The sequence below is a fragment of the Lepidochelys kempii genome, chromosome 5 (genome assembly GCF_965140285.1).
Source record: "Lepidochelys kempii isolate rLepKem1 chromosome 5, rLepKem1.hap1, whole genome shotgun sequence".
NCBI classification, from domain to species: domain Eukaryota; kingdom Metazoa; phylum Chordata; order Testudines; family Cheloniidae; genus Lepidochelys; species Lepidochelys kempii.
This window is the reverse complement of record NC_136384.1, coordinates 1599693-1713930: the sequence shown is the minus strand read 5'-3', so window position 1 is coordinate 1713930 and position 114238 is coordinate 1599693. Positions and strand designations below refer to the sequence as shown.

General features: G+C 57.5%; 2 protein-coding genes across 4 annotated transcripts; one reads left to right on the top strand and one right to left on the bottom strand.

Annotated features, from left to right (window-relative positions):
• Positions 1 to 12843: 12843 nt before the first annotated feature.
• On the top strand, positions 12844 to 95478 carry RUSC2 (RUN and SH3 domain containing 2). Of its 3 annotated transcripts, none has more exons than XM_073343289.2 (12): positions 12844 to 13168; positions 53847 to 55893; positions 75064 to 75837; positions 76240 to 76440; positions 77725 to 77877; positions 78243 to 78319; positions 87314 to 87488; positions 88888 to 88993; positions 89647 to 89693; positions 91077 to 92013; positions 92396 to 92569; positions 93899 to 95478. In XM_073343289.2, exons 2-12 carry the CDS (start codon positions 53952 to 53954, stop codon positions 94077 to 94079), a joined length of 4767 nt encoding a protein of 1588 aa, XP_073199390.1. In that variant the 5' UTR covers positions 12844 to 13168; positions 53847 to 53951; the 3' UTR covers positions 94080 to 95478. The 3 variants fall into 3 exon arrangements, with proteins under 3 accessions (XP_073199390.1, XP_073199389.1, XP_073199391.1); XM_073343288.2 differs by lacking the exon at positions 12844 to 13168 and adding an exon at positions 22081 to 22218; XM_073343290.2 differs by lacking the exons at positions 12844 to 13168; positions 76240 to 76440 and adding an exon at positions 22082 to 22218.
• Positions 95479 to 95852: 374 nt separating this feature from the next.
• Positions 95853 to 102864, bottom strand: CIMIP2B (ciliary microtubule inner protein 2B). The gene is made up of 6 exons (XM_073343292.2): positions 102740 to 102864; positions 100987 to 101213; positions 99623 to 99777; positions 97640 to 97766; positions 96997 to 97197; positions 95853 to 96018 (listed from the first exon to the last, which is right to left on the bottom strand). Exons 1-6 carry the CDS (start codon positions 102805 to 102807, stop codon positions 95930 to 95932), a joined length of 867 nt encoding a protein of 288 aa, XP_073199393.1. The 5' UTR covers positions 102808 to 102864; the 3' UTR covers positions 95853 to 95929.
• Positions 102865 to 114238: the final 11374 nt, after the last annotated feature.

Here is a 114238-nt window from a genome sequence, read left to right as displayed (position 1 = left end):
CAAATCCCTTCTGGGTGGAGTTGCCCACATGCAAGCCCTAAGCACTGGCTGAGCTTGACGTAACGGAGGAGGAGGTGAGAAGTGATGTCCAGGGAATGAGGAGTGGTAAGGCAGCGGGACCTGAAGTGAAGGCGGACATGCTGAAAGTCTTGGGTGAGAGAGGTGTAAAATAGCTGAGCAGAGTGGCTACAACTGTGTGGTGAGACAAGAACTCCTGACGTCTGGTGTAGTCTTTCCTGGTCCCAACACACAAGAAGGGGAGCCTCCATGAATGTGGAAACTGCCAGGGATAAAGCTATTGGTGCATGGGATTAAGATACTGGAACACATCTGGGATGCTAGGATTGGGAGGCAGAACACCACTTTGAACACGAACAGTTCAGGTTCAGGAAAGGACGAAGAACAGCATATGCCAGTTTTGTAGTTCGGCAAGGGATAGAGAAGCACCTACAGCACCGGCAGAATAGGTTCTGGGCTTTCGCAGACCTAGAAAAGGAGACCGCTAAAGTGGACAGAAGATGCTGAGGAAATATGGAGTGTCTCAGGATCCAATAACTGATGAATGGCCTGTATAAAGCCCAATGTTTTGGAATGACAAGGCCCTTTCAAGTGGAAGTTGGACACACCGGGGTCAGCCTTCAATCCACTGCTGTTTATCATATCAATGGGCTATGTCAGCAGGAAGAGCCCCATTGGGAAAGGTAAGAAGCTGCTGTATGCAGATGACAAGCAATAAGGGCATCCTCAAAAGAACTAGAGGAAATAGCGGTATGAGCAGCTAAGCTGGCGTGGAGCAAATGAGCGTGATTAAGACGGGGCCTATGGGTCCAGTAGATGTGCCACAGGGCAATTGGCCTTATTGGTTAATGGAGTGAGACTAAACCATCCTAACCAGTTCAGGTACCTTGGTGGCTAGGCTACGGAGACAGCAAGCTTTACCCCGAGATGCAGTCCAGGCTGGGGAGTGGTGGAGGAGTGTGGAATAACATCTCATGGGTTGTGTATGACAAGCGTATGCCAATGACACTACGCCCAACTGAATAGAACCGTGGTTTTCAACCTGTGCTCCGCAGACTCCTGGGGGCCTCCAGACTATGTCTAAGGGGCCCATGAAAGGTTGTTATTACCATACAACAGGGGGTTTCAACCTGTGGTCCTGGGGTCCACAGACTGTCCAAGATTTCCAAAGGGGTCCGTACCTCCATTTGAAATGTTTTAGGGGCCCACAAATGAAAAAAGCTTGAAAACCCTGGTATAAGACAATGGTGTGCCCTGGTGTGTTATATGGTGCAGAAGCAGGTTCAGTGCCTACAGGTGTTTGAGATGCGGTGTCTTTGTGTCATAAGAGGAGTTACACAGAGACAAAAGATCTGAAGTGAAAGCATTCAAACCAAGTCAAAGTCCGTGATGTGGCCAACAAAATCCAGGAAGCATGACTTTGCTTGTTCACACCTATGCATAGGAGGAATGAAGGGGACCTGGTGAAGACAGCGTGGCAGGAGGGTGTAGTAGGAAAGAGACCCGAAAGGAAAGCTGAGGAAGCAATGGACGGATTGCGTCAAAGAAGAAGAAAAGTGGGGGGACCTTAGTGCCTCCTCAGACAGGTGAAGATGGCGGATGTTGACCTTGAAAGACCCAAAGGCCTTTGTCTGCAGCCATATTAGGAGAGCAGCAGCCATTAGCTGAGAAGCAAGAAGTCACATCCTCACATTCCACCTACATTATATTAAAACAATGTAATATCTGGCTGTTACGATGACTGTCCTGTCCTAATGGCACCCACCATCACCAGATAAAGAAACAGATCTTCAGATAGTTAAAGAAAACTTAGTTTGATAGCATCTGTCTGGCAGGAAATCACTTATCAACAGTTGTGGTTGTGAACTCTTCATTTCTTTATTGTTTTATCTTTATGGTCCACACTTCTCTATTGTTTATCTGTATGGTCTCTGCCTGGTTCTTTGATTGTTTCTGTCTGTTATAATAATTAGTTTTGCTAGATGTAAATCAATTAAGATGGTGGGGTAGGATTGGTTAGAGAATTTTGTTCCACTACGTTAGGATTGGTTAGTAAAATTTTAGTATGATGATTGGTTAAGGTCTAGCTAAACAGAACTCAAGTTTCACTATATAAACTGGGGTCCAAAAGGAAGTTCTTGGAAACCAACTACAGGACACAGCCCCAAAGATCAGAGCTGCCAGAACTCAACACCCTGCCAATGACACTGGGCAGAAACTGGAATCCCCCAGATGACTTGATCCTGACTGGCCAGCAGGAAAAGTTCATCTGCCTTTTTGAGAGTGGGGAGCATTGTATATTTAGCATGTGCATTCTGCTTTGGTGATTGTTAATAAATCCAGGTTAAGTAGGATATTACTGTGTAAGGCTCTTTCACTGGTAAAAGACCCTGGAAACCCACAAAAGATTAAGCCCTGAGTCCACAGGGAATGGATGTTTGCTCAGAGGAGTAGAGCCTGGAGCCCATGGAAGGGTAAAGTTAGGTGCCTTTCGCCTGGAGCCCTAGGAACTGGGAAAGGATGGGGGTGCCTAAATCAAAAGGGTTACGCCTTGAGCCTTAGGAACTAGGTAGAGGTGGGTGCCCTAGAGTGTGCAAGCGACAGAGAATTTTGAGCGGGTAACAATCTGATGACCCTGTGATGGATATGGCAATTGCCTGCCTATCTTTGGAAGATCTTATTGAATGAAGTTTTAAGTGTTTGTATTATTGTGGGCCAGGATTGCCTGTGTCCTCTCTGGGGGGAAGTGTGATGTGAGCCTGGGAATTCAAAGGACTCTGTTGAAAAGGTGCCAGACAAGAAGAGCTTTGAGACACTAAGTGTGAAGTGATTTCCCTGGGAATCCCAAGGGAGAAGTTGGGGATCAAAAGGGTGTGAGCTGTATGAGGGAACAGGCTGATCTTCCCACTCTGGGCTCTGGTTCTGAATCTGAAGACCATCATTAACTTGTAATCATGGGGAAACCCAGGGGTGGGTTTTCAAGGAGCCCGAGGCTGGAGTTGGGATGACCTCTGGCTAGCTTTCTAGTATGCGGGTAGGTTCTTTTATTCTTTGTCATATGTGTTCCCTGTGGTGCTTTCACTTTCAGAATAAATGTGCTTGCTTAGAAAGAGCGGTGTGGTGACCTGTGAGTGCAGGCCATTATCACAGTGTAGGCAGGGAGCGGTGCAGCCTTTAAACCCTGCTCAGGAGGCAGAGAGACATGGAGGAGGTGAGAAGAGGGTATGAAAAAGAGGGTGACAGCTGAGAAGCTGGGAGCCTAGAGTGGGTGCCCTTGGTGGACCACGAGGACAGAACACAGGGGCAATTGCCCTGATAGATCTGGCCCCAGTTGATGGGATATGGGGGGAAAGAATAATAATTTTAGACACTTGGACTTGAAAATATTCTCGTAAATCTCTCCTAGTTCATCCACTTCACAGATACCAGGAGGTCAGACCCTCTCCTGGTGTCATTTCATTGTGTGGGTTTACGTCTTGTGGGCACAGACAGGAATCGCTGTTCCAGCCAGCGCTGGGGGTAACTCTCTGAGTTCTGCAGCAGCACCTGTGCTGGCTGTCCTCTTCTCTGCGTACAGGAGATCCTGGCAGGCAGGTTTGTTCTCCATCTCCGTGGCTTGGCTCTCTCATATGCTGGAGCACTGAGAGGAGAGGAAAATGATCAGGAACAGTCAGCATGGATTCACCAAGGGCAGGTCATGCCTGACGAATCTAATTGCCTTCTATGACGAGATCATTGGCTCTATGGATGAGGGGAAAGCAGTGGACGTGTTGTTCCTTGACTTTAGCAAAGCTTTTGACACGGTCTCCCACAGTATTCTTGCCAGCAAGTTAAAGAAGTATGGGCTGGATGAATGGACTATAAGGTGGATAGAAAGTTGGCTAGATTGTCGGGCTCAACGGGTAGTGATCAATGGCTCCATGTCTAGTTGGCAGTCGGTATCAAGTGGAGTGCCCCAAGGGTCGGTCCTGGGGCCGGTTTTGTTCAATATCTTCATAAATGATCTGGAGGATGGTGTGGATTGCACCCTCAGCAAGTTTGCAGATGACACTAAACTGGGAGGAGTGGTAGATACGCTGGAGGGGAGGGATAGGATACAGAGGGACCTAGACAAATTGGAGGTTTGGGCCAAAAGAAATCTGATGAGGTTCAATAAGGATAAGTGCAGGGTCCTGCACTTAGGATGGAAGAATCCCATGCACCGCTACAGACTAGGGACCGAATGGCTCGGCAGCAGTTCTGCAGAAAAGGACCTAGGGGTTACAGTGGACGAGAAGCTGGATATGAATCAGCAGTGTGCCCTTGTTGCCAAGAAGGCCAATGGCATTTTGGGATGTATAGGTAGGGGCATTGCCAGCAGATCGAGGGACGTGATCGTCCCCCTCTATTCGACATTGGTGAGGCCTCATCTGGAGTCCTGTGTTCAGTTTTGGGCCCCACACTACAAGAAGGATGTGGAAAAATTGGACAGAGTCCAGCAGAGGGCAACAAAAATTATTAGGGGACTGGGACACTGGAATGCATTACCTGGGGAGGTGGTGGAATCTCCTTCCTTAGATATTTTTAAGGTCAGGCTTGACAAAGCCCTGGCTGGGATGATTTAGTTGGGGATTGGTCCTGCTTTGAGCAGGGGGTTGGACTAGATGACCTCCTGAGTTCCCTTCCAACCCTGAGATTCTATGATTCTATGATTCTGGCACTGTAGTCTCTGCAGGCTGCATGGCCCATGTTAAGGATGAGGATAGCTGCTCCTTTGGAAGTGAGAGAAGTACATCCTTCAGGCTGCTAGCAAACAGCCTCTGAGGGTTGGTGACTTGTGGGCCTCTGGAAGAAGTTCTGTGGGCTCATAGCTTCCTGCAGCTCCACCCAGGATTAGCTCATCTGGAGCTGGCTGGGACATTTGAAGCACCAACTCTTGTACGTTTGCCAGCAGAACTCATGGGAGGTCCCACTATAAACTTGGCTTGGACGAGGGTTTCCTGCCTGTACCGTCCCCCTCCCTGAAGCGTGCAGCGAGGCTGGATTCCAAACTGGCTTCACTTTGTGCAGCCTGCTTCCCGCTGAACACCCACTTCTTAAGTGTGGGCAGCTGTTTGAGCCTGAGGCTCCGCTCTGATTCCCAGCCCAGTGACGTCTGGCCTGGTGTAGTCATGAGTATGAGTGTGCGTGTTGCTTCTCTTCCCCTTCCCCCCCCACCCCGACTCTGGCACACATGGCCTGCCTGGGGATTCGCTCATGATAGCCGCTTCCTTGAAACCCAGAGAATCTTCCCCCCATTCCCATTTCCTCTGCTCTGCTCCCCTCACCTGGATGGAGTTATCCGGGGCTCTCCAGGCCTGTATTGGGGAGTCACAGCTGAGAATTCGAGGGCATTGCTCCCGCTCCTGAGCCGTGCCCTGCAGCGTGAGCTGCGGTGAAGCACGGCTCGGGGCTGTTCTGCATCCTTATCCCCACTGCTGCTCCTGGTGACCTGCTGGTGCTTGTTCCTGCACAGATGGCTGGGGCCGTTCTCCTGTGCCAGGCTCCGGCTCCCAGTGCCACCGGCTCCCAGCCTGCGTACTGACTGTGGCTCACTGTGGTTTCTGCGGAGGGGAGGGTGAATGTGGCCTCTTGTGCGGTGCCCATGGGGAGCTCCCATCCCGCGCGTGGGGACTGTCGTTCTCCCAACAGCTGGCTCCCTGGTGATCTCTTCAGCCTCTGCCCGTGTCGCCCAGGTCCCCCAGAGGCAGAGAGCCCGCTCAGGGGGCGCAAGCCGCCTGCCCTCCTGCTCTGCTGTGAATCTAATCCAGGTGCCCATGTAGGGCCAGCCCTGCAGTGTGCGCATGTGAACGAGATCCAAGGGCTGCTCCCTACCACGGCTCCTAGCCCGGGGCAATGGCGGGTGGGGGGCACCATGCCCAGCGAGGCAAAAATACAAGTTCACCCAGGGCGCCATTTTCCCTAAGGTCAACCCTGATCACCCCCTTTCTGTCCTGGCAACGTCCTGTGGTGATGATTGGCAGGCGTGCCTGGCATTGGGGCGCTGGGGGGGATCAGTCCCTGCTGCCTGTGGTCCGAGTGAGCTCTGCACGCCGGCTGAGCCTTGGAGGGGAAGGCCGTAGGCAGCGGGAGGGTCAGTGCACCTTGGTCCGGTGGCAGTGAAAGGACCCCACTGTACTGGCCGTTTTGTGTCCAGTAACTCCGAGGACGGCCTGTCCCACCCCTGTGCGAGCCCCAGCTCCGAGCTGGGACGTCCTGAGCCACCCTGAACAAATGACTGACCCCAGTTGTTCGTGCTGCTTCGCCCTGGCCCCCTGGGTCTCTTGCATTGGGCAGTCACGTGCTGTCCTGCTCGGACTGCAGAGAGCCATCTCCTGGGGCTGGTGGGGGGCATTGCCTGAAGAACTAGGGCAGTTTATGCCTCCGTTTGGCCAGGAGGGCGGGGAACGAAGATACAGTCCAGTCCAGGCAGCCCCGTGGGGGAGAGCGGCGGATAGCAGCGTGCAGGGCTCCAGACAGAGCCGCTGTCCGGCCCGGGACAGCAGAGCGAGCCAGGCTGCCCTGTGCCCAGACTTCCCCTGCGGAGTCTCGGCTCTTCTGAGGAAGGGAGCGGCTGTGCACGCCCTTCCCTGTCGCTGCTGTTGCGCCAGGCTGGCCAGGGGCCGGTGGTGGGAATGCAGGAGCAGAACTTCCTGCCTGAAGGGGAGCCAGGGAAATCTGTTTCCCTTTGAGAGAAAGGGGGTGATGGCAGGGGGCACCGGGGAGCCTGAGACGTGGACACCAGTGCAGACGGGGCACTCCCAACCCAGCTCCCGCGGTGGGCCGCTGAGCCTGCCCTGTGCTCCGGTGCCTGGAGCGGGTCCTCTGAGGCCACTTGCACATCTCAGTCGGTCCCAGGTATTGACAGGCACTTCTGTGCCCCCGAATGGATGCTTTAACCCAGGCGATGCACGTTAGGGTCTGTAGAAGTAATGGGACACGGTCACTGCACCATAACCCTTTGACCCTCTGCTTCAGCTCCCCTCCGCCCAGGGTGTGAGCATCCCTTCCTGCAAGCTACAGCTTTGGCTCTTCCTGGCTGGCCTGCTGCCTCTCAGGCGGCCCTGGCTCTGCCTGACTCCTGCCCCAAATCTGCCTGCTTGTCTGGCTCCTCCTCCACTAACCAGTCAGCCCTGGTAGCTGCAGCTCCTGTTCCTGCGTGCTCAGTTCTCGTTCCATTTCTGCTGCCTGCCCGGCTACCTTCCCCCTCCAGGAACCAAGCTTCCTGCTTCTGCTTAGCTCTCTCCCCACTCCTGGGCGTTTAAAATAAAAATTAAGAGATGTGAGGGCTCACGTTGGTGTTCATTAAAGCCCTGAGTCACCAGCAAGTCAGCACCGTGGGATCGCGGCTGTCAGCGGGTGGGATTGTCATGCTCACCACGGCCAGCTCACTTTGCAGATCAGCAGCCAGCGCTCAGTCCACGTGCCGTGTCTGGGTGACACCCCAAAGCCTCGTTATGGAGGATGCACACCCTGAATTGGAATGCCGGGAGGCAGCAGTGGGGCACGGGTGACCTGGCTTGCTCTTGGCCCTTGAGAGGGGCACCTCCTGGCCCAGGGTCACGTCCTTGAGCTCGCACCCAAAGTCTCACTTGATTAGCCAACCTGGGCCCGTTTGCAGAAGGAAGAGGCCAGCGCAGACGGAGCAGACAGAACTAGCTGGCCATGCCGGACGCGGCCCAGGGTCTCCGAGTTTCCCAGCCTGGTGAAATCATCCCAGCAGAGCTGACTGTCTTGTTCTGCTACTTGGCTCCATCCCTTAGTGGCTGCTGGCTTATGCTGACAAAGCAGGGCTCAGACCTGTTCACTAAGGTAACTGGACGTTCTTGTTATCCACCCAGAGCAGTGCCCCATCTACCGTCGATGCCTTTGTACCCCTTTCTCCACTCTGAACTGACTAGGCTTGAGCTGCTCAGTCAGCCTGCCCAGGGCTGGCTGCTGCGGGCCCCGCCTGCTCTTTGAGGAACAGCAGCTCGAGCCCTTGTGACTCACTGGGGGCTGTTCCCCGGGAAAGCTGCAAACATGGCATCTGGCGGGGGACGGCTGCAGCAAGAGGAGCCTGTTTCTCACAGGGTTTGGCTCTGCCCTTCCTCGCGCAGCGGGGCAGATGGGGAACAGCTGGCAGGGAGGGGAGCGGGGAGATTAATCCGCAACGGGAGCTCTTGGCTGAGGTGAGCCCCAAAGTTGGGGGAAAAGAAAAGGAGGACTTGTGGCCCCTTAGAGACTAACCAATTTATTTGAGCATAAGCTTTCGTGGGCTACAGCTCACTTCATCGGATGTATATCGTGGAAACTGCAGCAGACTTTATATATACAGAGAATATGAAACAATACCTCCTCCCACCCCACTCTCCTGCTGGTAATAGCTTATCTAAAGTGATCATCAGGTGGGCCATTTCCAGCACAAAGTTGGGGGAGTTCATGTGAACTCTGATCCCAACCAAAATTTTGCCGTAGGCTCCTGTCTCTGTAACGGGCCGAAGCAGAATCCAGACGCCCCCGAGCGCTGTGACTCGAGTCTCTCATCTGGCCAGAAACCGACTTTAACGCCCCTGTGGTGTTGCCGAGTGCCCCATCCCCCATCCTCTGGAAGCTTCATGCTCTTTATAAACAGGGCCAGTGTTTGCTCTGTGCTGGAGCCTGATGGCCCTTTGGAGCACGCTCTGCTGTGCTGCTAAATCCGGCCGGCTGCCGGGCACGCCTCGGCTGGGAGAACGTGAGCTCCCTGGTGGTGCTATTCCCGGTGACCCAGCCTGCTCCGGCGTGGGGTGAAGTCATTCCTGCCGCTGTGTCGTGCATTGCTGACATTCCGGCCCTGCGTGGTCCTGTCTTACCGAACGCCGCAGCCCTGCCAGCATGTGCCCTGGAGGGAGCTGCTTCGGGAGCCGGGGAGCTGTGGGAAATGCTGTCTTCACCAACAGCACAGCTGCAGTGACAGAGCCCGGGTGAGCACTTCCCCGGTGCGGTAGACCGCAAGGCGGGCTCTGGGCAGGGAGTGAGGGTATTCATGGATAATCTGCTTCTGGGATACTCATCACTCGGTACAAGGTGCACAGATATTAACCGTTAATGCATTTACCCTCGTGCCCCCGGGAGGTAGGTCAGGGTCATTATCCCCATTTCACATGGGAAAACTGAGGCATGGACCAGTCGGGACTTGCCTAGGCTCACACAGGCACCTGGCAGAGCTCGCAATGGAAACTAACCTGAAAAGATTCAGAGTGTACCCGTCCTTCCCCGTAATGGGCAAGTACAACCTGTGGACGATGCACCCCAGCTTGTGGCTCGGATGGAGATGGAGCACTGCATGCATCCTTAATGAGGGCAGTTCCAGGCCATGCTGATGCCATGGGCCACCCCAGCGAAACCTGGGAGCAGATGGTGCTGCGGTGACGTTAGTGGGGGAAGGGTTTTGGGGAGGCATTTTAGGGGCACAGGGGCAGGGAGAGAAGCAGGCAGAGCTTAGGGCACGACCCAGGGAGCGGGACATGGGCTGAGATGGAGGTACGGGCAGAGCGGTGTCACCATTGTGTTCCCAAGCCGTCCGGGGGAGCGCTCTGCCCCGGACGGTCAGTGTGCTGTAGCCTGGGGTGAGGAGCCTTGGCAGGGGGTGCTTTGCACCTGGTCGGTGCAGGCTATGCCTCACCCTGGGCTGGGATCACCTGTGCTGGGTCAGCTTGAACCCAGACAAAGAGCCCTGGTTTGGTGTGAGAACGGCGATGTTAGCAGTGTTCGGGCTGGTGCTGTGTGCTCCGCTGCTGGGGCGCCTGGCTCCAGCCCACTTGTGAAAGTCCGTCCGTTCCCTGTCACGTTGTATTATGGGCTGTAACACTCGGGGGGGGGGGGGTCCTGCGGGTTCTTGTGCACTCCAGCGTCTGTGAGAAGGGCTCGAGGGGAAGGGAGGCAGTGTGGCCTAGTGGCTAGAGCTCTGGACGGGGATTCAGGAGACCTGGGGTCTGTTCCCAGCTCTGCCACTGGCCTGCTGGGGGACCTTGCAAGTCACTTCCCCGCTGTGTGTCTCAGTGTCCCCACCTGCTTTAATGGCACTGCCCTGCTTTGCAAAGCGCTTGGAGCTCTCTGGATGAAGAGCACTGTATAAGAAGTTAGCTGTTATTAGCTGCCGTTATGGACCCTGCACAGCACTGGTTGCATCTGAGTCATCTCCATTGCAGCCGCAGGCCTGAGTGGGAACTGAGCAGGGGCCCCTCCCTACGCCAGGCTTCTAGCCTTGCTTGAACTCGGTTTCTGCTAGAGACGGGCATGACTCCGGAGCCAAATGCCCGAAGAGGAGGCTGGAGCCTGGGCTGTTTTGAGACCACGTTTAAAGCCCTTGGTTTCTGCCTGCATGGCTGGTCGCTCCTGTCTGAGCCCAGCGTAGCTGGGACTGTACACGTAACCCCGATGCAGAGGCAGGCTCAGCATGGTCTCGCTCAGCTGTGCCGGGACCTGTCGGCGTTGAATAGCTTCACACGAAGAGGAGCCTGCCTGGACTCTCCCATGTGCAGGGCTGAGCTTTATGTACGTGCACAGAACCCGTTCACCACTGCTGGGGTGCTGGCAGCGGGCTGCCCTGGCAGAGTGGGGCGGCAGGCCTGGCCCTGGATTCAGCCCCATCTCAGCGGGAAGCTTTCCGCTTTTGCCACGCGGATACTGCTGCAAAAGGAACGGACTGTCCCAGCCAAGGGGGGGCTGGAGGAGCGCCGCTGGCTTCCCTTGCTCAGGGACTGGCAGCCTAGGGAGGTGGCCCTGGCGTAGGGAGCCCCCCTGTTGCTCTGATAGCTGCGTCCCTCCCAGGGGGCCAGGAGGGCGGCGTTGGGCTCCTCAGCCAGAGCACCTCGGTGGGGTCGCAAAAGGGGGAAAGTGGGAACGTGGAGGAGTCCTTCCTCAGCTGCCCCGGCCCCCCAGAACGAGCCGGTGGAGCTAACGGTTGTCCCTCCCACCAGCTCAACCCAGGAACTTGGGGACTTAGGCCAGGGCCAGACTGGCACTTTGCTGGGGACTGGAGGGGAGCGTTTAATGGGAGATGCAGCCTGCGAAGACTACAAGCCCCAGCATGCTGTGCGGCAGGGCTGCTCTCACTGAGAAGGAATGACAGGTTGCAGAGTAGCAGCCGTGTGAGTCTGTATCCGCAAAAAGAACAGGAGGACTTGTCGCACCTTAGAGACTAACCCATTTATTTCAGCATGAGCTTTCGTGAGCTACAGCTCACTTCATCGGATGCATATCGTGGAAACTGCAGCAGACTTTATATACACAGAGACCATGAAACAATACCTCCTCCCACCCCACTGTCCTGCTGGTAATAGCTTATCTAAAGTGATCATCAGGTGGGCCATTTCCAGCACAAATCCAGGTTTTCTCACCCTCCACCCCCCCACACAAATTCACTCTCCTGCTGGTGATAGCCCATCCAAAGTGACAACTCTCTACACAATGTGCATGATAATCAAGGTGGGCCATTTCCTGCACAAATCCAGGTTCTCTCACCCCCCTCCCAAAAACCACAAACACAAACTCACTATCCTCACGAAAGCTCATGCTCAAATACATTGGTTAGTCTCTAAGGTGCCACAAGTACTCCTTTTCTTTTTGAGAAGGAATGTTGCATGCTGGGCCCTGTAGTCTCCCTGGGCATCCCTACGTCCCTGTCATCAGCAGGGTCGCTGGCCCTCGTTCTGGGTGCCTCCGTATAACAGCAGCCCCCAGCATGGGCCCTTTGGCAGCGCAGGAGTCCTGCCCTGGCCCCACACTGGGTCCCCGGGGAACTGGCTGCTCCTGGGCACCCCCGAACAGCACGAGGCCGGCGTGATTCGCAGCCCCTCTCTCTTGTTCGAAGGTTTTGCAGGGCAAGTCCTCCCGCCTGGGCCCCAAAGCTGGCTGCACTGGGGATGCCTCGGGCGTGAGGCTGGTCCCTGCTGATTGCTGCCCAGCGTGAGCCCCCTGGGCATTCCGGAGACTTCGTTTTGACCTGCTAAAAGTGAAATTGAAAACCCAACCTCTCCAAACCCCTGTCCCCGGGCTGCACCCCCAGGGCGGCACCGTCGTGTCTTCCTTCGTCAGTCGCTTGCCTGGGGTAAATTCAGCCAGGGTCAGATGTGTGGGTGGTGCTGAGATCTGAGTGGGCTCAGACATGCAGCAGGCCAGGCCAGCCGGTGGAGTGAACTGGACGGATGGGAGCTGCGGCGCTGCAGGCGGCCTGGGGGATTCGGTGCCCGTGACTGTGAAGCCCTGTGCTCAGGAAGAGGGAACAGGCAGCAGGCCAGCGGGCAGAAAGGGAGCTGAGCAGCCTCGCCCATTGCGTTCAAGTGAGGGGCTGTTTGGTCTCCCAGGTCAGACTGTTTGGTGCAGCTCCGCTTCGGGCATGATGTGGATTGGGCCAGGCAGGCTGGGGGGGCGGGTGTCTAACTTGATCTTCAGTGGGTCCCATCGGGAGAGTTCTGTGAGTCTCTGAGTTATTTAATATTCCCCAGTTGCTGAGGATGGGGGCGTAGAAGAACTGGGAGAGGCGGTATCCAGGGGCCTCTCTCCCTTCCTAGGTGGTAATGGGAGGCCAGTCACTGTACCCCATGGGGTCTCCTCCCCCGATATCTGGGGAGTGGCGCGCTTGTTTGCAGTCAGCCAGCTTCATGCTCTGTGCTCTGGAAATGGCTCTCTGTAACCGGAGCTGCATTTCTGCCATGCCCTTTGAGAGGGCCTCTGGATGTACGCTGGGCTTTTCATTAGCAGGCTGGGCCTGGCTTTGCCAGCCAGCAGCCCGCGTCTCCCCGGCTCGCAGGCTCTGTGAGAACACATGCGCTTTGCAGTGCACGGCCAGCAGTAGGACGGGGAGAGGGGAGCCGGGCTAAGCCCAGATCCCTGCCTGAGAAGTGCCCTGTCACGCCGCTTGCTCTCCAGCAGCTGCTGGCAGCCTCTTCCTGACACCCGATTACAGCACAGAGCCAGCTGATCACTGAGCCGATGCTGGGACAAGCTGGTTTTCCTTTGGATTATCACTGGCCCTGCATCGTGTATTCTCCAGCCACTCTAATGCGCCAGGCATTGTGAGAATCTAATCGCTTACGCGCTGGGCACCCAGCTGCAGCGAGCCGTGACCAGGGCCTGGGAAGCCGGTACAGGGACTGCACCCAGCCAGGTAGGAGCCGCAGCCGTCTGTTTGCACTGCTCGAGGTCTGAGTATTGGCACCGTAGCCCCCGTCTCCCCACCCAGGGAGTGACAGGAGGCTTGTGTACGTGTTCTATACAGCACTGTGTACGTATTCCTACCAGGACGGGGTGTGCTATGGGAGGATCGTACGTGTCTGCGTTGCAATGGGGCACAGAGCTTTCCTCTCGCGTTCCCCGGCCCAGGTCTGTAGGGATCCAGCGTCGGTCTCGTTTCCTATTATTGCGCAGTGCCCCGAGTTGTCGATGTCGGCGCATCTCCCGGTGGGTGGCGGGGATGTCCTCCTCGCAGCCCTCCCCAGCCGCAGCACTAACTGTCCGATTGAGCAGCGTGGGCGAGAATGGGATCTGGCCCATTTCAGGGGGGGAGAGGGTGGTTTTATGGAGAAGTTACAGGGCTGGGTTCTGTAATCACTGAAACTGACCCTAGAGAAATGACTCAAAACCCTACCGAATGGGACTGGGGCCGATCTCCGGTTAGCAGGGGATTTGAAAGGTTCCCATTTTCCTAGCTCCTCTAGGCCGTTCCCATCAGGGATCTTCTGAGGTGGCTGCTGGTCCTGGATAGGGGCTCTAGGGCTGGCAGGCTGGCATCTTCCCCCACAGCTCAAGGCATGTTTTAAACACAACAGTGTTCACACAACGAGCATTCGTATTTAGCAACCCGCCCCCCAGCTCCAGTCATGCTGATGGCACAGTAAACAGGGGGGTGTAAAGTGAGGGGCCCGCTCCCCTGCGGATGGGTCATGCTTGCCTGCCTTCCCACCACCACACCCACTCAGGCTGCTCTTGTGCTGGTGGCCATCCTGCCCCCAGCCGCCAGGCACCTCTGCCGGGCTCCCCGCTCTAGATGGCGGGCCAAGGAGACTGAGGCTGCTGCAGGGTGGGGCTCGTTTGGAGGGCCAGCTCCAAACACCAAACCATTGTGCAGTGGCTGCTCAATCCCCCCCACCCCCCAGCGTTGGGAGAAGGGTCTCTGGCCCCCCAGCACCCCCCTCTCTGTGGGCAGAAGCTGTATAAATAGTGCCCGCAGGATACTATTTCGGCTCTAGCCCTTCCCAGGATGCCTCCCAAGAGTTATGTGAACAAGTGTTAAAAATAACACCCCAAGCCCTGTCTGAATGCTGGAGTTGCTTCAGACTGAGCAGAACCGGGCGACTGTTCCATAGACAGCAGACCTGGTCCCTGGGCATGGGGGACCAGGCAGGACCCCACGGGCTTTTCTGCTCTGACTGCTCAATCTCCCCAAGGGGGCTATCGATGGCATCGGCTCGCCAGGCCCACCACTGGCCCGTGGGACTGGGAGCATTTGCCAAAAAGCAAAGGACCTCGCCCAGAACAAGCTGGGTTTTATTTCCGAGCTCTGACGTGAGAGACAGGAGTTTCTAGGAAGGATCAGACCCGGGCTCCACCCAGCACTGTCCTGCCTCTACAGTGCAGCACCCGATGCTTCCGAGGAGGGTGCAAGAACCCTGCAGCAGTGGACTTGAGAGAATCTGTCCCCCACGTTAGGTCTCCCCTGATCCCAAATAGTTAGAGACAGGTTTAGACCCTGAAGTATGAGGATTAATGTCCCTACCACGATTCTTTCTTTGCAGTAGCTTGATAGCTCTGGATATTCTTGCTAGCCATAGACAGACAGTCCTGAGAGCAAAGGGTTAACGCTGGGTCAGGGTCCCTCACTCTGGCTGACTTTTCCCTGCTGTGGTGCAGGGGCTCCTGGGCTCAAGGGGAGCATTGCATGCTGGGAGGCGTAGTCTCTGCTGGCCGCACTTCCCTAATTCTCCGGCGCGAGTGAGGCCCGGCCTGCTTGTCAGCACAGACAGGACAGAGTTTGGGCACCTGTGTTTGCACGTGACTCTGCAGCGAGAGGCGGGTCAGCACTTCCGTTGTGACCCCCCAGACAACAGCCGTTCATACCCGGTGCAGCTTGTGTGTGGGGCATTCCTGGGGTCCGGGGGCGGCTGGGGTCCGGGGGCGGCTTTGCTGCAGAGGGGGTCAGGCCTGGCTGCGGTCTCGGAACACGGCAGATTCAGAAAGACGCTTGTTATTGGACGTCGCTATGAAATGGAAGCAGGGCTAGAAATTGCTCTAAAAGCCTCTGGACTCACTGGTGCCATGTCCCCATGTGTGCCGCAGGGGCACCGACTGACACACGCCCCAGGGAGCTGCAGTCCTAAAGGCATCAATGTTTATAACCCTAAACATCCCTCAGCCAGGGCCAAATGAAATATCCTGGCAAAGAGTTCTGCCCAGCCTTGTTCTGAGATAGAGCAACAGACCCACGCATGTGTCTGGCTCCCCCTCCCATCCTTAGTCACCCTGCTTGGCCCTCCCTCGCCCTCAGTCCCCCCTGTTGTGCATTTGGTTGGCGTCCTGCTTTCCTGGCACTGTGATTAAAGATCCCAGGGCAGGTTTTGCCCGAGTTGGAGTGTGAACCCCAATGTCTTGGACATATTCCAACATGGGCAATTCCATACATTTCCTCTGCGGTTTCAGCTGGCCACAGCAGTCACTTCCTGGCCTGAACTGAGCGGCCTTGTTGCTGTGCGTTGTGACACATCTGCAGTGCTCCACCCTAAAGGTGGCTGCACTTTAGGTTGGGTTTGGGATTTCTGTTCCTTACGTGTCCCTCACCTGCTTCTCCAGCTGGCTGTGAAGCTTCGCTAAGGTCTGAAAAGTAACTGAGATGAAAGTCCATCATGGAAATGTAAAATACCTTCGTGTCTGATTCTGCTGGGGAGTGGCTGGGAGGCAGGATAACCTGTCCCAGCCTTTAAGCCCTGCATCTGCTGGCCTAGCTGCTGCTGACCTCCAGCACAGGGTCTCTCCGTCCCTCAGAAGGGCTCTCCTTTCTCTGCCATTCTCAGCACTGGGCATCACGTAAGGCAATGTTCTCGCTCTGCCAGGAACACTGTCACTGTCAGCAGACACGAGCCTGTGGACCCTGGGAATCTCTCTGCTGGGAGGTCCCCTGAAAGGGAGGTGGTGTGGTGTAGTTAAAGCTAGAGGAGCTCTATTAGGCTCCTGTTTACTTCAGACCATTTCTCTAGTTTGTCCAGAGCATTTTGAATTTTAATCCTATCCTCCAAAGCATTTACAACCCCTCCCAGCTTGGTGTCGTCCGCAAACTTTATAAGTGTACTCTCTAAGCCATTATCTAAATCATTGCTGAAGATATTGAACAGAACCAGACCCAGAACTGATCCCTGCGGGACCCCACTCGATAAGCCCTTCCAGCATGACTGTGAACCACTGGTAACTACTCTCTGGGAACGGTTTTCCAACCAGTTCTGCAACCACCTTATAGTAGCTCCACCTAGGTTGCATTTCCCTAGTTTGTTTATGAGAAGGTCCTGCGAGACAGTATCAAAAGCCTTACTCAAGTCCGGATATACCACGTCTACCGCTTCCCCACATCCACAAGGCTTGTTACCCTGTCAAAGAAAGCTCTCAGGTTGGTTTGACACGATTTGTTCTTGACAAATCCATGCTGACTTATCACCTTATTATCTTCTAGGTGTTTGCAAATTGATTGCTTAATTATTTGCTCCATTATCTTTCCAGGTACTGAAGTTAAGCTGCCTGGTCTGTAATTCCTCGGTTTGTCCTTATTTCCCTTTTTATAGATGGGCACTAGATTTGCCCTTTTCCAGTCCTCTGGAATCTCTCCCGTCTTCCATGACTTGTCGAAGATTTTAATTGCCAATGGCTCAGATATCCCCTCAGTCAGCTCCTTCAGTATTCTAGGATGCATTTCCTCAGGTCCTGGTAACTTGAAGACATCTCAGTTGCCTATGTAACTTTTAACGTGTTCTTTCCCTGTTTTAGCCTCTGATGCTACCTCATTATCACTGGCATTCGCTGTTAGATGTCCAACCGCTACTAACCTTTGTGGTGAAAACTGAAACAAAAAAGTCATTTAGCATGTCTGCCATTTCCACATTTTCCGTTATTGTTTCTTCCCCCCCTCCCCCTGCTTCCCTGTCCTTGGGCTTCCTCATTCTTCTAATGTATTTGTAGAATGTTTTCTTGTCTCTAGCTAGTTTAATCTCATTTTGTGCTGTGGCCTCTCGAATTTTGTCCCTGCGTACTTGTGCTATTTGTTTATATTCATCCTTTGTGATTTGGCCTAGTTTCCACTGGACTAGGACCCTCCTAACCTTCACCACCGTGGTTTTCAAGACCATCTCATGATGTTTTGGGGGGCCTGACTCCTGGGTTTGGAGTTCCTGGGATTGTGCTGACACCGAATTGCCACTCCGTAGCGGAAGCACGGCCTCCTGGAGCTAGGTGTCACCATGGGAAGCCTGGTAAACTCTGGGCAGATCACGTTACTGCATGTGTGTGAGTGACCTGCACTTTGCCTGGCCCCTCTGCAGCTGTGCCCGTGGATGGGAACTGCCGAGTGCCTGGCTGGGAGACGGCCCAGGAAATCCCAGCAGCATCGCTCATTCCCTCGCCAAGTTTCTCAAGGTTTTGCAGGTTGGCGACTCCTTATCTGAAGAGACACATTTTTGCTCCCCCTCAAACTTCTTATGAAAGTCAGAGTAAAACGGGACCAGTCCTAGCACGGCTAAGCCTGGCTGGTTAGTTGTGTGTGCACAGCGGGAGGTAGCAAAGAACATCTGACCTTGAGGGGCCCGGGGGTGGAGGGAACAAGACTTTCTGTGCTTTAGACTGGAATCGAATGTTCAGTGCCTGCAACCCACCGGCTGAGAAATGGGGCTGGTTGCTGTAGTGCACCTCTCAGGCAACCCCTGATGGGCAGACTAGCCTGGGGGGCGGCTGGACACTGACGTGTCCTGGGGGGGTTCCTGTTTCTGCCATGGGCAGCTGCAGGATGACTGAGAAGGCAGTGATCTGCTCTGGAGTCTGTGTACAAATGTTCCTTCCATAGTCTGGGGCCAGTCACTCAGCTCTCCTTCTCCACAAAGGGGGGCCGTGGTGGGTCAACTCCAGTGGCCTCTGGTCACGTGTCCTCCCTGCTGATTCATCCAAAGCCGGCTGGCAGATTTGTGTATTAGAATAGATGCACAGAGTCATGGGTTCCAGAGCCAGAAGGGACCATTGTGATCATCTGGTCCGACCTCTGGCATAGCACAGGCCAGAGACCTGCCCTGAAATAATCCCTAGAGCCGATCTGTTAGAAACACAGCCAATCCTGATTTCAAAGTTGTCAGATCTGGAGAATCCACCACGTCCCTTGGTAAACTGTTCCAATGGTTAATTATGCCCACTGCTAAAAATTTACACCTCATTTTCAGTCTGAATTTGTCTAGCTTCAATGTCCAACCATTGAATCGTGTTTAGACCTTTTGCTGCTAGATTGCACAGCCCAGTATTAAATATTTTGTTTCCCATATAGGTAGATTGTGATCAAGTCTCCCTGTAACCTTCTGTCACGGAGTCCCTGAGCGATGCTCTGGAACTGCTCCCCATGAAGCCAGTCAGTAAAACAGAGGTTGATTAGACGACCGGAACATGGTCTAACACAGAGCTTGCAGGTGCAGAGAACAGGACCCCTCAGCTGGGTCCATTCTGGGGGCCAGTGAGCCAGACAACCACGTCTGCACTTCACTCCATGTCCCAGCCAGCCCCAAACTGAAACTCCCTCCAGCCCCTCCTCCTCTGGGCTTTGTCCCTTTCCTGGGCCAGGAGGTCACCTGATTCCTTTGTTCTCCAACCCTTTAGCTCTCACCTTGCAGGGAGGAAGGGCCAGGCCATCAGTAGCCAGGAAACAGGGTGTCGGCCATTCTCTGTGTCCAGACCCCTGCACACACCTGCCCCCTAGGGCTCTGCAGTGATCATACACCCTTACCCCACCACCTAGATACTTAAGAACTGCCTAGGGGAAACTGAGGCACCCCCACACTATTCAGAGGAGCCATTAAGAACAGTCCCACTTTATCACACCTTCTCTTTGGTGAGGTAAATAGATTGAGCTCTTCGAGGCCATCACTGTGAGGCAGGTTTTCCCATCCTTTAACCATTCTCATGGGTCTTCTCTGACCCCCTCCGATTTATCAACATCCTCCTTGGATTGTGGGTGCCGGAACTGGACCCAGGATTCCAGCAGGGGCCGCACCAGTGCCAGGCACAGAGGGAAAATCACCTCCCTGCTCATTCGCAAAATCAGCCTTTTTGGCCACAGCGTCACACTGGGCGCATGCGTTCAGCTGATTTTCCACCACGCACCCCCCCTCTTTTTCAGAGTCCCTGCTTCCCAGGATAGAGCCCCCCTCCTGTAAGAATGGCCTACGCTCTTTGTTCCTAGATACATACATTTAGCCGTATTAAAATACATGCTGTTTGCTTGCACCCAGTTTACCCCGCGATCCAGATCGCTCTGTCTCGGTGACCTGTCCTCTTCATTATTTCCCACTCCTGCAATTTTTGTGTCATCTGCAAACATTATCAGTCATGACTAAGGCTACAATTTTGTCATGGAGGTCACAGAAGTCATGGAATCCGTGCCTTCCAGAGACCTCCGTGACGTCAGCCCAAGGCGGCTGGGAGCTGCAGGTTCCCCCCACTGCCTGCGGTGCCCGGGAACTGCAGGGCACCCCCGCCGCCCGTGCTCTGGTTCAGGCGGATGGTGCCGTTGGATGAGCAGGATCTTCACTGCTGTGGTAGCAAGTCCTTTTTCTCAGCTGTTTCTCTGAACCCTCGTTGCCATCAGAAGGGAGTGGCCCTCTAGGCAGACTGTACCTATGGCCAGTCAATCCCAGCCCCCTGCGGGGCCGAGCCTGGTCAGGCCAGGCTGGATGGGATCCTGGCCGGGTTAGGTTAGTTCATCAGGTCAATGCGGTGTCGTGTCCCCCCCATGAGGAGCGTAGCTGTCAGTTACAGCCCTCTGGGGACCAGTCGGGGCCAGGCTGGGTGGGATCCTGGCCAGGTTAGGTTAGTTTATCAGCTTGGCTTGGCGTGGCGTCCCCCACGTGGGGCTGCAGTTCCTGATAGGGAGCTGGTTAATGTCAGTGTCTGTGGGCAGGGACAGCGGCTTGCCCTCTGGTACCTCGTAGCGTCAGGGCTGGCAGGGCTCCCAGGAGAGCAGGGAGGGCAGTAGAATATTTTCCATTCTGCTCCTCGCTGCGGGAACGAGTCTCCGGGGTAACGCCTTGCTTTGCTACAGAGGAGATCCTGCTGTCCCGGCCGAACGGTCCTCAGCACGTCCACCCAAGTCTGCCTTAATCACTGCGGACAGCACAACGGGGCGGGCCGGGGGGTGGTCTAATGGGAAGGGGTAGCTGAGACTCTGTTAATAGTCTCGCTTACTGCCGCTCGGGGGAACAGAGCCCTCCAGGGCGAGCTCTCTGCTCCCCTCAAGGGCCAGGCGCGGAGAGGCCCTGTCACTGCTCTGCTAGCAGGGACACTCGCTACGGGGCTGGGCACCAGGCGGGAGAGCTCCGACCCCACGGCGGCCTCGGAGTGACGTGCGACTCTCAGCGCAGGAGGAGGCTGGGCCCTGCTCCCGGAATGGGTGCTGCCTGAGTGGCCGTCTCCTGACGCCATGCACCTCATACGGGAGAGGCCCCCCAGCTCCGGGCCTTTGGAAATCATCTCCCTGACCCTGCCCTGCTAGGAAAGCAGCTGGGGGGGGCCATGGGCCCACTGCAGTGGTTCTAGCTGGGAGCCGTGCCCAGGCCCTGCCGCGCAGTGTTAAGTGCCGAGCCGTGCAGTGTCTCCGTGAGGTCTCGTCACCGCCTCCGTGAAGCGCTGCTGGGCTGGGGTCCAGCCCAGACTCCTCGGCCTTGCCAGCACAGAGCGTTTTCTTAAACGGGCCTGGTGCAGCTCAGCTGGTGCCCGGGGAGTGGGGACGTGAGTGCGGACTGGCCTCTGAGCCGGGCACGCCGAGCCGCTGGCACTGCCAGGGCTGGCTGCTCTAGGCTACGGCCCCCGGGGAGCTGCCAGTGCTATCAGCTTTGCCCACCACCTCCAGGGTCCCCCTGAAACTGCCCCTGAGCAGCCTCCGGCTGCGCTTTGGGCCTTCTCATGGGGGCCAGCTGCACCGGGCGTCTCCCCAGGAGGGGAGTCCCCCTGGAGGGGTGGGGGAGGACTCAGCTAATACAGCGGCGGGCGCTAGAAATCCCTCGGGAGAGCCACTCGCCCCGCAGGGCACGGGCCCCCCTCGGCAGCTTGCCAGGAGCCACCCCGTGCTGCCAGGGAGGCGGCCTGTCCTAGCGCGTGGATGGAGAGGAAACCTCGCAGGGGCTCCCTGGGCCACGCGTTTCTGGTGGCGAGGGGGTGGCCTGGGCGGCACCGCCGCACTGACGGGCTTTGGCTGGGCCTCGAGGCAGCGGAGGATCCCCCCGCTTTAGATAGCTGCCCACTCAGCGGTGGTTTAAGATTCGCGGCGTCTCTGAGCCTGAACCCTCGGCCGGGTGATGCCTGCACTGGCCCATGCCCGGCTGCTGCTGCTCTCCACCCCCGAGGTGGCTGCATTTCCAGGGCGCTGTTTGGGTGGTGCCTGCGGAGAACCACAAATCTTTCCTTCCCGCTTCCTCTGTCCCGCACCGTGGGCCGGCCCGCGCCTTCCCTGCAGGGGCTGCGGCTGCCCAAGGGCCGCTCTGCGGGCAGGCGGCGATTCCCGCCCCCCCCCCCCCGGCTCTTGCCAAGAGGAGAGAGCAGGAGGGGTGAGGCCGAGCCGCAGCATCCCTCACTGCAGAGGCTTCAGCTGGGTGTGGGAGGCTGCAGGGGACCCCGAGCTGCTCCCCCCCGATGTCCCAGGGCTGACCAGAACCGGTCCTCCATCCACCCCCCCGCCGGGGCCGGGGCCGGGGGCCGGGGGCCGGGCGGGGCGGCGGGCAGTGGGCAGACCCGGCCCTGCGCGCCGCCCCGCGTCACAGCCGCCGCCGCCGGCAGCCTGGAGCTGGGATTGCGCAGACCCTCCGCAGCGCAGTGCCCGGGATGCGGCGGCGTCTCCCGCAGGAGCGCGGAGCGGGGCGAGCCCGGAGCCGGCGGGCGCCTGGCCCCGCAGCTGCCCGCGGGGGCGGAGGGACGCGGCGGCGCCTCGGGAAGGTGAGCGAGGGCGATGCCGGGGGCCGCTTCTCTTGCTCGCAGATGGTTTTTAGGTCGGACATTTTCCTGCCGAGCCGTGGCTTTTGCCAGCTCCGCGCCGGGGGCCGGGTGCGGGGCCGGGCTGTCGTGTCTGGACGCCCCGGCGGGCTGTCGTGTCCGGACGCCCCGGCGGGCTGTCGTGTCTGGACGCCCCAGCGGGCCAGTCCCGGCCCCGGCCTGGGCGCAGGACCCGGCTCCCCTTTGTCTGCCGTGGCAGCCCAGCCCGGGCTGGTTGCGGTGCTGAGCGCGGCCGTGCCCGGGCTGGGGATGCTGCGGCCGCCCGAGACAAAGGACCCAGGCTGGGGAGGGAGGGAGGGAGGCGGCCGGCCGGCCTGGGCTCGCTTTGCAGGCTGGTGCCTGGCTGGCCCACAAGCCCGGAGCGTGGAGCACGGCGGGCAGGCGCAAGCCCTGCTCCCGGCCGGAGGCATACACCGGCTCTGCGGGCTGGGACCCTGCGCGCTGCCCGGGGGGTGCCCGTCAGGAGCTGCGCTCTCCTCGGCGCTGGGAGAGGGGCCGTCCCTGCACCGGTTTCCTCTTCGGGGTGGGCCGGGCCCCGTGACTGCAGCTGAGCTGCGAGCAGGTGTCGCGCCCAGCCCCCGTCTCCCTGCAGCCGCTGCAGCCAGCCAGGCGCCCCCCGGGGAGACGGGTGCTCCAGACACGAGGGCGGCTCCCCTAACGCGGGTGTGGTAAAAGGGGACGGACCGGGTGGAGGGAGGTCGAGATCTCAGGTCAGCCAGAAGAGCAGGGGGTGAGGCGGTGCTGAAGGGTGTGAAAGGGAGGAGGAGGTAACTGTAGGGGGTGCAGTGGCGGGGGCTCCCGTGGAGTGAATCATAGAATCATAGAATCATAGAATATCAGGGTTGGAAGGGACCCCAGAAGGTCATCTAGTCCAACCCCCTGCTCAAAGCAGGACCAATTCCCAGTTAAATCATCCCAGCCAGGGCTTTGTCAAGCCTGACCTTAAAAACCTCTAAGGAAGGAGATTCTACCACCTCCCTAGGGAACCCATTCCAGTGTTTCACCACCCTCTTAGTGAAAAAGTTTTTCCTAATATCCAATCTAAACCTCCCCCACTGCAACTTGAGACCATTACTCCTCGTTCTGTCATCTGCTACCATTGAGAACAGTCTAGAGCCATCCTCTTTGGAACCCCCTTTCAGGTAGTTGAAAGCAGCTATCAAATCCCCCCTCATTCTTCTCTTCTGCAGGCTAAACAATCCCAGCTCCCTCAGCCTCTCCTCATAACTCATGTGTTCCAGTCCCCTAATCATTTTTGACAGGTTTCAGAGGAACAGCCGTGTTAGTCTGTATTCGCAAAAAGAAAAGGAGTACTTGTGGCACCTTAGAGACTAACCAATTTATTTGAGCATGAGCTTTCGTGAGCTACAGCTCACTTCATCAGATGTTTACCGTGGAAACTGCAGCAGACTTTATATACACACAGAAATCATGAAACAATACCTCCTCCCACCCCACTGTCCTGCTGGTAATAGCTTATCTAAAGTGATCAACAGGTGGGCCATTTCCAGCACAAATCCAGGTTTTCTCACCCTCCACCCCCCCACACAAATTCACTCTCCTGCTGGTGCTAGCCCATCCAAAGTGACAACTCTTTACATAATCAAGTCGGGCTATTTCCTGCATAGATCAAGGTTTTCTCACATTTTTGTTGCCCTTCGCTGGACTCTCTCCAATTTATCCACATCCTTCTTGAAGTGTGGGGCCCAAAACTGGACACAGTACTCCAGATGAGGCCTCACCAATGTCGAATAGAGGGGAACGATCACGTCCCTCGATCTGCTCGCTATGCCCCTACTTATACATCCCAAAATGCCATTGGCCTTCTTGGCAACAAGGGCACACTGCTGACTCATATCCAGCTTCTCGTCCACTGTCACCCCTAGGTCCTTTTCCGCAGAACTGCTGCCTAGCCATTCGGTCCCTAGTCTGTAGCTGTGCATTGGGTTCTTCCGTCCTAAGTGCAGGACCCTGCACTTATCCTTATTGAACCTCATCAGATTTCTTTTGGCCCAATCCTCCAATTTGTCTAGGTCTTTCTGTATCCTATCCCTCCCCTCCAGCGTATCTACCACTCCTCCCAGTTTAGTATCATCCGCAAATTTGCCGAGAGTGCAATCCACACCATCCTCCAGATCATTTATGAAGATATTGAACAAAACTGGCCCCAGGACCGACCCTTGGGGCACTCCACTTGATACCGGCTGCCAACTAGACATGGAGCCATTGATCACTACCCGTTGAGCCCGACAATCTAGCCAGCTTTCTACCCACCTTGTAGTGCATTCATCCAGCCCATACTTCCTTAACTTGCTGACAAGAATACTGTGGGAGACAGTGTCAAAAGCTTTGCTAAAGTCAAGAAACAATACATCCACTGCTTTCCCTTCATCCACAGAACCAGTAATCTCATCATAAAAGGCGATTAGATTAGTCAGGCATGACCTTCCCTTGGTGAATCCATGCTGGCTGTTCCTGATCACTTTCCTCTCATGCAAGTGCTTCAGGATTGATTCTTTGAGGACCTGCTCCATGATTTTTCCAGGGACTGAGGTGAGGCTGACTGGCCTGTAGTTCCCAGGATCCTCCTTCTTCCCTTTTTTAAAGATTGGCACTACATTAGCCTTTTTCCAGTCACCCGGGACTTCCCCCGTTCGCCACGAGTTTTCAAAGATAATGGCCAGTGGCTCTGCAATCACAGCCGCCAATTCCTTCAGCACTCTCGGATGCAGGGCATCCAGCCCCATGGACTTGTGCACGTCCAGCTTTTCTAAATAGTCCCTAACCACCTCTATCTCCACAGAGGGCTGGCCATCTCTTCCCCATTTTGTGATGCCCAGCGCAGCAGTCTGGGAGCTGACCTTGTTAGTGAAAACACAGGCAAAAAAAGCATTGAGCACATTAGCTTTTTCCACATCCACATTCAGTGCTGTGTCTATGCGGGGTGCAGTGGCGGGGGTGCCAGTGGAGTGCTGTGTCTATGGGGGGGTGCAGTGGCGGGGGCTCCAGTGGAGTGCTGTGTCTATGGGGGGGTGCAGTGGCGGGGGCTCCTGTGGAGTGCTGTGTCTGTAGGGGGTGCAGTGGCGGGGGCGCCAGTGGAGTGCTGTGTCTATGCGGGGTGCAGTGGCGGGGGCTCCAGTGGAGTGCTGTGTCTGTAGGGGGGTGCAGTGGCGGGGGCGCCCGTGGAGTGCTGTGTCTATGGGGGGGTGCAGTGGCGGGGGCTCCAGTGGAGTGCTGTGTCTATGCGGGGTGCAGTGGCGGGGGCTCCAGTGGAGTGCTGTGTCTATGCGGGGTGCAGTGGCGGGGGCGCCCGTGGAGTGCTGTGTCTGTAGGGGGTGCAGTGGCGGGGGCTCCAGTGGAGTGCTGTGTCTATGCGGGGTGCAGTGGCGGGGGCTCCAGTGGAGTGCTGTGTCTGTAGGGGGTGCAGTGGCGGGGGCTCCCGTGGAGTGCTGTGTCTATGCGGGGTGCAGTGGCGGGGGCTCCAGTGGAGTGCTGTGTCTGTAGGGGGTGCAGTGGCGGGGGCTCCAGTGGAGTGCTGTGTCTGTAGGGGGTGCAGTGGCGGGGGCTCCTGTGGAGTGCTGTGTCTGTAGGGGGTGCAGTGGCGGGGGCTCCTGTGGAGTGCTGTGTCTGTAGGGGGTGCAGTGGCGGGGGCTCCTGTGGAGTGCTGTGTCTGTAGGGGGTGCAGTGGCGGGGGCTCCTGTGGAGTGCTGTGTCTGTAGGGGGTGCAGTGGCGGGGGCTCCTGTGGAGTGCTGTGTCTATGCGGGGTGCAGTGGCGGGGGCTCCAGTGGAGTGCTGTGACTATGCGGGGTGCAGTGGCGGGGGCTCCAGTGGAGTGCTGTGTCTGTAGGGGGTGCAGTGGCGGGGGCTCCTGTGGAGTGCTGTGTCTGTAGGGGGTGCAGTGGCGGGGGCTCCTGTGGAGTGCTGTGTCTATGCGGGGTGCAGTGGCGGGGGCTCCAGTGGAGTGCTGTGTCTATGCGGGGTGCAGTGGCGGGGGCTCCAGTGGAGTGCTGTGTCTGTAGGGGGTGCAGTGGCGGGGGCTCCCGTGGAGTGCTGTGTCTGTAGGGGGTGCAGTGGCGGGGGCTCCAGTGGAGTGCTGTGTCTGTAGGGGGTGCAGTGGCGGGGGCGCCAGTGGAGTGCTGTGTCTATGCGGGGTGCAGTGGCGGGGGCTCCAGTGGAGTGCTGTGTCTATGCGGGGTGCAGTGGCGGGGGCTCCAGTGGAGTGCTGTGTCTGTAGGGGGTGCAGTGGCGGGGGCTCCAGTGGAGTGCTGTGTCTATGGGGGGGGTGCAGTGGCGGGGGCTCCAGTGGAGTGCTGTGTCTGTAGGGGGTGCAGTGGCGGGGGCTCCAGTGGAGTGCTGTGTCTATGCGGGGTGCAGTGGCGGGGGCTCCAGTGGAGTGCTGTGTCTATGCGGGGTGCAGTGGCGGGGGCTCCCGTGGAGTGCTGTGTCTATGCGGGGTGCAGTGGCGGGGGCTCCCGTGGAGTGCTGTGTCTGTAGGGGGTGCAGTGGCGGGGGCTCCAGTGGAGTGCTGTGTCTATGCGGGGTGCAGTGGCGGGGGCTCCTGTGGAGTGCTGTGTCTGTAGGGGGTGCAGTGGCGGGGGCGCCAGTGGAGTGCTGTGTCTGTAGGGGGTGCAGTGGCGGGGGCTCCAGTGGAGTGCTGTGTCTGTAGGGGGTGCAGTGGCGGGGGCTCCAGTGGAGTGCTGTGTCTATGCGGGGTGCAGTGGCGGGGGCTCCAGTGGAGTGCTGTGTCTATGCGGGGTGCAGTGGCGGGGGCTCCCGTGGAGTGCTGTGTCTGTAGGGGGTGCAGTGGCGGGGGCTCCAGTGGAGTGCTGTGTCTGTAGGGGGTGCAGTGGCGGGGGCTCCAGTGGAGTGCTGTGTCTGTAGGGGGTGCAGTGGCGGGGGCTCCAGTGGAGTGCTGTGTCTATGCGGGGTGCAGTGGCGGGGGCTCCAGTGGAGTGCTGTGTCTATGGGGGGGTGCAGTGGCGGGGGCGCCAGTGGAGTGCTGTGTCTATGCGGGGTGCAGTGGCGGGGGCTCCCGTGGAGTGCTGTGTCTGTAGGGGGTGCAGTGGCGGGGGCTCCAGTGGAGTGCTGTGTCTGTAGGGGGTGCAGTGGCGGGGGCTCCTGTGGAGTGCTGTGTCTATGCGGGGTGCAGTGGCGGGGGCGCCAGTGGAGTGCTGTGTCTATGCGGGGTGCAGTGGCGGGGGCGCCAGTGGAGTGCTGTGTCTATGCGGGGTGCAGTGGCGGGGGCTCCTGTGGAGTGCTGTGTCTGTAGGGGGGTGCAGTGGCGGGGGCTCCTGTGGAGTGCTGTGTCTATGCAGGGTGCAGTGGCGGGGGCTCCAGTGGAGTGCTGTGTCTGTAGGGGGTGCAGTGGCGGGGGCTCCAGTGGAGTGCTGTGTCTGTAGGGGGGGCAGTGGCGGGGGCTCCAGTGGAGTGCTGTGTCTATGGGGGGGTGCAGTGGCGGGGGCTCCTGTGGAGTGCTGTGTCTGTAGGGGGTGCAGTGGCGGGGGCTCCAGTGGAGTGCTGTGTCTGTAGGGGGGGCAGTGGCGGGGGCTCCAGTGGAGTGCTGTGTCTATGGGGGGGTGCAGTGGCGGGGGCTCCTGTGGAGTGCTGTGTCTGTAGGGGGTGCAGTGGCGGGGGCTCCAGTGGAGTGCTGTGTCTGTAGGGGGGGCAGTGGCGGGGGCTCCAGTGGAGTGCTGTGTCTATGGGGGGGTGCAGTGGCGGGGGCTCCTGTGGAGTGCTGTGTCTGTAGGGGGTGCAGTGGCGGGGGCTCCAGTGGAGTGCTGTGTCTGTAGGGGGGGCAGTTGCATGAGGTTATAGGGGATGCGCAAGTCAGTAGCTTTTCGCCCCTCGACACCAGGTATGAGATGTGCTAAAGTACAGGTGACCTGAGTTGAGCAGCTGTACCACACTCACAAAGCCACTCCCCAGTTAGCCAGCTCGGCTGAGCTCTAGGGCAGCTCATTTCAGGGATCGCCAAAGGGTGGTTTAGATACAACACCATGAGATCTGCAGGCTTGGAAGGGCAGGGATGGGGCAGGCTCAGTTTGTCAGTGCTGTGGAGGAGCTGAGAGTGCAAACAGCAGCAGAAGGGGCTGCAGGTCAGGAGTGAGGTGCCTTCCAAGTTGCATGTCGGGCTCAGGCCTGGAAGAGTAGGGGGGCTGCTGTGTCAGAGTGGAGGCTTGAGGAGCAGTGGCGGAGGTGGGGAGGTGGAGGGAATTCAGGACTGGAAGAGCGGGGAAATTTAAATATTAAATCCTTAGCGTGACTCCCTCCAGCTTGTCTCATTGTGTTCATCAAGTGTGTCAGGACTCTCCCTAGCGGGAACACGGTTTGGTTGAGGCTGGAATTGTCCTCAGCACAACCTTTTGTGCAGCAGTTTTCTGGAAGGACCATTTTATTTCTGCAGGTCCTTGGTCGGTCTGTCTTTCTGTCTCTCGACCCATGTGGTCCTGTCTTTTAAACCTGGGAAGCAAGACAAAGCCAGAGCATCTGTTCAGGACAGCAGAGGGGAAGAACAGGGATTCATACAAAAGTATGTGGGAGAGAATTAGTTCTCACCAAAGCTTTAGGCCCATAAATTAAAATGGCATCAGGGCATTTAACCTCCTGGACTGCAAACATCCTCCCATCGCAAACCTGAACCCCATGCCAGGAACTCAAAACTCTGTGTGTCCCCCATCCTCTTTCGCGATCCTGAGGGACCCTGCTGCGAGATATGCACCTGCAGGAGGGAGCTAGGGAGAACATGCAGTAGGGCACATGCATCTGCCTGTGTCTGCATCAAGGAGCCAGAGGAGAAAACGGGCAGCAGGACACACAGCAGCTGTGTCTGCCTTGAGGAGATGGCATACCTACTTCAGGGCACCGCCACGTCTCAGGAAGCGGGGGACAATTTGCATCAGGTGTATGCGATTCGCTGCACGAGGAGACTGAGGCAGATCCTGCAGCGGTCACAGCCCTGGGGAGAGCTTGCGCCCTGACACGCAGGCTGGCTGGGCTTTGTTCTTGTTGCTTGGACTGCACTAGTTGTTAAGCACTGAAAGCACCAAGACACAGTCCCTGCCTGAGATGCCTGAAGTCTAAAGGAGAGGCAGGATCAGGTGGGCGCTGGAGAGACTTTAGGAATCATTAGCTTTAAATAAATCCTGCAAATACCGCATAGGCCCTGGTGTAGGATACACAGTTCCTGCTGCACAGCCTCGTTAGTGCCTTGAGATAGGACGTTAGAGAGAGTGGGGCACGGGTCTCTGGCAGGTTTAAACTGGCGTCCATGGTGGAGTCTCTGTCACTTGAAGTCTGTAAATCATTGTTTGAGGATGTCAGTAACTCAGCCAGAGGTTTGGGGTCTGTTACTGGAGGGGGTGGGCGAGGTTCTGTGGCCTGCGATATGCAGGAGGTCACACTAGGGGATCATGATGGTCCCTTCTGGCCTTTGAGGCTGCGCAGCAGGGTCTCTGGGCGAGGCCTGTCAGTGATTGCATGACAGGAGATGCAGATGCCCAGGAGAACATGTCTGCCTGTGCTGGTATTACAGCCCTTCACGTGTGATCTCACGGGTACTTCGGTGGCCAGGTCCCTGCCCCATGGCTTTTACAATCTCGCTTAGAGCCAGGTTCAACAGAAAAGACCGTGTCTGGGTGGGGATAGGGACAGGCGCAGGATGGGGGGTAGAAAGCCAACAGTAACCAGTGGGAGGGGGATGTTGCTTCTTGGGAGAATTCAGCTTTTCTGCCGAGTAGGTGATCAGCTTGGAACGGGGCAGCGCTGGCTGCTGGGTTAGGGCTAAAGCCAGAATTTCATTCTGGGGTTTTTCTTTAACCCTCATCCCAGCTTCTCCCAAGAGAGTCCGGCCGCCCCGACTCTTTCCTTGCTGCCCCTTAGCCCAGGCTGGAGCGCTGGGAAAAGTCAGACAAGAAGTGTTCAGATTGTCGTGGGGGGGCTCTTCTCCCCAGCCCCCACTTCGCATGCACTCCGCTTTCTAGAGAGCAAATGTTAAGCCACCTTTCCAAGGGCTGCTGGGGTCTGTGCATTCCAACTAAAATAAACCCTTTAGAACACAAAAACGGGTTTAATCAGTTCCCACAAAAGGCAAATTCTAGGCAGCTAAGAGGCCAAAAATGAGAGGGAGAGTGGGGGTAGCTGTGCTTGCCAAACATACCCCAGGGCAAATCTGTGTAGCAGGGGGGTGTCTGGCTCCTCCCTCTGGAACTGCGGCTGTCACAGGGCTGGGGTGGTGGCTTTGTCCCCTCCTGTTCTCCCAGCTAACCTCCCCGCTCGTCTGGCTTTGGATGGTGCTAATGCAGTCTTTGCTCTACACACAGCTTGCAAAATGATGGGTTGGGCTGGAGCCTCTAGCCTGACCCCCACACCTCCCAGTATGGCCAGCCCCAGGCATCCAAAACATCATGACTCAGGCCCCAGAAAACCATGAAACGTTACAAGATAAGGATTGGGCCTTTTTCATTTGCCTCGTGGCTTCTGCGTCTTTAAGGGACACTCGGCTCATGTTTTCAAGCTTTTCACCACAAGAAGGAGGGTAGAAACTTTTGTTATTGGAAGCCAAGCTTCCTACATACTCACATGACTCCAGGAGCTGGGGATTTCAGAAAAACACCCAAATTGGTGAGAACTGGTAACTAACCGCTCTCTGGCCTCCCAGAGCCATGCCTTCCCCACAGGGCCAGCCTTCCTCTGGAGCAAGGGTGTAATGACATACATTAAGTATCAGTGTGCAGATTGCTTTGCACAGCAGAGCCCGAGACCCTGCCCCAAAGAGCTCACCTTTCTTAGAGCCAGAGCAATGGGAGCAGACGCCAGGCCAGGGTGGGAACCTCTGGGAGGACAGGGATGATTGGGATGGACAGTGACTGCAAACCAATTGTAGTCAATTGTAACGTTCAGCCAGATAGTGACTAGCTGGGAATGGAGCTTGGCCAGAGCTACCTAGTGGATAGAACAGTAACTGATGCAGGCAGCCAATTCCTGAGGCAGGTGGGGACAGGCCACACGTGGTGTAAATAAATTAACAATAAACTGTAAATCTCTCTCTCTCCCCATATATATATATATATAGGGAGAGACATTTACGGTTTACAGCTCTGTGTATTACTCATCTTAGTCCATAAGCCCCTGGGTGGTGGTTGTGTCTGGACAGTGCCCAGGGGCCACCGATCCTGACTCTGGCTCTGAACGCTCCTGTACTACAGAGGCCCGAAGAAAAGCTCTAAGTCAGGGCCAAAGCTTGTCTCTTTCACAGCGGCTCTTGGTCCAGCACCAGATAGGACCTGGCCCAGCACGTGTCCTGTACTGCAGAGCCCATTAGAACTGAAGTGGGTGATGCGTAGGTGACTTACACCCACTTGGGAGCTGGGCCTGACCCTCCCAACCATGCCCAGAGCCACATGCCTGAGTTAACCCTGCTCCTTGGTCCCTGCTGTTGGCATGCAGTGAAATGCCTGCACTGCGGCTGGAGCATCCCCTTCTGCCCTGCTCCAGCGCAGGAAGTTATCGGGGCTCCCTGGGCGACTGCTGCTGCAGTGGTGTGCCTGGGGGCTGGCGTTACAGGGCACTCGGGCAGAGGGGAGCAACTGGAGGTTCCTGCTTACAAGAGAGACCTTAGGTCATAGGTGTTAGAGACAGAAAAGATCACAGGGGCCAGCCACAGGGGCCTGACAAGCCCACAGGCCCCATAGAATATGTCCTGGGCTTGATTTCTGATGTTGGACTTGGTGTCAGCTATGCGTTAGACTAGAATAGGTGCTACGTAAGTCCCAGCCTGCACCCTGGAGGCCCTGCACGCGGTTAGAGTGCTCTGACGCTGGACTCTGAGATCGCCCCCCGCCCCCTTTACTCGCGTGCGGGGGGGCCTACACTGCGCACACAGCTCCTGTTTGCTCTCCTGCACAGCGGTGCCGGGTGACGCTGTTTGGGTGGAGATTCCAGCCACCCTGCAATGGCTGAATCAATGAGCAGGTACGGTCTGGTTGGAATGCTGTGACCCTCGGTACTGGCGAATGTCGAACCCATTCACACCCTAGCCACTCCTCTCCCCTGGCTTGTGCTCCTCTCCAGGCCCAGCGACCCCTGCTGTCTGCTCAGTCGGCGCGTGTGGCTCAGCTGGGTGCTCTCTCTTTTCTAGAGCCACATCAAACTCTGTCGTCAAATGGCATCGGCTGCAATCGCTTCTGACCTAAACCCGTTCGGTGGCCAGTCCTTTCTCAGCTCTGCTCAGCCTGCCTTGGTCCAGAAGTGACTGCCCTTTTCCTAGTCTTGGCCTATCTCACCTGCCTAGTCCTGTCTGAATTGTACTAGGGCTGTCAAGTGATTAAAAAATTTAATTGTGACTAATCGCACGATTAATCGGGCTGTTAATGTGTGGTTTTTGGAGGGGGGTGAGAGAACCTGGATTTGTGCAGGAAATGGCCCACCTTGATTATCATACACATTGTGAAGAGAGTGGTCACTTTGGATGGGCTATTACCAGCAGGAGAGTGAGGTTGTTTGTGGGGGGGGGCGGAGGGTGAGAAAACCTGGATTTGTGCTGGAAATGGCCCAACTTGATGATCACTTTAGATAAGCTATTACCAGCAGGAGAGTGAGTTTGTGTGTGTATGGGGATGGGGGGGGTGAGAAAACCTGGATTTATGCAGGAAATGGCCCACCTTGATTATCATGCACATTGTAGGGAGAGTGGTCACTTTGGATAAGCTATTACCAGCAGGAGAGTGAGTTTGTGTGTGGGGGGGGGGGGGCGGAGGGTGAGAGAGCCTGGATTTGTGCTGGAAATGGCCCAACTTGATGATCACTTTAGATAAGCTATTACCAGCAGGAGAGTGAGTTTGTGTGTGTATGGGGATGGGGGGGGTGAGAAAACCTGGATTTGTGCTGGAAATGGCCCACCTTGATTATCATGCACATTGTAGGGAGAGTGGTCACTTTGGATAAGCTATTACCAGCAGGAGAGTGAGTTTGTGTGTGTGGGGGGGGGGGCGGAGGGTGAGAAAACCTGGATTTGTGCTGGAAATGGCCCAACTTGATGATCACTTTAGATAAGCTATTACCAGCAGGAGAGTGGGGTGGGAGGAGGTATTGTTTCATGGTCTCTGTGTGTATATAATGTCTTCTGCAGTTTCCATGGTATGCATCCGATGAAGTGAGCTGTAGCTCACGAAAGCTGATGCTCAAATAAATTGGTTAGTCTCTAAGGTGCCACAAGTCCTCCTTTACTTTTTACGAATACAGACTAACACGGCTGTTACTCTGAAACCTGTAAACAATAAGAGAATACCATTTATTTAAATGTGTTGGATGTTCTCTACATTTTCAAATATATTGATTTCAATTACAACACAGATTACAAAGTGTACAGTCCTTACTTTATAGTTATTTTTGAATACAAGTATTTACACTGTAAAACACCTAAAGAAATAGTAAATTTCAATTCACATTGTACAAGTACTGCAGTGCAATCTCTTTGTCATGAAAGTTGAACTTACAAATGTAGAATTATGTACAAAAACCCCCTGCCTTCAAAAACAAAGCAATGCAAAATTTTAGAGCCTGCAAATCCATTCAGTCCTACTTCTTGTTCCACCAATTGCTCAGACAAATAAGTTTGCTTACATTCGCAGGAGATAATGCTGCCCACGTCTTGTTTACAACGTCACCTGAAAGCGAGAACAGGCGTTCTCATGGCACTGTTGTAGCTGGCATTGCAAGATATTTACATGCCAGATGCGCTAAAGATTCATATGTCCCTTCATGCTTTAACCACCCTTCCAGAGGATGTGTCCATGTTGATAACGATCCAAAGCAGTGCGGACTGACACGTTCATTTTCATCATCTGAGTCAGATGCCACCAGCAGAAGGTTGATTTTCTTTTTTGGTGGTTCAGGTTCTGTAGTTTCTGCATCAGAGTGTTGCTCTTTTAAGACTTCTGAAAGCATGCTCCACACCTCGTCCCTCTCAGATTTTGGAAGGCACTTCAGATTCTTAAACCTTGGGTCGAGTGCTGTAGCTGTCTTTAGAAATCTCACATCTGTACCATCTTTGCGTTTTGTCAAGTCTGCAGTGAAAGTGTTCTTAAAATGAACAACATGTGCTGGGTCACCATCCCAGACTGCTACAACATGAATTATGTGGCAGAATGCAAATAAAACAGAGCAGGGAACATACAATTCTCCCGCAAGGAAGTCAGTCACAAATTTAATTAATGCATTATTTTTTTAACGAGCGTCATCAGCAGGGAAGCATGTCCTCTTGAACGGTGGCCGAAGCATGAAGGGCATACGAATGTTTAGCAGATCTGGCACGTAAATACCTTGCAATGCTGGCTACAAAAGTGCCATGCAAACACCTGTTCTCACTTTCAGGTGACATTGTAAACAAGAAGAGGGCAGCATTATCTCTTGCAAATGTAAACAAACTTGTTTGTCTGAGCGATTGGCTGAACAAGAAGTAGGACTAAGTGGACTTGCAGGTTCTAAAGTTTTACATTGTTTTGGTTTTGAGTGCAGTTATGTAACAAAGAAAAAATACATTTGTAAGTTGCACATTCACAACTAAGAGATTGCCCTACAGTACTTGTATGAGATGAATTGAAGAATACTATTTCTTTGTTTATCATTTTTACAGTGCAAATATTTGTCATCAAAAATAATATACACTTTGATTTCAGTTACAACACAGAATACAATATATATAAAAATGTAGAAAAACATCCAAAATGTGTAATAAAGTTCAGTTGGTATTCTGTTGTTTAACAGTGTGATTAAAACGGCGATTCATCATGATTCATTTTTTTTAATTAATCACGTGAGTTAACTGTGATTAATCGACAGCCCTAAATTGTACCCAAGGAAACATCGGTGTGGCCTGCTGCCTGGACCCTGTGGGCAAAGAACGTGGCCTCAGATTCTCAACCCTTGTCTCTGGGGTGGAGTCACAGCCCTGGAGATGGAAAAGCCTTACTGAGTTACAGTAGTTAATTCTGGCCTCCACAGGGCCCAGGGCAGGGTTCTTCTCCCCAGGATGTTTGCCAGGTTTGGACTAGTCCGTTTTAGTGACACAAGTGGAGGAGCATCCACCTCTTCCCGTGGCAGTATTGTTCTGCTTGGCCTCTGCTCTGCCATCGCCAGCTTGCAATTCTCATGCATGTTGAAACGAACGTGCTCCTGGGACCATCTCCCTGACCTCTGTGGGGTTACTTGCCTGAGTAAGTGCTGCTCAGCAGGGGTAAAGCTTTATGTGGCTCTTTGTCTCTTCAGCAAAACGTTTCCTCTCACTCTGTTCAGTGCCTTCTTAGCCAAGACATCACTGAGCTTTGTCTGCTGCCGGGCACGGAGCTAGAAGGTTTGGAACATACTGCACATGTGCCAGATCTTCCGCTGTTTGAGAATTTTCAATGACCGCTGAGTGTCGACCTCTTCCCTTTCCAGCTGTCTCCTTGGTTTCACAGCCTTCCATTTTCCTTTCATAAGACACTTGCTAATTATAATTTATTTCTTCAGCACCCACAAGGGGCTTGCTGCTTATCACCCTGACCCAAATCATCTCCCTAGTGTCTTGTGCTTTTCCTGACGGTCCAGATGTCCTGCAGCCACCTGTCACACGTCATTATATGTTCGTTGGGGAATTCAAAGACCACTGTGCTGTGATTGTGTGGATACTCAGTGTAGGCATGTGCCATCTCGGTGGTTAGCTTATACTAGTAATTATTGATCTCTTTGGGTTTCTGTTCAATACCCATAATGGTGGTGTCTGCCTGTCTTATAAAGGTCCTAAAGTGAACTCAAAAATATCTTACTGTCTGTTCAGTATTTTTATGCCGTCAAATGATGATGTCCTGTCATATGATAACACTTTCCATTCCATTGGTATCTCTGGAGGATGTTAAACAGCAGCTACTAAAGTTAATCAGCCGGTCCAAATAACTTGCATCCAAGAGTTTTAAAAGAGCTGACGGAGGAACTCACTGGACCATTAATGTTGATTTTCATTATGTCTTGGAACACTGGGGAAGATCCAGAAGACTGGAAGAAAGCTAATATTATGTCAGTATTTTAAAAAGGGAAATGGGATATTTAGGTAATTATAGGACGGCTTGACTGACATCAATCCCTCATAAGATAAGGGAGTGGCTGATATGGGACTTGATGGATAAAGAATTAAAGGAGGGTACTATAATTAATACCAATCAACATGGGTTTATAGAACATAGATCCTGTCAAACAAACTTGATATCTTTTTTGGATGAGATTACAAGTTTAGTTGATAAAGATGATAATACTGATGTAAGATACTTAGACTTCTGTAAAGGTCTTTGACTGGGTATTGCAGGGCATTTTGATTAAAAACCTAGAACAATACAAAATTAACATGGCACACATTAATTGGATGAAAAACTGACTAAATGTTAGGTCTCAAAATGTAACTGTAAATGGGGAATCATCACTGAGTGGTTGTAAAAAGAAAAGGAGTACTTGTGGCACCTTAGAGACTAACAGATTTATTTGAGCATTTGTTGTGGTTGTGTTTTTTGTAGGGGTCCTGCAAGAATCAGTTCTTGGCCCTAAACTAACATTTTTATGAATGTCCTGGAAGAAAACATAAAATTGTCACTGATAAAGTTTGCAGATGACACAGAAATTGGGGGAGTGGGAAATAACAAAGAGGACAGGTCTCTAATACAGAGCAAGATGGATCATTTGGTAAACTGGGTGCAGGCAAACAATATGCATTCTAATATGGCTAAATGTGAATATATACATATAGGAACTAAGACTGTAGGACATATTTATCGGCTGGGGGACTCTATTCTGGGAAGCAGTGACTCTGAAAAAGATGTGGGGGTTTTGGTGAATAACCAGCTGAACATGAGCTCCCAGTGCAACACGGTGTGATCCTGGGATGCATAAACAAGGGAATCTTGAGTAGCAGTAGGGAGGTAATTTTACCTCTGTATGTGGTGTCACGGAGTCCCTGGGCAATGCTCTGGAACTGCTCCCCATGAAGCCAGGCAGGACTCTGGGGCAGTCGCCTTTCTGTGAGCAGCCTGTCTGCAGGACACAAAGCTCACACAGCTTCCACCTTCCTGGGTCTGACCTTGGAGCATTCAGCATCCTCTGCCCCTCCGTGCGCTTCCCACAGCGAGTCCACTCAGGCGGGGTCCTGGGGAAGCCAGAGGGTCCTGCCCCCCAACTCCGCAGTCAGACGGGACTCTCAGCCAGCCAGTAAAACAGAGGTTTATTAAACGACAGGAACAGGGTCTAAAACAGAGCTTGCAGGTGCAGAGAACGGGACCCCTCAGCTGGGTCCATTTTGGGGGCAGTGAGCCAGACAACCCCGTCTGCCCTTCACTCCATGTCCCAGCCAGCCCCAAACTGAAACTCCCTCCAGCCCCTCCTCCTCTGGGCTTTGTTCCTTTCCCGGGCCAGGAGGTCACCCGATTCCTTTGTTCTCCAACCCTTTAGCTCTCACCTTGCAGGGGGGAAGGGCCAAGGCCATCAGTTGCCAGGAAACAGGGTGTTGGCCATTCTCTGTGTCCAGACTCCTGCACACACCTGCCCTCTTGGGCTCTGCAAGGATCATACACCCTTACCCCACCCCCTAGATACTTAAGAACTGCCTAGGGGAAACTGAGGCACCCCCACACTATTCAGAGGAAACATTAAGAACAGTCCCACTTCGTCACATGTGGCACTGGAATCCTGCTGGAATCCTGTGTCCAATTCAAGGAGAGTGTTGATAAATCGCAGAGGGTTCAGAGAAGAGCCATGAGAACGATTAAACAGTTGGAAATCCTGCCTTGTAGTGATAGATTGAGCTTCATGAGTCTGTTATCTTAACAAGGAGAAGGTTAAGGGGTGACTTGATCACAATCTGAAAGAGCCTACATGGGGAACAAATATTTAATACTGGGCTCTTCATTCTAGCAGAAGAAAGTTGAACACGATCCCAGTGGCTGGAAGTTGAAGTAAGACACACTCAAACTGGAGATAAGATGTACATTGTTAACAGTGAGGGTCATTAACCACTGGAACAATTTACCCAGGGTCGTGGTAGATTCTCTATCGCTGGCAATGTTTAAATCAAGACTGGCTGTTTCTAAAAGCTCTGCTCCAGGAGTTATTTTGGGAAGTTCTCTGGCCTGTGCTATGCAGAAGCTCGGACCTGATGATCACTGTGGTCCCTTTTGGCCTTGGGATCTATTAAAAAATCCAGTATGAATTGCTTTTAAAGGGCTATGCGCTTCCTCCATTTCTCAGGCTTCTCTTCTGTGGACCCAGGCCCTCTGCAGCAACCTGGGAGCTCAATGCCTCCTGGGTTACACGTTTTAAATCACCAGCACTCGTTCTCTTGGCCCACTGATTGGTGTGCGAGAGCTAACAGCCGGCACTGCACAGGTCCCTGCGAGGAGCAGTGCTGTTTAATACATTTATTAATGACCTGGAAAAGGGAGGGGACAGATGACACAGTTATTTTGGGCAGTGAGAACGTCAGAGGGATCTACCCAAGCTAAGTGTGGGCAACGTGACGGCAGAAGAAATTCAAAGCAGCACATTTCGGGGTTCTAAATTAAGTGTATCAATTTGTAGACAGCACAATGGAGGCCTGGTTCAATGCGCAGCTGCAGTCAGAAAAGCAAACCAGATGTTAGGCTGCATAAGGCCTGGGATGGAGGATAATATTGAAACTCTTCCAATGCCATTATGGTAATCAAAGCACTCTCCTGGGTTCTGTGTGCAGGACTGGTCACCCCTCAGTGCACATCGTAGGAAGGGAATTGTGGAATTAGAGGAAGGTCAGACATGAGTGGTAGATACGCTGGAGGGGAGGGATAGGATACAGAAGGACCTAGACAAATTGGAGGATTGGGCCAAAAGAAATCTGATGAGGTTCAACAAGGATAAGTGCAGAGTCCTGCACTTAGGACGGAAGAACCCAATGCACAGCTACAGACTAGGGACCGAATGGCTAGGCAGCAGTTCTGCGGAAAAGGACCTAGGGGTGACAGTGGACGAGAAGCTGGATATGAGTCAGCAGTGTGCCCTTGTTGCCAAGAAGGCCAATGGCATTTTGGGATGTATAAGTAGGGGCATAGCGAGCAGATCGAGGGACGTGATCGTTCCCCTCTATTCGACATTGGTGAGGCCTCATCTGGAGTACTGTGTCCAGTTTTGGGCCCCACACTTCAAGAAGGATGTGGATAAATTGGAGAGAGTCCAGCGAAGGGCAACAAAAATGATTAGGGGACTGGAACGCATGAGTTATGAGGAGAGGCTGAGGGAGCTGGGATTGTTTAGCCTGCAGAAGAGAAGAATGAGGGGGGATTTGATAGCTGCTTTCAACTACCTGAAAAGGGGGTTCCAAAGAGGATGGCTCTAGACTGTTCTCAGTGGTAGCAGATGACAGAACGAGGAGTAATGGTCTCAAGTTGCAGTGGGGGAGGTTTAGATTGGATGTTAGGAAAAACTTTTTCACTAAGAGGGTGGTGAAACACTGGAATGCTTTACCTAGGGAGGTGGTAGAATCTCCTTCCTTAGAGGTTTTTAAGGTCAGGCTTGACAAAGCCCTGGCTGGGATGATTTAACTGGGAATTGGTCCTGCTTCGAGCAGGGGGTTGGACTAGATGACCTTCTGGGGTCCCTTCCAACCCTGATATTCTATGATTCTATGAGCTATGAGAGTGATCAGGTGCCTGGGGAAAACTCTCGTCGGAAGAAAGATGAAAAGATTGTTTACTTTAGATCAGAGACAAGAGGACGTGAGACAAATGTACCATGTATAGACTTGGCTATAGAAAGGAGATCTCATAACATAAGAACAAGGGGACATTCAATTAAATTAAAGGTGGCAAATTTAGAAGTGCTGAAATACTGTTTTACACGTTGTGTATTTAATGTGTGGAACTCACTGCCACAGGATGTCAGTGTGGCCAAGAATGTAGCAAGATTCAAAGGAGGATTTGACATTTGTGTGGATAACAAGAGCTGTTAGTGCTTGTAGAAGGATTCTAAAACCTCCTGCCTCCAGGTTTACGCCAAGCTCCATCTGCTAGGGGCTCAGAGGCACCCTCAGGGGTCACATTATCCCATCCCTGTCTTCATGAAGGACAGGTCCATCAATAGCTATTAGCCACCTGGCAGTTCCTATGCAGCAGCTTCAGGGAGTCAGGAGCTCATAGCACGGAGGCCCTTTCCATAGGCTGGGCTGGGAGCCTGGGTATGGACCATGCTTCCTCCCAAGAGTCCGTAGAAAGATTAAAACTGGAGCTGGCGTGATTCTCATCTGCTCGGTGTGACCTCAGGGCCTTGGTGCTCTAACCTACTCAGATCGTCCTCCTGATTCCCACGCTGCTCACCTTCAGGGCCTAGCCTTCCTCCCCAACCAGAGAAGCCTTCCTGAGCGGCAGCCCCTGGTTGGTGTGGGGTTGGCAGACTGAGTAATCAGGACTCCACTAGCCAGTAGACATCCAGTCGCTCCGAGCCATAGTTGGGTGTGAGGAGCCATCTTCTGCGATGTGTCCGAACGGAAACAGCTCAGCCAGAGCCCTTCTGTCAGAGAGTTCCCTCACACGGGGCGGGATTTTGGCCTATCAGCGAGCTCTGTCTTGGGAAGAATTTCTGCTCTCGGGGCAATCAGAGGGAAAGCAGGTGGGTTTGTTAGTGAGGGCCTGTCCCCGTAGCAAGCAGTTTCTGAAGGCTCTAGCTGTCCTTGTATTTGGGCTGTGATGCATTCTAATGTTATTATGGATATCATTGATGCAGCCTGCAGTTCGGGTCACATCCCCCTCTTGCCCCCCCGAAAGGGGAGAGCAGCATTCAAGGGGGATCAGAGACTGGCAGTGGGAGAGATCAAGGGCCTGGAAGAACTCGGTTAAGAGGAGAGATTGATGAGATTGGAGGAGAGGAACCAGAGCACCAGGGTTATGTGCTCCCTGTCCTGTAACACCAGAACAAAGGGACAATCAGTGACATTAACAAGTGACACAGTCAAAACTCATAAAAGGAAATATCTTCACACAATGTGTGATTAACCAGTGGAACTCACTGCCACAATATGATGTTGAGGCCAAAAAGCTGGCAAGAATCAACACGGGATTGGGCATTATATGGACAACAACACTAGCCAGTTATAATAGTTAATGCTCACAAATTTTAGAAGAGATCTAAACTATCTGCTTCAAGGCTTAAGGCAATTTCTAACGCCTGGGGTTAAAAGGAGGCTCCAGTGGGGGGCAGATTATCCCCCATCTGCCTACTGGGAGGAGTCTTGTACCGTCCCACAAAGCACATGGCCCTGGCCATGCTGGGTACAGAACAGTGGACTAGCTGGACCATGGTTCTGATCCAATCTGGCAGGTCTTGCGCCTGAAACCAAAGTTTTGCCCTGTGGTTGCTCCATGGAGGCTAACTGTGTCCTGCTCCTTCCCCCACTTCTGAGCCAATGGCAACTATCGCCCTAGATTTCCTGTCTTTTAAAACGGCTTTGCTCAGGGAAGGTTTAGAGACAGTGTCCATCTCCTGGAAAGAACCGCGAGGCTAAAGCCATTCTCAGCCCGTCCTGGACTTCCTTCCCATGGCGGAGCTTCCTGTTACATCAGTCCAGAAATCGCCCTGTGCGGCCCTTGCCTTCTCGGGCGTGCGCCCAGCAGGGGGCCTGGCCCCCCGCCAAGTGCTCAGAGGACAGCGAACCCCTCCATCCAGACTGCATACCAGTGGCCTGAAAAGAAGTGTCCAGGCCTCATCACAGCCAGGGGAGCAAATCTCCAGCAGCCATCACAGGCCAGAGCCAGCTCCGGGATCGAGAACGAAAGGGCGTCGGCAGAAGAATTGTGTCAGGCCCCTGTATTGCCTGTACAGCGGTTGACGCAGAGGCAGTCGTCGGTGGCCGTTGTTGGGCGCTCCTGCTTTCTACGGGCCTTTCCTTCCCTAGCTGGGGGTCTCCTGGGCATGGGCACAGATGGCTGAAGGGTTTGCTGCAGAGGCCTGCTGTGTAGATACAGAAAGTCTCTCCCCGGTATGCAGCTGGCTACGGGCCCCCCTGGAGGCTGCCTGCCCTTCAAATGGTGAACGTGTTTTGCAGCTTTGGCAGGAATCCTGTGGATGTGGCTGCTGTTGGAAAGGCCTGTTAGTGAGGCAATTTAAAGGGGAACATCTCATGAAGAGAGCTGGCTGCTGGGATGTTTTCCATCGGGGCTGGGGCTCTGGGCTCTCGCTCTGGTTGTGTTCAGTAAGCTTCATGCAGAATTGCATCATCCAGAACAAAGAAAACTCAGCAGACTCGCACTTAATGGCTCCCTGGCCGAGCTGCCGCTGTGCATTGCTCCTGCCAGCTCTTCTCTCTCCACCCAGGGGGGCGCAGCCACCTCGCCCCAGCAGCAAACAGCCAGGCAGGCACAGCATTAGGGCTGAAAATTACCGCCCTGGCATGAAAAGATCAATCTGGCCTTACTGTAGGCATCGATCCCAGTGCCCCAGCCACGTTCCAGCCTGGGCAATCCACTGGGGTGGGGTGGAAGTGGGAGGGTATTTCTCCTGTTTGAAGGCCTTCAGCCTCTCTAAAGTCCTTCTCTGTTCTCAGATGGGTACAATATTTATCTTTGCTTCCTGTCCTGAGCATGCAGAGAGTTGCTTTGTGCTGTCAAGCGGCTGCTGTCTCCCACCCCAGATGCAGCTGTCTTTCAGTGGGTGATTCCTGTGGGCGTGTAGCTTGCAAAGGGCTGTGGGGTGAATGATACCAGAGGAATATTTGAATGACGATTGAACACTCCTCTTCTCAGGGTTCCTGATCCAGCTGGCTGCCTTGGCCCCTGGCACTACATCCTAGAGGAAGGCTGCAGCCAGGAAGAGATGCTGGGAGCACGCTGCCTTTGGCCCTCTCAAGGTTTAGCTTGACCCTCCTTCCCAGCTTTGTCACCAGTTCGTGGGTATCAAGGCGATAGGAGTCCAAGCGATACCTGAGACTGAGCCCTCTGTTCCCTTCCGCAGGTGACCCCGCTCTGTGTCTTCCCCTCGGCCTGGCTGGGGTCGGGGTGGGGACCAGGGCAGGTGGCCTGAAACGTAACTGGGAAGACTGAGCTGGTGGGGGAAGAAACGGGAGGGTGTCGCAGGGCTGATTCCTGATCCCAGAGCTGAGGGGTTTGCCCACGCTTTGTCTAAGGCTTGCAGCGTTGGGGTGCGGGGACCCTCGCTGCTCCTGGAGTCTGGGCAGCATCACTGGCCTTTTCCATCCATGTAAGACCCCTGGGCTCTCCCCACAACCACCCCCAGCTGGCCCCTGGGGGCTTCACCCTGCGAAGAGCATGGGGCGGGGGCTATGCTGCAGCCAGTGAGTCGGCTTTTGGAGGGTGTTCTTGTGATTTTCTAGGCGCCCAAAAGTTACGTGCTGTGACACTCAGCGTTGCAATGCCTACGTCCCCTCATGGATCCCACCCTTTGTGTCCCCGGCCCAGGTCCTCAAAGCTATGTAGGGTCCTAACAACCCTTGATTTCACTGCATGCTCGGCGCCTCCATGCCTTTGGGGCGCCAGCTCCCATCCATAACACAGGGATGACAGCCCTGCCCTGCCCTGCCACATGGGGCTGTGGGAGGAGAAATACACTAGAGCGTGGGAGGCATTCAGATGCCGTGGTGATCAGTACCAAGGAGTGTCAGAGCAACCAGGCAAGGTCCCGGACGACTGGAAAAAGGCTAATGTAGTGCCCATCTTTTAAAAAAAGGAAGAAGAAGGAGCCGGGGAACTACAGGCCAGTCAGCCTCACCTCAGTCCCTGGAAAAATCATGGAGCAGGTCCTCAAGGAATCAGTTCTGAAGCACTTAGAGGAGAGGAAAGTGATCAGGAACAGTCAGCATGGATTCAGCAAGGGCAAGTCATGCCTGACTAATCTAATCGCCTTCTATGACGAGATAACTGGCTCTGTGGATGAAGGGAAAGCAGTGGACGTGTTGTTCCTTGACTTTAGCAAAGCTTTTGACACGGTCTCCCACAGAGAGCCAGCAAGTTGAAGAAGTATGGGCTGGATGAATGGACTATAAGGTGGATAGAAAGCTGGCTAGATCGTCGGGCTCAATGGATAGTGATCAATGGCTCCATGTCTAGTTGGCATCCGGTGTCAAGTGGAGTGCCCCAAGGGTCAGTCCTGGGGACAGTTTTGTTCAATATCTTCATAAATGATCTGGAGGATGGTGTGGATTGCACCCTCAGCAAGTTTGCAGATGACACTAAACTGGGAGGAGAGGTAGATACCCTGGAGGGTAGGGATAAGATACAGAGGGACCTAGGCAAATTGGAGGATTGGGCCAAAAGAAATCTGATGAGGTTCAACAAGGACAAGTGCAGAGTCCTGCACTTAGGACGGAAGAATCCCATGCACCGCTACAGACTAGGGACCGAATGGCTAGACAGCAGTTCTGCAGAAAAGGACCTAGGGGTTACAGTGGACGAGAAGCTGGATATGAGTCAACAGTGTGTCCTTGTTGCCAAGAAGGCTGTATTTTGAGCTGTATAAATAGGAGCATTGCCAGCAGATCGAGGGAGGTGATCATTCCCCTCTATTTGGCATTGGTGAGGCCTCATCTGCAGTACTGTGTCCAGTTTTGGGCCCCACACGACAAGAAGGATGTGGAAAAATTGGAAAGAGTCCAGCGGAGGGCAACAAAAATGATTAGGGGACTGGAGCACATGACTTATGAGGAGAGGCTGAGGGAGCTGGGATTGTTTAGTCTGCAGAAGAGAAGAGTGAGGGGGGATTTGATAGCTGCTTTCAACTACCTGAAAGGGGGTTCCAAAGAGGATGGATCTAGACTATTCTCAGTGGTAGCTGATGACAGAACAAGGAGCAATGGTCTCAAGTTGCAGTGGGGGAGGTCTAGGTTGGATATTAGGAAAAACTTTTTCACTAGGAGGGTGGTGAAGCACTAGGGAGGTGGTGGAATCTCCTTCCTTAGAGGTTTTTAAGGTCAGGCTTGACAAAGCCCTGGCTGGGATGATTTAGTTGGGGATTGGTCCTGCTTCGAGCAGGGGGTTGGACTAGATGACCTCCTGAGGTCCCTTCCAACCCTGATATTCTATGATTCTATGAACCAGCTCCTGGATTGAAAGGTCCATGAGAAACCCTCAGTTCTGGAATTCACTCCTCAACGCCTGCTGGTCTCAGGGCCCAGGAGAGAGCCCCTCGCCTGGCTCAGGCTTTGGCCTGGGTCCGTTGGGGCAGTCATGGGGAAGTCCTCACAAGGAAAGCGGGCTCAAGCTGGCCTGCCGATACTCGCTGGCTGAGTACATTTGCTGAGCCATGGCTGCAGCTGTACAATCCGAGGCAGAGCTCACACACTCAGCAGGGTCAAGGCTGGTAGGTGCTGGGAACTCCAGGTGTTCCAGAAGTGCTGTGGACGAGATACTGGCAACACGCTTCCCTCCGAGTCAGTGCGCAGTGTGGCGTTGGGGCGGTGGCCTGATGGAGGTGGCAGCTTTCTGCTGAGGTCTTGCCCATTTTGAGGATTTTCAAGCTCCCCTGGCAGAGGCGTGCATCTGGGTATAAACTCTGCTGAGCACTGGCATTTGCAGGTTGGATCCTTCAGGGCTTCCTCCCTTAACCAGTTCGTTAGTGTGATTGTGTGTCATCAGACAGCTGGATCCAGGGTTCCGGGAGGGTCTGGGAGCGCTCTGAGCTCCTGCGGAAATGTAGCCTTGCCCGCTGGGCTATGTGTGTATTGGTGACAGAAAGTGGGGCTCGGTGCTCGCCTCCGATGTCAGCCGTCAGTTCAGTGAGGCATTAGCCATTAGACAGCCAGTCTCATTCCCCTCCGTGCGGGTTTGCAGAAGCTTTGGGAGCGTGTCTGGGGGGCAGGATGGGCTGGCGGAGGGTAGGAGGAGTGGATTCTATTTCAGGGGGCTGCAGGTGGCTGCCCCTCAGCTTGTGCCCTGTCCTCTGCCTTTGTGGTGGGGAGGGGCATGGACCAGCCCGGGGGGGGGCGGGGTGCAGGCTAGTGCTTTTGAGGTGGGGAGGGGCATGGGCCAGCGCTCAGGGAGGTGGGGGGAAGGGCATGGACCAGTCCTTGGACCAGCCTGCTGGGTGCCAGGCAGCCCTCTGCTATTGAAGCCCAGGGGGCAGGCCCTCAGAACATCCACAGGGCCATGTGGAAGGTTACGTGGCTCTTTGCCCGGTCTCTGTTGCCTGAGTGGCAGGACAGGTGGCCACTGAGGGGCGCTGGGGAGGGTTCTGGCAGGCAGATGCCCAGGGAACAGGTTCTGGCCCCTCCACAGTGCCAGACGGGGCTCTTCCCACCTGGATTAAAGCGGTTCATTCCTCTGCTGGCACCCATGGGAGGGGTTTGCTGTGTGCGGGGTGGCAGAGCAGCCGGGAGCTGCCACGTGCCTGAGGCATGGGCAAGGGGAGCCCTGGCACCAGTCGCCCTGCCAGAGCAGTGCATACACAGCTAGTAATGTGGCCTCCTGCAGCCCAGCTTCATCACCCCTTAGCTTGCCGCATAGGAACGCTCAATAATGGGAGCTGCGTGTTCCCGGCAGTGTCCCCTTGTGACGAAGTGGGACTGTTCTTAATGTTTCCTCTGAATAGTGTGGGGGGTGCCTCAGTTTCCCCTAGGCAGTTCTTAAGTATCTAGGTGGTGGGGTAAGGGTGTATGATCCTTGCAGAGCCCTAGTTTTTGCAGGGGTCTGGACACAGAATGGCCAACACCCTGTTTCCTGGCAACTGATGGCCTGGGCCCTTCCTCCCTGCAAGGTGAGAGCTAAAGGGTTGGAGAACAAAGGAATCAGGTGACCTCCTGGCCCGGGAAAGGAACAAAGCCCAGAGGAGGAGGGGCTGGAGAGAGTTTCAGTTTGGGGCTGGTTGGGACATGGAGTGAAGGGCAGATGTGGTTGTCTGGCTCCTTGCCCCCCAAAATGGACCCAGCTGAGGGGTCCTGTTCTCTGCACCTACAAGCTCTGTGTTAGACCATGTTCCTGTCGTTTAATAAACCTCTGTTTTACTGGCTGGCTGAGAGTCACGCCTGACTGCGGAGTTGGGAGGCAGGACCCTCTGGCTGCCCCAGGACCCCGCCTGAGCGGACTCGCTGTGGGAAGGGCACGGAGGGGCAGAGGAGGCTGAATGCTCCAAGGTCAGACCCAGGAAGGTGGAAGCTGTGTGAGCTGTGTGTCCTGAAGACAGGCTGCTCACAGAGAGGTGACTTCCCCCGAGTCCTGCCTGGCTTCATGGGGAGCAGTTCCAGAGCATCGCCCAGGGACTCCGTGACACCCCTGAACTCAGCGGGGGAGGAAAGGGGAGTTTGACTCATGCCGATAAAACGAACCATTGACTCAGTGAAAAGTGTCCGTGTCCGTCGGGGTGGCGTGAGGCCTTCTCCACTCGGTTCCCAAGAACTCAGCTTCACTCCGAAGGCGTCACTGAGCTTCCTTCACTGGCATGCAAGGGAACCAAACTTGGGTTGAGCTGGGTACAGGGAACAGTGCCCATCCACTGAACAGACTCCGGAGTTCGCGCTCGTACAGTGAACGACGCTGCTGGTTAAAGCGCATCACGGCCTGTGTGTGTCTGATTCGTTGACTTGGTTTTGTCCCTGTCTGGCTCAGGAGCGGTTCTCGTGCTGCAGTAAATACGAAGCCGCCGCGGCAAGCGATCACACGTGGCTTACTGCCCACTCTGTTTTGCCAGCTCCAGCTTGGGCATATGGACAAGATTCCTGCAAGTTCCAGCTTGGCTCATTGTTTCCTGGCCTGGCTCCGAGTGGCCATACAGGGCGATGCCTGCCTGGGTAGCTATATTTCCCTCCTCCCCACGGGGCCAGCGGCCCTTCCAAACACACAGCCCACCACAATCAGTGGCCATGTTTCTCGCCAGCTGCAGGAGAGTGAGGGGGAGCGCCCTGCGCGGGGACAGGGCTGGATGGCACAGCGCTGAGTGGCTGGGGACATCCTCGCGTGGGGAGGGGAATGCTGCAGGGCTGGCGACGCTGCTGGCTGACTGCCACGCCAGCTGCGCCACTGCGGGCTGGGCAGGGGCACGCAGGCGCTCCTGCATGTCTCTGGGGAAGCTGGCGGGTTGGCTTCCGGCAGGAGCTGTCCAGGCCTGCGGGTGACTCGCTGGCAGATCCCTGCGCTGGCAGGAGGGACTCAGCGGAGGGCAGCTGCCCCCAGGAGCCCCTCGGTTCCAGTTCTGGGCGGGTCAGTGAACCCGAATCACAAGGGAGCCATTGCTGACACTTGGGACCAGGGCAGAGTCATGTGCTGCAGGGAGACGCTGGGAGATGGCTGCAAGTAGTCTGTCTCCGTGTTTCTCTGGCAGACGTGCAAACTGCACCCTCGCACAACAGGAGCCGTGCAAAGGAGAAGCCCAGGCAGCTCTGCCAGGTTTTCTGGCAACGTCCTACTGGGGCTGGGAGCATCTTCAGAGCAACCTCTTCAAAGGAGGCTATGGGGACGCTTGGCGCCAAGAGGCCGTGGGGGTGCCCTGGTCATGGTCCCTGTTCCCAGACTGACATGGTCACTGCTGCGGTGACACCTGCCATGTGCTGGGCCCTGGGGGGTGGGGGGTGGAGAGAGGGGGGTTCTGCCTTACAGTGAAAGACAAAGCAGGGGAAGGGAAAGGAGAAGGTGACAGCACACGAATGGGGTGATCCTGTGACGGGGTGTATCAACCCCGCACTGGGCAAATGGGGGGGGTGGAAGGCTCGACTTGCCAAGCCCCCAGGACCAAGCCCAGGGGTGGGTGGCTCAGGGCTTGGGGGGTCCAGAGGAGTTGTGGAGGGGGATTCAGTATAAAGCATCTCCTGACAAATGGTCTTAAATGGAATTCCTTCTGCTGGGCATCCCAGAAGAAATAGAGCTGAAGGAGGGATTGAAACGGGCCGAGGCGGCCTTGAGGACCAGCCGAGCGATAGGGACCTGCCTGAAGGGAGACAGAGACTCACCAGGATGGGTTGGAGGGGGCAGGGGCACAAGATAAGGAATGGGTCCGAAAGGACGGGCAGAGCTACAGGACTCAGTAGGCCAGGAGGAGACAGTTACGTTTGATGCCCAGGTAAAGGGGAGCCAGTGGGTGATATGCTCAGTCTGTGAGCCAGGGAATCGGTGCAGTGGGGGGATGTGCTTGGTCTGTGAGCCAGAGCATAGGCACCGACTTCCCCTCTGCCCAGTGGGTGCTCAATGCCCCCCACCCCTGCACCGCCCTCACCTTGCTCCCATTGCACCCCTTCCCCCAAGTCCCCGCCCCTGCCCTGCCTTTCTCCACCTCCTCTCCTGAGCGCCCGCATCCTCCCCCTCCCTCAGTCCTAAGCACCGCCAAACAGCTGTTAGGCGGCGGGAGGAGGGACAGGGACCTGGCACGCTGTGGGGGGAGAAGGAGGCGAGGGGGGGAGCTTGGCTGCTGGTGGGTGCAGCGCACCCACTAATTTTTCCCCATGGGTGCTCCAACCCCGGAGCACCCACAGAGTCTGCGCCTATGAGCCACAGGATCGTTGTTGTGACTGCAATGGCGGGATATGCTCAGTCTGTGAGCTGGGGGCTCATTGCAGTGGGGGAATGTACTTGGGGGGTCATTGCAGTGATTGCTCAGGGGATTGGTGCAGTGGGGGGATGGGCTCAATCTGTGAGCCGGGGACTCATAGCAGTGACTATAGTGGGGGGATGTGCTTGGTGTGTGAGCCGGGGGAGCATTGCAGTGGGGGTGGGGGTGTCCCGGGCGATGCTCTGGAACTGCTCCCTACGAAGCGAGCCAGGACTCTGGGGGAGCCTCCTCTCTGGGAGCAGCCTGTCTGCAGGACACACAGCTCACCCGGCTTCCCCCTTCCTGGGTCTGACCTTGGAGCATTCAGCCTCCTCTGCCCCTCCGTGCGCTTCCCACAGTGAGTCCGCCCAGGCGGGGTCCTGGGGAAGCCAGAGGGTCCTGCCCCCCAACTCCGCAGTCAGACGGGACTCTCAGCCAGCCAGTAAAACAGAAGGTTTATTAGTCGACAGGAACACAGCGTAGGGCAGAATTTGTTAGCACAGAAATCAGTGACTTTCAGCCAAGTCCATCTTGGGGAGTCCTGGGCCAGGCGGCCTGGACTCCCCCTCTTCCAATCCCCCAAGCAGACTGCCAGCTTCCAGCGACCCAACCTCAGACACCCCTGTTGCTTCCCCTCCTGGTCCTTGTCTCGCTTCCTGGGCAAAGAGTCACCCGGTCATCACCTGGTTGCATCCCCCTCCTGGATCTCAGGTTATGAAGGGCACCGGTCATAGCCTACATGCAGGCAACTGGAACAGCCTCACGTGCCCCAGAAGTCTCAGCCAAAGTCTCACACCCCTATTCCCACCACTGAGGTATTGGTGCAGCACACAGGGAAACTGAGGCACACATTATTAATGCAAAACAATAAAACTCACATAGGCTCAACAGTAAGACTCACATACAACATAACCAGGGAAAATCCCCGCTTTGTCACAGTGTGCTCAGTCTGTGAGTCAGAGGATTGTTGCAGTGACTGCAATGGGGGGATCGTTGCAGTGGGTAAAGTGGGTGGGCGATGTGCTCAGTCTGTGAGCCGGGGGGGCATTGCAGTGACTAGTGGGGGGATGTGCTCAGTCTGTGAGCTGGGGGAGCATTGCAGTGACTGCAGTGGGGGGATGTGCTCAGTCTGTGAGCTGGGGGAGCATTGCAGTGACTGCAGTGGGGGGATGTGCTCAGTCTGTGAGCCGGGGGGGCATTGCAGTGACTGCAGTGGGGGATGCGCTCAGTCTGTGAGCTGGGGGAGCATTGCAGTGACTGCAGTGGGGCGATGCGCTCAGTCTGTGAGCTAGGGGGGCATTGCAGTGACTGCAGTGGGGGGATGTGCTCAGTCTGTGAGCCGGGGGGGCATTGCAGTGACTGCAGTGGGGGGATGTGCTCAGTCTGTGAGCCGGGGGGGCATTGCAGTGACTAGTGGGGGGATGTGCTCAGTCTGTGAGCTGGGGGAGCATTGCAGTGACTGCAGTGGGGGGATGTGCTCAGTCTGTGAGCTGGGGGGGCATTGCAGTGACTGCAGTGGGGGGATGTGCTCAGTCTGTGAGCTGGGGGGGCATTGCAGTGACTAGTGGGGGGATGTGCTCAGTCTGTGAGCGGGGGGGGCATTGCAGTGACTGCAGTGGGGGGATGTGCTCAGTCTGTGAGCTGGGGGAGCATTGCAGTGCCTGCAGTGGGGGATGTGCTCAGTCTGTGAGCCGGGGGAGCATTGCAGTGACTGCAGTGGGGGATGTGCTCAGTCTGTGAGCCGGGGGGGCATTGCAGTGACTGCAGTGGGGGATGTGCTCAGTCTGTGAGCCGGGGGAGCATTGCAGTGACTGCAGTGGGGGATGCGCTCAGTCTGTGAGCTGGGGGAGCATTGCAGTGACTGCAGTGGGGGGATGTGCTCAGTCTGTGAGCTGGGGGAGCATTGCAGTGACTGCAGTGGGAGGATGTGCTCAGTCTGTGAGCTGGGGGAGCATTGCAGTGACTGCAGTGGGGGATGCGCTCAGTCTGTGAGCTGGGGGAGCATTGCAGTGACTGCAATGGGGGGATGTGCTCAGTCTGTGCGCTGGGGGGCATTGCAGTGACTGCAGTGGGGGGATGTGCTCAGTCTGTGCGCTGGGGGGGCATTGCAGTGACTGCAGTGGGGGATGCGCTCAGTCTGTGCGCTGGGGGGGCATTGCAGTGACTGCAATGGGGGGATGTGCTCAGTCAGTGAGCCGGGGGGGCATTGCAGTGCCTGCAGTGGGGGATGCGCTCAGTCTGTGCGCTGGGGGGGCATTGCAGTGACTGCAGTGGGGGATGCGCTCAGTCTGTGCGCTGGGGGAGCATTGCAGTGACTGCAGTGGGGGGATGTGCTCAGTCTGTGCGCTGGGGGGGCATTGCAGTGCCTGCAGTGGGGGATGCGCTCAGTCTGTGAGCCGGGGGGGCATTGCAGTGACTGCAGTGGGGGGATGTGCTCAGTCTGTGAGCCGGGGGGGCATTGCAGTGCCTGCAGTGGGGGATGTGCTCAGTCTGTGAGCCAGGGGAGCATTGCAGTGCCTGCAGTGGGGGGATGTGCTCAGTCTGTGAGCTGGGGGGGCATTGCAGTGACTGCAGTGGGGGGATGTGCTCAGTCTGTGAGCCGGGGGGGCATTGCAGTGACTGCAGTGGGGGGATGTGCTCAGTCTGTGAGCCGGGGGAGCATTGCAGTGGGGGTTGTGGGTGTCAGAGAGGCCAGAGGTGAGAGGAGGTTAGTAACAAAGGAATTGCCAGACTGGATCAACCCCGGGGTCCGTCTAGGCCAGTCTCCTGTCTGTGATGGTGGCCAGTGGCGGATGCCTCAGAGGAAGGTGCAGAAACCCTGCAATAGCAGATGTGAAAAAATCTGCCCCCACTTCATTAGGTCTGATCCTGGTTGTGAATGGAGGGCGGTTTAGGCCTGGAAGGGGAGGGTTTAATAACCCTGCCAGAATGTTTGTCATCATTTACTGCTGTAGCGCCAGATATCCTTGCTGTCCCCGTAAACCTCCAGTCCCTTCACAAGCTTGCTGCGCTCTTGGCCGCAGTAGCACACAGGGTAATCATGTGTTATGTGAGACAGGAAGGACAGAAGAACCCATCTCCCTTCTGTGACCACTTATTAGATTACAGATGGGGTTTGCATGTGCTCCCTTACCTGACCCTTCTCTACTGTAGCAATCCCCAGGCTTTCAGTCTTGCTCCAGAGGGGAGTTTTGCTGGGCCCTGGGTCTCCTCTCCCCCCCTGCACCCTGCTGTCCTACGTACCCTTTCTGAGGCTGCAGTGAGCCAGGGGAGGAGAAGCTGGGCAGTTGGGAGCCCGAGGGAGGCATAGATACTGCAGTGGCTGCTCGGCATGTGGGGGTGGCAGGATGGAGAAGCCAGTGTGCCCACCATGGGGTCCCGGCGAGGGGCAGGCTGCCTGCTGGGTGGTGGGTGGAACGGCAGCGCTAATGGGACATGCAGAGACATGATCGAAATCCGGGAGTTTGGGCTGCTGATGTGCAGAAAACGGAGGGTAAATTACCTGAGTGTAAGGTGCTGGCTTCGCCCTGTAAAGCCCTCAGCTGTGGGACTGGCTCAGGGTACACGGGCTGAGACCTCCCCCTCTGCATGCCACGCTGCCCCAGCTGCACTCCCTGATGGGGCCTGAGCTGGAGGCCCCCGGGTCCGTGAGGAGCCCTCGGCTGTTGAGCTCTGCCCAGCACCAGAGCTGGAATTGGCTGGGATCAGGGCTTGCTTCCTTTCACCCGAGCTTTGGGCGGGGGGAGGAGAGGTCTTGTTCTGAGGGCCGCCTGGCCGGCCGTCTGCCTGCTCCACGTGGAGGCCTGGCAGCTTTGTCAGGGTTGGGGTGACGTCCCCGGAGCTGAGAGGCAGGGGGAGGGGCTCCTAGAAAGGCAAGTAAATGGAGAATTGCATTGTGGGACGGGCACGCTCGGAATTGAAGATGGGCAGCCTCACGGGACCGCATGGGCTGTGTTTGGCCCAAGGGCTGCACGGTACCTGGGCCACGTGTGCATCGGGAGGGGGCAGCTACCAGCACGGATAGCTAACCGATTGCTCCTGACCCCCTCTGTATTCTGCCTCCCTTCAGGTCTCTGACTCCTCTCCTGCGATGTGTTCTCCCAGCCCTGCCCGCAGCCCACCAACCTTCCATATAGCGCCAGCCTGGCTGAGTTCCTGAAGAGCACTCTCAAGAATGGATAGTCCACCCAAGCTGGCAGGAGAAACACTGATTGTCCATCACATTCCCCTGGTTCATTGCCAGGTCCCCGACCGACAGTGCTGCAGTGGAAGCAAGAGGACCAATCCCTTCTGCCAGCCAGACCTGGGCATCACGCGGACCGCCTCTCTGCCGGAGCGGGACCTCTTGCAGGCAGACTCCCTGGTGTACAGCAGCTTGCTGCAGGCCTCAGACACACCGGCAGAGGCTGCAGAAGACAACGAGAGCAAAGCGCGAGACTCGGTCATCCCCGGCATCACGACACGGCACAATCCCTTCCTCCTGGGCGACAGTGAGGGGCATGGTCTCCTCAGCGACAGCACGGGCCAGAAGTCCTTCCGCCTGCACAGCTCCATGGTGGCCGGCAAGCCGGCCTTCCAGCTGCATGAGCTGCCGCCCTTCCACCTCCATGACGCCGGCCACGTGGTGAAGTCCTGGAGCACGGCCAGCAGGTCCGGCGTGGTGGACGGGCAAGAGGACAAACACACAAGCGCCGATGTCCAGAAGAGGAACAACGTTGGCTACTGCCTGCTGGCCTCGGAGCGCATGGAGCTGGACGAATGCAGCTGCCAGCGCGGGAGCTTCTCCTTCGAGGGCAGCGACCAGGACTGGAACAATGGCTCTGACGAGTCAGGGAGGAACCCGGCCGCCCCGCACAGCCGGACCTGCAGCTGTTCCAGCACGGAGCTGCTGCCCTGCCGGTGCTACAGCACGTCCAGCCAGTCTGAGACCGGGGACCAGCAGATGGGGCACGTCAGCGACTCTTCTTGCAACAGCTCGGACGGGGTTCTGGTGAACTTCAGTGCCCTCTACAACAAAATGAACGGCCATTCTCGCTCCAACTTGAACTCCGCCAACTTGTCCTGTGACTCTTCCCTCTGCAGCCACTCGGACACTGGAGCCTTTTACCTGGATCTGCATTCGTCACCCACGGAATCCAAGATGTCTTGTGAATCACACAACCCGGAGAGCTCGGGAAAAGTGTGTGGGTGCCACTACCAGTCTTCGCCCGTCTTAGATGCCAACTGCAACTCCTACCACCTGCACTGCGAGCCGTGCACTTCGGAGAGCTCAGACCTCACAGCTTGCTTCCAGAGCCAAGCCCGGCTCGTGGTGGCCACCCAGAACTACTATAAACTAGTCACATGTGACTTGTCTTCCCAGTCGTCACCTAGCCCTGCGGGCTCTTCCATAACCAGTTGCTCTGAAGATCACACCAAAGGGAGTCCTGTCCAGCCCTCAGAGTACTACTTGTTTAGAAGGCCTGATGCTAAGCCGGAGGAGAGCGATGAGGAATGCTTCGTGGCGGAGACCAAGGGCAAAGCTGTGAAAAACATGATTGAGGGGCAAGTGTATGTCAACATATCCCCGCCTAACCTAAACGCTGGCCGGCCACGCTCCAGGAGCTATGATCGGAACCTGGACCGGAGCCCCACGAGCAGGCTGGGCTCCCTGGAGCGCATGATGAGTTGTCCGGTCAAGCTGAGCGAGAGCCCAGCCCTAGCGATCCAGAGCTTGCCCCCGAAGCGGGTGACTTCCTTTGCCGAGCTGGCGAAAGGCAGGAAAAAGAACGGCTCCTCCCCACCGCTCAGAACCAGCGGTGACTCTTCCTTGGAGTTCTCGCCCATCCCCGAGTTCCAGCGGGACTGCCCAGGGCTTCTCGAGGACAGAGCTCGACGCTGCCAGAGTCTCCCGCCCATGCCCTTTGGTCATTGCCTGAACCGGAGCTGCGAGGGCTCCCGTGTGGAGCACAGACTCGGGGACGGCCCGAGGGCGTGTTCCAGCAAAGACTCAGGCGCCAACGGGCCTGAGGCAGCCGAGCAGGCCTCTCTCTCTCTGCTGATGGAGGCTGGTGCCAGTTTCTCAGGCAGCCCTGCCAGTGGGCATGGACAACGCGATGTTAGAGCCAGAGCGGATGGTAAGGAACCAAATATGAGCTTAAAATAGACCAGCAAATGCCCCCCTTTGGCCCCAGAGGGACCAGCAGAGAGAGGCTCTGTGGGGAGGGGTGATTTAGGGCTGTGCCATCGTTCGAATCCAGGGAGGAAAAGAGCTCCTGTGTGAGGACATGTAACGCCCCCACCCCCAGGCCAGAGCAGGCTCCTTGCCTGCCAGGTATTTCTGGCCCTTGCTGGGTCTTGTTTCAAACCTCCCGTGTGATGGGATTTGCGCAGCCTGCCATGGTGCTTGCAGACTGACATTAACGTCTCGTGTTGCCCAGGGGTTGGTTTGCCCCCTGTCCCTCTGATGGGTGCCCTCATCACGCCATTGGCTTAATCCCAAGAGGGTCCCAGGACCTTCTGCTCCCCAAATTGTCAGCTCTGTGCAGGCCAGAGCCTTGGTTACCAAGAACAATTCAGTGGCTTAGCCGTTCGCCTCCGGAGCCCCACATTCAAGTCCTACCCAATCGCAGTGAGAAGGGGTGCGGCGGTCACACTACAAAACCATCTCCCTGCGTGGCATGACTGGCAGCATCTCCTCTGGAGGCATCCCAGTGTGGGCATTGGCCTGAGGCGCTCGCACCGTCCTGCCTGGCTCCTGCCACTACGGCCCCCTTTTCATAAGCTTCAATTCGCTGTGATAGAGAGAGGGAGGGTTGAGTGAGCAAACCCCAGCCCCAGTGTTTCGACAGTAAATAGCTCGTGGGGCAGCAGGGAAGCGAGGGTACGGCCTGAGCCTTTAATGCCTGTTAACTTCCCCTTTGCATTGGCATCGCTTGCCAGCCTGCGTGGTGGCTGCTGTGAGCTTGGGCCAGCACGAGAAGGATCAACCGGGCATTGGCTAGAGGGGCCTGATGGGTCTCGCCCACCTCTAAGTTCTACGGCTTGTGGTGTGTGCCCCTCCGAAGTCCAGCTCTGTTCCCCAGGCCCCCGTCTGTGCCCACTCCCCTCCGGCTGCTCTGGCACTGGGATCCCTGGCACTTTATGGTGTAGACAGGGGGCTTGTCTGTGGTTGGGGCAATGTGGCCCTGGCTATGGCCCATTGTGTAAAATCCATCAGCTGTTGCATTTGTACAAAGTTCCTGTCACAGGTTAGTCAGGTAACTGCTCGTTTACCCTGCAGGTAGGTGCACTGTTACATACGGGCACCTTTGAAAACCAGGCTGTCTGGAACGGAGCGCTACCAATGCGGCCCTGTGGGGCAATGGGACCCCCGGGACGGCCGGGAGCAGGGTTCTGGGGGCACACACTCACAGCCCATTGGCCTGGGTACAGGGATCGCTGCCCGGCCCTGCGCTCCAGTCACAGCGTAGATCACGTCCGGGTGTGGGTCCGGCGTGGGTACGGGGATCGCCGCCCGGCCCTGCGCGCCAGTCACAGCGTAGATCACGTCCGGGTGTGGGCCCGGCCTGGGTACAGGGATCGCCGCCCAGCCCTGCGCGCCAGTCACAGCGTAGATCACGGCCGGGTGTGCGCCCGGCCTGGGTACGGGGATTGCCGCCCGGCCTGGCGCTCCAGTCACAGCGTAGATCACGTCCGGGTGTGGGCCCGGCCTGGGTACGGGGATCGCCGCCCGGCCTGGCGCTCCAGTCACAGCGTAGATCACGGCCGGGTGTGGGCCCGGCCTGGGTACGGGGATTGCCGCCCGGCCCGGCGCTCCAGTCACAGCGTAGATCACGGCCGGGTGTGGGCCCGGCCTGGGTACGGGAATCGCCGCCCGGCCTGGCGCTCCAGTCACAGCGTAGATCACGGCCGGGTGTGGGCCCGGCCTGGGTACGGGGATCGCCGCCTGGCCTGGCGCGCCAGTCACCGTGTAGATCACGTCCGGGTGTGGGCCCGGCCTGGGTACGGGGATCGCCGCCTGGCCTGGCGCGCCAGTCACCGTGTAGATCACGTCCGGGTGTGGGCCCAGCCTGGGTACGGGGATCGCCGCCCGGCCTGGCGCTCCAGTCACAGCGTAGATCACGTCCGGGTGTGGGCCCGGCCTGGTTACGGCGATCGCCGCCCGGCCCGGCACGCCAGTCACAACGTAGATCACGGCTGGGTGTGGGCCCGGCCTGGGTACGGGGATCGCTGCCCGGCCCGGCGCGCCAGTCACAGCGTAGATCACGGCCGGGTGTGGGCCCGGCCTGGGTACGGGGATCACCGCCCGGCCTGGCGCTCCAGTCACAGCGTAGATCACGGCCGGGTGTGGGCCCGGCCTGGGTACGGGGATCGCTGCCCAGCCTGGCGTTCCAGTCACAGCGTAGATCACGTCCGGGTGTGGGCCCGGCCTGGGTACGGGGATCGCCGCCCGGCCTGGCACTCCAGTCACAGCGTAGATCACGGCCGGGTGTGGGCCCGGCCTGGGTACGGCGATCGCCGCCCAGCCCGGCGCGCCAGTCACAACGTAGATCACGTATAGGCACGTACCCAACCGATGCCTCCGAGAGCTACCGCCCAGCTCCGTGCGCTGGAGGTTCCTTGCAGGACCTTTCCAGCTCCCCCTTTTCCCCATGGTTCCCCGCTGACCGCTGCTGCTCTGTGTATGGGCCCCCATGAGAGGGTGGCCCCATGGCCCCCGTAACAGCTGAGGCTAGTGCTGGCAGGGTCGGCCCTGTGGCTCGCCGCCCCGTGTTCCAGCGACAGAGTCCTGCCGTCAGTACCTGCGCCCAGCTCTGAGAGAGGAGCAAATCTGCCCTCCTCCAACGGCTTCAAGGAGGTCGGGGGGGCTCACCCAAGGCTGGGCTCACCAACTGCCTGGCTTCCATCTGAGCCCTCTGCCCTGCAGGGAAACCCAGCTCCTGGGATGGCTCCTGGCCAGTTTGCAGGGGGGTGGGGGGTGCAGGAGCCAGCCCCTGGGTGTATGGGGCTCCGGCAGCCGCTTGCTGGGCAGTGCTGAGGATGATCTGCCCGCAGGCAGTGGTGCTGCCGGAGGGTCCCCAGAAGGAGATGGAGGGTGGGGGAACCTGGGGCATGAGATCCCGCTCGCTAGTGTGCGGTGCCGAGCGTCACGCCCGTGACCCACGCTCTGACTCGGGCCTTAGTCCATGGCGCTAGCTGCCTGCTCGGGCAGCCCGTCGCTCTGCATTGGAACTGGCCTGGGGAGGCAGAGGAGAGGGCTCTGTGGGACACAACCAGCCCCCCAGCAGGGCCCCCAGCCCAACCTCATTGGCATTTGGGGCTGGTGGAAGGAGGGTGGATAATACCAAATGTGCCAGCCCCTCTCCGTTCCTACCCCGAGCCCTTCCAGTGCAGCCTGACCAGCTCGGAGCTCAAGCCCCCTGGGCCGAAGTCTCCTTGGCTGGCAAGAGCCTCGTCTGGCTGGAGCCAGGAACAGCAGTGAGCCGGACAGGGCACGGTGTGCCCACAGCCAGCCTTCGCCCAGCCCCTGGCAGGGGAGCTAAGGGATCCCAGCCAGGTCAGCGACACAGGAGACTTGTTTGTGAGCGGGAAGGCGCACTGCCCCTTCAGAAGGAATATGTTGTCCCAGCACCCGCAGGGGGGTCTCATTACATGAGCCCTGCGATCTGCACCGCTGCTCGGCAAAGCCAGCCGGGGCTGGCCGGCAGGGACAGGGCAGCCGTGGACGGGGAGCGGTGGGCGTGAGCAGCAGTGGCCGAACCCCAGGTTAGCGGTCAGGAGTAAGTGCGGGCAATGGTGCAAGCTGCCAGTTGGGCTGGAGCACGGCCGTGGCTGGGGCTCTCTGGAGCTCAGCTTGAGGTTGGTCCGGATCGGCACTGGGCCAGGCATGCTACGCCTGCTGGAAGGGCTGGAGTCGCTGAGCCAGGGGGCGGCTCCTTACCCCGTCCGGAAGGAGGGAGGCGGCTCTGTTGCATGTGGGTTGAGCCATCCAGGGCTGCCCAGCCTGGGGAGGAGGCTGGCGCTGAACTGCTGGGTGGTGTGTGAATGAAGCCAGGCCCCTGGACAGGCTGGGTTTGGAGTTTCCCCAGGGCGTGGTTGTCGCATAGCGCAGATTGGACACGGCACCTGCACACCCCACGGCTCGGGGATTGGGGTGGGGCTAATGCTGCGGGGGGAGCAGGTGGGGGCCCCTGGGAGCCACAGGAGTTCATTATTAAAATGGCTGGCTGTGCGTAATGAGCCGTGGCTCCACCTCGCACGGCGTAGTGGGGTCAGAGCAGAGGGAGTTCGGCAGAGCCCCGTTGGGCCCGGGAGGACGCACACTCGGGGACGGGGCCCTGCACCACTGCAGCCTGTGGCCGAGCTGGGGAGGGCTGACAAGCTGATGTGGGTTTCCTGCAGAACTCAGTGTTAGGGAACCGAGGCTCGCTGAGCGCTGCCCCAGGGTGCTGAGCCGGCTGGGGACCTGCGGCACGCATCCTGTTGAGCATGTACGTAAAGTCGAGTTTACATCAAGTACATAAAAGTTTACAAGGAGGAGGGAGAAAAATTGTTCTCCTTAACTTCTGAGGCTAGGTCAAGAAGCAATGGGCCTAAATTGCAGCCAGGGCGGTTTAGGTTGGACATCAGGAAAAGCTTCCTAACTGTCAGGGTGGTTGAGCCCTGGAAGAAATTGCCCAGGGAGGTGGTGGAATCGCCGTCACTGGAGATGTTTAAGAGCAGGTTGGACAAACGCCTGTCAGGGATGGGCTGGATCAGTGATCCCCAGCCAGTCGATAGCAATTGACTGGTCGATCCTGGGGACTCTCCCGGTCGATCGCCATTTCCAGTGGTGCAGCGGGGCTGCCGCTAAGACAGGCTCCCTGCCTGCCCCGGTCTCAGACCGCTCCTGGAAGCGGCCAGCATGGCCCCACGGGGGCGGTGGGGTGGGCGCAGGGGTCTCGGCGCGCTGCTCCTGCCTACAGGCAGCACCCCTGCAGCTCTCATTGGCCGGGAACGGGGAACTGTGGCCAATGGGCGCTGCGGAGGGTGGTGCCGCAGAGAGGGGTAGCACGCGGAGCCACGTGCCCCTCCGCCCAGGGGCGCATTGGCCACTTCCGGGAGCAGCGTGGGGCACGGGTAGGCAGGGAGCCGGCCTCAGCCCCACTGCGTCACCGAGCGGGAGCCGCCTGAGATAAGTGCCGACAGCGGGATGCCACACCCCAGCCCTGAGCCCCCTCCCAGAGCCTGCACCCCCTTCTGCACCCCAACACCCTGCCTGAGCCCCCTCCTGCACCCATCTCCCTCCCAGAGCTTGCACCTGCACCCCTGCCCCAAGCTCAGCCCGGAGCCCCCTCCCACACTGCAAACCCCTCGGCCCCAGGCCAGAGCACGCAAACCCCTCGGCCCCAGGCCAGAGCACACATCTCCTCCCGAACCCCAACCCCCTGCCCCAGCCCAGTGAAAGTGAGTTAGGGGGTGGGGGCTTGGAGAAGGGGCGGGGTAGATCCTGGGTTGCCCTTGTGACGATGTGACTCAGCAGGGAGGGGGGAGTGTTGACCTGGGAATGTGCCCTGGGGATGGGAGACCTGAGAGCCTGTCACCTGAGCCAGGAGGGGGAGGGGGAGGTGACACCTCTGCCCAGGAATGTGAACAGAGGCTGCAGCAGGGAACCTGCTGGGTGGGTTTAGTTTCAGTTTGGGGCTGGGTGGAGAAACACAGGGAACCCCAGGGCTGGGGTCTAAGCTCCCTGCTCCCCCAGAAGGACTTGACTGAGGGGTCCTGGTTGTACCCACAAGCTCTGTTTGGGACTGTTCCTGTTGTCCAATAAACCTTCTGTTTTACTGGCTGGCTGAGAGTCTCAGTGGATCCCAGGAAGAGGGGTGCAGGGCCTGGACTCCCCCACACTCCGTGACAACTGGTGGCAGCGGTGGGATGTACTGCACCCCGTGAACGGCGCTTCCTGCAGTAAGTGACTGGGGAGCAGTAAAACGAAGGGGAATTGACGGGGACCAGGCGTGCTGAAGATTCAGAGAGAGACGGTTTCGGGGGGCGGTTAACCCCTGGGAATGTGTGACCAGAGAGAAAGACTTTTGCAGTAACAGGGTCCCCCAGGGGATTGCAGCGAGCGGTCCCAGGGGCGGAGGAGTCTGCAGCTCGACCCTGGCAAAGAGTCGGTGACCTCAAGAAGGACGGGCACACGAGGGGCTTTTCCTGGAAACCGTGGGAAGCTGCCCGGCCTGCGAGTGGCCAGCAGGGAGATGTACGCTAAACGCCTGAAGAGCGACCTGGTGGAGCTGTGCAGGCAGAGGGGGCTGCGCATCGGGAGGTCCACCAAGGAACAGCTGATTGCCCAGCTGGAGGAGAGGGATCGCTTGGATGACCCGATCCCTGTCCCTGAGGGAAGCTGCCCGGGGGACGCAGCGTGGGCCCTGGGGCCTGACCGGGCTGGGAGGGGTCAGACTGCTGCTGAGGACATCCCGAGACCCTTCCTACCTATGTCCGGGGGAGGGGTTGGGGGAAGCCCAGCGAATACCGAGGGCACCCTGACCCCGGCACCCAGCAGGGGATCCTCCCGGCGGAGCTCCCCATCCCTGGAGCGGAGGCGGCTGGAATGGGAGAGGGAGATGAAAATGAGGGAGCTGGAGGATCATGAAAAACAACGTCAACATGAGCGTCAGGAGAAGGAGAAACAACGTCAACATGAGCAGGAGGAGAAGGAGAGGGAGCGTCAGGAGAAGGAGAGGGAGCGTCAGGAGAAGGAGAGGGAGCGTCAGGAGAAGGAGAAACAAAGACAGCATGAACTGGAGCTGGCCAGGCTGAGGAGCAGTGGGGCCCCGGCTGCGGCTGCGGTGAGTGAGGGGGGACCCAAGACGGCAAGGAACTTTGATAAGTGCTTCCTGGCCCAGCGGAAGGAGGGGGAGGACATGGATAGCTTCCTGACGGCCTTTGAGAATGCCTGTGAGCTGCACAGGGTTGACCCTGCAGACAGGCTCCAGTTTCTCACCCCCTTACTGGACCCCAAAGCCGTGGAGGTGTACAGCCGAATGACAGGGCCGGAGGCAGGGGACTATGAACTGTTCAAGCAGGCCCTGCTCCGTGAGTTTGGGCTGACCCCCGAGATGTACCGGAGAAGGTTCCGGAGTCAGCGTAAAACGCCTGAGGTCACCTACCTACAACTGGCCAACCGGATGCAGGGGTATGCCCGCAAGTGGACAGCTGGGGCCCGAGCTAAAGAGGACCTGCTGGACCTAATCGTACTGGAGCAGCTGTATGAACAGTGCCCTTCCGACCTGAGGCTGTGGTTGGTGGACAAAAAGCTCGAGAACCCCCAGCACGCAGGGCAGCTGGCCGACGAGTTTGTGAACAGTCGGTCAGGGGGTAGCCGGGAGGAGCCCCAAAAGAACAGGCCCCCCCCGATGCAGAGAGAGAGTCACCAGGGGGCCTCCCAGCGGGGAAATAGGGAGAACCCCCTCCCAAGGGGAACGCCTGGCGTCGGGCCCCTCCGACCTGCTCGAGGGGACCAACGTGACCTGAGCTGCTATCACTGTGGCCAGAGAGGCCACGTACGGTCCCAGTGCCCCGGGCTCAGGGACAGACTGAGCAGACCCAACCTACCCAGGGTTAACTGGGTAGGGACCCAGCTGGACGAGGGGCAGACGACCCAGGAAAGGGGGGCTGCCAGTTTACCACCTGCTCAGGAGGGAAGAGTACCCCAGGCCAGCTCCACCAGAGGGCTGGAGGCTCTGGACTCAGGGTGCTCAGTTTACAGGGTGGGCGCGGGGCTGTCCCTCCGGAGAGAGTGCCTTGTTCCCCTGGAGGTGGATGGGAGGAAGGTCAATGGATACTGGGATACGGGCGCGGAGGTGACGCTGGCCCGGCCCGAGGTGGTGGCCCCAGATCGGGTGGTGCCCAACACCTATCTGACCCTGACAGGGGTGGGCGGGACCCCATTTAAGGTGCCCGTGGCAAGGGTACACCTGAAATGGGGGGCCAAGGAGGGCCCCAAGGATGTGGGGGTACACCACCATTTGCCCACTGAAGTTTTGATGGGGGGAGACCTAGAGGACTGGCCAAGCAAGCCCCAGGCCGCCCTGGTTGTGACGCGTAGCCAGAGCCGGCGAGGGGCACTGCGCCCTGACCTCGGGGAGGGTATCACACCGGAGGCGCAGGACCCTACCCTGGTGGGGAGGGAGGGCCGAGGGGCACGGCTTAGAGAGGCGGAGGCCTCAGACCTGGCCAGCGAGAGGGAACCGGGCCCCGTCCCTGCCCCAGCTGCTGAGTTCCAGGCCGAGTTGAGGAAAGACCCCTCCTTGCGGAAGCTCAGGGACCTGGCCGACCTCAGGGTGGTACGGACCATGAGGAGAGGCTGCCAGGAGAGGTTCCTGTGGGAGAAGGGGTTCCTGTACCGAGAATGGGCTCCCACAAGGGAAGTAGAGTCCTGTGGGATCAGGAGGCAGCTGGTGGTCCCCCAGAAGTATCGCCGCAGGCTCCTGTACCTGGCCCATGACATCCCCCTCGCAGGGCACCAGGGAATCCGGCGCACCCGGCAGAGGTTGCTACAGAACTTTTACTGGCCCGGGGTCTTTACCACGGTCCGGCAGTATTGCCGATCCTGTGACCCCTGTCAGAGGGTGGGGAAGGCCCGGGACAAGGGGAAAGCGGCTTTGAGACCTTTGCCCATCATAGAGGAGCCTTTCCAGAAGGTGGCCATGGACATCGTGGGGCCTCTCAGCAAGACGACCCGGTCGGGGAAGAAATACATTCTGGTGGTGGTAGATTTTGCCACCCGCTACCCCGAGGCAGTGCCCTTAGCTTCCATTGAAGCAGACACCGTGGCCGATGCGCTCCTGACCATTTTCAGCCGAGTGGGGTTCCCCAAGGAAGTCTTGACAGACCAAGGCTCCAACTTCATGTCGGCCCTGCTCCGGTGCTTGTGGGAGAAATGTGGGGTCCGGCACGACTGGGCCTCAGCTTATCACCCCCAGTCCAATGGGCTGGTGGAGAGGTTTAACGGGACGCTAAAGATGATGCTGAAAACCTTTATGAATCAGCACCCGCAGGACTGGGACAAGTACTTACCTCACCTGCTGTTCGCATACAGGGAGGTGCCCCAGGAGTCTACCGGATTTTCGCCTTTCGAACTGTTATATGGCAGGAGGGTGAGGGGCCCCCTGGACCTGATGAGAGACGAGTGGGAGGGGAAGGCCACTCCCGATGGAGAGTCAGTGGTGGAGTATGTCCTGATCTTCCGAGAGAGACTGGCTGAACTCATGGGCCTGGCCAGGGAGAATCTGGCCAGAGCCCAGAGGAAGCAGAAGGTCTGGTATGACCGCACGGCACGGGCCCGTGCCTACGCCACCGGGGATCAGGTGATGGTTCTCATCCCAGTGAGAAAGAACAAACTACAGGCCGCCTGGGAGGGCCCTTTCAAGGTCGTCAAGCAGCTCAATGAGGTAAACTATGTGGTGGAGCTGTCAAACCGGGCGCACCACCGCCGGGTGTACCATGTGAATATGATGAAGCCATATTATGCCAGGGGGAATGTGGTGTTGGCCGTGTGTGGACAGTGGGAAGAGCAGGGAGATGACCCTTTAGTAGATCTATTCCCTGGGACCAGAGCTGGTTTCCCCCTGGAAACAATTCCCCTCTCGGATCAGCTAACCCCTGCCCAGCAAGCTGAGGTCAGGGAGGTGCTGCATCCGTACCGACAGCTGTTTTCCAACCAGCCTGGACGCACTAATCTGACTGTCCACCGGGTGCAGACAGGGTCACACCCGCCGATAAGATGCTCCCCCTTCCGAGTCACAGGGAAAACTGCTCAGGACCTGGAAAGAGAGGTCCGGGACATGCTGGCTTTGGGGGTGATCCAGCCATCTGCCAGCCCTTGGGCCTCGCCGGTGGTGCTGGTCCCCAAAAAGGACGGGTCGGTCCGGTTCTGTGTGGACTATCGGAAGCTCAATGCCATCACTGTATCTGATGCCTACCCCATGCCCAGGCCTGATGAGCTCCTAGACAAGCTGGGAGGAGCTCGGTACCTCACCACCATGGACCTTACAAAGGGCTACTGGCAAGTGCCGCTGGATGCAGATGCCCGACTGAAATCGGCCTTTATCACCCCTCTGGGGCTCTATGAGTTCCTGACCCTGCCTTTCGGCCTCAAGGGAGCGCCGGCCACCTTCCAGCGCCTAGTGGACCAGCTCCTGAGGGGGATGGAGAGTTTTGCCGTGGCGTATATTGATGACATCTGTGTCTTTAGCCAGACCTGGGAGGACCACGTGTCCCAGGTTAGACAAGTGCTGGACCGACTCCAGGGGGCTGGGCTGACTGTAAAAGCGGAGAAGTGCAAGGTGGGGATGGCGGAAGTATCTTACCTGGGCCATCGGGTGGGGAGCGGCCGCCTAAAGCCGGAACCAGACAAGGTGGAGGTGATCAGAGACTGGCCCGCTCCCCACACCAAAAAGCAGGTCCAAGCCTTTATTGGGATGGCAGGATACTACCGAAGATTTGTGCCCCACTTTAGCGCCATCGCCACCCCCATCACGGAGCTATGCAAGAAGGGGAAGCCAGACAAGGTGGTCTGGACCGAGCAGTGCCAGGAGGCTTTCCGGGCGCTGAAGGAGGCTCTGGTCAGTGGCCCAGTTCTGGCAAACCCAGACTTTGACAAGCCCTTTGTGGTGTTCACCGACGCCTCAGACACGGGACTGGGGGCGGTGTTAATGCAGGAGGATGAAAAGGGGGAGAGACACCCCATCGTGTACCTGAGCAAGAAGTTGCTACCCCGGGAGCAACACTACGCGGCCATCGAGAAGGAGTGCCTGGCCATGGTGTGGGCCCTCAAGAAACTAGAGCCCTATCTCTTCGGGCGACACTTCACTGTCTACACCGACCACTCTCCCCTGACCTGGCTGCACCAGATGAAAGGAGCCAACGCCAAGCTCCTGAGATGGAGCCTGCTCCTGCAGGATTACGACATGGACGTGGTCCACGTGAAGGGAAGTGCCAACCTGATAGCGGATGCGCTGTCCCGGAGAGGGGGCCCCGAACTTCCCCAGGTCACTGGTCAGCGTGACCCCGCTCAGTTCAGTCTCGAAGGGGGGAGAGATGTGACGATGTGACTCAGCAGGGAGGGGGGAGTGTTGACCTGGGAATGTGCCCTGGGGATGGGAGACCTGAGAGCCTGTCACCTGAGCCAGGAGGGGGAGGGGGAGGTGACACCTCTGCCCAGGAATGTGAACAGAGGCTGCAGCAGGGAACCTGCTGGGTGGGTTTAGTTTCAGTTTGGGGCTGGGTGGAGAAACACAGGGAACCCCAGGGCTGGGGTCTAAGCTCCCTGCTCCCCCAGAAGGACTTGACTGAGGGGTCCTGGTTGTACCCACAAGCTCTGTTTGGGACTGTTCCTGTTGTCCAATAAACCTTCTGTTTTACTGGCTGGCTGAGAGTCTCAGTGGATCCCAGGAAGAGGGGTGCAGGGCCTGGACTCCCCCACACTCCGTGACAGCCCTTAAATTCAAAAAGTGATCTTGGGCATAAAAAAGTTGGAGACCCCTGGTCTAGAGAATACTTAGTCCTGCCATGAGTGCAGGGGACTGGACTGGATGACCCCTCGAGGTCCCTGCCAGTCCTACGAGTCTATGTGCAGAGAGAAAGAAAACTCACCAGCTGGTGACAGGCCTATGGGCCCGATAGGCCGTAGCCTATCTCCAAACGGCCAGTGACGGTGCCTCAGGGGCAGTGTTAAACCCCTGCACCTAGCCAATGCTGCCCCAGGGTGGGGAGGGGGGTCGCTTTCTGCCTGGCCCTAGCTGGTGGGCAGCGAGCAATGCCCTGTAGCGTGTCTGTTCAGAGCCTGGTCCTGGAACTAGCACCCCGTCCCCATGGTCCCCCTGGAACTAGCACCCCGTCCCCTAAATGTGCATGAAAGTGCAACCCCCCGAGGGCGGGATGGTGAACACATGGTCTCTGTGTGTGTGCACATCTCCACCGAGCTTTTGCACACTCCCTTGTGGCAAATCTCTGGTGTAATGCCAGTGGGTTGTGCCTGCCGGTGATTTGCAGGCGTGAACGTCCACACGGCCTCTTGAAAAGCTCCTCTCAGGGAGGCTCTGCCTGCATGTCCAGCCCTGAGCTCTAAGTTTCCCGCCCATGTTGTGTGAAGGCAGCAAACACTGCAAGTCTGGGGGGCGTTTTGGCCGGGAGAGCATCAGTTATTGCTCTGGTGTGTGCCATGTGGAGTCCTGGAAGTGTGCATGGGGTGGAATAGCCTGAAAGGCAGGCAAAGGCCCTGGAGGGTGGGGGACATGGGGGCCTTTCAGGTGTAACCCTTCTGACAGGTGGAGCCAGCAGCATCCAGGGCTGGGTTCAATATCTGGGGGTTCCTTTCCATCGATCCAACACAGAACTGGCTCGAGCCCCCACCCAGTGACCTGGGACAATTACACCCCAGCTCTGGGCACCTCTGAGAGGCAAAACTTCCCCTCTCGCAAGCACTGAGTCCGAGGGTAGAAAAGAAACTTTTAATAAAAGGAGGGAAGTAACTCGGAGTGAATTTGGGAAAACACCACACACAGGGTTCATAAACCTAAACCATGAGTAAAGACCCACCCCCAAGTAGGTCGGGCAGTGCCCTTTTCCCCTCAGGGTCTTAGCTCCAGCAACCCAAAAGTCCCTTTCACATGCCAGGCCCGACCCTTCTCTGCACCCCCCTCACAGTTGCTGTCCTCGGTCAGTGCAGACCCAGAGTTCACCTCTCCCCTGCGTGGGGTAAAGAGGCACCTTACTCGCTCCGCTGGCCACTCACCGGCCACTTGCTCATTGCACCTCTCCAGCGCCTCCCTGCTGGCCGCTCATTCGCCAGCTGACTCCGTCACCTTCTGCCTCTCGGCTGTGACCTCTGCACATCCGTGTCTCAGTGATTTTCGGTTCTTTTGCAGGCAGGGCAGAAACTCAGCCCTACCACAACTGGTTCCAGCTCTGGATTGAGCAATTAAAATAATAATGGAAGTTTCTAATGAAGCTTATTTAGCTCTAAGTCTTTGAGCAGTGGGAAAGAACAGGTTAAGCCAGTCTAGAAAAAATCTGGGGGCGGGGAGGTTTCAGCTGAGGGTGACAGATTAAGCACAGTCATTTGGGACAGGGTAAGCACAGTCCTGGTTTCCTGTATTCCTACAATAATTACAGTGTTGGTAACCATATTTCACTACCCCGACGTTCGGTACTAAGGTGATTTGTACCCAACATCAGCCACAGTTGATCACTTTTTGCTGCATATGTAAGCAGAGTAGGAACATAAACACAGCCAAATCTCCCCCTTCCCAGCTAGCCGTCAGGGAAGCAGTAATTCAGCCCCCGCTTACACAGGGTCCTGGACCGCGGGGCTGGAGGGGTAACGAGTGGCCCCACTGAGCTGGAGGTTGGCAGCCGGTATCAAGTGGAGTGCCCCAAGGGTCGGTCCTGGGGCCGGTTTTATTCAATATCTTCATAAATGATCTGGAGGATGGTGTGGATTGCACTCTCAGCAAATTTGCGGATGATACTAAACTGGGAGGAGTGGTAGATACGCTGGAGGGGAGGGATAGGATACAGAAGGACCTAGACCAATTGGAAGATTGGGCCAAAAGGAATCTGATGAGGTTCAATAAGGATAAGTGCAGGGTCCTGCACTTAGGACGGAAGAACCCAATGCACAGCTACAGACTAGGGACCGAATGGCTAGGCAGCAGTTCTGCGGAAAAGGACCTAGGGGTGACAGTGGACGAGAAGCTGGATATGAGTCAGCAGTGTGCCCTTGTTGCCAAGAAGGCCAATGGCATTTTGGGATGTATAAGTAGGGGCATAGCGAGCAGATCGAGGGACGTGATCGTTCCCCTCTATTCGACATTGGTGAGGCCTCATCTGGAGTACTGTGTCCAGTTTTGGGCCCCACACTTCAAGAAGGATGTGGATAAATTGGAGAGAGTCCAGCGAAGGGCAACAAAAATGATTAGGGGACTGGAACACATGAGTTATGAGGAGAGGCTGAGGGAGCTGGGATTGTTTAGCCTGCAGAAGAGAAGAATGAGGGGGGATTTGATAGCTGCTTTCAACTACCTGAAAGGGGGTTCCAAAGAGGATGGCTCTAGACTGTTCTCAATGGTAGCAGATGACAGAACGAGGAGTAATGGTCTCAAGTTGCAGTGGGGGAGGTTTAGATTGGATATTAGGAAAAACTTTTTCACTAGGAGGGTGGTGAAACACTGGAATGCGTTACCTCAGGAGGTGGTAGAATCTCCTTCCTTAGAGGTTTTTAAGGTCAGGCTTGACAAAGCCCTGGCTGGGATGATTTAACTGGGAATTGGTCCTGCTTTGAGCAGGGGGTTGGACTAGATGACCTTCTGGGGTCCCTTCCAACCCTGAGATTCTATGATTCTATGAGGGAGGTTCCTACCAGGGAAGGGACGTGGGTGAGTGTTCCCACCAGTTGCTGTCGCCGTGTTCCCACTGGCTGGTCCCTTCCCCTGCACTGGGGTCTGGCCCCAGCGGGACGGCGCGGTGGGAGCTGGGCTTGTTAATTCTGTGGAAAGCTGCTGCCGGGCCTGCCAGCTGAACGCCACACCCGGGCCTCACAATGGGACTGAAAGCCCTGTTCAAACCACGCTGGAGGTGAAGGCCTGAGGCCCCCCACAAGCACCAGGGGTCCAGCATGGAGGGGGCTCTTCCTGGGCCTTTGCAGCTGGGCCACTCTGGGCCATGCAATCCCACCATACCATTACACCCATGTAGTGCTTGTGGAGTGCCAGGTCATACGCAGCTCTGGCAGGAGGGCCCTGCCCTAAAGGCCTGGTCCAGTACCTAGGGTTGTCAACGCTTCAGGATTAGCCTGGAGTCTCCTGGAATCGGCATCAATCTCCCGGTGACTAGTGAAAGCAATCCAGAGATTTTAATAGGATATTTTAAGAAAATGACATTATGTCCTGTTGGGGAAGAAGATCTCCCGGAATTGTTTCAGTCTGAGTTGGCAACCCTACCAGTAGCAGCAGCCAGAGGGCAGAGGAGGCTGTACAGAGCCCTGGCCTGGTGGGCCCGTTTGCACTTAGAATCGTAGAAGATTAGGGTTGGAAGAAACCTCAGGAAGCCATCTAGTCCAAGCCCCTGCTCATGACAGGACCAACCCCAACTAAATCATCCCAGCCAGGGCTTTGTCAAGCCTGACCTTAAAAACCTCTAAGGAAGGAGATTCCAGCACCTCCCTAGGTAACCCATTCCAGTACTTCACCACCCTCCTAGTGAAATAGTGTTTCCTAATATCCAACCTAAACCTCCCCCACTGCAACTTGAAACCATTGCTTCTTGTTCTGTTATCTGCCACTGCTGAGAACAGCCAAGCTCCGTCCTCTTCGGAGCCCTCCTTCAGGTAGTTGAAGGCTTCTATCAAATCCCCCCTCATTCTTCTCTTCTGCAGACTAAGCCCGGTTCCCTCAGCCTCTCCTCATAAGTCATGTGCCCCAGCCCCCTAATCATTTTCATTACCCTCCACTGGACTCTCCAATTTGTCCACATCCTTTCTGTAGTGTGGGGCCCAAAACTGGACACAGTACTCCAGATGAGGCCTCAACAATGCCAAATAGATGGAAATAATCACTTCCCTCGATGTGCTGGCAATGCTCCAAATAATGCAGCCCAATATGCCTTCAGTCTTCTTGGCAACAAGGGCACACTGCTGACTCATATCCAGCTTCTCCTCCACTGTAATCCCCAGGTCCTTTTCTGCAGAACTGCCCCTTAGCCAGTCGGTCCCCAGCCTGTATCAGGACGGAAGAATCCCTGCACTTATCCTGGTAGAACCTCATCAGATTTCTTCTGGCTCAATCCTCCAATTTCTCTAGGTCACTGTGGACCCTCTCCCTACCCTCCAGCGTATCTTCCTCTCCCCGCAGTTTAGTGTCATCCACGAACTTGCTGAGGGTGCAATCCATCCCATCATCCAGATCATTAATGAAGATGTTGAACAAAACCGGCTCCAGGACCAACTCCTGAGGCATTCCCCTTGATACCGGCTGCCAGCTAGACATGGAGCCATTGATCACTACCCGTTGAGCCCGACAATCTAACCAGGTTTCTATCCATTTTATAGTCCAGTCGTACAATCCATACTTCTTTAACTTGCTGGCAAGAATACTGTGGGAGACCATGTCAAAAGCTTTGCTTAAGTCAAGGTATATCATGTCCACCACTTTCCCCTGTCACGGAGTGTGGGGGAGTCCAGGCTCTGCACCCCTCTTCCTGGGATTCACTGAGACTCTCAGCCAACCAGTAAAATGGAAGGTTTATTGGACCACAGGAAAACCGTCTCAAACAGAGCTTGTGGGTACAACCAGGACCCCACAGTCAAGTCCTTCTGGGGGACCAGGGAGCTTAGACCCCAGCCCTGGGGTTCCCTGCGTTCCTCCATCCAGCCCCAAACTGAAACTAAACCCCCGCAGCAGGCTCCATCCTGCAGCCTCCATCCACATTCCCGGGCAGAGGTGTCACCTCCCCCTCCCCCTCCTGGCTCAGGTGACAGGCTCTCAGGTCTCCCATCCCCAGGGCACATTCCCAGGTCAACACTCCCCCCCTCCCTGCTGAGTCACATCGTCACATCCCCTCATCCGCAGAGCCAGTTATCTCATCATAGAAGGCAATCAGGTTGGTCAGGCATGACTTGCCCTTGGTGAATTCATGTTGACTGTTCCTGATCACCTTCCTCTCCTCCAAGTGCTTCAAAATGGATTCCTTGGGGACCTGCTCCATGATTCTTCCAGGGACTGAGGTTAGGCTGACCTGAATGTACTTCCCCGGGTTTTTCTTCTTCTCTTTTTAAAATATGGGTATTATATTTGCCTTTTTCCAATTGTTCAGGACCTCCCATGATCACCACGAGTTTTCAAAGATAATGGCCAATGGCCCTGCAATCATATCAGCCATTTCCCTCAGCACCCTCGGATGCATTAGATCTGGACCCATGGACTTGTGCATGTCTAGCTTAGCTTTTCTAAATAGTCCTAAACCTGTTCTTTCACCACTGAGGGCTGCTCACCGGCTCCCCATGCTGTGATGCCCAGTGCAGCAGCCTGGGAACTGACCTTGTCTGTGAAGACTGAGGCAAAAAAAGCACTGAGTACTTCAGCTTTTTCCACATCCTCTGTCACTAGGTTGCCTCCCCCATTCAGTAAGGGGCCCACACTTTCCCTGACCTTCTTCTTGTTGCTAACATAGCTGTAGAAACCCTTCTTGTTCCCCTTCACATCCCTTGCTAGCTGCAACTCCAATTGTGCCTTGGCCTTCTGATTACACCCCTGCATGCTCGAGCAATATTTTGATACTCTTCTCTAGTCATCTGTCCATGTTTCCACATCTTGTAAGCTTCTTTTCTGTGTTTAAGATCACCAACGATGTCACTGTTAAGCCAACCTGGTCGCCTGCCATATTTGCTATTCTTTCTGCACATCGGGATGGTTTGTTCCTGCACTCTCAGTAAGGCTTCTTTAAAATACAGCCAACTTTCCTGGACTCCTTTCCCCCTCATATTAGCCACCCAGGGGATCCTGCCCATCAGTTCCCTAAGGGAGTCAAAGTCTGCTTTTCTGAAGTCCAGGGTCCGTATTCTGCTGCTCTCCTTTCTTCCTTGTGTCAGGATACTGAACTCGACCATGCTATGGTCACTGCCTCCCAGGTTGCCACCCACTTATACTTCCCCTACCAGTTCTTCCCTGTTTGTGAGCAGCAGATCAAGAGGAGTTTGGCCGCTAGTTGGTTCCTCCAGCACTTGTACCAGGAAACTGTCCCCAAAACTCTCTAAAAACTTCCTGGATTGTCTGTGCACTGCTGTATTGCTCTCCCAGCAGATATCGGGGTGATTGAGGTCCCCCATGAGAACCAGGGCCTGTTTTCTGGAAACTTCTGTTAGTTGGCCGAAGAAAGCCTCGTCTACCTCATCCCCCTGGTCCAGTGGTCTATAGCAGACGCCCAACACGACATCACCCTTGTTCCTCTCACTTCTAAACTTAACCCAAAGACTCACAACAGGCTGTTCTCCAGTTTCATACTGGAGCTCTGAGCAATCAGACCGCTCCCTTACATACAGTGCAACTCCCCCACCTTTTCTCCCCCACCTGTCCTTCCTGAACAGTTTATACCCATCCATGACGGTGCTCCAGTCACGCGAGTTACCCCACCAAGTCTCTGGTATTCCAATCACATCATAGTTCCTTGACTGTGCCAGGACTTCCAATTCTTCCTGCTTGTTTCCCAGGCTTCTTGCGTTCGTGTACAGACACTTAAGATAACTAGCCGATTGCCCCACTTTCTCAGTATGAATCAGGAGGCCTCCCCTGTTGCACCCTCCTCCTTGTGTTTCCTCCCGGTATCCCACTTCCCCACTTACCTCCGGGCTTAGGTCACTGTCCCCCAGCGAACCTAGTGTGAAGCCCTCCGTGCTAGGTTAGCCAGCCTGCCTGCAAAGATGCTCTTCCCTCTCTCCATTAGGTGGATCCCTAAAGGTGCCCCCAAGAGGAGGCAACCTTACTTTCTTCCACCCTGGAGCTGCAGGCCGGGCACCATGCGGGGAGGCGGGGAGATACCCATGTTCTGGGGCCTCCCTACCCTTCACTGGCAAAGTCCTGGCCTTCCACGGTCAGGCCCCTGCCCTGCATTTTCCCTGTTTTCCCTGAGCCTGGGTTGTGTCTTAGCAATTGCACCTGTCTCTACCTCTGCCAGGGGCTTCCCTCTGCCTCCCCGCAGCTCTCCGGCCCCCGCCAGCATTTCCCCCCACTATGGCATGCTGGGCAGCAGGCCGTGCCCTGAGGGCTTCCAGGCTGAGGGCACTGATGGTGGCAGAGGGGACGGGCAGGACAGGATCAGGCTCGTGTGTGGGGGGGTGACTGCTAGATCCTGAGCGCTGCGTGGTGCAGAGGAGGGGGTTGTCGTGTCCCGCTGGAAGTGTTGCAGGAGTTTGGGGTGAGGCTATTCTGGGCCCCAGGCGGGGTGGACGTCGGGTGGTTGGGGGCTTGCAGGGGAGGAGGCAAGCGAGTGGGAGCCCCGTGGGGTGGTGGGGGCGCAGGGCAGGGCTGAGGATGGTGCAGCCGCTGCTGAGAGAGTAGGTCCCCCGCCCCCCACTGACGGCTGTCTCCCCGCAGCCCGGGGGCCCTACACAGCAGCGAATGTCAGCGAGGCGGCTGCCCCGGCCAGCCCAGTGCCAGGAGCCCCACGCGCCCGCCTGCGGCTCCCGCCCGCAGCTCCCGCCCTTCCCCTGCTCACTCGCCGGTGCCGGCTGGGCTGGGCTCCCCTCACGCTCCCCGTCTCTCCCGCAGGTGGCGGTGCGGACAGCAAGGCCGTGGTGCGCTACAGCAAGGAGCAGCGCCCCACCACCCTGCCCATCCAGCCCTTCGTCTTCCAGCACCACTTCAGCAAGCAGCCCAAGGCCCGGGCCCTGCACAGCCACTTCGCTGCCAGCCTGGCGCAGCTCTACGGCGCCTCCAGCAGCCGGCCCGCCAGCCAGCAGCCCTCCTCCAACTCCCGGTCCTCCACCTCGGCGGAGCAGCCCGGGGCCGCGGGGGGCCCAGCGCATGGCGCGCTCCTGGCCCAGCGCTCGGCGGACGGAGCCGCCTCCCTCAGCGACGGCTACGCCAGGAAGCCGGCCCCGGAGAGCACCCGGCCGTCCCCCCTGGGGAGCTACTCTCCGGTGTGCAGCATGGCCCCTTTCTTCCAGAGCCTGGACTCCTCCTCCGGCTCGCCCACCCCGGAGAGAGCCGGCGAGAGCCACCCTCCCCGCAGCAGGTCCTGCCCGCTCTCTGCCAACCTGCTTCCCACCAGGGCCTCCCCCGCGGCAGGCGCCGCACTGCCCGCCCAGGCTGATGCCCTGCACCGCCAGGAGAGCCCCCGGCCAGGCCCCAGGAAGGAGGCGCCGTTGGAGCAGAGCACGCAGGTCTCTGAATACCGACTCCATGGCGGCTCCCTCCCGCCTCTGGCGTCCGAGGGGGCGAGTGCGAGCCGAGCGGGGGGCCCTGCGGAGCTCCACTGGACAGGCACCAGTGAGGCTGGAAGTTCGGGATCGCTGAGCAGTGTGGGCACGCGGCCCCTCAATGGTACGTCCCTGCTACTGGGCACTGAGTGTGGGTCAGCCCCGGACAGCACGCCCCCCAGGTGCCTTGCGCTGAGCACCCAGGCTGTGCCGGAGTTGCCCCATTGCTACGGCTCGGCCCTGAGCGACCCCCAGCCCCCCTCCAGCTCTGAGCCCCCCCAGCGCCAGGGCAGCCCGGCAGCGCTGCTCTCTTGCCCCACTCTCTGCAGTCTGTGTGTGCTCGCTGCCCCCGGCCTGTCCTGTCCTTGCTGCTCAGCTCTGGCTCCTGTTCCCTCGGCACGCAAACCCTCTAACATCTCTGAAGCGCGGCTGGACTGTAACTAATGTGCTGTGTCTCTGTCTCTGTCCCTTTCCCTGTCTCTCTGCCCCCCACCCCACACTGGTCCCCGTCACCCTCCACCGCTAGCAAACCACCTCTCCCCTCAAGCGCTGAAGTGGCGGGAGTACAGGCGGAGGAACCCCCTGGGCCTGGACCGCGGCTCGGGGGTGGCTGGGTTAGCAGGCAGCCTGGACAGGAGGCAGCAGGAGCCCCAGCTCGCCCGGAGGAACCCCATCTTTGAGTTCCCTGGTTCCCTCAACACCGGCCACGTTCACGGCAGGCTGAATGGTGCGCCTCTACCTCGCTGGTGGGGGGCAACATGGGTCACGCTCCCCCAGCTTCTGCCCCACAGGGCCAGGCCAGGTTAGATGGGCCCCCGTCCCCGCAGGGCTGCTGGCCGTGGACACGCTGCCTGTCCCAGGGGCGTGAGGAACACACCGGTCACCGTATGGGGAACGGGAGGCGTGAGCTTATCCCCCTGACAGGCCCAGCCAGCCACCCCACTCTGCACAGCAGGCAGGGAGCGGCTCTGAGCACATGTCCCCCAGCTCTCGGCAGGCAGAGCTGGTCCTAGGGCAGGCGCCCTCTGTGCCCCATCAGAACCGGCCAGGAGCTCCTGGGCCAAAGAGGAGCCTGTGGCAGCCACCTCCATTTTCCCACAGCCCTTGGAGCCGATGGGCCCTGCGTCCCACTGTCCGTCTGCTCAGATCCCGGGGTGCACTGGCTGCAGGGAGCTCTAGCTTCCCGGGGCACCGCTGGGAAAGTGCGGCTGGTGCTTGGGCTGCCCCACGCTGCAGGGTGTGCCTCAGTCACCGCTGCCCCGTGCCAACCGCCCCCCCCCAAACACCCTTCAAGGGGGAAGGGACAGGCAGACTGCCCTGTGCCCAGGAGTGTCTGGTCAAAGCAGAACGACTCCCCTGCTCAGCGTCCCCGGGGCGCTGTCTGGGCCGGGGCAGAGCTTCCTTGGGGCTCCAGGCTCTAGGGACCGTCCCCCGGCCTGCTTGACAAACATACCCACACTACCGCCAGGAAAGGGCAGAGGGGTAATACACTAACGAGCCCTGGCATCATTTTCCCCTTGGAGACTCGAGGGGGTGAGAGTGGCATGTGCCACTAGCCGCGGTACGGAGCAGCTGCGTGGCCCAGTGGGGACACTGTTCTCCGTGTGGCTCTGTCGGGCAGCGAGCTCACATATCCTCCAGGCCAGGGGCTAGGTTGCAGGGTGGCCCTGGAAGTCTGGCCTGGGGCCCTTGACACCCCCCAGTCTGTGAGCAGAGGGGCCAGGTTCAGCATCCCCCGGGGCTGTGGTTGCTGCAGTGTGTTTGTGTGCTGTGTGAGCCGAGGGGGTGACAGACACAGGACAGGAGGCCCATCAAGTCACTGTCTGACTGGGGGCCCGACGGGGCGAGTGCCAAGCCAATAGCCATGCCGCACTGTCCCTGGGCCAGGCCTGGCTGGCTGGCAGGCTCCTGCTGCTGCCAGTTACCTTTGGAGCCAGTCGGCGCATTCCCAGCCAGGCCTGGGGCTGCCTTAGCATGCGGGTGTCTGTCTGATTGCGCTTCCTGTCTCCAGGCCTTGCAGGTCAGCCTGTGAAACAGCTCCAGCTGGGCTACGCCGACTTCTTCCCGGAGTACTTCTCGCTGGCGGAGAAGCCGCCGGCTGAGTTCTGCCTCTCCCCGGACGGCAACACGGAGTCCATCTCCATCGACCTGCTGCAGAAGAAAGGTAGGGTCCTGCCTCCCCAGCAGGGGATGGAAAGCGCAGCACCGGGAGGGGCAGCGCAGCCTGCTTTGAACCTGCCTCCGGGCCCTGAGCCCAGCCCCCTACCTCTGCCCCACTATCTACGCAAAGGCCACCCTAGCTAGGGTCCCGATGGGGCCAGCCCAAGACCTGTTCCCTGCTCGCCAGCGCTAACGGACCCACAGCCACGGGGTAGTTCCGGCACCTCGCAGGGCACGGGGCTGAGGGGCGCTGATTCTGCTCCTAGCGAGACACGGGACGGCAGCTGGAGTTCTCGGGGACGCGCTTTCACCTGAAACAGCGCCCGGCTCCCCCGCCAGCCCCTCTCTGACGCCGTCTCTGTCCTCTAGGGCTGGTGAAGGCCATCAACACGGCCGTGGATCTGATTGTGGCTCACTTCGGATCAAGCCGGGATCCGGGGGTGAAGGTAAAGCAGTGCCCGCCCTGCCCCACTGACCTGCACGGGGCTGCCTTTCCTGGCCCTCCCCACCTCCTCCCAGTGGTGCTGTCAGGCCATGCCGTAGGGCGGGGTGTCCCAGGTGTAGGTGTGGGCGGGGCAGTGCTGCTGTTGGCCCCGGGGCTCACACCCTTGGGGATTGTAATATTTCCACAATGGTACAAAATGAGCAATTTGTTGAACCGTCCTCGGCGCCCCTCCCCCAGGCCCTCCCCACCCCCCGACCCCCACCCCGGGGAGCTGCAGCATGAGCGGTGAAACCAGAGCCCTCGGCTCCGTCTTGTGACATTGCAGCTTTCGAGGCCGTGACTGGCCTCCCCGTGCCGGGTGCCGGAGCTTGGAACTGCGCCTGCCCTGGCTCTGTAACCTGCTGTGTCCTCTGCTGGCCCTGGGCCTGCAGCTGGCCCCTCCTGCCCTGCAGTAACCTCGCCCGCTGCCACCGCCCTGGCCCCGGGTACTGGCGGAGGCGGTGGAGCAGGGAATGGAGTGACTGTGCTGATCACAGCCACTTGCCTGGTCCCCACCATGACCCCGCGGGCTGCCCCTGCTATTGGCCTTTCCGAGTCTCGCCCGGTCTTTGCAGGCCGCAGCTCCCTGCGTTCCCTTCCGTGACAGGACAGAGCCGTTCTGCACCTGCCCGGTGCCTTCCAGCCAGGGCCATGCAAAGCCAAGGTACCGCCCCAGGCCCTGCAAGCCCAGTGGGGTCAGAGGCCAGGCCGCAGTCAGAAGCAGAGCCGAGGCTGGGCATGCAGAATGATGTCCCCGGCAGCCTTGCCTACCCTGTGATGACACCAGCAGCAGGAAGAGAAAAAGCCAGCGGCTTTAGAAATGTTTTGACTGTAATCTAGGTCCCCAGTTGCTCTTGGGCCCGGTGGTGATCAATCACAGGGAGTGCAGGCATCAATGGGGGGCAGAGTCAAGGCTGTTTGGGGCCCTAGCTGCATTTCCAGACCATTCCCTGCTTGGGCTGTGGCTGTCCTGGCTTTGTCGTGTCCTCTGGGGAGATAATGGCACCATCCGACCGTGGGTTTGCCCCAGTGATTTCCCGACACCCCCCCTGAATTTCCCCAACCCCCCCAATTTTGTGAACTAGTTACATGCAGAGTTGCCAATTTAGTGACTGTTTGGAAATTTTGAATTGAAATTGAAACATTAATACACACTGTAAAAGCATGTACAGTGTATGATAAAATACACGTATCTGAAAAAGTATCATAGATTTGAAAAGTATGAACACAGACTAGCTTCCTTGTACAGCTGTTGTTTTTATGACCATGTCAGTGCATTCATTTCGGTGATGTTGGCCAACCTTATCATTTCAAATGATGATTTGTAAGCAAAGCCTAAATGAGCTCTCCCTGGCAGGTAGTGATGAGCTGGGGGGAAAGGCTTCAGGATCAGATTGTGTTTACAGTCACGCCTCATCTACCGAGGTATCCAGCAAACAGAGCTGCCTTGCCCAAGTGATAGATTTTGGCTATCTTATTTGTTGGGTTACAAATCACTTGAATGTGTGTGTGGGGAGGGGGTGGGGCAGAATGAAATGTTGTTGTTCTTATTGTAGGAGTAAAGGGCACATAGCCTCTGCTGATTGAGGGCATCAAGAGAGAGGGTGGGGACAGGTGTTTTGCTTGATGGTCTATCTGAGTCACAAGTGCTGTTTGACCTGCCCCCTCCACTGTTTAAAGACAGAGCTGATTAGGCTCCCTAGAGAGTCTTTTGTTCTGTTAAGTGATCCCTACAGCTGAAATCAGGTCTAAGTGCTTAGACCGGCTGTGGGACAGCGTTTCTGTGGAAGAGACAGCCCAGCCTGCACTAGCAGTGAGGTTCCCCACCCTGAGAGCTCAGCTGAAATCACTGAGACTGATCAGCAAAGCCAATGCTGACAAACTACGTGAAAAGGCAGCAAAACACAGGGCCTCTGGAGTGCATCAACATGCAGAAAGCCTCATAAGCCCACTTTCAAAGCCAATTTTAGAAGTACTTAATGAGGCTGTTAAGAATGCTGGAGACGCAACACAGTTCATGTGAACAAACATGGCTGTGGCATCCTACTTTCCATTTAAGCAAGAGATACCACACGCTACAAACCGGAGGCCAATGTTAAGTGCATGGTCACTTGTTCATCCTGGAGTTGGACACTGGTTCCGAACAAGACCAGCAAATGCTCACTGCCTTTCTGCAGGAAACTCAGCTGACTGGCTAGATGCATGCAGTGCAACGAAGTGAAAGACTCAACAGTTGAAAAAGTGAAAAACTCTCTCACCACATTCGAAAAATTTGCATACATGGCTGATGAATGCACCGATGCAAATGGGCATCAAGAATTAAGTTATTGTGTACGTTATCTTGATGTCAGTGGTAGGCCAGTAGATGCATTTCTAAATTCATAGGCAGGAGTTGTAGACCAAGCTGGATGTGCAAGCATCTCAGAGAGGTGATTAAGAAAAAGCAGAAAGCCTACAAGGAGTGGAAGATGGGAGGGATCAGCAAGGAAAGCTACCTTATTGACGTCAGAACATGTAGGGATAAAGTGAGAAAGGCTAAAAGCCATGTAGAGTTGGACCTTGCAAAGGGAATTAAAGCCAATAGTAAAAGGTTCTGTAGCCATATAAATAAGAAGAAAAAGAAAGAAGAAGTGGGACCGCTAAACACTGAGGATGGAGTGGAGGTTAAGGATAATCTAGGCATGGCCCAATATCTAAACAAATACTTTGCTTCAGTCTTTAATAAGACTAATGAGGATCTTAGGGATAATGGTAGCATGACAAATGGGAATGAGGAGATGGAGGTAGATACTACCATATCTGAGGTAGAAGCCAAATTCAAACAGTTTAATGGGACTAAATCGGCGGGCCCAGATCATCTTCACCCAAGAATATTAAAGGAACTGGCACATGAAATTCCAAGCCCATTAGCAAGAATTTTTAATGAATCTGTAAACTCAGGGGTTGTACCGTATGACTGGAGAGTTGCTAACATAGTTCCTATTTTTAAGAAAGGGAAAAAAAGTGATCCGGGTAACTACAGGCCTGTTAGTTTGACATCTGTAGTATGCAAGGTCTTGGAAAAAATTTTGAAGAAGAAAGTAGTTAAGGACATTGAGGTCAATGGTAAATGGAACAAAATACAACATGGCTTTACAAAAGGTAGATCATGTCAAACCAACCTGATCTCCTTCTTTGAGAAAGTAACAGATTTTTTAGACAAAGGAAACGCAGTGGATCTAACTTACCTAGATTTCAGAAAGGCGTTTGATATGGTGCCACATGGGGAATTATTAGTTAATTTGGAAAAGATGGGGATCAATATGAAAATTGAAAGGTGGATAAGGAATTGGTTAATAGGGAGACTACAGCGGGTTACACTGAAAGGTGAACTGTCAGGCTGGAGGGAGGTTACCAGTGGAGTTCCTCAGGGATCGGTTTTGGGACCAGTCTTATTTAATCTTTTTATTACTGACCTTGGCACAAAACGTGGGAGTGTGCTAATAAAGTTTGCAGATGATACAAAGCTGGGAGGTATTGCCAATACAGAGAAGGACCGGGATATCCTACAGGAAGATCTGGATGACCTTGTAAACTGGAGTAATAATAATAGGATGAAATTTAATAGTGAGAAGTGTAAAGTCATGCATTTAGGGATTAATAACAAGAATTTCTGTTATAAACTGGGGACGCATCACTTGGAAGTAACAGAGAAGGAGAAGGACCTTGGAGTATTGGTTTATCACAGAATGACTATGAGCCGCCAATGTGACATGGCCGTGAAAAAAGCTAATGCGGTCTGAGGATGCATCAGGCGAGGTATTTCCAGTAGAGATCAGGAGGCGTTAGTACCTGTGTACAAGGCACTGGGGAGACCTCCCCTGGAATACTGTGTGCCGTTCTGGTCTCCCATGTTTAAGAAAGATGAATTCAAACTGGAACAGGTACAGAGAAGGGCTACTAGGATGATCCAAGGAATGGAAAACCTGTCCTATGAAGGGAGACTCAAAGAGCTTGGCTTGTTTAGCCTAACCAAAAGAAGGTTGAGGGGAGATAGGATTGCTCTCTATAAATATACCAGAGGGATAGATACCGGAGAGGGAGAGGAATTATTTAAGCTCAGTACCAATGTGGACACAAGAACAAATGGATATAAACTGGCCATCGGAAAGTTTAGACTTGAAATTAGACGAAGGTTTCTAACCATCAGAGGAGTGAAGTTCTGGAATAGTCTTCCAAGGGAAGCATTGGGGGCAAAAGACCTATCTGGGTTCAAGATTAAACTCAATAAGTTTATGGAGGAGATGGTATGATGGAAAAACATGATTTTGGCAATTAATTGATCTTTAACTATTCATGGTAAATATGCCCAATGGCCTGTGATGGGATGTTAGATGGGGTGGGATCTGAGTTACTACAGAGAATTCTTTCCTGGGTATCTGGCTGGTGAATCTTTCCCACATGCTCAGGGTTCAGTTGATGGCCATATTTGGAGTCGGGAAGGAATTTCCCTCCAGGGCAGATTGGCAGAGGCCCTGGGGGGTTTTCACCTTCCTGTGTAGCATGGGCCATGTCACTTACTGGAGGATTATCTGCACCTTGAAGTCTTTAAACCATGATTTGAGGACTTCAGTAGCTCAGACATAGGTGAGAGGTTTATCGCAGGAGTGGGTGGGTGAGATTCTGTGGCCTGCGTTGTGCGGGGGGTCGGACTAGGTGATCATAATGGTCCCTTCTAACCTTAATATCTATGAATCTAAGTTCAAGTTATAGAAGACAGATTGGCTGCATCTGTGACAACCCACATCTTAGAAGAGTTAAATGCGTGTCAATTGGACCCCAAACAGATGGCTGCTTGTGCATTTGATGGAGCTGCAAACTTCTCTGGAAGACATGGAAGACATGGGAAGCACAAGCTTTGCTCAGAGAAAAGTGTAACCCTAGCCTCTCCTATACACACTGCAGAGGCCATCTACTCCAACTAGCGCTAGGACGAGCTGCAGAATCTTCAAAAGACATTTAAAAAGCTATAAATTTGATGTCTTCCTTATATTCTTTTTTCAGCAAGAGTCCAAAAAGACTGAGTATCTTGGAAAATATAGAAGATACACTGGGACTGAAGTTCATATTAGTCCAACCTGGGAAAACCCTCTGGCTTTCTCATGAGCGATCCTTGGCTCTTGTCTTAAAATTACTCCAGCCATTAATACTGGCTTTGGAAAGTATCTACCAAGATGGGATGGATCTAAGTAGTGAGGCTGGTGGATTACTTTTGCTACTATGTTCAGAGAAGACTTTTGCCATTCTCTCTCTCTCGTAAGTCTACTGTGGAAACCACTTGGGTCATTAAACAATGCCATCCAGGCATCTGCTACAACAGTAGTAGATCTTTGTCCAGCAACAGAAGCTACATTTGGATCATTCCGAGAGCTATCCATTGAAAACGTACTGGAAGAAAGAAAGACTTCAGTCCAGAAGTTGACTATTGAATCCTTAAGTGAAAAGGACAAGAAGTGTTTAAGACAACTGAAAAAGTATAAACAGACTTGTTTCTTAAAAATCTACAACAGCGACTTCTAGATTCTACTCAACCTCTACATAGCTTTTACAGATCCCTGTCCTATAAAACACCCACAGTTGAGTGGAGTGAGGCACGAGGAGCAATGGAGCTGCGGTGTGCTCAGGAGAGAACAGAGAATTTGAAAACAGAGTGGTGTCACGGAGTCCCTGGGCGATGCTCTGGAACTGCTCCCTATGAAGCCAGTCAGGACTCTGGGGAAGTCTCCTTTCTGTGAGCAGCCTGTCTGCAGGACACACAGCTCACACAGCTTCCCCCTTCCTGGGTCTGACCTCGGAGCATTCAGCATCCTCTGCCCCTCCATGCGCTTCCCACAGCGAGTCCGCCCAGGCGGGGTCCTGGGGAAGCCAGAGGGTCCTGCCCCCCAACTTCGCAGTCAGACGTGACTCTCAGCCAGCCAGTAAAACAGAAGGTTTATTAGACGACAGGAACACGGTCTAACACAGAGCTTGCAGGTGCAGAAAACAGGACCCCCTCAGCCGGGTCCATTTTGGGGGGCAGTGAGCCAGACAACCATGTCTGCACTTCACTCCAGGACTCCAGCCAGCCCCAAACTGAAACTCCCTCCAGCCCCTCCTCCTCTGGGCTTTGTTCCTTTCCCGGACCAGGAGGTCACCTGATTCCTTTGTTCTCCAACCCCTTTAGCTCTCACCTTGCAGAGGGAAGGGCCCAGGCCATCAGTTGCCAGGAAATAAGGTGTCAGCCATTCTCTGTCTCCAGACCCCTGCACACACCTGCCCTCCATGGCTCTGCAACGATAATATACCCTTATCCCACCACCTAGATACTTAAGAACTGCATAGGGGAAACTGAGGCACCCCCACACTATTCAGAGGAAACATTAAGAACAGTCCCACTTCGTCACAAGTGGAATATCACATGACGAATGAATGAAGATTTGACTTCAACTTCTTTTTTATCATCGCTCGTGGCTCAACCTGATCTTTGTGCTCTGTTTCCTGGGCTGAAAGAAGTCGGAATTCCTCTCTTGCTACTCTCAGTCAGAACAGCTACAGCTGAGCGTTCTTTTGCCTCATTGAATAGAATTTTGTGTTTGGAAAGAAGTCGCCTCCTGCCTGATCCTGTGAATGATCTAATGAGTCTATCAGTTGAAGGACTGGAAGTACTGGACACACGAGTACCCACTTTAGCGCCATATCCACCCCCGTCACTGAGCTATGCAAGAAGGGGAAGCCAGACAAGGTGGTCTGGACCGAGCAGTGCCAGGAGGCTTTCCGGGCGCTGAAGGAGGCTCTGGTCAGTGGCCCAGTTCTGGCAAACCCAGACTTTGACAAGCCCTTTGTGGTGTTCATCGACGCCTCCGACACAGGACTGGGGGCAGTGTTAATGCAGGAGGATGAAAAGGGGGAGAGACACCCCATCGTGTACCTGAGCAAGAAGTTGCTACCCCGGGAGCAACACTACGCGGCCATCGAGAAGGAGTGCCTGGCCATGGTGTGGGCCCTCAAGAAACTAGAGCCCCATCTCTTCGGGCGACACTTCACCGTCTACACCGACCACTCTCCCCTGACCTGGCTGCACCAGATGAAAGGAGCCAACGCCAAACTCCTGAGATGGAGCCTGCTCCTGCAGGATTACGACATGGACGTGGTCCATGTGAAGGGAAGTGCCAACCTGATAGCGGATGCGCTGTCCGGAGAGGGGGCCCCGAACTTCCCCAGGTCACTGGTCAGAGTGACGCCGCTCAGTTCAGTCTGGAAGGGGGGAGAGATGTGACGCAGCAGGGAGGGGGGCGGATTTGACCTGGGGATGTGGCAGGGGAGTTTCATTGGGGATGGGAGACTTCCCTTGAGGGAAGATACCTGAGCCTGTAACCTGAGCCAGGAGAAGGGTTGGGGTGAAGTGACACCTTCTGCCCGGGAAGCTGGACAAAGGCTTGAGGAGGAGCTGTGGGGAGGCTGGGGGAGATGGCTGGAGGGGTTTCCAGTTTTGGGGAGCTGGCTGGAGAAGAGGAGGGAGCCCCAAGGCTGGGGTCTAATCTCCCTGCCCCCCAGAAGGGCCTGACTAAGGGATCCTGTTTATGCCTGCAAGCTCTGGTTTGAACTGTGTTCCTGTCGTCTCCAATAAACCTTCTGTTCTACTGGCTGGCTGAGAGTCACGGTGAATCGCAGGAAGTGGGGGTGCAGGGCCCTGACTCCCCCTCACGCCATGACAGCTGCCCCGCCAGCGCTGGGCTCTGTGCAGTGCCCCAGCCTGGCCTGCCTGTTTAGAGCCATCCCCAGGACTGAGAGCCGGACCGCGGGGCTGACTTCAGCCTCCCTGAGCCCTTGCGAGCTGGGAGCGCCCGGGTCACCTGACACTTCGGTGTTTGCCATTTACACGGCGTTTCCTGCTCCCAGAAGAGGAACAAGAAACTCCCTCGTGGCCAGGCCCCTTGGGTCCCCGTCTGCCAGGCCCCATGGCCACGCTGCACCCGCAGGGGAGCAGTGCCGTCACAGTGCGAGGCCCCGGCTGCCAACAGGGCTTGGTGGTGTGACACGGGCTGCTCTGACTCCGTTCATCCCCCGTGCCCTGTGCCCTGGCGCCAGCCCGGGGGCCATGGGCAGAGCAACGCGACAGGAAATGCGGGCTCAGGGCCCGGGAGGGGGAGAGCTTGGCTCAGGGCTGGCATGGGGTATGCCAGCTGCATGGGAGCATGGGGCGTAACTAGCAGCAAACAGGCCCCCGGAGAGCTCAGGGTGGGTGTGCGGACTCGGAGCCTCTCCCAGCCGCCAGATGGACGCCCCTCCTGGAAGGGCTGGCAGCTCCGGTGCCTGGGAGAGTGAGTAAGGGCAACGCCTCAGCGAGTAGGCAGCAGGGAGCACTCCTGCTCTGGGCCTGAGACACACCCACGATTTGCCTGACCGGCACCTAGGCACCGTGGGAACAGGTGCCTTAGAGACGCTCGCGGAAGTTGGCCTCTTCCAGCGCCTGGGTGCAGCATCAGCAGCAGGTGTTTCTCCCAGGACCAGGGGCTGGGCTGGTTTTCCAGTGCCCCAGGAACAGCGAGGCGGGGAGGTGTTTGGGGCCTTGGGAATACACCTGTGGGGCCAACTACACAGAGTAGTTGGAGGCTGATGCCAGAGAGGGGTCGCCCGTACCCAGCAGGGTGTAGTAGAGACAGCACTGGCCTTTGCTTGAGGAACAGCCCTTCCTTGGCCCGAGGGGCTGCGAGGGAGGCAGCCTGACTGGGCATGGCCCACTCGCTGTGGGGAGCTGCTGGGGCTAAGCACTGCACATCTCAGAGCTGTTTGCTTCACTCAGCTCCCTGCAGTGACCCAGGCAGGCCAGCCTGCCTGTACAGCCTCCATCCCTCACCCCTGGAACTCCCCGCAGCAGGAGGCAGAGCACTCAGCCGCATAGTGACTAACCCTCTCCCTCCCATGTGCTTGCTGCCAGGCCAAGCTCGGGAACAGCTCGGTGAGCCCCAACGTGGGGCACCTCATCCTGAAATACCTGTGCCCGGCCATCCGGGACATCCTGAGCGACGGGCTCAAGGCCTACGTCCTGGACGTGATCATCGGCCAGCGGAAGAACACCCCCTGGAGCGTGGTGGAGGCGTCCACCCAGCTAGGTACCGTTCGGCTCAGCCCTGGGCTGAGGTTTGCTCCAATGCGGCAGTTACTCGCTCCTGGGCCAAGAACCCTCCAGCTCTGCACCCCGCCAGGCAGGGGCCTGGGCTGATGGCAGCCACCCCCTGGGGCAGGCTGTTGGCCTGGTGTAACGATGCTGGCTTTGGTGGGACACTTCTGAGAATATCAATTCAGGACAAATTGCTTCGAGCAGGGCAGTTACAGCCCCAGGCTGGGGTTTCTATGCACACCAAGGCAAACCGAACCAGCCAGACAGAGAGGACTTTGGTTTTACCCCACTGGCTAACCACACGTCACACAAACAATTCCCGTAGACACCCCAGTTTCCCAGTATCTCCACCAGCGCCACTCGTTATGGGGACAAATGGTTATGAAAACCAACACCCCAGCAAAAGAAAAAAGGTTCCCTCGATCCCAAAGGACCAAGCCCCAGACCCAGGTCACTATACAAATCAGATCTTACCCACAAATCACACTGTTGCCAGTCCCTTAGAATCTAAAATCTAAAGGTTTATTCATAAAAGGAAAAAATAGAGATGAGAGCTAGAATGGGTTAAATGGAATCAGTGACAGACAGTGATGGCCAAGTTCTTGGTTCAGGCTTGTAGCAGGGATGGAATAAACGGCAGGTTCAAATCAAGTCTCTGGAGAACATCCACAGCTGGGATGGGTCATCAGTCCTTGGTTCAAAGTTTCTGTGTAGCAAACAAAGTCCCTCCAGAGGCAAGAAGCAGGACTGAAGACAAGATGGAGGAGCTGCAGCAGCTTTTGGTATTCTCCTGCCATGTCCCAAAGACAAGCTGTTCATCACATGGCCTGGAAACACCTCAGAGTTCTGTCCGTAGGCAGGTCCCTGCATGCCTTGCTGAGTCCCCAGGCGTGTCTGCCTTCTCTCAACGGGTCAGGCGTGTAGCTGATGGTCCTTAATGGGCCGTCCAGCAGGCTAGGCAGAGCTGACACCAACGTGTCTGGGGTGTCCCCCAGAAGCACAGCACAAGTTTGAAATACAGACAGTCTAGAGCCAATACTTATATCTTCAACTACAAAAATGACACACACATACAGCCAGCATGAGCATAACCAGCAAACCATAACCGTGTCTTAGACACCTCATTTGACCCCCTTTATACAAGATTTGGTGCCACGACAGGACCTTGGTTGCAACAATGATCTATATGGTCCCAGTTCCCGTCAATAATGTCACAGATGGTGAATTTCACATGGCCAAGGCGCTTTGGGGTGCACCCTGCCCTTTGTGAAGGGGAATGAGTGAGGCCTATTGGTCTGTGCATGCCACAGGGGTGTGAGGGGACCTGCTCACCTGGTCTGATCCTGACCCTGCTCCGGGACTAACCCCCAGCTTGTCCCCGTGTCCCACAGGCCCCTCCACCAAGGTGCTGCACGGCCTCCACAGCAGGATCAGCCAGTTCGCCGAGCTGACCAGCCACAGCATGAGGTTCAACGCATTCATCTTCGGCCTTCTCAAGTAAGCGGGCCCCCATGCGATGCGCCTCTGTGCTGCCACAGTCACTGTGCGCTGTCCCGGCTACCCGGAGCACTTGGGGAACGGCCGCCCCACGCGCCAGGGACTCGCCAAAAGGGAACTAGGCAAGCGCCGGAAATGGGAGGGGAAGCCATGGCCCAGACAGCTCAATCCAGCTGCCCGCTGTGCTCCTGCAGCTCCTCAAGGGCTGGCAGATCACAGGCAAACGGGGCTCTCCATCTTGGCACATCCTGGCTCTGGTGCGGCTCTGCACCCAGAATGCCCAGGACCCCTGGGACAAGACCCTCAGCAATGTAGTGGCTTGGCCCCTTCTCAGCAAAGCAGGCTGGGCCAGGAACACCTGCTGGGCTTGTGAGAGACATGCTTGTCACAGCAGCCGCTCACCTGTCCTAAACCAAGCGGCCTCTTTGATGCTGGGGCCCCCCCACCGACATGTCTGCAGGCAGAACTTGCTGCTGGGGAATTAGCCCCTGGCCCTGCATTGCGTTCTGCACCCCTGAACTGCTCCCCACCAGGCTCAGCTATGAAGATGCCCCCCTCCAGCTGTGCTTCTTCCTACAGAACATCTGGAAGGAACTGGGCTAAACGGGCGTCACGAGTTCTCACCTTCATTGCTTGTGTTTCCTTTTCTGCAGTGTCCGGTCTCTGGAGTTCTGGTTCAATCACCTGTATAACCATGAAGGTAAGTGCCTGGGGAGGCCGGGCAGAGCGCAGGGACAGAGCGAGGGGGCCAGGCAGAGCGAGGGGCTGGGCAGAGCACAGACCGCCCAGCATATGCCCTCCCCTGGGCCAGGGGGATCGGTGCCCAGAGCCCCATGCTTCTGCCACCTGCCAGGGCTGAAGAAATTGCAGCCTGCCCCCAACTGCAGCCCACCCCCGAAATGCAGCCGGACACACTTCTCCCCTCCCCAGAAGGCTTTCTAACGGAGACGGGGGTGGCCGGAAGCGCCTGTGAGATTCTAAATGATGCCCGTTAATGTTCCTCTGGGCGGTGGGCTGCCACTCGCTTGGGGGATTTCAGCAGCGCCCCGGGGATTGGAGATCCCCCAAACGAGAGGCCCCTTTGTGCTGGCCCCTGGTTTGCAGAGCATCCCAGGTGCCCCCTTGCCGGGCCTACCTCAGCTGTGCTGCAGCCCTGGGTCTCCCGCCCCGTGCTGGGTGGAGGGGCCCCGTGGGGCAGGCCCTGCATTCTCAGTGCCCAGCAGGCAGGCAGGGCTCACCTCTGGAGGGCACGCGGCAGTGGGGAACCGTGGCACCCTGAGCACGGAGGGGCGGGTGGGGCCCCTTGGCGGCGAGCGTGGCCCTTGCGGTCCCTCGGATGTCAGACGGTGGTGAGTGGAGAAGGGGGCCGTGTCCCAGCTCTGCCAGTGCCCAGGGAAGGGCTGGCTCTGCGGCCAAGGCAGAGGAGTCAGGGGAGGGCATGGGGTTGCATCCCCGTGGCCAAGTGCCGAGCCTCTGTGCCCCTCGTGAGCTGGGAGGGTGACGGCCCCGCGGGGCTGGATTCATTCCTGTTTGCAGAGCACTGAGCCCCTCGCGGGAGGGGCCTGGCATGGGCGGTGAGGGGCACATGCAAGTGCTGGGTGAGGAGGGCTCTCGCTCCCCTCTGGCCCCTCCAGCCTGCAGCTAACAGGTCACAGCGGTGCCTCTTTCCAGCGGGCGATTTTCATGCCAGACTCGGGGCTGCGCCGGAGACGGGCCCGGGCCCAGTGTGATGGGCCCTCCTGGTGGGGGCGCTCGCTCGCCGGGGGCTGGCGAGAGACTCCCGGGGGTGCTGATCTGTGCTCTCCGTGGGGCAGAGCTGGAGACACAGCACGGCCGGTACAATGGTACTTGGCTGCTGGGTTGGGACCGTGCGAGTGAGTCGCGGGAGTCTGTTGGGGCTCCCCAGAGCCACAGGAGGTTTGCTCAGTGCTGCTGGGCTGCGCACAGCTCCCTGCGCCTGGCCCCCTGCCCCGGGTGGCACCTCCCGGCCCTGCCCCCTGGGAAGGGCGTCCCTGGGGACGTGGGGTAACTGGGCGTCGTGGCGGGTGCGCTGGGCTCTCACCGCTTTCCCTCTGCCCTGCAGACATCATCCTGGTGCATTACCAGCCGGTGGGCTTCCTGTGCCTGTCGCACGGCGTGTGCCAGGCCCTGTTGGAGGAACTGCTGCTCTTGCTCCAGCCTCTGTCCCTGCTGCCCTTCAGCCTGGACCTGCTCTTCGAGCACCACCTGCGGCAGATGGGCAGGGAGCAGCAGCAGCGGAAGGAGCTGCTGCGGGTCAAGCAGGACCTGCTGCTCTCCGTGCACTCCACCCTGCAGCTGATGCGCTCCCGGGGCAGCGCCGAGGAGCCGGCCGGCTGGAGCGCCGCCCCGGAGCAGGGCCCGGGGAGCGCCGGGGAAGAGCGGCTGTCTGCAGGCCAGGGCCAGGAGGGAGCGGCGTGTGAGCGGGTCAAGGGGGTGGGCGCCTCCTGCGGGGACGGCGCCAGGGAGGAGGAGCAGAGGAAGGCGAAGGAGAGCGCCTGGGAGGGGAGAAAGGACAAGCAGGCCGGCTGGTGGTACCAGCTCATGCAGAGCTCCCAGGTTTACATCGAGGGCTCGGCCGAGGGCTCCAAGTTCATCCGCCCCGAGAAGAAGAAGCAGAAGGCGCCAGGAGCTGTGCCCAGGCTGGCCGAGGGCGGGAAGGCGCCCCCTCCCCGCGAGGGCGTGGTGGAGGGGGCGGAGGCCTGCCCTGTCGCCGAGGGGGCTGTGGAGGAGAAGCCCAAAGCTGCGGCAGAGCCCGGGGAGAAGCCAGGCGAGGCCAGCGAGCGGAGCTGGCCCTCCTGGATGGGGAGCCCCCCGGACTCGGTGCTAGCAGAGCTGAAGCGCAGCAAGGAGAAGGAAAATGGGGCTCCCCACAGACAGGGGGTGGTCGCGCCCCCCGTGGCGGAGAGCAGCCCTGGGCCCCCCGACGGCAGCCAGCCCACCAAGTGGGGACACCTGTTCGGGGCTAGGAAAGTGCAGAAGGAGGCCAGGCAGCCCAACAGGTAGGGACGTGAGTGCTGGGCCCACTCACCGCCCAGAGTCTCGGGCACAGGCCAGGGGCCGCCCCACAGGAGACGGTTCACCCCAGCCCGTCACCCCCCGAGGTAGCAGGAGGAGCTGAGCTAGCGCGGTCTGGGGCAGAATGGCTCAGGCGAGGGCGCTGTCTGAGCTGGGGTGCACCCAGGGCATCTGCCTTCCCCAGAGGTGGCTGCATTTTGGGGGAGACGTGATCCCTCTGTGGGAGCAGGGCCCATCGGGGTCTGTCAGGCTAGGAATAGAACCTGTCCCCTCCCCGGCAGGGCCGAGCCGCCCGCCAGGTCCAGCTTCTCCTAGCCCCGGGGCCCTGGGACATGTCCCCGCCTGACTCCGCTCCCTTCCTTTCAGGTTACCCTCTGGCTGGCTGACCCTGGACCGGTCCGTGTTCCAGCTCATGGCCCAGACGGTGGGGGCAGGAATGTGGAGAGAGGCGGCTCCTGAGCCCGAGCGACCACAGGCGGAGCTGCCCAACGAGCCCCCTGAACAGCAGCTAGCTGGGGGGCTGCCCCCCCAAATCCCCTGGTGAGTGGCGGGGGCAGAACCCCGGGGCGGGTGCGGAGCTCAAGCTGACAAGGGATCGGTTGGGCCCCTTCCATGCAACACGGCCTAGCACCACCTTCCTCTGGGGGGACACCCCTTCCTCACCCCCAGCTCCAGGGAATAGGGGAGCTTAGTCCAGTGCCCACTGGGCAGGACCCTCTCCCCGCTGCGCGACCATGGAGCTGGCAGCTGTCCATGCCCCATGAGATGAGCCGCAGGCCTCGCTGCACCCCAAACTCCCCTGCGGGGCTGGGCTGCACTTTGTATGCTCTCCACTCGGTGAGAGACACCCCCAAACCCCACCCTGGCAGCCCCCTGCCCTGCAGCTGAGAGACACCCCCTGCCCCAGCCCCCGAACCCCACCCCAGTGCCCCCTGTCCCGCGGCTGAGAGACACACCCTGCCCCACCCCCCAAACCCCACCCTGGCAGCCCCCTGCCCTGCAGCTGAGAGACACCCCCTGCCCCAGCCCCCGAACCGCACCCCCTGCCCCACAGCTGAGAGATACACAGCCGGCCCCAAACCCCACCCCAGCACCCTGGCAGCCCCCTGCCCTGCAGCTGAGAGACACCCCGTGCCCCAGCCCCCGAACCGCACCCCCTGCCCCACAGCTGAGAGATACACAGCCGGCCCCAAACCCCACCCCAGCACCCTGGCAGCCCCCTGCCCTGCAGCTGAGAGACACCCCCGGCCCCAGCCCCCGAACCCCACCCCAGTGCCCCCTGTCCCGCGGCTGAGAGACACCCCCAGCCCCAGCCCCCGAACTCCACCCCAGTGCCCCCTGTCCCGCGGCTGAGAGACACCCCCTGCCCCAGCCCCCGAACCGCACCCCCTGCCCCACAGCTGAGAGATACACAGCCGGCCCCAAACCCCACCCCAGCACCCTGGCAGCCCCCTGCCCTGCAGCTGAGAGACACCCCCTGCCCCAGCCCCCGAACCCCGCCCCAGTGCCCCCTGTCCCGCGGCTGAGAGACACCCCCTGCCCCAGCCCCCAAATCCCACCCCAGTGCCCTGTGTCCCGCGGCTGAGAGACACACACCCGGCCCCAGCCCCCGAACCCCACCCCAGCACTGCTCCGGGGCAGCCAGGCTGGGAATCATTGCAGAGGGGGTGATGGGAAGGACTGTGATGGGGGGGCTGGCAGGGGAGGAGGGTTCTGGGTGCAGGTGCCCCGGCCTGGGGGGGTGTCTCCTTTGCCCCCCCCCGGCCGGCACGGTGCCCACTCCCCAAGGGGCAGAGCAGAGGGTGCCCGTCCTGCGAGCAGCGCCAGCCCTCCCATGCGTCACGCGCCTCCCCTCTGCTCTCCCCACAGCGAGGTGAAAGCGCTTTGCCATCACATTGCCACCGAGGCGGGCCAGCTGAGCTTCACCAAAGGGGCCGTCCTGCGCGTGCTGGCCAAGGTGGACAGCGACTGGCTGCAGTGTGGGCTGGGCTCGCAGAGCGGGCTGGTGCCCATCATGTACGTCACCCACCCGGCGGACGAGGACTACTGACGGGGCCGGGACGCCGCGCCCAGGACCACAGGGGGGACAGACGCCGCTTCTCGCTAGTCCGTACCGTGCCCGCCCTGCCGGACATCCCGTGACCCTGGGGGCGCCTCGCCCGCCCCAGGCACCTGCCACGGCTGCTGCGCCCCGGGGGACCCCGCGCCAGGCACCACCATGCATGCAGCCCCCCCAGGGACTCGCCCGTCACCCCCGCTCGTCTCCAGCCCCGCATGCCCTGGCCCCCTATGTAGCAGGACTCCAGGCGGCGTCGCTCTGCAGCAGGGGCTGCCCAGCCAAGGACCCTGATGGGCTGGGGGCGTGCGGGCTCCCGGCTCCCGGACTGGGCAGAGGCTGGCTGCAGGAGACTACAGCCCCCAGCATGCACTGCTCCGGCTCCGTCAGAACCAGCTGGCCCAGAACCAGCTGCTCTGCAGGCCGCCCCCTTGTGGCGCCAGGCGGCATTGCCGAGCTCAGGCCCCTTTTGCTCGGGAGCAGGGGCTCTCGGCCGGGGCCCGATCAGCGCACAGCTGTGGCCCATGTGACATGCTCAGGGCCATACAGGGGGGCTGTATTGTGTGGCGGGGGCCCAGGGGGGACACACGGCAGCTCAGCTGCGGAGCCTGGCTCGAGGGCGGCCCCGGGCGCGGACTGTGCGAGTACCGCAGCATGCATTGTACCCAGCCCGTCGCCAGGGCGGCGCCAGCCCCGGGTCCCAGCCAGCGGCCTGGCACGGCCGCGCCACGGGGCCGCCTGCGTCTAGGCCAAGGCCATTCAGTGTTGGGGGGGGTGAGCCCCCAGCGGGTTAGTTCCAGCCCCGTTCAGACACAGCGCTGCGGGGTGCATGCCCCCCCCACCCCCCATCTGCTGCTCCAGCCATGGGGCACTGCCTGGGGAGGGGCAGTGGCACAAGGCCATTCCCAGCAGGTGGGGGGGGGCAGTGCCCGCAGCAGGGGTGGTTGGGGGCACTCCCAGCATGGCCAGGGCCTGGCTACGGGCTCTTGTCTCCGCAAGGGGCAGGCTGTATGAGTCAGGCAGGGCCCTGCCTGCGCCTTGGGGGCGGGAGAGCAGGGCCTGGGCCCCTAGCAGGAGGCGCCACTGTCAGTTAACCCTTGTCCTGCCGTGCTCACCCCATTGCCAGGGCGGGCACGTGGGCAGTGCCAGGCAGTATTAGTGTGAGGCCGTGCCGGTATTTGTTGCCAGGATGGTGCTGGTGTCTGGGCAGCGTGATGCCCGGGCTGGCTGCCCCGGGGCCAGGGGCCCGCGTCTCGCCAGGTTCCCACCTGCTTGTACATCGCTCGCGGCCGCTGCGCCCTGTGTGCTGTGGCCATTCCCGGAGGGGCGGGGCCGACTTTATTTATTTCTTTATTTATGAGGCATATTAATAAAAAAGGTGCTGACCCAGCTCTCCCCAGCACCTGCCCCCTGGTGTCGCCCCCTGCCCCAGAGCACTGCTCCGGGCCTCGGGCCAGTGGGCTGGCTTTGGGCCCAGTCGGGCTTGGCCCTGCAGCCCGGAGGGGCAGAGCTGCCCTCGGCTCGGGGCAATGCTAGCCCTCGTGCTCTGTTGGCAGTGCCCCCGCCTTGGCACCAGCCCGTGGGCCGTGCAGCATCACACCCCGGGGCTGGTGGCACTCCCTGGCAGGGAGGCTGCCCGTGTTGGGTGGGAAAGATTCAGCCAGGGCTGCGGGGCAGGAGCACTGATTTAAACACCCCACCCGGCACGTCCCTGCCGACGGTTTGCAGCGCAGCCGGGCAACATGGAAGGGCAATAGAGTTTGTGGCTCCTTCTCTTTATTGCTCCTGTACACGGCGGGGCAGGCTCCAAACAGCTCCGGGAAGGAACCGGCCCAGCCCCGCTGCTAGTCGGCCATCTGCTTCTCCAGGGTGCTCAGCCCCAGGGCGTTGTGGGTAAGCTGGCCGTAGGTGTGGCCAAACTGGAACTTGTAGCCTGCGGGCAATGAGAAGGAGCCTGTGAGAGGAGCCCACCTGGGGCAGTTGCGGCCCGGTCCCTGGGGCTGCAGCTACGGAAGGCCCAACGTGCGCTGGACAGCACAAAACACCTACCCGGCAGGGGAGCCATCGCCCATGGGCAGGACTGGGCACCCCGTCACTTGGGGCCTTTAGTCTGTATAAAGCCCCTGCCCCAGCCTGGCGCTGCCCCCCCCATGGGCTGTATGAACCACTGCCTGCAACCGCCGCTCTCTTGGACTCAGCAGCAACGGAGAAGCCCTGCGGGAGGGGTGCAGGACCTGCCAGCTGGGAGGCTGCCCCCTGGGTTTAACTGCTCGCACAGTAAGCTCCAGATCAGGCTGATGGCAGCTCTCTCCGTGTGCCAGGGATGCTGTGTTAGGAGCCCACCATGACTCTGGCAAGGCAAACGGTCAGCCCTGCAGAGGCAGAGCCATGGGCAGCGTTAACCGGCAAATGTCAACGTCTGGAAATTCAATCAGGTCCCCAAAGCCCCTTAACTCTGACCAGTATCCCGGCCCACTGTCCCCACGTGGTGGTGTCTAGGGCTCGCTGCATCGTAGCTGAGGGCTATGACCAAGGCTGTATTAATCACCTACCCCATGGACCCCGTGAGCCGGTGCTGAGTGGGGCGCGCGGGGGGTTGATCTGCAGCGACCGTCCACCAGTGATGGTCTTTCCCGCACACTGGGCTGCAGGTGCCGATGCTGGGCTTGTCTGGCAGTACAGTGAGATGGGATGGGGCTGTGGGCCGGGATGGAGCCGTGGAGAGTTTGGGGGTCCAAATTAAGGGGGTTTGTGGGATCTGCTGTGAGTCCTTCCTGGTCTTTCCTTCCATTGGCATTGCAGGAGCCAGCCACGGGTGCCCACTTTTCTGCAGGGAATGCCCATCGTGCTGGCTACTTTGTCCCTTCCTAGCCGGCTGCCCTGGGTCCTTTCCCGGGGCCGCACCGCTCACCTGGGACGTAGCCTGCATAGTGGGGCAGCAGCCCCATGTCCATGGGGTACGACTTCAGCAGCGGAGGAAGGACCGTGCTGCCTTTCCCGGCCTCAGGCCTGCTCCCTCTGTTCTGGCCAAACTCCACCAGGGCACGGTGGGTGGTCAGCGGGTAGCCTGCCCCGATCAGGAAGCGGGCGCGGGGCACAAAGCCGGTGAAGCCTGCCCAGGTCACAGGAGGATAACCTGAGCCCTGATGCCTGGAAACGAGCCCAGCCCCACCACAGCCTCCCCACAGTGGACTGGCTCTTCCAGACCCAGCAGCCAACGAAGCAGCTGGGGGGCAGACCGTGTGGGTTGTGCCAGGGCCCCTGCAGGGACAGTACGTTCCCACCACACCAGCACCCCAACTCGGGGCACCAAGTCACCCCCTCCAGCCCCCCAGCACTATGGGGGCCCCAGAGCTCTCTGCCAGACCCTGGGTGTGACTGGCGTCACAGAGGCAGGTCCTTGGCTGGTAGGATGGTTGGTCCTTGGAGGACTCTGGATTAAAGGATGAAAAGGGGGGCTCCTCAGGGCTCCCAGGACCCCCCCCCAACACACTCCCTCCCTTCTGCTCCCCGAATCCCAGCCCACATGCCCGGCCCCAGCCCTGCAGGCTCACCCGAGATGAAGCACTTGTGGGGGTTGTTGTCCTCCATGGAGTAGGGGGAGCCCTGTGGTTGGAAGGCAAAGGGCAATCCGTACGGGGCTGCTGCCGGGCCTGGAGTCCTGTACTTGGCGGTGAGGAGCTGGGGGTGCAGAATGGGGGTCATCACACAGGGGTCCCCGTGGGGGACGGGTCAGGGAGCGCTGCCTAAGCTGGGTGGGCCGGGCACACGTCACGTGGCAATGCTCTCGCTGTTAGAGGAACTGGCCAGAGAGCTCCCTGTGCCACCCCAGGCTGGAGCAGACACTGGTGTAAGAACAGGAGAAGCTAAATAAGCCAAACCCATCGGGCTGAGCGCAGCAGAGCCCGCAGGCTAAGCAGGGCTGCTCTTGGCAGGCAGATGTCCAAGGAAACCCCAGGTGCTGCAGGGAGCAGCATGGGGGGGGTCAGTAGGGGGCGCTCTCCCCAGGCAGGGCTGGCCCTATTGCCCTGTCCGGGGCTGTACATGGGAGAGGTGCAGAGGGTCCAAGGGGTAGGTGCAGGGGGGGGGGGTGCAGGGGCGTGGGACTCTCCTGGGCTGTGCGTGGGGTAGGTGCAGGGGTGGTGGGCCTGTGTGGGGTAGGTGCAGAGGGTCCATGGGGTAGGTGCAGGGGGGTGCGGGGGAGTGGGCCTGTCCGGGGCTGTGCATGGGGTAGGTGCAGAGGGTCCATGGGGTAGGTGCAGGGGGAGTGGGCCTGTCTGGGGCTGTGCATGGGGTAGGTGCAGAGGGTCCATGGGGTAGGTGCAGGGGGGTGCGGGGGAGTGGGCCTGTCTGGGGCTGTGCATGGGGTAGGTGCAGAGGGTCCATGGGGTAGGTGCAGGGGGAGTGGGTCTGTCTGGGGCTGTGCGTGGGGTAGGTGCAGGGGGAGTGGGGCTGTCTGGGGCTGTGCGTGGGGTAGGTGCAGAGGGTCCATGGGGTAGGTGCAGGGGGAGTGGGTCTGTCTGGGGCTGTGCGTGGGGTAGGTGCAGAGGGTCCATGGGGTAGGTGCAGGGGGAGTGGGTCTGTCTGGGGCTGTGCGTGGGGTAGATGCAGGGGGAGTGGGCCTGTCCGGGGCTGTGCGTGGGGTAGGTGCAGAGGGTCCATGGGGTAGGTGCAGGGGGAGTGGGTCTGTCTGGGGCTGTGCGTGGGGTAGGTGCAGAGGGAGTGGGTCTGTCCGGGGCTGTGCATGGGGTAGGTGCAGAGGGTCCATGGGGTAGATGCAGGGGGAGTGGGGCTGTCCGGGGCTGTGCGTGGGGTAGGTGCAGAGGGTCCATGGGGTAGGTGCAGCGGGGTGGGCCTGTCCGGGGCTGTGCGTGCCGACAGTCGCTCCCAGCAGAGCAGCCCAGCGTGTCTGTCGGTGGGGAAGGGGTGTCTCTGTTGCTGGGGGGAAGGGGACAGAGCTGATCAGTAACATCCCCCAAGCTGCCCCGTGAGCCAGAGGGCCTCGCCCCCAGAGCGCCGAGCTCCGCTAGCCCGTGTGGCCTCGCGAGGCGCCCAGCTGGGGCCGCAGGATTGATGGTGGCCAAGCTCCCTGCCCAGGCTGCTCCTTGCTCAGTGCCCCACACACCTGCATTCTCAGACCCTGGGGACACTGGAGCAGGCAGGGCACACCCCCCCCAGCATGCTGCCGGCGTGGCAGGAGAAGTGCTGTGGCCCCTGGGGGCAGGGGGCAGTTCCTGGTGTGGCGGGTGACGGGCCGTGGGTGCCCCGGGGGCAGGGGGCAGTTCCTGGTGTGGCGGGTGACGGGCCGTGGGTGCCCCGGGGGCAGGGGGCAGTTCCTGGTGTGGCGGGTGACGGGCTGTGGGTGCCCCGGGGGCAGGGGGCAGTTCCTGGTGTGGCGGGTGACGGGCCGTGGGTGCCCTGGGGGCAGGGGGCAGTTCCTGGTGTGGCGGGTGACGTGCTGTGGCCCCTGGGGGAAGGCAGCAGGGGCAGGCTCCAGGGGGGCAGCAGCAAGATGCCAAGTCGCTCTGGTGACTCACTTTGCCCTTGGTGCCCTGGAGCAGCCGCCCTGCCTTCTGCAGCTCCTGCTCCTGGCCTGCGGCTCTCAGCTGCTGCCGGGCAAAGTCACTCCTGGCCTCCTTGCAGATCTCGAAGTAGGTCTTGGCGAAGAGATTCTGGGCCCTGGGAATGAATCCTGGGAGCAGGGCGGCCCCAGTGCCCGGAGATGCAGGCGAGATGAGAGGCAGGTTAGTAGCCCCAGAGCCCTGCTGCGTGTGGGAGGGCAGGGGAAATAGGGCAGGGGAGAGCTGGAGGGCTCAGGGGTGGGGGAGTCCTGAGGGCCGAGGCAGGGGGTAAGGGGGTGATGCCAGCTGGAGGGGCGTTCCCCGGGCCCAGCCTTGCAGAGCCCAGCTGTGTCATGCTGGGCACTGAGACCAACCCGAGGGAGAGGCACAAAGACAGAGCTAAAAGAAAAGGAGTCCTTGTGGCACCTTAGAGACTAACCAATTTATTTGAGCATGAGCTTTCGTGAGCTACAGCTCACTGCATCGGATGATGTAGCTCACGAAAGCTCATGCTCAAATAAATCGGTTAGTCTCTAAGGTGCCACAAGTCCTCCAGTTCTTTTTGCGAATACAGACTAACACGGCTGTTACTCTGAAAGACAGAGCTGGAATCCACCAAGCGGGCGCTCCGGAGGGGGGGATCCCCAGGGGGTACGGGAGATTTTCGGGGTGTCGGTGGCTATGAAGCAATTCTCTGAGTGCAATCCGGGCCTTCGGGGGGAAACGGCAGGTCCCCCCTTTCTTTTCACAATAACCAGGGGAAACGCCTAGGGTGCCTGGCTAATGCTGCCAGTGGGGCACTGCCAGGGGGCGGCTTTGCCCCACTAGTGGTGCCACCATGGCAGCGCGGCAGGTGGGGGCATCCTGCAGGCAACGTGGTACAGAGGACTGGCCCCTCTGCTGAGCGGCGCCTCCTGTCGGCTGAGCCCAGCCCGGGGCACAGGGAGAGACGCACCAGAGGGGGCTGCTGGCGGCTCCCCATGCCAACGGCGTGCCCCTGACCCCCACTCAGGCTAGCAGGCCGGCCTGAGCTGATCCCGCATGACCCCTCCCCTGGCCCTGGACGGGGAGGGGCACCAGGTGTGAGCAGAGGCCCTTGGACAGAGCCCGCTGGGTCATGTGCCACACTGAGTCCCCAAGAGGAGGCCCGGTTGCGATTGAGGGAGGATCTCTGGTGCCCAGCATGGTCTCCTGGGCGGGGGCAGGGGGGGCAGCTTGTGGCATGGATGGAGTCCCTAGGAAAGGCGGGAGCAGTGGCCAGCATGGCTCCCAGGCCCCCACCCACCTACAGCCGGCCATGGAGCCCAGCGAGCGTGGGGGGCAGCTGCCCCGTCTCCCACCTGTGTAGCCTGGGATCACGCAGCATCCCAGCGGCTGAGCTCCTGCCCCCCAGCAGGCCGGCCTCGTCTCCAGCAGCTCCCCTGCCTGCTGCACGGGCTGGGCACCATGGCAGGGCCAAGGGGCGGGCTGCAGCATCAGCTGGCTGGAGCCGGCCACCTCGGGGCTGGTCAGGAGCGGTGAGGTCAGCTGCCCGCAGCTCTCGTTCGGAGGGCAGTACCCGGCGGAGCTGCAAAGGGCACAGGCCGCAGGGCTGAGGCAGGGCCCAGAGCGAACCGCCGCCCCCAACATCCTGGAGCCGCTGAACAAATCCCCAGGGCAGCCGACCCCAGACTCGCCCTGGGGCTGCTGCCCTGTCCCGCGGGGGAGATGCAGCTCCAGGAGCGGGGTCTGCAAGCTCAGATGGCTCCCAGCAGCCGTCAGCCCGGCCCACGGTGGGCTTGGGGCACCTACGGCTGTGCAGGAGGCAGCCGTGACAGCTCAGGGCCGGGGATGCCCATGAGACAGAGCAAAGGGGAGCTGGACCGAGGTGCTGGGCACAGCGGGCACGGGGGGCTCTCCCTTGCCTTCTGCCACGGGGCTGGGCCTGGACCTGGGGGCAGACAGGGTGTTGGGCTCTCCCCCATCTCAAGGCGCCAGCGGCCCTCGCAGTTTGGGTAGGGCCGGGCGCAGCCTGCCCAGTGCCTCCGTGCCAGGGGGGTCTGTGTGCCAGGGGCCCAGCTGCCTGGGGAGAGATTGCCTGGGACAGCGATCCTTTCCTGGGAGGGAGGCGGGAGCCGTGGGGGGAAAGCTGCAACCCCCCCTGCACCGCCCACTCTGCTCCACTCCCCCTTATGCCTCTTCCCCCCACTCTGCTCTGCTCCCCCTCCTGTCCCTTCCCACCCACTCTGCCCCCCTGCCCCCCGCTCCCCCACTCTGCTCCACTCCCCCTTATGCCTCTTCCCCCCCACTCTGCTCCCCCCACCCTCCCCCCCACTCTGCTCTGCTCCCCCTCCTGTCCCTTCCCACCCACTCTGCCCCCCTGCCCCCCGCTCCCCCCACTCTCCTCTGCTCCCCCCTCCCCTCCCGCTCCTGCCCCTTCCCTCCCCCCCTTGCTCGCCCCTCCCCCTCCTGCTGCTCGAGGCTTCTCGCTCCCGCTCCGGCCAGCTGGGCTCGGCGTCCTGTTGTCATGGCAACCCCCGCACACAGCGCCGGGGCTGAGCCGGGCAGGCACCAATCGCAGGGCGCGCCGGGTCCCGGCTCCCTGCAGCCCCCCCCGGGATACCCCCCCCATGCAATGTCCTCCCCCCCGGGAGTGCGCCGGGTCCCGGCACCCTGCAGCCCCCCCCCGGGACACCCCCCCATGCAATGTCCCCCCCCGTGTGTGCGCCGGGTCCCGGCTCCCTGCAGCCCCCCCCCGGGATACCCCCCCATGCAATGTCCCCCCCCCGTGTGTGCGCCGGGGCCCGGCTCCCTGCAGCCCCCCCCGGGATACCCCCCCCATGCAATGTCCTCCCCCCCGGGAGTGCGCCGGGTCCCGGCACCCTGCAGCCCCCCCCCGGGACACCCCCCCATGCAATGTCCCCCCCCGTGTGTGCGCCGGGTCCCGGCTCCCTGCAGCCCCCCCCCGGGATACCCCCCCATGCAACCCCCCCCCCCGGGAGTGCGCCGGGTCCCGGCTCCCTGCAGCCCCCCCCCGACACCGCCCGCCAGCGCCCCCCCCTCCGCAGGGCGCAGCGCGGGCGGGGCAGATCCTCCCCGCAGCCCCCGCCTTACCCGGGGCCGTGGTGCGGGTCGGGGCTCGCCAGGCTGCGGCCGAGCTTGGGGGCGAAGGCGGCGGCCATGGCCCGCGGGCGGCTGGGTGCTGCGGGCGGAGCAGCCGGTGCCCCGGGGACACGAGCGAGCCGGGGACAGCGCCCGCCCCTGGGGGGCTGGCCCGGCCACACGGGCAGGGCGAGGCCCGGCTGCCGGGAGCGGAGGCTGGAGCCGGGGTGTCACGGAGTGTGGGGGAGTCCAGGGCCTGCACCCCTCTTCCTGGGATCCACTGAGACTCTCAGCCAGCCAGTAAAACAGAAGGTTTATTGGACAACAGGAACACAGTCCACAACAGAGCTTGTGGGTACAACCAGGACCCCTCAATCACGTCCTTCTGGGGGAGCAGGGAGCTTAGACCCCAGCCCTGGGGTTCCCTGTGTTCCTCCACCCAGCCCCAAACTGAAACTAAACCCACCCAGCAGGTTCCCTGCTGCAGCCTCCATCCACATTCCCGGGTAGAGGTGTTACCTCCCCCTCCCCCTCCTGGCTCAGGTGACAGGCTCTCAGGTCTCCCATCTCCAGGGCCCATTCCCAGGTCAACACTCCCCCCTCCCTGCTGAGTCACATCGTCACATCTCTCCCCCCTTCGAGACTGAACTGAGCGGGGTCACGCTGACCAGTGACCTGGGGAAGTTCGGGGCCCCCTCTCCGGGACAGCGCATCCGCTATCAGGTTGGCACTTCCCTTCACGTGGACCACGTCCATGTCGTAATCCTGCAGGAGCAGGCTCCATCTCAGGAGCTTGGCGTTGGCTCCTTTCATCTGGTGCAGCCAGGTCAGGGGAGAGTGGTCGGTGTAGACGGTGAAGTGTCGCCCGAAGAGATAGGGCTCTAGTTTCTTGAGGGCCCACACCATGGCCAGGCACTCCTTCTCGATGGCCACGTAGTGTTGCTCCCAGGGTAGCAACTTCTTGCTCAGGTACACGATGGGGTGTCTCTCCCCCTTTTCATCCTCCTGCATTAACACCGCCCCCAGTCCCGTGTCGGAGGCGTCGGTGAACACCACAAAGGGCTTGTCAAAGTCTGGGTTTGCCAGAACTGGGCCACTGACCAGAGCCTCCTTCAGCGCCCGGAAAGCCTCCTGGCACTGCTTGGCCCAGACCACCTTGTCTGGCTTCCCCTTCTTGCATAGCTCGGTGATGGGGGTGGCTATGGCGCTAAAGTGGGGCACAAATCTTCGGTAGTATCCTGCCATCCCAATAAAGGCTTGGACCTGCTTTTTGGTGTGGGGAGCGGGCTAGTCTCTGATCACCTCAACCTTGGCCGGTTCCGGCTTTAGGCGGCCGCTCCCCACCCGATGGCCCAGGTAAGATACTTCAGCCATCCCCACCTTGCACTTCTCCGCTTTTACAGTCAGCCCAGCCCCCTGGAGTCGGTCCAGCACTTGTCTAACCTGGGACACGTGGTCCTCCCAGGTCTGGCTAAAGACACAGATGTCATCAATATACGCCACGGAAAAACTCTCCATCCCCCTCAGGAGCTGGTCCACTAGGCGCTGGAAGGTGGCCGGCGCTCCCTTGAGGCCGAAAGGCAGGGTCAGGAACTCATAGAGCCCCAGAGGGGTGATAAAGGCCGATTTCAGCCGGGCATCTGCATCCAGCGGCACTTGCCAGTAGCCCTTTGTAAGGTCCATGGTGGTGAGGTACCGAGCTCCTCCCAGCTTGTCTAGGAGCTCGTCCGGCCTGGGCATGGGGTAGGTGCCAGGCGCTGCACAGACAAACAGCGAGAGACAGGCCCTGCCTCAAAGAACTCCGTCTGCAACTGCACGTCACACTGAGGGTGGAAGACGGGAAGAGTGGCTGTTATGACCCCATTTCAGGGGTGGGGAATTGAGGCCCAGGGTCCAATACATGACAGCTTGTTCCTCTCCCTCCTCCCCTCCCTATTCTTTGCTCAGCCAATAGGAATGCAGAGGTGTAGCTGGATGAGCCAATAGCAGGGCTGGGAGCCCCCGCAGCACTTTTTCATAGAAGATCAGGGCTGGAAGAGACCTCGGGAGGTTCTAGTCCCACCCCCTGCTCAAGGCAGGACCAACCTCAACTAAATCATCCCAGCCAGGGCTTTGTCAAGCTGGGCCTTAAAAACCTCTAAGGAAGGAGATTCCACCCCCTCCCTAGGTAACCCATTCCAGTGTTACACCACCCTCCTAGTGAAATAGTGTTTCCTAATATCCAACCTAGACCTCCCCTACTGCAACTTGAGACCATTACTCCTCGTTCTGTCATCTGTCACCACTGAGAACAGTCTAGATCCCTCCTTTTTGGAACCCCCTTTCAGGTAGTTGAAGGCTGCTATCAAATCCCCCCTCATTCTTCTCTTCTGCAGACTAAACAATCGCAGTTCCCTCAGCCTCTCCTCATAAATCATGTACCCCAGCCCCCTAATCATTTTCGTTGCCCTCCACTGGACTCTCTCATGGTCACTGCTGCCCAGGTTGGCACCCACTTATACTTCCCCTACCAGTTCTTCCCTGTTTGTGAGCAGCAGGTCAAGAAGAGCTCTGTCCCTAGTTGGTTCCCCCAGCACTTGCACCAGGAAATTGTCCCCAACATTTTCCAAAAACTTCCTGGATTGTCTGTGCACCGCTGTATTGCTCTCCCAGCAGATATCGGGGTGATTGAAGTCCCCCATGAGAACCAGGGCCTGTGATCTGGAAACTTTTGTAGTTGCCCGAAGAAAGCCTTGTCCACCTCCTCCCCCCGGTCTGGTGGTCTATAGCAGATGCCCAACACGACATCACCCTTGTTGCTCTTGCCTCTAAACTTCACCCAAAGACTCTCAACAGGCTGTTCTCCAGTTTCATACTGGAGCTCTGAGCAATCAGACCGCTCTGTTACCTACAACTCCTCCACCTTTTCTCCCCCACCTGTCCTTCCTGAACAGTTTATACCCATCCATGACAGTGCTCCAGTCATGTGAGTTACCCTACCAAGTCTCTGTTATTCCAATCACATCATAGTGCCTTGACTGTGCCAGGACTTCCAATTCTTCCTGCTTGTTTCCCAGGCTTCTTGCGTTCGTGTACAGGCACTTAAGATAACTAGCTGATTGCCCCACTTTCTCAGTATGAATCAGGAGGCCTCCCCTGCTGCACCCTCCTCCTTGTGCTTTCTCCCAGTATCCCACTTACCTCCGGGCTTAGGTCACCATCCCCCAGCGAACCTAGTTTAAAGCCCTCCGTGCTAGGTTTCAGAGTAACAGCCGTGTTAGTCTGTATTCGCAAAAAGAAAAAGGAGTACCTGTGGCACCTTAGAGACTAACCAATTTATCTGAGCATGAGCTTTCGTGAGCTACAGCTCACTTCATTGGATGAGCTGTAGCTCACGAAAGCTCACGCGTGCTAGGTTAGCCAGCCTGCCTGTGATGATGTTCTTCCCTCTCTTCATTAGGTGGATCCCATCTCTTCCTAGTAATCCTTCTTCCTGGAACAACATCCCATGGTCAAAGAATCCAAAGCCCTCTCTCTGACATCACCTGTGCAACCCCGCATTTACCTCCACAATTTGATGGTCCCCACCTGGCCCTTTTCCTTCAACAGGGAGGATGGACAAGAACACAACTTGCACCTGAAACTCCTTTATCCTTCTTCCCAGAGCCATGTAGTCTGCAGTGACCTGCTCAAGGTCATTCTTGGCAGTATCATTAGTGTCCATGTGGAGAAGAAGGAAGGGATAGCAGTCCGAGGGCTTGACCAATCCTATTCAATTTATTCATAAATGATCTGGAGAAAGGGGTAAACAGTGAAGTGGCAAAGTTTGCAGATGATACTAAACTGCTCAAGATAGTTTAAGACTGAAGCAGACTGAAGAACTTCAAAAAGATCTCACAAAACTAAGTGACTGAGCAACAAAATGGCAAATGAAATTTAATGTGGATAAATGTAAAGTAATGCACATTGGAAAAAATAACCCCAACTATACATACAATATGATGGGGGCTAATTTAGCTACAACTAATCAGGAAAAAGATCTTGGAGTTATCGTGGATAGTTCTCTGAAGGTGTCCATGCAGTGCGCAGCGGCAGTCAAAAAAGCAAACAGTATGGTAGGAATCATTAAAAGAGGGATAGAGAATAAGACGGTGTCACGGAGTCCCTGGGCGATGCTCTGGAACTGCTCCCCATGAAGCCAGTCAGGACTCTGGGGTAGTCGCCTTTCTGTGAGCAGCCTGTCTTCACGACACACAGCTCACACAGCTTCCACCTTCCTGGGTCTGACCTCGGAGCATTCAGCCTCCTCTGCCCCTCCGTGCGCTTCCCCCCAGTGAGTCCACTCAGGTGGGGCTCCTGGGGAAGCCAGAGGGTCCTGCCCCCCAACTCCGCAGTCAGACGGGACTCTCAGCCAGCCAGTAAAACAGAAGGTTTATTAGACGACAGGAACATGGTCTAAAACAGAGCTTGCAGGTGCAGAGAACGGGACCCCTCAGCTGGGTCCATTTTGGGGGGCAGTGAGCCAGACAACCACGTCTGCACTTCACTCCATGTCCCAGCCAGCCCCAAACTGAAACTCCCTCCAGCCCCTCCTCCTCTGGGCTTTGTTCCTTTTCCGGGCCAGGAGGTCACCTGATTCCTTTGTTCTCCAACCCTTTAGCTCTCACCTCGCAGGGGGGAAGGGCCAGGCCATCAGTTGCCAGGAAACAGGGTGTCGGCCATTCTCTGTGTCCAGACTCCTGCACACACCTGCCCTCTAGGGCTCTGCAATGATCATACACCCTTACCCCACCCCCTAGATACTTAAGAACTGCCTAGGGGAAACTGAGGCACCCCCACACTATTCAGAGGAAACATTAAGAACAGTCCCACTTCGTCACAGACGGAGAATATCTTATTGCCCTTATATATATCCATGGTACATCCACATCTTGAATACTGCATACAGATGTGGTCCCCTCATCTCAAAAAAGATATACTGGCATTAGAAAAGGTTCAGAAAAGGGCAACTAAAATGATGAGGGGTTTGGAACGGGTCCCATCTGAGGAGAGATTAAAGAGGCTAGGACTTTTCAGCTTGGAAAAGAGGAGACTAAGGGGGGATATGAGAAAGGTCTATAAAATCATGAGTGGTGTGGAGAAAGTGAATAAGGAAAAGTTATTTACTTGTTCCCATAATATAAGAACCAGGGGCCACCAAATGAAATTCATGGGCAGCAGGTTTAAAACAAATAAAAGGAAGTTCTTCTTCACTCAGTGCACAGTCAACCCGTGGAACTCCCTGCCTGAGGAGGCTGTGAAGGCTAGGACTATAACAGGGTTTAAAAGAGAACTGGATAAATTCATGGAGGCTAAGTCCTTTAATGGCTATGAGCCAGGATGGGTAAGGAATGGTGTCCCCAGCCTCTGTTTGTCAGAGGTGGAGATGGATGGCAGGAGAGAGATCACTGATCATTACCTGTTAGGTTCACTCCCTCTGGGGCACCTGGCATTGGCCACGGTCGGTAGACAGGATCCTGGGCTGGATGGACCTTTGGTCTGATCCAGTATAGCCGTTCTTATGATCAGTCTCAGCAAACACTCCATCATATCATGAATTCTAGCTTCAGGCAAGCAGCACAATTCTTGAGTTTCCCAGTCTGGACGGCAGATGGATGACTCCGTCCCTGTCTCCTCCTCTTGGGAGTGATGGTGGTGGAACCCCCCATCCCTAGGACACGACATCCCGTGCCTTCCGGTCGATGGGGTCTCCTTCTGATCCCTTCCCTCAGGTGACTCTTCCAAACCATTCTCTGCCGTAGTACCTGTGCAGAGAGCCTGAAAACGTTCCTTACCTCTATCTGCATTGGGGGTACATGGGTTCTCCTCTTTCTTCTTCTGGAGGTCACATGCTGCCAATTTTCTTGCCCGTTCTGCACTGCCCTCTCTGATTCTTCAGCATGCTGTGCCTGCAGAACTAAACACTGACTTCTATCCAGAAAGTCTTCATTTTCTCCGATGCAATGCAGGGTTGATACTTGGGTCTCTAGTCCTTTAACCTTCTCTTTCAGCATGGAGACCACCTTGCACTTCATACAGACGAAGTCGCTTCTGTCCTCTGGGAGAAAGACAAACATGGCACATCCTGTTTAGGGCACAACAGCTGATCGCTCACTATCCATATTGTCTTCCTTCTAAGAGCCTCTTCAAATGTATTTACTGCTCACAGAAGCCCAAAAGGCAAAAAACTCTGTGGGAACTTCCCCTAGGCCGGTAGTTCTCAAACTTTTGTACTGGTGACCCCTTTCACATAGGAAGCCTTTATAAATTAAAAAACACTTTTTTATACATTTAACACCATTATAAATGCTGGAGGCAAAGCTGGGTTTGGGGTGGAGGCTGGCAGCTCGTGATCCCCTGTATAATAACCTCCCGAGCCCACTTTGAGAACCCCTGCCCTGGACGTCCTCCCAGACAAACTCCCTCGGGTTTTGAAACAAACCTGCTCAGGGAGGGAGAGGAGGGGAAAGCTCTGTGCGTGGGTCAGAAGATGCTTGCTGCAGATTTCATCCTGAGCTGCCATTCATCTTCCCATGAAGCCAGCCCCTTGTGGCACCAGTAGGCACAGGGCTTCTCAGGAAGGGGAGGGGGCTGCTGCCCTTGGCACATCCGGGGGTAATTACCCCCTCAGCCAGCCCCACTTTGGAAGTTTCAGGCTGCAAGAGCAGCACTGAAGCATGACCACCGGGGATCTTTCCCTGCTGGGAAGAAACAAACGTGCTGTCACACCACAAAGACGGTTCAAATCACACTTAAAACTTTCCCATTTTTTCCAGTGCTCTGATTTTTTTTGTGTCTGGCAGTACCCCAGTATCAGGGGGTTGCTATGTCAGGCTGTATCTACAAAAACCACGAGGAGTCCGGCGGCACCTTAAAGACTAACAGATTTATGTGAGCATAAGCTTTTGTGGGTAAATAACCCACTTCTTCAGATGTAAAGCTTATGGCCAAATAAATCTAGTACCCCAGTGTGGTCATTTATTCCAAGATTTAGTCCCACCTGTCTGTGGGAGACTTTCCTTTGCCTACAAGGGGCTTTGGGTCAGGTGACCAGGCAGGTCCATACAGGCTCTGACACAGAAACAGGGATTCCTCTGGGAATGCCTTGATCTTACCAGGTCTCCCCAGGGTTGCACTTTTCTATGACCTTTCCCCTAGAATACCTTTTGAGGAGCTGCCGGTCCTTTGCATGTGCAGACACGAGCACCTGCTGCCTTCAAGCAGCCATCGTGTAGCTGTAGGTCTGCCGTGCGGTACGGCCGCCTCTTCCAGCTGGGGAATCGTCTGAGCTCCTACTTACTTACTCTGTAATATTTCTGAGGGTGGCGGAGACTCACAAACTCAAGTACCATCCATGAATGTCACTGCGGTGATGTTTACTCTCTCAAATCCTTCCAGCAACACTCTAGAAACCGCCTTCCAACTGAATCCTTTGTATTTATCAGAACGATTTGTAGAACACTTTCAATGCACAGAAACCCAAGCCAATCTGAACACTCTGTAAGATTTGGCTGCCAAAACTTGCTCGTTATGGATCCATGCTGCTAACATCCTCCATTATTTACTTACATTCTGCAGAGTGATTTTTTAAGAGATCTTTTTCCCCAAAGTTTGGTACCTCAGTTACTGAGCCATCACCAGTTTCATCCCGCCCCCCCACCTTCGTTTGTTAATTAATGCACATACTGTCTCTCTAATACTATTTCCTCCCTTGACAAACTTATATACCTTCATCTTAACCCCTGTAGTTTAGCATCAGCTCATTTATGTTGGTGGTGAACGACCAGGTTACAACACATAGTCTGAAAATTTCTTTCATGATGCATTAGAAAGATCTTCAAGAATATCATGGCCAAGAATAATCTAGAGATCCTTCTGTCACTGGACTGGCCCTGTATCGGACAGAAACCACTTCAGCCAGGGGGTGCTGCATCCCCACCCCCCTAGTTCCAGCACCTATAACTTAGTTTTAAAATAAAACTAAGTTATAAAACTCTAGACTACAAGAAAGGTTCCAAACCACTTTTTAAAAGGCTACGTATCGGACTGAGAATAGTTCTTAGACCAAGATTCCTGGGCAGTGTTTGAAACCCAGACATTGGAGCGCCAGGACACTGAAAGTGACATGAATTAAAAGCAGCAGAACTGATCTTTCCCCCATTGTCTACACTTAGAGAAATGCAGAAAGTGGAGCACAGAAGTAGTTACCAACTATATTTAAAATTCTTTCATTCGTAGTGGCCTAAATCAGTGTTGTTGTCCTTATTATCTGCTAGTCGGTCATGCATCGTGGCAAGTGGGCGAAGTACGGTGTGATGAAGTCACAGTGGGACTGTTCTTAAAGTTTTCTCTGAATATTGTGGGTGTGCCTCAGTTTCCCCTATGCTTTTCTTAAGTATCTAGGTGGTGGGATAAGGGTGTAGGATCATTGCAGAGCCCTAGAGGGCAGGTGTGTGCAGGGGTCTGGACACAGAGAATGGCCGACACCCTGTTTCCTGGCAACTGATGGCCTGGGCCCCTCCCCCCTGCAAAAGTGCCAACTGAAGGCCTTGGAGAACAAAGAGATCAGGTGGCCTCCTGGCCCCAGAAAGAGACAAAGGCCAGAGGAGGGGTTGGAGGGGGTTTCAGTTTAGAGCTTGCTGGGGAAATGGAGGGAGGGCCAGAACTGGGCTCCCTAAAACCCGCCCCCATGATGGACTTGACTGAGGGGTCCTGTTCTCTGCACCTACAAGCTCTGGTTTAGACCATGTTCCTGTTGTCTAATAAACCTCTATTTTACTGGCTGGCTGAGAGTCACGTCTGACTGCGAAGTTGGGGGGCAGGACCCTCTGGCTTCCCCAGGACCCCGCCTGAGCGGACTCGCTGTGGGAAGCGCACGGAGGGGCAGAGGAGGCTGAATGCTCCGAGGTCAGACCCAGGAAGGTGGAAGCCGTGTGAGCTGTGTGTCCTGCAGACAGGCTGCTGCCAGAGAGGAGGCTCCCCCAGAGTCCTGCCTGGCTTCGTAGGGAGCAGTTGCAGAGCATCGCCCGGGGACTCCGTGACATACGGAAATAGATTGGGCCAGTTTGGGGCTACTTAAGTGACTTTACGCTATCAATGCAGTAGAAATCTGGCAACTTCAGGCTGCAGAATAGAGCACCTGTAACCTTTCCCTGCTGCAAGAAACAAGCATGAGCTGCCACCACCACAAATAGTGTTTAAATTACACGTAAAACTTGGCCATTTTTTCCAACTCTCCAATTTTGCAGTGAACGGCAGTGCCCCAGCGTGGCCATTCATTCTGCCATTTAGTCCCACGTGCCTGTGGGAGTCTTTCCTTTGCTTTGGGTCAGGTCCATAGGCTCTGACTCAGCAACACCGATTCCTCTGCGAGTGCTGGGATTTCACCAAATCTCCTTTTCCTAGATATCTTTTGAGGAGCTGCTGCCCCTCAACTGCTGCCCTCAAACAGCCATTTTGCAGCTTCCTGCTGTGTCTCCTTCTCTTCCAGCTGGTAAATATTCTTCTCTCCGGCTGTACTTACTGTTTACTGGCAGAGTCCCACAGACAGGGGGACCATCCATGAATGTCACTGCGGTGATGTTTACTCTCCCAAATCCTTCCAGCAAAGCTCTAGAAACCTCCTTCCAACTGAATCCTTTGTATTTATCAGAACGATTTGTATAACCCGTCAGTGCACAGAAGCCCAAGGCAATTGGTAAGATTTGGCTGCCAAAATGTGTTTGTTATAGATCTATGCTGTGAACATCCATCGTTTAATTACACTCTAGATAGTGATTCTTTGGAAGGGTATAGACCCTAGTGTTAATAAAAAGATTGTTAAATAAAGAGATTGGGCTATGTGGGGCTAGTTTTTAAGTGACTGGAGACTATTGACTCAGTAAAAAGTAGCCCCGGGAATCATGAGTAAAGTTCCCCCCTCGACCAAATTCTGAAGTGGCCCCGCTGGGCGGGAAGTCAATGGCAGAGAACTGCCCTCACATTTCTGGGGCCCCTAGGCCAGAGCCTAGCCACCAGCCCAGCTGCCCTTTCTTAGCGGGTGTGTGATTCTTTGCAGGAGGCAGGGTCTGGGCATTGCTGGGGTTAGTTTATTCATTGATTCCCAGGCCTGTTCCTTTGAGCACTGGGTCCTAACTATGCCCCTTCCGTCAGTGTAACCCTATCCTGGTCCCTATAAAGGGTTTGTTTCTTCTCACAACTGGTTAGTCCTTGGTTCCTTTTAAATGTAAGATTAATGTAAGCGAGGCTGTAGGGGCTGGATGTTCATTCCCCCGCCTGCTGGGGGAGGCGGTGTGTGCTCAGAACATCAGCGAGCTAAGGGGCGACCGGCCGTCAGTGCCAAGTGCACAAAGAACCCAGGAGCAGCATTCCCACTAGTCTCTCCCACCCACATACCGTGTGACACCTCACCTCCATATTGGTGCACATAACAAAATTCATGTGGCGGAGGTGGGGCCGAGGGGTTCGGAGTGTGGGAGGGGGCTCAGAGCTGGGGCAGAGGGTTGGGGTGGGGGGGTGCGGGCTCTGGCTGGGGGTGCGGGCTCTGGGGTGGGGCCAGGGATGAGGGGTTTGGGGCATGGGCGGGGGCTCAGGGCTGGGGCAGAGGGTTGGGGTGGGGGGGTGCGGGCTCTGGCTGGGGGTGCGGGCTCTGGGGTGGGGCCAGGGATGAGGGGTTTGGGGCATGGGCGGGGGCTCAGGGCTGGGGCAGAGGGTTGGGGCGGGGTGGGGGCTCTGGCTGGGGGTGCGGGCTCTGGGGTGGGGCCAGGGATGAGGGGCTCAGGGCTGGGGCAGAGGGTTGGGGTGGGGTGAGGGCTCTGGCTGGGGGTGCGGGCTCTGGGGTGGGGCCAGGGATGAGGGGTTTGGGATGCAGGCTGCCATGGGGCTATGGCGGGGAGAGAGGACTCCCCCCAGCTCTCTCTCCCTGCAGCAGCACCTGGGCCGAGGGAGAGGGGCTCCTCTCCCCGGCAGCTCCGGCGGGGCCTGGGCCGGGACACCTGTGCGGCCCTAAATAGCCGGCTGCGAGGCCGTGCAGCTTATAGGGAACCTAGCCCAGGACCCATTGATCCGGGGGCGGGGGGCACTTAGGGGACAGCCCCAGGCCTAGGGGTCAGAAGGCTCCGAGAGACGAGAGGGAAAAACACACTGAGGGACAGCACGACTCGGACTGCGGCAGGGCGATTTACAGAGGTGTGTAACGGGGTCCGCTCACCACTCTGGCACCTCCCCAGCCTGTCTTGGGAATTAGCTCTGCAGCTGAGTGCGCCCCCTTTGGGTGGTGCCTTGCCGCCGTGACTCCCGCTCTTGGACCCACGTCTCTCCAAGGACCGTGGCGTCCTCTTCAGTGACACAGCCCCCCGGCCGCCACACACTGTGCTCCCCCCTTCTGGGGGAGCTGCAGTCCCCTGTTCAGCCACTTCCCGCCAGTGGAAAACTGTGGTCCATGGTCTAGCCACTTCCCGCATGGCTCCGGCACCCTCTTTACCCTTGTATCAC

Bases quoted from the DNA above. Each gene is read 5' to 3' on its own strand.
- CIMIP2B (XM_073343292.2), bottom strand. From the start codon at position 102,807: ATGGCCGCCGCCTTCGCCCCCAAGCTCGGCCGCAGCCTGGCGAGCCCC. The intron at 97,767-99,622 runs GTGAGTCACCAG...CTGCACCCCCAG, and splicing joins TCCAGGGCACCAAGGGCAAA to CTCCTCACCGCCAAGTACAG. The intron at 96,019-96,996 runs GTGAGCGGTGCG...CATTGCCCGCAG, and splicing joins CTATGCAGGCTACGTCCCAG to GCTACAAGTTCCAGTTTGGC.
- RUSC2 (XM_073343289.2), top strand. From the start codon at position 53,952: ATGGATAGTCCACCCAAGCTGGCAGGAGAAACACTGATTGTCCATCAC. The intron at 88,994-89,646 runs GTAAGCGGGCCC...CCTTTTCTGCAG, and splicing joins TTCATCTTCGGCCTTCTCAA to TGTCCGGTCTCTGGAGTTCT. The intron at 92,014-92,395 runs GTAGGGACGTGA...CCTTCCTTTCAG, and splicing joins GAGGCCAGGCAGCCCAACAG to GTTACCCTCTGGCTGGCTGA.